The sequence below is a fragment of the Uranotaenia lowii genome, chromosome 2 (genome assembly GCF_029784155.1).
Source record: "Uranotaenia lowii strain MFRU-FL chromosome 2, ASM2978415v1, whole genome shotgun sequence".
NCBI lineage: Eukaryota > Metazoa > Arthropoda > Insecta > Diptera > Culicidae > Uranotaenia > Uranotaenia lowii.
Genome location: NC_073692.1, coordinates 1936511 through 2073470, shown reverse-complemented (window position 1 = coordinate 2073470; position 136960 = coordinate 1936511). Strand labels below are relative to the sequence as shown.

Here is a 136960-nt window from a genome sequence, read left to right as displayed (position 1 = left end):
TGGGAAGATTAAATGTGAATTCCCATTTTTGTCATAATTAACGTAAGATTGTGGTGTACGTGGTATGTGATTTAAAGATTTTCTGGCAGTGTACAGTGTATATCTGTATCATCAATAATACATTGTTGAACGTACAAAATCTGTGTTTTCTCGATAAGTTCTTCATTTTTTTATTGCGTTTAGTCTGACCAAATATCTAAATGTCAAACGAAAAAACTCTTTTCAGGGTTTTTTTTGCAAATTAAGAGGCATATTTTGTTAGGTAGAAGAACTATTGTCATCGTTTGCGGTTTTGCTGTCACTTTTTAAAATAATATTACCTGGGAGAGGTATATCTCATGGTTTTCATCCTAGGCTACCTAGCTGGAATATAAAATCCGTCCAAAGTTGAACCCGAAATTAGTATCCTTCTACCAAGATGGAACAAACATTCAAAACGAAAAAAACTTTGATAACTGTAAATTTTTTTCCGGTAGAGGTGCTGGAACGCATATTCGATCATCTTGATCCCGGTAGTCTGGTGGCAGCCCGTCGAGTTTGCCGATTGTGGTCTATCATATTGTGGCACGGTCGATTCATGAAAACGACCAGACTGAAAGTTAATCCTCTTACGTTGACCAAAACTGGTGATTTGGAGCTGATGCAGGATAGGCCTTATCGAAGGGCATCGATCTCGAATTGGTTTCCATTCGAAAATGATGGACAACGCGAGAGATATAACGTATTGGTTCGAGATTTGATGTTTCATCCTTCGTTTGTCAACAACTTGGAGGTTTTGGAGATGAAAACAACCGAATCGGTTCTGGTTGAAATGTGCTATGAGTCTGGTTTGGTGGAGTTTGCTCGACTGAAAGAGCTGGTGCTGTTAGTGGAAATAGAAATGGGAGTTTTCATTGAAAAAAAGCTCAATGTAAGGTTGCCGAAACTGGAAATATTAAAGTGCAGTTGCAGAGTGAGAGCGTGTATGGATATTATAGGAGCAGTGAAGGATCGCATCAAACTGTTGGCCGTTGACATAACTTCGATTAACCAGTTGCTGAATGTCCTTTGGTGCAGTTATGAGAAGCTGGACTATTTGGCTATTAGTGCAAGCTGGATTCCTCGGCTTGAAGTGCTTGATATGCTGCCGGAAGACGTTGATGAAAGAATTGATGCAACTCTAGGGCAGATTTCTACTTTGGAGCTGAATGATGAGACTGGTGTGTTTGAAAAAGTTCTGCATCTCATGTTGCGAGTTAGTTGTAATCTTAAACATCTATTTGTGAAAACTCCCATTGTTAAACCGGAGGTTGTCGAAGTGGTTCAAGAGTTGGTCAGCTTAGAATTCCTTCAGCTACTGGGTAAATCAGAATATCCTTTTCGACTGATCGACAAACAATTTGATCTACCAAACCTGCACACCTTATATCTAAGTCCGGAATTGATGGTCCAAGCAGGATATTTGCCGAATTTGAGAACTCTCGGCATATTGAACCAAAGCAGGAAACCTTGTACGTGGTACTGGAACGGAGGTCTAGCGGCGTTGGACAGTTATACTGCGTTGGAGCAATTGGAATCGGTTCGTCTGCGAGGGGCAGGAATGAGATTTAACGATGCGTTCGTTATCGGATCTTTCCCCAAGTCCTGTGCTGTGTTTGTTGAAGACAACTATGGTCGCGAAATATGGTCGAAGAATGTAAAATGTCGCCCAGATCCGGTTCCTTCTGAGCTGGAAGTTTTACAAACGCTACTTCCAAGTGAACAGCGCTTCTATTGTGTCTCTTTGAGGCGACCATATCATAGCATAACGTATCACACAAGAGACTCGTCCACTGCTTGGCGCCGATTTAAACTGAATTGTGAGCTGGCCACTTCACGCCTAAAATACAACTGTCGGAGGCTACAGTACGCAGCCAGAAGAGGACTCTTCAAATTGGTGGCTGGGCGAAGTTGATAACTTTAGCACATTCCAACCATTATATACTAGACTGGCCCATAACAAAAAAAAAATCTTTATATTCCACGCGGCACCCCCTAGGTTGGTGCATTAAGGTGAAAAAATGACTTTCTGAAAGTTTCAGATCATTTGGAAGAAGCACGAGCTGGCGCAAAGGACTTGAAATTTGTATGGAGATTTTCGGCAAAATGTATGAAAAATCGACATACTTTCACTCTTTGTGTTCTAAAATATGTTTCCAGTATGCGAGAAAGCTCAGAATTTCAGGAATTGTAGTTCAAACAATGACAAACAAGTTTGTAGAAGATTGTGACGCAATACGAGTTGACTGTGATGAGTTATACGCAATTGAATGTGCGATTTTTTTTGCTCATTTTATCGATATATCGTGAACGGTGCATAGGTGGATTAATAGTTCTAACTTGATCGCATTGTCACACAATGAGAATTACAGATAGAAAGTTTGTGTCTTCGGCAAAGTTGTAGCTTATTTTATAACAAATATCTTTGCAAAAAATGAAAGAAAGGTTTGAAAAACTATAAACTGCTGCATTGTGCGACGACGCGATCAAGTTAGTGCGATTATTAGTCCATACACCGTTCACGATATATCAATGAAACGCGAAAAAAATCACACATTCAATTGCGGATAACTCATCACAGTCAACTCGTATCGCCTCACAATCATCTACAAATTTGTTTGTCATTGTTTGAACTACAATTCCTGAAATTCTGAGCTTTCTAGCATACTGGAAAAATACTTTAGAACACAAAGAGTGAAAGTATGTCGATTTTTCATACATTTTGCCGAAAATCTTCATACAAATTTCAAGTCCTTTGCGCCAGCTCGTGCTTCTTCCAAATGACCTGAAACTTTCAGAAAGTCATTTTTTCACCCAAATGCACCAACCTAGGGGGTGCCGCGTTGAAAAAAAAAATGTTGAAAAAATCATCCCATACAAATTTGGGCCAGTCTATTATATACCTATCACTACTATTACAACTATTATAAATCTAAAATTGCACAGTGGCTTTAATTTTGAGTATATTTAATCGTGTATTTCGCTTTAACATAAACCGAATAAAAGAAAAATAAATTTAAAAAAAAAACATTCTTGTTTTCTATCATCCGGGTTCGCTAATGGAGCAATTGCCAGCCACAAACACTAAAATGTTAATGTTGATTGGATGACAACATCACTACAGATTAGGATGTGTCGAATTGCAACTTTTTGTGAATTTCAAAACGCCTGACCAGAATGACAAAAATGACAAAAATGACAAAAATGACAAAAATGACAAAAATGACAAGAATGACAAAAATGACAAAAATGACAAAAATGACAAAAATGACAAAAATGACAAAAATCACAAAAATGACAAAAATGACAAAAATGACAAAAATGACAAAAATGACAAAAATGACAAAAATGACAAAAATGACAAAAATGACAAAAATGACAAAAATGACAAAAATGACAAAAATGACAAAAATGACAAAAATCACAAAAATGACAAAAATGACAAAAATGACAAAAATGACAAAAATGACAAAAATGACAAAAATGACAAAAATGACAAAAATGACAAAAATGACAAAAATGACAAAAATGACAAAAATGACAAAAATGACAAAAATGACAAAAATGACAAAAATGACAAAAATCACAAAAATGACAAAAATGACAAAAATGACAAAAAATGACAAAAATGACAAAAATGACAAAAATGACAAAAATGACAAAAATGACAAAAATGACAAAAATGACAAAAATGACAAAAATGACAAAAATGACAAAAATGACAAAAATGACAAAAATGACAAAAATGACAAAAATGACAAAAATGACAAAAATGACAAAAATGACAAAAATGACAAAAATGACAAAAATGACAAAAATGACAAAAATGACAAAAATGACAAAAATGACAAAAATGACAAAAATGACAAAAATGACAAAAATGACAAAAATGACAAAAATGACAAAAATGACAAAAATGACAAAAATGACAAAAATGACAAAAATGACAAAAATGACAAAAATGACAAAAATGACAAAAATGACAAAAATGACAAAAATGACAAAAATCACAAAAATGACAAAAATGACAAAAAATCACAAAAATGACAAAAATGACAAAAATGACAAAAATGACAAAAATGACAAAAATGACAAAAATGACAAAAATGACAAAAATGACAAAAATGACAAAAATGACAAAAATGACAAAAATGACAAAAATGACAAAAATGACAAAAATGACAAAAATGACAAAAATGACAAAAATGACAAAAATGACAAAAATGACAAAAATGACAAAAATGACAAAAATGACAAAAATGACAAAAATGACAAAAATGACAAAAATGACAAAAATGACAAAAATGACAAAAATGACAAAAATGACAAAAATGACAAAAATGACAAAAATGACAAAAATGACAAAAATGACAAAAATGACAAAAATGACAAAAATGACAAAAATGACAAAAATGACAAAAATGACAAAAATGACAAAAATGACAAAAATGACAAAAATGACAAAAATGACAAAAATGACAAAAATGACAAAAATGACAAAAATGACAAAAATGACAAAAATGACAAAAATGACAAAAATGACAAAAATGACAAAAATGACAAAAATGACAAAAATGACAAAAATGACAAAAATGACAAAAATGACAAAAATGACAAAAATCGACAAAAATCACAAAAATGACAAAAATGACAAAAATGACAAAAATGACAAAAATGACAAAAATGACAAAAATGACAAAAATGACAAAAATGACAAAAATGACAAAAATGACAAAAATGACAAAAAATGACAAAAATGACAAAAATGACAAAAATGACAAAAATGACAAAAATGACAAAAATGACAAAAATGACAAAAATGACAAAAATGACAAAAATGACAAAAATGACAAAAATGACAAAAATGACAAAAATGACAAAAATGACAAAAATGACAAAAATGACAAAAATGACAAAAATGACAAAAATGACAAAAATGACAAAAATGACAAAAATGACAAAAATGACAAAAATGACAAAAATGACAAAAATGACAAAAATGACAAAAATGACAAAAATGACAAAAATGACAAAAATGACAAAAATGACAAAAATGACAAAAATGACAAAAATGACAAAAATGACAAAAATGACAAAAATGACAAAAATGACAAAAATGACAAAAATGACAAAAATGACAAAAATGACAAAAATGACAAAAATGACAAAAATGACAAAAATGACAAAAATGACAAAAATGACAAAAATGACAAAAATGACAAAAATGACAAAAATGACAAAAATGACAAAAATGACAAAAATGACAAAAATGACAAAAATGACAAAAATGACAAAAATGACAAAAATGACAAAAATGACAAAAATGACAAAAATGACAAAAATGACAAAAATGACAAAAATGACAAAAATGACAAAAATGACAAAAATGACAAAAATGACAAAAATGACAAAAATGACAAAAATGACAAAAATGACAAAAATGACAAAAATGACAAAAATGACAAAAATGACAAAAATGACAAAAAATGACAAAAATGACAAAAATGACAAAAATGACAAAAATGACAAAAATGACAAAAATGACAAAAATGACAAAAATGACAAAAATGACAAAAATGACAAAAATGACAAAAATGACAAAAATGACAAAAATGACAAAAAATGACAAAAATGACAAAAATGACAAAAATGACAGAAATGACAAAAATGACAAAAATGACAAAAATGACAAAAATGACAAAAATGACAAAAATGACAAAAATGACAAAAATGACAAAAATGACAAAATGACAAAAATGACAAAAATGACAAAAATGACAAAAATGACAAAAATGACAAAAATGACAAAAATGACAAAAATGACAAAAATGACAAAAATGACAAAAATGACAAAAATGACAAAAATGACAAAAATGACAAAAATGACAAAAATGACAAAAATGACAAAAATGACAAAAATGACAAAAATGACAAAAATGACAAAAATGACAAAAATGACAAAAATGACAAAAATGACAAAAATGACAAAAATGACAAAAATGACAAAAATGACAAAATGACAAAAATGACAAAAATGACAAAAATGACAAAAATGACAAAAATGACAAAAATGACAAAAATGACAAAAATGACAAAAATGACAAAAATGACAAAAATGACAAAAATGACAAAAATGACAAAAATGACAAAAATGACAAAAATGACAAAAATGACAAAAATGACAAAAATGACAAAAATGACAAAAATGACAAAAATGACAAAAATGACAAAAATGACAAAAATGACAAAAATGACAAAAATGACAAAAATGACAAAAATGACAAAAATGACAAAAATGACAAAAATGACAAAAATGACAAAAATGACAAAAATGACAAAAATGACAAAAATGACAAAAGAAAAATGACAAAAATGACAAAAATGACAAAAATGACAAAAATGACAAAAATGACAAAAATGACAAAAATGACAAAAATGACAAAAATGACAAAAATGACAAAAATGACAAAAATGACAAAAATGACAAAAATGACAAAAATGACAAAAATGACAAAAATGACAAAAATGACAAAAATGACAAAAATGACAAAAATGACAAAAATGACAAAAATGACAAAAATGACAAAAATGACAAAAATGACAAAAATGACAAAAATGACAAAAATGACAAAAATGACAAAAATGACAAAAATGACAAAATGACAAAAATGACAAAAATGACAAAATGACAAAAATGACAAAAATGACAAAAATGACAAAAATGACAAAAATGACAAAAATGACAAAAATGACAAAAATGACAAAAATGACAAAAATGACAAAAATGACAAAAATGACAAAAATGACAAAAATGACAAAAATGACAAAAATGACAAAAATGACAAAAATGACAAAAATGACAAAAATGACAAAAATGACAAAAATGACAAAAATGACAAAAATGACAAAAATGACAAAAATGACAAAAATGACAAAAATGACAAAAATGACAAAAATGACAAAATGACAAAAATGACAAAAATGACAAAAATGACAAAAATGACAAAAATGACAAAAATGACAAAAATGACAAAAATGACAAAAATGACAAAAATGACAAAAATGACAAAAATGACAAAAATGACAAAATGACAAAAATGACAAAAATGACAAAAATGACAAAAATGACAAAAATGACAAAAATGACAAAAATGACAAAAATGACAAAAATGACAAAAATGACAAAAATGACAAAAATGACAAAAATGACAAAAATGACAAAAATGACAAAAATGACAAAAATGACAAAAATGACAAAAATGACAAAAATGACAAAAATGACAAAAATGACAAAAATGACAAAAATGACAAAAATGACAAAAATGACAAAAATGACAAAAATGACAAAAATGACAAAAATGACAAAAATGACAAAAATGACAAAAATGACAAAAATGACAAAAATGACAAAAATGACAAAAATGACAAAAATGACAAAAAATGACAAAAATGACAAAAATGACAAAAATGACAAAAATGACAAAAATGACAAAAATGACAAAAATGACAAAAATGACAAAAATGATAAAAATTAAAAAATTGACAAAAATGACAAAAATTAAAAAATTGACAAAAATGACAAAAATGACAAAAATGACAAAAAATGACAAAAATGACAAAAATGACAAAAATGACAAAAATGACAAAAATGACAAAAATGACAAAAATGACAAAAATGACAAAAATGACAAAAATGACAAAAATGACAAAAATGACAAAAATGACAAAAATGACAAAAATGACAAAAATGACAAAAATGACAAAAATGACAAAAATGACAAAAATGACAAAAATGACAAAAATGACAAAAATGACAAAAATGACAAAAATGACAAAAATGACAAAAATGACAAAAATGACAAAAATGACAAAAATGACAAAAATGACAAAAATGACAAAAATGACAAAAATGACAAAAATGACAAAAATGACAAAAATGACAAAAATGACAAAAATGACAAAAATGACAAAAATGACAAAAATGACAAAAATGACAAAAATGACAAAAATGACAAAAATGACAAAAATGACAAAAATGACAAAAATGACAAAAATGACAAAAATGACAAAAATGACAAAAATGACAAAAATGACAAAAATGACAAAAATGACAAAAATGACAAAAATGACAAAAATGACAAAAATGACAAAAATGACAAAAATGACAAAAATGACAAAAATGACAAAAATGACAAAAATGACAAAAAATGACAAAAATGACAAAAATGACAAAAAATGACAAAAATGACAAAAATGACAAAAATGACAAAAATGACAAAAATGACAAAAATGACAAAAATGACAAAAATGACAAAAATGACAAAAATGACAAAAATGACAAAAATGACAAAAATGACAAAAATGACAAAAATGACAAAAAATGACAAAAATGACAAAAATGACAAAAATGACAAAAATGACAAAAATGACAAAAATGACAAAAATGACAAAAATGACAAAAATGACAAAAATGACAAAAATGACAAAAATGACAAAAATGACAAAAATGACAAAAATGACAAAAACGACAAAAATGACAAAAATGACAAAAATGACAAAAATGACAAAAATGACAAAAATGACAAAAATGACAAAAATGACAAAAATGACAAAAATGACAAAAATGACAAAAATGACAAAAATGACAAAAATGACAAAAATGACAAAAATGACAAAAATGACAAAAATGACAAAAATGACAAAAATGACAAAAATGACAAAAATGACAAAAATGACAAAAATGACAAAAATGACAAAAATGACAAAAATGACAAAAATGACAAAAATGACAAAAATGACAAAAATGACAAAAATGACAAAAATGACAAAAATGACAAAAATGACAAAAAATGAAAATGACAAAAAATGACAGAAATGACAAAAATGACAAAAATGACAAAAATGACAAAAATGACAAAAATGACAAAAATGACAAAAATGACAAAAATGACAAAAATGACAAAAATGACAAAAATGACAAAAATGACAAAAATGACAAAAATGACAAAAATGACAAAAATGACAAAAATGACAAAAATGACAAAAATGACAAAAATGACAAAAATGACAAAAATGACAAAAATGACAAAAATGACAAAAATGACAAAAATGACAAAAATGACAAAAATGACAAAAATGACAAAAATGACAAAAATGACAAAAATGACAAAAATGACAAAAATGACAAAAATGACAAAAATGACAAAAATGACAAAAATGACAAAAATGACAAAAATGACAAAAATGACAAAAATGACAAAAATGACAAAAATGACAAAAATGACAAAAATGACAAAAATGACAAAAATGACAAAAATGACAAAAATGACAAAAATGACAAAAATGACAAAAATGACAAAAATGACAAAAATGACAAAAATGACAAAAATGACAAAAATGACAAAAATGACAAAAATGACAAAAATGACAAAAATGACAAAAATGACAAAAATGACAAAAATGACAAAAATGACAAAAATGACAAAAATGACAAAAATGACAAAAATGACAAAAATGACAAAAATGACAAAAATGACAAAAATGACAAAAATGACAAAAAATGACAAAAAATGACAGAAATGACAAAAATGACAAAAATGACAAAAATGACAAAAATGACAAAAATGACAAAAATGAGAAAAATGACAAAAATGACAAAAATGACAAAAATGACAAAAATGACAAAAATGACAAAAATGACAAAAATGACAAAAATGACAAAAATGACAAAAATGACAAAAATGACAAAAATGACAAAAATGACAAAAATGACAAAAATGACAAAAATTGACAAAAATGACAAAAATGACAAAAATGACAAAAATGACAAAAATGACAAAAATGACAAAAATGACAAAAATGACAAAAATGACAAAAATGACAAAAATGACAAAAATGACAAAAATGACAAAAATGACAAAAATGACAAAAATGACAAAAATGACAAAAATGACAAAAATGACAAAAATGACAAAAATGACAAAAATGACAAAAATGACAAAAATGACAAAAATGACAAAAATGACAAAAATGACAAAAATGACAAAAATGACAAAAATGACAAAAATGACAAAAAGACAAAAATGACAAAAATGACAAAAATGACAAAAATGACAAAAATGACAAAAATGACAAAAATGACAAAAATGACAAAAATGACAAAAATGACAAAAATGACAAAAATGACAAAAATGACAAAAATGACAAAAATGACAAAAATGACAAAAATGACAAAAATGACAAAAATGACAAAAATGACAAAAATGACAAAAATGACAAAAATGACAAAAATGACAAAAATGACAAAAATGACAAAAATGACAAAAATGACAAAAATGACAAAAATGACAAAAATGACAAAAATGACAAAAATGACAAAAATGACAAAAATGACAAAAATGACAAAAATGACAAAAATGACAAAAATGACAAAAATGACAAAAATGACAAAAATGACAAAAATGACAAAAATGACAAAAATGACAAAAATGACAAAAATGACAAAAATGACAAAAATGACAAAAATGACAAAAATGACAAAAATGACAAAAATGACAAAAATGACAAAAATGACAAAAATGACAAAAATGACAAAAATGACAAAAATGACAAAAATGACAAAAATGACAAAAATGACAAATATGACAAATATGACAAAAATGACAAAAATGACAAAAATGACAAAAATGACAAAAATGACAAAAATGACAAAAATGACAAAAATGACAAAAATGACAAAAATGACAAAAATGACAAAAATGACAAAAATGACAAAAATGACAAAAATGACAAAAAATGACAAAAATGACAAAAATGACAAAAATGACAAAAATGACAAAAATGACAAAAATGACAAAAATGACAAAAATGACAAAAATGACAAAAATGACAAAAATGACAAAAATGACAAAAATGACAAAAATGACAAAAATGACAAAAATGACAAAAATGACAAAAATGTCAAAAATGACAAAAATGACAAAAATGACAAAAATGACAAAAATGACAAAAATGACAAAAATGATAAAAATGATAAAAATGATAAAAATGACAAAAATGACAAAAATGACAAAAATGACAAAAATGACAAAAATGACAAAAATGACAAAAATGACAAAAATGACAAAAATGACAAAAATGACAAAAATGACAAAAATGACAAAAATGACAAAAATGACAAAAATGACAAAAATGACAAAAATGACAAAAATGACAAAAATGACAAAAATGACAAAAATGACAAAAATGACAAAAATGACAAAAATGACAAAAATGACAAAAATGACAAAAATGACAAAAATGACAAAAATGACAAAAATGACAAAAATGACAAAAATGACAAAAATGACAAAAATGACAAAAATGACAAAAATGACAAAAATGACAAAAATGACAAAAATGACAAAAATGACAAAAATGACAAAAATGACAAAAATGACAAAAATGACAAAAATGACAAAAATGACAAAAATGACAAAAATGACAAAAATGACAAAAATGACAAAAATGACAAAAATGACAAAAATGACAAAAATGACAAAAATGACAAAAATGACAAAAATGACAAAAATGACAAAAATGACAAAAATGACAAAAATGACAAAAATGACAAAAATGACAAAAATGACAAAAATGACAAAAATGACAAAAATGACAAAAATGACAAATATGACAGAAATGACAAACATGACAAAAATGACAAAAATGACAAAAATGACAAAAATGACAAAAATGACAAAAATGACAAAATAATTAGCTCATTTTCATTCTCTCTGAGCACCGGTTTCTCTCATTATATCTTAAACCTTCTAATTCGCTCTAACAAATTGCAACAAATTACCACAAATTCAATCATTGGCTGCAAAATTTGTTTGATCATTGACGATGATTCTCCGTTTATCTCAGTCCCCTGCACACGCGTTTTTTCTCCATCCGGAAAATTGAAATTTTGTTTGTATAGGGAGTGATATTACTGAAAATGTTTTATGAAAAAAGGTTAAAACTCGGTTTTCTTAAGAGAGAACAAGGAAATACAAAAATGACTTCAAACCCAATCAGTCTATTGCTCACCCCTGCTGTAGTGGATCATACTTAATTTTATACCCATACATATTCCTTCTCGCGTTTTCAATTCATCTGGAAAGGAATAAAGCTTTTTGTGGAAACACTTTTTTTTGAATTATTTTGAGAGTGCATGGATCGTATTAGAATGTACGTCAATTCTAGCATTTCGAGTCGGAAATGACTCTGTGGCATTCCCCGGTGCTCTGCATAAGCTACGGCAAGATACCCTGGATTTCGTTTCTAAACGCATTGTCTCAGTCACACGCACCTGGTCCTGGCACTCACCCTGGCAACTAGTTTGCGATGAGGTTTTTGCACTGAATCCAATACGAAGTGTTGTGTGTGATTGTACCTAAATTTCAATTATTCTCGTCTCAATTCGCGCTCAAGTTGGGTGTTATGTGTGCGGCTCTTCGTATGCATTATGAGCAAATTGAGTGCACAGTGCAGCGACTGACGTTATTGAGTGGAGCGTAGGGTTAAACTGCCACCAGTTGTCCTGCATTTCAAATAGGATGGAAAAAGATTCTCATAAAACTGTATATAAGTTTACTTTCAAGATTTTATAATTGTTTTTGCTCAATTAACTTGTTTAATTATAAACATACATACAACTTAGTCTTAGGACATAATCTGGGTCAATCACCTTATATTATCCACCCTTTTGATAGGATTCCTTTCCTGCATTCCATTTGCCAGCATGTATGTTCCCTATATTCCCGGGATCAGAACTGCCGTGCGATGATGCCGCGTGGAGCTGCGAATGAATTCTAAAACAGCATTTAACAAACAAAATTGTGCTGGTCGTAACGTAACTACATAGGTAGGAAACTAATGCAATATGGAATGAACCGATTGTGAAATCACTGAGCTTCAGGATGCACACGAAACTTGCTAGGAACCTATATTTAATAGGCACAACATAATACACGTGGCTCTTTGAATGTGGCTTATTCAAATTGTCCCTCGCAATTATAAATCCTTAGAATAATGGCTCTTTCAAAACGAGAATGTTCGGCTGGTTGGAGGAAGTTATTAAAAGAAACTGTTAACAGCTCCCTTTTAGTAATGAATTTTTTCTTTAAATATGAGAAAAATAGAAATGAAATGAATTGTTCTGAATTGAGTGTTTTCTTTCAAAAGTTTATGAAAAACAAAAATATCCTACCAGTACTGGACTCCTATGCACGTAAAACATGGTTGCAGAAATTGATTAGACTACTTTAAATTTGATTTAAAAATCAATTCCGACTATGTTTAGAATTTTATGCTTTGGGGTAACATTGGTTAGTCTCCATTTTAACGGTTTCAACGAGTTTTCTTAATCATAAAGGATACAAAACGCCTTGATAATATTTACAAATGCTAGGTTATCAATTGAAGTTCGGAACATTTAGGATATTTTAAATGACTTTTTGTTCATTTCGGTGAACAAACCTTTTTCTAACCAATGTGAAACCAGTCCTCATACTGCTGATACATGTGCCAGATTTTTATGAAAAAGATTGGCACTGCTGATAAAGGATGATACGGTTAAAATTTGGTCAAGGGAAAACGCGTTTAAATCGGTGAAATCGTTTATTTAAAAAATCAAATTAAATTTCTTTTTCAAGTTTAACACGTTTAGTATAAAATTCAGGAAAAATATTCAGTTAGGCTTCCGCTTTTCCAAATCCGAATTGCCGGGCCTTACGCTTAACCCCTGCCATCGGATTTTGTACAGCCACCTTGTCCACCTTCTTCGCCGCAGAAAGCCAGTTTGCCTTGAACTGCTGCTCGTGCTTAGCAGTTTTTTTGGTCTTCTTTAAGTTCCGCTTGACAATAGCCCAGTATTTCTCAACTGGGCGGAGCTCTGGCGTGTTGGGAGGGTTCTTGTCTTTGGGAACCACCTGCACGTTGTTGGCGGAGTACCACTCCATGGCCTTTTTACCGTAACGGCAAGATGCCAAATCCGGCCAAATCAGTACGGAACAACTGTGTTTCTTCAGGATAGGCAGCAGATGTTTATTCAAATACTCTTTCACGTAAATTTCTTGGTGGATAGTCCCGGAAGCTATGAAAATGCTGCTTTTCAAGCCACAGGTACAGATGGCTTGCCAAACCAGATATTTCTTCGCGAACTTTGACAGTTTCATGTGCTTGAAAATATCTGCTAAATTTCCCCTTCCTTTTGCCGTATAAAACTCCTGTCCCGGAAGCTGCTTGTAGTCGGCTTTGACGTAGGTTTCGTCGTCCATTACCACGCAGTCAAACTTCTTAGCATCGTCGTATACAGCCTCCGGGTTCGCGCTTTGGTCGTCGTATTTTGCTTATCATGGCGATTTGGATTCACTACCTTCTTGTAAGTCGATAGTCCTGCTCGTTTTTGGGCTCGATGCACGGTTGTAGACGTTACACCCAGTTTATTTGCGGCATCTCGGAGAGAGAGGTTAGGGTTTCGCTTGAAACTACCGGCAACTCTCTTTGTCGTCTCAGCGGCTTCCGGTTTTCGAATACTCCCCGATCCAGACTTCCTGGCTGTCGACAAACGTTCCCCAAACACTTTAATTACATTTGTAACGGTCGATTTGGCAACTTTTAGCGATTTTGCCAGCTTTGCGTGCGAATAGCTCGGATTTTCGCGATGCGCGAGCAAAATTTTGATACGCTGCTCTTCTTCCTTAGACGGCATTTTAACAACTGAAGAGTGAATTCCAAAATCAAAATAGGAGCAACATTCTACACACACACACACACACACACACACACACACACACACACACACACACACACACACACACACACACACACACACACACACACACACACACACACACACACACACACACACACACACACACACACACACACACACACACACACACACACACACACACACACACACACACACACACACACACACACACACACACACACACACACACACACACACACACACACACACACACACACACACACACACACACACACACACACACACACACACACACACACACACACACACACACACACACACACACACACACACACACACACACACACACACATACACACACACACACACACATACACTCACACACACACACACACACACACACACACACACACACACACACACACACACACACACACACACACACACACACACACACACACACACACACACACACACCTTGAAAATGAGGGGTGTTCAGGTTTTTCAAATGCTAAATTGAAAGAAATACGTCAAGTTGATACTGACCAAATTTTGACCGTATCACCCTTTACATGTGCCAGTTTTTTCTTTAACTTTTTTCCGGGCCTTTTACCAATACGTTTAAAGAGAGCGGAATAGCCTACCTTGTGTTTTTTAAAGAACTATGGACTTTGGAATGGATAAACGCACACAATGACAGCAGTTAGAGCATAACTCGCGGAGAACTACAGTTGCGTTCAAAAAAGAATGAAATCGCGTGAAGCTGCGCACCCACTTCCAACTTTGACAAGCTGCCATTTCTCTCTCGTTTTATATTTTTTCATGAAAATTTCACACAATTTAGTTCAACTATCCAACTAACACTCCACAAAATTTGAAGTCTTTACAACAACGAGAATCAAAGATACAGCTTTTCCCGTAAAAAAGGGAAATTTGGAATTGCTTCACTAAATTTGCTGTATCTTTGACAATTTTCATCGAAAAATCTTGAAATTTGGTCCAAAGATATAAAAATGTTTGATCTAATATCAGGCCAAGTTTCGTTAAAATCGATGAACGAGAGCAAAAATGGTGCCGGATTGAAAATGAGGCTTATTATCGGCCAGCAGACGATTTCATTCTTTTTTGGACGGATGTTCGTATGGAAAACATCGTAATCCATGTATTCTTGGATTTTTCTTTCACAAAACCAAAATTTATCACAAAAAATGTTGTAAATTGATAGAAACTTCATTCCTGCTTTGTTTAGAAATAGAAATTGTTGCAACAGAGCTGATAATGAAACACAAGAGCAAATAGAATATTCGCGTTAATTGTGGATCATATTGGTTTTTCGGTATAATAAGCAGGTCATTTCTGAAACTCTGTTCATCTTTTTTTTAACCCTGTTGAAACATTTTCTCTTTCGAAACAAAGTACAAATAAAGTTTTGAGCTATTCAGAACATTCTTTGTGATAAATTTTTGTTTTGTGAAAGAAAAATCCTAGAATACATGGATACAGATGTTTTCCATACAAACATCCGTCCAAAAAAGAATGAAATCGTCTGCTGGCCGATAAAGAGCCTCATTTTCAATCCGGCACCATTTTTGATCACGTTCATCGATTTTGACGAAACTTGGCCTGATATTAGATCAAACATTTTTACATCTTTGGACCAAATTTCAAGATTTTTCGATGAAAATTGTCAAAGATACAGCAAATTTAGTGAAGCAATTCCAAATTTCCCTTTTTTACGGGAAAAGCTGTATCTTTGATTCTCGTTGTTGTAAAGACTTCAAATTTTGTGGAGTATTAGTTGGATAGTTGAACTAAATTGTGTGAAATTTTCATGAAAAAAATATAAAACGAGAGAGAAATGGCAGCTTGTCAAAGTTGGAAGTGGGTGCGCAGCTTCACGCGATTTCATTCTTTTTTGAACGCAACTGTAGATTGCCACTAGATAATGGAGAATGCTATTTGTTAACAAATTGTGGACCAAGTATGAGAATGATCGTTCTTTCATTTCTGCGAATGAGCTCCTCTTAGAGACATCATAACTCAAATAATATAAGACTAATCATGAAACTCTACAGAATTGAATACAACACTTTCGGTGGCTTAAAGATAAAGTGAGAGGCAAAATAAAGTGTCCAAATTATTTTTTTTCGATTTCTTTTATTTTTATGGTTAAACTTCAACGAGAACGCATCGTAATCATTTTTAAAATATTGTTTATTATGTTCTTTTCAATTTTTGTTAATGTTGCGCTGTTACAAAAAAAAGTTTTTCTGATAGAAAAAAAAACAGTTAATATTCCAAAAAAAAAACAGGGGCAAAATAAAGTGTCCAGATCGGTACAGCTTCAAATTGATTCAAACTGAACGCAAACAAGAACGATTTAATAATGGGTATGGCCTCCTTCGGCCTTCAACACCTCCTAAAAGTGCTTCGGTATACTTTCAACAAGGTTGTGCAAGTGTTGTGGGTCGAGTTCCTCCATGGCATCGAAATAAGTATTTTTAATTTGTCACACCAGTCTTATCAATCAGAGCATCGAGGATGGCCCACAGATTTTCGATGGATTCAGATCAGGACTTTGTGGGGGCCATTCAAGGGCTTTTATGCGGCAGGAACGGGAAAATGACTTCATCAGATTGGCCGTTTGCTTCGGATCGTTATTCTGCGGTAAAACGAAGCGCTCTTCGAGGCCCGTCTTGATGATGGATAACTCGAGGTTTCCCGCAGGATATTGGAATATGACTCAGCTGTCATAATTCCGTCAATTTTTACCAAATTGCCCACCCCACCCCAAAAAAAGCACCCCCACACCATCACGTTACCTCCTCCGTGCTTGACTGTTCCTTGGATATGGCGATCTTGGAGCTCCTCACCCGACATTCGCCACATATGATCCCGCTTCTTCCGGTTGAATAGCTCGAATTTGGATTCGTCGGCTTACAACAATGTTTTCCAGTACTCGAGCCGTTTATCGGCGTGTTCCTTGACGAACTTGAGCCGCTTAGCCTTGTTCACCTGGCTGATGAAAGGCCTTGTCACTGCGATCTTTCTATGGTACTCTTTTGCATGGATGCGGCGACGGACAGTACGACGCAATACCGAAAATTGGAGCTCTTCATGTATCTGCCGGATCGTTATTATTGCTTTTTTCTTCACTTCAATCAAGAATGATTTTCTCGTCCGTTCCGGCATATGTCTTGGGCTTCAGTCCTCTTCCTGGGCGATCCATCTCCGATCCGAACGTTTTCATCTTCTTCATGATTTTTGATACCGCTATCTTGATTTCGTAGTGCTCGGCCACTTCCCGGTGCGTTTGACCGTTATTCACATCACGAACAACCAGTTTTCGGATGGACAACGGAATGGAACCAGAAATTTATGCGTTCTCCATATTTTACAACTTATTCGAATGTAGACACCTGTTCGAATACTCCAGAGCCAAGCCAGTTGTTTATGAAACGTCAAACTACACAAAATAAACAAATTCGAGGGACCTCGCGATGGAAACTTATCGAAATTATATTGATTTTTGAGTTGGACACTTTATTTTGGCCATTTTTTTTTTGGAATATTAATTGTTTTTTTTCTATCAGAAAAACTTTCTTTTTTTACCAGCGCAACATTGAAAAAAAAATTAAAAAGAACATATTAAACAATCGTTTAAAAATGATTACGATGCGTTTTCGGTGAATTTTAACCAGAAAAATAAAATAAATCATAAAAAAATATGTTGGACACTTTATTTTGCCCCTCACTGTACTTAATTTGTAACTTTTTGGATTTAACTTGAAATAAAAAAAACTTTTGGACCAGTGAATTCTGATATATAGAATGCTGAATTTCGGTGTTTCTTGGTTTAGATTTCTTCGCGGTCAAAAAAAAACACAATCGCTATCCTTAATGTGTTGAGGCCGAAATCGAATTTGATGAAATTCTTTCTAAGCAAAATGTATTTGAAAGTTCTTGCGAGACAAATATTAATGAACTTAAATTTTCTAAAAAAATGAATTTATGAAAGCTTCGGGGAAGATGGGATTTTCTATATTCTCATTAAAAAGTTGCCTGAAAGCATTTTATATTTTTTAGTTAAAATCTTCAATAAATGTTTTCACTTGGCTTTTTTTTCTTTAAAAGGAAAAATGCCAAAGTAACTCCAATTTCGAAACCTGGAAAAAGTGCATCAAGTTATCGACCAATTAGTTTGCTTCCTTCTTTAAGTAAACTATTTGAGAGACTTATTTTGAATAGAATGATGATTCACAATTTGATGAACAATTTGGTTTTCGTCATGGACATTCTACCACATATCAACTTTTGAGTGTAACTAATATGACTAACGCTAGCAAATCTGAAGGTTACTCAACTGGTGTTGCTTTTCTAGATATTGAGAAAGCTTTTGACAGTGTTTGGCATAAAGGTTTAGTAGCTAAATTAGCTCGATTTGATTTTCCTGTATACCTCACCAAAATTATCTAGTGATTTCGACTGTTTTTAAATCTAGAATAAGATAGTTTAAATATTTTTCATTGTACTTAGTTTTTAGAGCATCTTCACAGATTGAATAAATAAATAAAATAAATCACGGTTTCATCATTTTCACGTTGGAATTTTTTTGAGCGTGATAAAATCGAAAAACTACTATACCTACTAAAATAATGGAGACAATATTCAGCTATAATGTTTTTCTAGCGATTCGGCAATGGTTTGCTTCGGTACATCCAGAGGTGCCTCATAGAACAGCCGACATAATTCCGGAAATATTGATATTTTGCATGGTTTGGACGTTGTGCATGAGATTGAACCAGCTGTTGCTTGATTTGAACTTTTTCACTATCCACTATTTTACCAATTTTACACTTTTTCGGTATCAAATTTGGCAGGAGCGAAAAATCTGCTACTTCTTATTCAAGCAACGCCTACTTAGCGAATCCACTATTAGGATATATTGACAGTTTTACACGAACACCACCTTAGCAGGAGGCCTCAGCCATAACCTCAAACCATGGGAGAACAGAATCGATTTCTGAGAAGGGCGCACGATAAACGCGTTTTTCCGGTACTCATATCGACAAATTCGCCCTGTGGAAAAACGATACACGGTGTTCGTTTTTTGATTTTATTGGGCGTTCAGGGTTGCCAAGTGCATTGATATTTGGAAAATGATTAAATTTTTTAATTGCATTGTTATTGAAAACCCTTTTCATAAGTACTGAGAATTTGTAATATTCCCGTAGATTTCTAGAAAAAAATGAAATGCAATTAAATGCGTAGAAATTGATTGCAACATTTATCTGATCGGAATAACAACTGCCTGTATCGCACACTTGAACGATGTAGCGAATTATGTTGATTTGTTTATAATAATCAGAGCATGGAGGAGATTATTTTCAAAGTGAACACAGACGGGGCTTTCATTAAATTACTGTTTTTGTAACAGTTAATGATTTGGCATTCGTTTAGAAGATAGAAACAAATTTTGAATCTATCAAGCAGTATATGAAAACATATTTCAGATGTTTTAAATTCACCTTGAAAATTCATTAGAAAAATATGGCTTATCTTCATCCATTTTGGGACGCCTCATAATGAATTGAAACGTTTAGCTGTTGACATTTAAAAAATTTAATCAATTCAGAAATATTATAATTAGTTGAAATCAAACAAATACTGATTTTAGTAACGCACCTAGCATCACTGGTGAGGCCGCCAGCAAATCAAAGTTTGAGGTTATGGCTGAGGCCAATTTTTCGCCAATACTATCGTCCGTATATACCCTTATACTTTATCCACTTATTCAATAAAAATAACAATTTCACAATAACAAACTATTTAAACTTCTAAAATTCAATTCTCACCGCGGCGGAGCGAAAAAAAAACACGTGCGATACCAACAAACCATCGCCTACTTCCCACATAATGATAACTGTTGACATCTATGGACAAAAATTGAGTTGAAGCTTGAATATCTATTTAGTAAATGAGTCGATGATAAATAAGTACCTTATGATGATTCCCAAATTGAAATTCGTTATGTTGCTCAGGTGATAAGATATTGGTGGTGAAAAGTTCTTTCAGATCAGTAAACCCAAAGTAAAAATACTTACCTTTTCATAACAAAACTTTTTTTATTGCAATTATCTTGTGCCATTTTTTTAATTTTGATTTACGCGCTTTCGATTTGAAATTCAAATTTACACATAGGTTCGTAGTACTATATTTACACTTACAAACGTTTTCCGTTTTCCTTTTCCAATAGTAAATTTTACATCTTCTTGTTGGCGATTTTTGTAACTTTAAACTAACTTTCCGCATCGTCATGCATGGGTTAAAAAAAATCTAACCAAAACATGTTGATTTTGTTTTGTTTTACACGGAGGTCATCTCACAGTTTTGTCCTTCGAATGTAGCTTAAAACAAACTGTACTTTTAAATGCTACGATTTCATTTCTCATGAATGTTTAACAGTGATATTTTTTTCTATACACATCTTCAAGCGATTTATAATCCTCAAATAGTGTAACTAGTTTTTTTGTCTACATTTCAACTGCTATTCCATTGGCCCTTTTGTTGCTGAGCTTTATGCAATGTACTTCTTCGAATAGTTTTTTTTTTTAAATATTTTATCATCGAGTTTATTGAAAGTATTCTTTCAGCACCTTTTTCCCTTGTTGGTTGAGCAAAAGTCTAACAGTCAACCCGGAGGTCGACCTGGACTCGGGCTCGTTTTTGAGAGGAGAGAGATTTTTTTCTGGTTATTTTTCATATATAATTTTCTTTAAATGACTTTGTCCATCTACAAGTCAAACGACATTCACTAGCGAACAGGTACAATTTGTGAATGGAACCAAAAACGTGCCTGAAAGCAACATGAGTTCTTAGCGATGATTGGCTCTAGGATTTGATACAGCTGATTTCTTTTTTAATTAATTCTATAACAGTTTGTCTAGAAATTTTAGGGTTAAAGAGTTTTTGTTCTTCTTCATAGTTTTGATGTGAGTCTGTGATGCGTTTGATTATTTCGGTAGAAAGATTAAATCTCACATGACGAAAGATAGACGAGCATCTGATTTTGTTTATTTATATCCGTTTAATTTACATCTGTTTTGGTGGACTTTTCTTGGCTGTCGAAGTTAAGTCGATTTCCATAATTCACCGTTTTCAAAGTTTTCCAACAATTTCTTTTGGGCTCGTAAGAAATTTTTGGAAAGCAATGATAGTTCAGTTTACAATTACTTTCTTTCACATGGCTCTCAACTCAGGCTTTTCTCTTTTCGTTTTGAAGATAAATTAAGAAGAAACCATAATCCCGGCTGCAAACCGGAAAAAGAACTTCGAATGATTGTTTGAGAGGCGCTAGATTGGAATCCAGAAGGTCATCGAAGAAGAGGCAGACCCAGAAATTCGTGGCGGCGAAGCCTAGCCGCTGAAATCCGAACTGTCGACGAGAATCTTGACTGGGACCAGGTGAAGACGCTGGCTCCGGATCGTCAACAGTGGAGGTCTTTTACCACGGCCCTATGCACCGGAGGATCGGCGCGGGATCATTAAGTAAGTAAGTAAGTAATGATTGTTATAAATGCCAATCCCCCAAAGTCTATCTCAGAGGTATGAATATTTGATGTCGTTATTCGAACTCTTTGTGGACGATGAAGAAAATGTTCGTCTAGAGTAGGGTTTATCGTCGGTTCACCATAAATTTTTCTCTTCAATATGATGCTTTTGAATTTCAAAGAGACTATTTCTAGAGAATCATTGCAAATCAATGAACTTTATGGAAATTTCCCAATAATGGTCGTTTACAAATCGGCTAAAAAATAGGGTCTGGTCCAAACTCTCGCGTTAGATAAACACAGAAACTTTAAAATATTTTAAAATTATTGTGAATTTATGAAGTACCTACATGCTAATTGCATTGTTTTTTTTATCAAAAACCAAGAAGATCCCAACAAATTACAATACGCGGAACAGACAAATTACACTTTCTCATTCATCATTGGCAACAGTACCTACAAGCTCAGGGGATCATAAAAAACGGTAAAGTTGACTGGTTGTAACGATGTGATGTGGTTTTCCTTTGTTTTATTGTTGTACCCTAAGCAGCGGATATCGTAGCTTGTTGACTGTCAGGAAGTGCTTCTGATCCGGAAATGAAACGTTGCTTGCTTGCTTGTTCGTCTGGCTACAACGAACTTCGGACCAAGCCAAACTTCTGCTGGTGGTTGTCAGGAGGTCATATTAAAAACACCGAAGGATGAAGAGCAGAGTACATAACATTATGGGGGCTTTGGTAAAACTATTGTACGAACTCTTCTAGCCTGCCTTGTTTGTAAATAGAAAATCCAGCAATTTGTTTTTTTCTCAATGGTGGAAAACAAAACGATGCCTTCTTCAAAGTCTTATTTCCGTAAACAATTAAGCTGTCTCCCATTCCTGGAAAACATCCATTATTGTACTGAACATAATTTTCCCCTCGGCTAGAAAGTAAAGCTGGGCCTCGAAAAAATCTCTTCGGTAGGAAAGTTTTACGGATCTCATTGGCATTCATAGTGTCGACAGAGGACACCTTTTTGCGAAACGGGTCACAGTTGGCCATGACACGCGTCAATGGCAGCTGGCAGCACCACACTGCTAATGTAACCTAAGCTGCTGTTGGCTGACATTAGGCAGGCACATGGCTCTATAGCTGTTTTGTTTTTATTTTTCTTTATCGTCGTTGTTGAGCCACACACTGCCTACTTTGCATGTTTCGGATCCTAGAAAAAAAAAACAGCCAACTGTGATCCGGAAGCGTATTTTACTGCCGAAGGATTTACTATTCCGTTTGCGGAGAGGAGAAGAGATGGACTAGATGGATCTGGATTTTTTTTTGACAAGCATATTTAGCATTTGTTTGAATAAAATTTAAAATCCTGACTTTGTCCATGATATCTATTTTGAACAATTTTGCAATTTGAAGTTTGAAAATTTTAACTCATTATAACAATCTATTCTGCGTTCGTGTGGTTACAATTCAGATTGAAATGGTGAGAAAACACCAACCTAAACCAACCGTTATGACCAACCATTAATAACATCATAATCTTCATTCTGGCCTGTTTGATAATAGACAAAAGAGCTTAACAACCATTTGGGTGGTTCCTCGAAAGTTCCAGGTAAAGGCCGCACTAATGCAGCACATCGGTCATGGTTTGATTTATTGATTGTCTCCCATACCAACTGCCAGCCTGCCTACTGAGATTGCCTTTTTGGGGGATGTTTTGAAATTCGGTGCCTACTGTGTGGCCGTCCTACCTACTGTTTGATTCCGAGTAATCGCTTGAATGCTCGTCTATAGTCCAAATTGAATATAGTGTAAATAATAGGATTGAGAGCCGAGTTAATGTATCCGAGCCATGTGATAAAATTAATCAACTTGTTCGTTGGACAGCAAGTTGGACAGAACGGCAGGATGACGTACATGAGGAAGAAGGGCAGCCAGCAAACCACAAATACTCCCATGATGATGCCGAGAGTGCGAGCCGCCCTTCGTTCCTTCGATAGGGAAATCTTCTGTTTTTCCTCGATAAACTGATTAATGCCACCGGTTTTGCGGAAGGATTGTTTCATGCGACCTTTGGACGCTGAGCTAGCGGATGAGCCGCCTGTTTTTTGTTGCTTCTTATCGTCAGTTCCAGCTCCGTTGGTCGGATGGAGCGCCTTGTCGTTGTCGTCCTCCGCCGAGCCAATGGCAGCTGTCCCGTTGGGACCTACTACGTTGGCCGAATTAATATCACAGTTTGCTTTGGCGCTGTTGAACGAGTTTTCCGGACATTCCGTAACGGAATCTTCATCGCGGAGTGCAAGGCGGAGTTGGTTTTCCGCCGCCTGCTTAGCTCGTTTGGCAGCTTCTTTTGCTTCCTTTTTCTCCTTGGCATTCTTTTTTCGTTTCCGCTGCGAACGGTGCTCGGTGCTACTACTACTGGTACTGTTGGGATGTTCGTTGTGGTTAGTTTCGCTACTAATTGATTCCCGGTCCGGAATCGGTTGGACCGGGGCCGGTTCTTTTTCACCTGTAACTCCGATACTCCTACTAGCTAGTGTGTTAATTTTCGACGCCTGAGCCCTTTCACGGAGCCTTCGACGTGTAGCAATGTAGATTTCGATGTAGACAATTGTCATAATGACTAGTGGGATGAAAAATGACCCAAGCGATGAGTAGATGACATAGCCTTGATTGCTTGTTAATTGACATGGAAACTCGCTCGAGAATTCTTCCGGCCAATCGTTCCAGCCGATCAACGGGGGCGAACTGATCAACAGCGATAGTACCCATACACCAGCAATCAGTGCTAGCACTCGCTCTAGGGTGCGCTTCTGAGCATAATTAATTGGATCGGTAATGGCCCAGTACCTATCTAATGCTATTGCACATAGATTTAGAATCGAAGCTGTACAGCAGAGCACATCTGATGTGAGCCACATTTTGCATACATGGATGCCAAACTCCCAACGGCCCAGTATCGAATAGGCTACATTGAATGGTAGCACTAGGATAGCCACAGTCAGATCAGCCACAGCAAGGGATACGATGAAGAAGTTCTGAACTATCCTCAATGGTTTGTAGGTGAAAACACTCAGTATCACGAGGATGTTGCCAACTATGGTAATGATGATGATAAGCGTTAGGATTAGGGCCGTAGCAATTGCCTCCCACTGTGGGACTGCTAGGTCGATGCCGAGCATGCTGGGATACCAGGTCTCCTCCTGCCGAGGACATCCTCCATCCGTTCCGTCTCCTCCTGTCCCTCCCCCTCCTCCTCCTCCATCGTCCAGCGGCGTACTCGTTCCGTTTGCATTGTCTGTCGAATTTGTAATGTTGCTTACTACCGGTATCACTAGCACTATTGCCATCCTCTCACCATTATTCGTTCACTCGTATGCACGTTTGCGAAAAATGGCCCACTCAATAAATTCGTCTAGTTGGCCGTGTGAATGAAGTTTTGCCAGCTTGGCAGTAGCCTGTGCGTGCGTGAGTGTGTGTATGGTAAACGTGTTGTTTGTTCCCTCCCTGGAAGCTGGATGCCGATTATTTGCGGTGTCGTTTAGGGTTGGTGGCGAATTTGTCTGCTGCTATTGTTCCAATCGGCCGCCGAGATGATGAACCTCTGGAATGACAGAAACATTCGAAAGGAAATTTATTACTCGGGGATGTTCGTTACTGATTTGCCTCCACACGGAGGCAATATCGATTGTCTAATGCCCTACTGAATTTTGTAAATGTCAACATCGTTTGATAAACGTGACATTCCATCGTTCCGTTGGGGATGGCTTTTACTATCCTTTTTAGGAAATTGGTAGTTATTATTTATAAATAGATAAATGAATATTATTGTTCAAACCCTTTTTGGTTTTTTTCATTTGTTATCGTTAACAAGAAAAATAAATTTTGTTAAAAAATCATAAATTTTTATCATGATAATAGGAACAGTTTGTCCGTAAGTTGGCAGATGTGATCCCATGATGAAGTTGTGTCAATAAACTAAACAAAAAGCATTTAGTTTTTTCAACAGAACACATCTAAACTTTTTTGTGTTATTAATGATGCAACAGGATATGCCCGACACCATTCCTATGGTTTTATTGTAGCCCACGCTGTGAAGTTGTTCATTTGTTTTTGGCAAAGCTCTTGGAAAGCTTGCTTTTTTATATGAGCAGTAACATAAAAAATATTGTTAATGAAAATGATACTTCTTTTGTTTTGGATTATGAACTACATTTTTTTGTGATAAATAATATTATGTCGCACTTGTTTTCCTTAGCTTACCGATTTTTTTTCAATTTACAATTTTTCGCGAAATGCAGCCTTCCACTATCCAGCACGCTGAAAACCATCCCTAAAAGGGATGCTACAGCCGCCACAATTTGCTTGGGTAATTTTGAGCGAGAAACAAACTGGTCCCTATCTGAGAGGAGTAGGCAATGACTTTTGCTAATCGTTCGCGTTTTGGTTTCGGTCCGCGAAAATTTTACAAAATTACTAATTTTAGTACGTTAAACAGTCGGGAATAAACTAGAAATGGCTCAAGGTGAAAGCTGGAAGGAAGGGCAGAAGTGCCTAGTGGAAGCTCTGAAAATTTAGAGGGAAATGGGTGTTATTTCATAACAAGAATTGCAAACTGGTAGCTGCAGAAACGGAGTGTTTACACATTGAATTTAAATGTTATTCTCGTGACGATGTCTGGGGTTGTTACGGTAAGAGCTCATTGTGACGATTGTCTGGGAGCGCTGTGTGAAAGTTTAGAAGTAATTTGGTTCCTCGATAACAAATACATAAATTAATTGTTGAAAGCCTCGAACGAATAGGGAGAAATCGGTTCTGAGGTGTTTTATTTGGCCCGGGGATGCCAGGATTTTTGATCGACAATTTTGAATTTGCCAGGTTTGTTGATAAAATAGTCCGGATTTGTCCGGCCCGGATACGTGCTGAAATACTTCTCGCAACTTCAGTCAAACTGTATAAGCCAATGCAAGATGTATGCTATGCTACAGGGCCGTAGGAAGAACCGACTCATGGGGGGGGTTTTCATGACCAATTTTTTACTACGATATTTTTGCTTAATGAATGCACGGATAATAAAAATAAAATAGAATTTCCTATACTATTTGATTATTTAATTCAAGTTCTTTACATATACCGATTATCGTTTAAAGTAGAAACTTTTGAAAATACATTCTTAAATCTTTGAAATGGTAAGGTAAGGTATTCATTTAAGGAACCTTTTATTTTCAAAAAAAACTTTGAATTGGCACAAAAACACTTGTGGACCTAGCTTTTCATTTGATTTTAGCAAAGAGAAAGTTTTTTTTAAAAAACCTTGCAAAATAAATTAAATTTTCAAAAGTAAAAGATTAAAATTTTGTGGTTCTTATCTGTTTCTTGTTAAGTCATTCCAAGTTTTAGATTTGAGTTTGAAATTTGGATTTTGAAAAAAAAAAAACTGCAACTGCAATGTTGAACAATACCCAAAAATATGTCCCTGCTATTTGTTTTTAGAAAGATAACAGACAAATTTTTTCATCGAAAATCAATTCCACAATAATAACTCTGTGGATGGTTTTAAGAAAAATCAAAATCGCATTTTTCTTAACAAATGACAAAACTTACTCAAATTTTAAATTAAATTTGTAGTTTTTAGCTGAAATATGTATTCAAAATGACTTGATGAAGAATTTGATATTTTTAAATTAAACTAACAATCAAAATCTCTTTCTAGAAATTTATACCTAAACTCAGAATTTTAATTTCAGAGTTGTTTTCGAATTTCTATGTGATTTCTGAAAAAAAAAATAAAAAAAACTATTACTGAATTTTGATTCCAAATCAGCATTTCAATTACAAGCCAAGAATTGGTTGGTTTTTGTTTTGGACTCTCATCCATGAACCTATCATTTTATTTCTGATGTTTTGGGTTTCAATCAGAATTTATTATTTTTATTATAATCTCTATATGACTTGCAAATTTAAATTTATGCGAATTTAGAAGAAAAAAATGAATCTGATTCAAGTTTTCAATTCTGATTCGCCAATTTGGAGCTTTATAATGTTTGGATTTTACAAAAGAAATTATTTTCATTATTTTCAAAATGCAATTTTGAAGAATTGAGTTTATAAACTTCGATTGAAAAAAAACTAAGATGGTTTCTAATTTTCTTTGATTTTTTAATTTGGAAAGTTATCATTCAAATATTGAAAACGCATATGAGTTTCAAAAATCACGTATCCTCTTTTGATTGAAATATAACATAAATTTGATCGATTTCAAACAGCTTTTGATTTCAATTTTTAATGGTGATTCGAACCAAAAATCAAAAATTCTGGATACATAATCTGAAATATGTAAATAGTGCAATAAAGATTTTAACAATATGAAACTTTAACCTCTGGAATGAGTATAATCTTATTTAAAATTAAGTTTAGAGAAACAAATTGTTATTAACAAGCAAACAAAATTTGAAAAATTGAGGCAAAATTCAGAACCGAGGATTAGTTTTCGAGGTTTTGGCATTGTTTCTGAGTTAAGATTGTTACTCATGAACAACCTTACTGAATGATCAAAATTTGATTAAGAATTTAAAATTTTGAGTGTAGAGTAGAATACCTCGCTTGCTTTTCTGAACCTTCATGGGGGGGGTTTAACCCCCAAAACCCCCCCCGTTCCTACGGCCATGCTATGCTATTCAAAACAGAATGTGCTGCACTAAGAAGAGGTATTAAAAAGTAATAAAATTTAACAAAGTAGGAGAATTGAAAATGAGAACAGAATTAAAGGGAAGAATATAAGAAATTTAGATCCTAATGAAAACTTGAAAATTTACATAAATCTACATTTCTCGTGGCTTGATCAATATGTTTATACGGAAAAATTTCTGAGAACGCCGAAGTCAAAGTATTACGAAAAATAGTTAAGGGTTTGGGGAATGGGCACCAGACAGCAGAAGCATACTCAAGAACGGAACGGACTATGCTTCAATGTAAGCTTTTCAAGCAGTACACATCTTTAAATTTCTTGGCTCAGCAAAACAAGAAACCAAGATTTCTAGAGGCTTTGTCAACAACATAGTTCGTGTGAGTCTTAAACTCAAGCCGTTTTGATCGAGAATAAAACCCAGATCACTGATTTGGTCAACCCGGTAGATTATTTCATCTCCGAGAATGTACTCAGCATAAAGAAGGTGCCGCTTACAAGAAAAAGATATAATCGAGCATTTACTGCGATTTAGTGGCAGGCAGTTGTTGAATGTTGACCATTGATGGTGTTATACAGTTTCAAATCATCTGCATAAGCGAGTTCTGGGCCATCGAGAGAGAATATCGTTAAAATAGATAACAAAAATTATTGGTCTTAAATGGCTTCCTTGCGGCACTCCAGAAGAGCTATGATAATAGAAGGAATATTGAACATTTTTTATTTTACTGTGATTATCGTGAATTAAAATTTTAAAAACCTTTTACCTTCCAAAAAGACTATAAATTGAAAAAGAGGACGTTTCCGATATTGGGAGTTACTAATCAACTGGGTTTGGAAATAAATTAACTCCATGTGTACTCATCAACTTTTTTGTATTAATACATAACAAAAGAAAAAAAAATTAGATGAAATTTAGAGATAGTAAATCAGAATTAAGTGAATATAAAGTAGGATTAAAAATCAACAGCACTTTAATGTTTACTGAAGAGTATGAAACATGTGTGCGTATGTTCCTGTAAAGTCAACACTTTTTCCTCTGAAAGCAATAGTGCAACTTATTTGAACTGGAGCCATCAGATAATTTGGGGTTACGAGACCTAGCTGAAACATTTGCCCGAACCTCATCTTCTTACTACTCACAATAATAGAGTTGTGAGTGAGCCAAAAGCAAACATAATCAACAGCTTGCGGCCATCTTCCTAGCGTTGGGGAAAATAATCGTATCGAAAAAGTTATTCTCTCATAATTAAAATTTACCAAAGCGTGACTAAAAGGGAACGATAGTAGATTCCCTACCTCTGTATTCGTGTCTCCTTATCTTCCAACTGAAACCACTCCGGAACCACATTCCCCTAAAAGATGATGATGTATCTCTATAAGCCCTGTTCGGGAAAAAAGGATATGAGAGCGATATAAAAAGCAAAATGAAGGTAGAGAGCTAGATAGTAAGAAAAAAAGGAAAAGAATACAGCTCTTTAAGAAGCCGAGCATCTCCTGATTGCTTTTTTATCTCAGTGATTTGTAGGTATTTCACTCGACGCGATTTTATTTCTCCCCCTTAGCACAACAACTTTGCTGTGCCTCTCTCTTGGGGGGTTGTGATGGGAAATCCACTTGAAGACAGTTTTCTTTTTTTTTTGCATTTAATTCAGCTTCAGGGAGTCGCATTTTATCTTTGCAAGGAAACTAGCTCTGCACAAGTGATCAATCTGATTGTAGCACTTTTCGCTCGAGGGAAGCGCAGCTGCAAATTTAAATATTTAATAGCTGTTTATAGAACGGAAGAATTAGGCATAATAAACGATGAGGTATCATACCATCAGGTGAAAAAATGAATATGTTTTGAGAAAATAATACAGAAAATGAAAGATGAAATTGCATTAGTAATGTAAGAATGTAAGAAGCAATATTAAGACAAATTGGAAGTAAAAAAGATTTAGAGATAACAATAGGAGAAACAGAAAGTAGAAAAAAAGTGAAAAGAAGGGACCGTCGCTCGACGTTCCATTGTACTTGATAAGGTTTTTTTTCGCTATTATACCACGCTATTGGTCATTGATGTTAGTTGGACTGGTAATTGCAATACCATGTTCGTTTTATCGAGGAAATCGAAATTCATGATGGGGATACCAGCTTGGAAGAAAGAAATGATGGCCAAATGGTCCGAAGGTAGCCCATAAGAAGCAATCGAAACAATCGATGGCGTCGTCGTTGCCCTTCTATTGCGGAACACACATCCATTTGGGTCTCATTGTGATTCGAGAATCGATTTTCCTGTTTCCGGTCAACAAGAAAAAACTAGGAATAAAACTGACCATTAGATTTACGGTTAGTATCATTAAAATTAGAAATCCCAAGTAACCCTCAAAAATCACATTGGTTTAACAATTTTTTAAGCTCTTTATTAACGAAAATACCCTTTTTTGCAATTAACAGTATTAAACAACACCCTTTTAACAACCTATCTGCAGGACATCTACGCGCGTATTATAAATTTACCTAATAACAACAATACACTTCTCTGGTTTGCCTTTAAAAACCTTTAAAAACGATTCAATTATAATGCAATTGAGTTATCTTTTACTGATTACAAAATTATGATGAAATATCATCTTAAGCTAGTTTTTAAAAGTTATTGATTCTCATAGAAAATTTAAAAAGTCGAGAATAAGATACCCGAATTTTGACATTTTATGATGCCGTAAAAAATCATTCAGTATGACGAATTGGCTTAATGATATCATCTACAAATTTTATGATGTTTTTGTTATCCTATACCAACACTGTTGATGTAAAAACTTTTTTCGGACAATCAAGACTTTTTTTTAGAACAAAAGAGATGCAACAACATGTTTAAAATCTCGATTCCTAACGCTGAAATATGATTGTTTTGCATCACGCATTTGTTAACACCAAAATTTCACGCATCCAAACATTTATTTTTATGATTTCAGCTACTAGAATTTTGAAGTACTATTTAAAACCCCTGAATGTATGCAGCAACCTTATGCTTATTCTTACAAAAGCATTTTTGACAGAATGTAAATAATGTAAACTTTAATTCGAACCAAACCAAAAATTACTGAAATTGGTGTTTTATGCGCAAATGCGCAAATATTTCAAAAACTATGAATTTTCGAACGTTTTCATTAGATTTTACATTTAAAACAAAGTTAGTTGCAAGTAACCTTTTTTCTAAGTAAGGTGAAAATCGCATGTTTTAAGAAATTTAAAATTAACTGGTGGAATCAATAATTTTTCGACTATTTACGTGAATTTGATGTTTCATCAACCTGGAAACTATTGATGCATACACAGTATGAATTTCGATATAATTGCGTTTATATTATTGATAACATTGATAATACTTAATTTTATCGGCCTTATTGGTGAAAAGTGATGTCCTTTTTAGAAAAAACATCTTAAGATAATGAAATTTAATAGACGGATAGGGAATTAGAAGAAATGAAAGATGGTGGAAATGAACGGGTAGAATTTATTAGAAGCATTGTCATCACATACCAAATTTTTGCTCGGCACGGGCTATTTTTGTTCGCTTGCACTGCAAGTTTCCGCTTGTGGGGCCTACTAATGTATGATGGTAGATGCAACTTTATCTGTATCTACCACTTCATAGTAGTTGGCCCGTGTCGAAAAAAAATTTGGTATTTGATGATAATGCTTCTAATAAATGCTACCCGCTCATTTTCATTATCTTTCATTCCTTCTGACTTTCTATCCGTCTATAAAATTTCATTATCTAAAGATGTTTTTTCGAAAAGAACATCACTTTTCACCGATAAAACCGATAAAATAAAGTAACAAACATCAATTACGGTGATTAATCCCTCCATAAAATTATTGATAAACTTATAGATATGAGGTTTCTATCAAAAGATTTAAAAAATTTTTTTTTTGAATGCTTATTCATGCTTTCACGAAAACATTTTAAACCCACAATTATTGAGCAAGCTTGAACAGATTTAGCCTTATTTTTTATTCTTTAAAAAATAACAGTGTCCTTTTTTTGACCCAGTAGGCTGTGACCATCGATGACGGACGCGTTTGTTTTCGAAAAAAAAATATCCAAACCTTTTATGTTTCTAAGTTCAAACAGTGAATTTCTGACTGGAGTGTGATTATAGGTATAACGAAGATTCATTGACGAAAATCAAATGGATATTTTGAAGATGTACGAGAGTGTAATTCAAGATAAATCTGCTACAAATGGACACTGTTTCAGTACCGATACCAAATGCTGGGTGAGATCCGTCCATTTTCTAAAATTCTTATGCAATAGAGTAAAAATTATGTCTATGTTGAATCGTTCAATCTTTTCAAACATTAACCGACAAAAATGATACATTTAAAAAAAGTTAACATGGTTTTTCAGCATAGTTCCTAAGTTAAAATATAAAATAAATGGTCCAGATGGAAACGAGCCACCAAATGAAAACAAATACGCTAATAGATGGAATTTTCAATGTTGCATTTTCCGAGAAATTTTAAATCGTTTTATATTATTGAAAAAACAAAAAGAAAGACAAACTTTTTTTAGATTGAATTTTCAGTGTTGCATTTTCCGAGAAATTTTTAATCGTTCATCGTTGCGTAAACAAAAAAGAAAGATGAACCGTAATAAAAATGATACAGTTCACAGTTTTTTTTTAAAATAATTACGACGATAGTCACCCATTGGTGGATCGTTCTGTGATACGATGAAAAACGTTCGGGGAAATTCTTTATTGCTGGTGCTTTCTACGCGTTTGACTAGACAGCCACTGGCCGGACAATCACCCATATCGCGCCACTGGTCAATCACAAAGCGGGAAGCTGTGCTGGTGCTGCGAGGGCGTGAACAAACATCTATCAAGAATTTCATTTTGATTCGGCCTTCATTTGTTGTATTTTTTTTTTTCATATCTAGGCCAAAGTGCTTCTGGAAAATTTTTCTCACCCATCATCAGGGGATCTCCTAAAGGTTTTTCCGCTATTTTATTTTATTTAATGAATTTTTTTTATGTTTCCAAACAGTCGGAGGAGCGCGAATTTACCATAGATAATGCCTCTGATGAACTCTGACCTCTGATGACTGAGAACACTGCCATGGGGAACGCTCGACTGGCAGGTGCTCTGATTTGAAATTTTAAAGCGAGTTAAAAATACATCTACAAAATTTTCTGCCACTAATTTAATTGATAATTCAAATGATAGACACTTTCCCAGTGAACGGTGTTCTGTAGTACGCAGAATGAGTGCAACTCACTTGATTCGTGAATGACGTGACTCATTAAAAATTTGCTGCCCGTTGCTCGTGGTAGAGACAAGAATTATTAAATCATTATTTCGGCACGCTCTTAATTGCATTTCTAAACAACTTTATGAAACATGGGCAAAAAACAGCAGCATTTATGCCACTATGGACGAAGATAACGAAGGGCAACCATCAGTGGAAAGTTGAACACGTTTATTTTACACCACTCACAGCCAGGGTCGAAGTTTCTCGTAGGGTTATAAATGAGGTGAAAATTGCTTCCGCGCTAGCCAGCTTCCTATAAGTTCCCTTTTCCCGAGCGATTATTTTGTGTCTTACGAAATGGGGACCATCTTCTGGATCGGAAATTCCCGGCCACGCCGGAAGGGCACAATAAACATCTTCGGGCGAAATGGGCCAGATGAATCTTCCTGGAACGACCACGTCGTCGTCCTAAGCGATGCCGTTCGTTGTCGGCGGAAGTCATGCCTCAGTACCTAGTGTAGCGTGCCAGTTGTTCGTTCATGAATAGCAAATTTATTCCGAAGAAATGCTGCAGCCAACCGTAGGTCTTCGGTTTTTAAAGCGTGAACATTTCGAAACTTTCGATGGTACAACTTTCCGAGCATGGCGACGACACACATATGTAGGTACATCGGTAAACATTGGTTTTTGTGCCCGGCCGTGTAATTGTTTGTCAATTATGGTCTTGTTTGAGCCTGACAAACCTCAACATCATGACGCCCACCATACGAGAAGTTTTTGTAGCCGGCCACCAAATTATAATCCAGTGGACGTGGTGGAACTGTCTAGAGAAGGTTTCATGCATATTCAAACAATTGGGGAAGTATTTTGGCTGGTAAACTTCCGCTGGTCCTTCCTAGTGTCGGCAGAAATATTATGATGGCGGATCGATTATTATGAGATTGGTTCTCGGGAAAAAATGCTTTAGGCCTTTGATAAAGATCGCTTAATCGTAGATTTTTGTATTTCAGTCAGATCAAAATACAAAAAAAGCCACGTTTTCTTATTGAGCTTATTATAAACCCACTCTTTTTCTTCGCTTAGCAACTTTGAAGTAGTATGCCATGACCAATGAGGTTTTTTAGATGTTGATTCTTATTTCATTATTTCATTCTTGTAACGTAAGATTACAATCTTTTTTATTGTTACAATGTGGTAGGTTGATTACTTGTATTTCCTTAATAACTGATAACTAATCGTTCCTAATTCGTTATGTTTTAAATGCCGTTCTACTCCTCGAATTCCTCTAGCAAACACCTTTTGAACTCTGATTTGTTTTGGGTTGTTTTTAAATTGAGAGGGAGGTTATTCCAACCAACAATACCTCTAACGAAAAAGGATCTACCGTATTTAGTCGAACTATGCGGAGGGATAACAATATTACCAGTTCGAGAATTCCTTAATTGGATTAGTGAAGTTTTCAAATAAAGCGGTTTTCCTGTTTTTAAAATCCTATGCATTATCACACATGAGCAATATTTCTGAAAGTTATCGAAAGAACAACCGATGAGTAATTTTTACAAGTGTGACACTCGAGAGAAACGCGACAAATTAAAATTTTCGTATCTTACGCAGTAATTAAGAGCAATGCGCGTTCTGTTTACGGATCTTTCTAAAGCATTAGAATAAAGAAAATCTCCATAAATGAACAAGGGGAAAACATAAGTCTTGAATAGTTTAAGTTTGGTTGAAACGTCCAGGTGATTTGTCGTTAGGTTTAATCTTTTGAGTGCACCATAGATTTTACAGTATTGAGAATTGATCTGACGGTTCCAAGAAAGATCCCGATCGAGAATGACTCCGAGGTTTTCAGCGTGGTCAACAAATTGAATAATAGTGTCGTTGAGAACTAATGGAGGAAAAACTGGCGAGGATATGTACCTACTACCGAAACAAAAAGCTTTGGTTTTGGAGGAGTTTATAGGTAAAAGATGAACATCGGACAATACTTTTATTTTATCAAGATCTTGATTAATTTGGGAACAAAACTCGTTCAAATTTGGAACATTTTTTTCACACAGGTAGATCTGCACATCATCTGCGAATAGATGAATTGAGCAGTGCTGTAGGACAGATGGAAGATCGTTTATAAAAAGCGAGAAAAATAGTGGTCCTAAAATCGATCCTTGAGGTACACCTGAGTCAATGGAAGTAAACTCAGAAAAACAACCGTTGAAGAATACGGCTTGTGAACGACCTTCAAGATACGACTGGACGAGTTCAACCGCTGGTCTTGAAAAATTGTATTTAGTTTCCAGATTAAGGATGAGTTTAGAATGCGATACGCTATCGAAAGCTTTTGCAAAATCAATCAAAAGCAAAGCTGCAATACCATTTTTATCCAAGGTGAGCGCTATATCGTTATGCATTTTCATAAGAGCAGTTTCAGTACTGTGGAAACAACGAAAGTCTGAAATTGGAATAGTATGTTATTTTGATTCAGGTAATCTGTTATCTGATTTTTTATCAATTTTTCGAAAAATTTTGAAGTTGCGCTTAATATGCTGATAGGTCTTAAGTTTGACAGGTCGTGTGATTTAGCCTTTTTTTGAATGGGGATAACTTTAGATTTTTTCCATTGATATGAAAATTTGGAAGTTTTTAAAATTATGTCAAAAATGTGACTAATAGCAGGTAAAATGTAGGGCAGTAATATTTTGATTAATTTGATAGGAACAGCATCCATTCCTATCGCATTTGATTTAATTAAATTAATCGCATTTATAATTTCATAATCTTCGAAAGCTTTAAACTTGAAACCGTTATAATTATTAGGATAATGTAATTGTTAGTGGTATTTCTTGAAAAATTCGAAGTAAAATAGTCATTAATCTCAGTAACAGAAAAATTAGTTGCATCAGTGTTCCTTGTGACTTACTAAGTCCATTTTTTTTTAAATTATTCCAAAAAGTTTCTGCTGGAACATCCATATTAAATCGTTTTTTATCACGCGTCTTTTTTGCTCTTATAATTAGATTATTAACTTTATTTCGCAGTCTTTTATATTTATTTTTATCTTCAACTGGCTTTGAATGTTTCCAAGTGTTGTAAGCCAAGTCCCTGTTTATCATTGCATGATTTATCTCATTAGAGAACCAAGCATACGATGTTTTCTGAATTTGAGAGGAAATATAGTTTCATGAATATTCATCAGAAAGCTGTTAAACAACTCACTTTCATCAAAGTTTTTATAATCGCGAAACTAGTAACCGTCTGGTTCATTAGCTTTTGGAAAATTTAATGAAGAAAAGATTAAATCGTGATGAGAAATGCCTGGTAGAGAAATTTGGCTAAAACGATGTATGCTATCAGGTGAATCTGATATAAGTAAATCAAGTAGAGAACAGCCGGTAGAATAGAAGAAGGTGGGTTCGCTATAAATGCAGCTGAAGTTGGTAGAATTCATGAAGTCTTTGAATCGGTGTTTTCTCAAAGAATGTTTTGAAAGGTCCACATTAAAATAACCAATGAAAAAAGAGGCGTTATTAGGATATATTGACAGTTTTACACGAACACCACCTTAGCAGGAGGCCTCAGCCATAACCTCAAACCATGGGAGAACAGAATCAATTCTTGAGCAGGGCGCATGATAAACGCGATTTTTCGATACTAATATCGACAAATTCGCCTTTTGGAAAAACGACACACAGATGCTCGTGTTTTGATTTTTTTGGGTGTTCAGGGCTGCCAAGTGCATTGATATTTGGAAAATGATTGTATTTGTTCAATTGCATTTTTATTGAAAAACGTTTTCATGAGAACTGAGAATTTGCAACTTTCCCGTAGATTTCTATTAGAATATAAAATTAAACGCAACATTCATCTGAATTGAATAACAACTGTCTGTATCGCACACTTAAACGATGTAGCGAATTATGTGGATATATTTAAAATAATCAGAGCATGCAAGCTATTATTTTCATAGTCAACATAGACGTGGCTTTCATTATTTTACTTTTTTTTTGTAGCAGTGAATGATTTGCATTCGTTTAGAAGTTAAAAACAACTCTGTTTAATTTACCGAGCAGAACATGAAAATATATTTCAGATGTTTTTAATTCACCTTGAAAATTCATTAGCGAAAGATAGCTTATCTTCATCTATTTATAGACGCCCCGTAATGAATTCAAACGTTTAGTTGTTGATTGTCAAAAAATTTAATCAATTCAGAAATATTATAATTAGTTTAAAACAAACAAATACTGATTTTACGAACGCACCTAGCATCACTGGTGAGGCCGTCAGCTCATCAAAGTTTGAGGTTATGCCTGAGGCCAATTTTTCGCCAATACTATCGCCCGTATATACCCTTATAGGTTAAAGCAAACTGTTGTACATGATTAAGAAGAAGCTCAGAGCAATCGCGTTCGGGAGGGTTATAATAAACACCAAACAAGAGTTTAGTATCATTCAAGAATAGTTCCATTGTATTAAACTCAGTACAGTTACCTTCATTATTTTCTGATTTCCGTAGAATTCTTTTAACGAAAGAGACTATAGTAAACGAAGAGGCATCTGATCCCTTTCAAAATAATACAATCAGCAACCATCCTTTTGGGCTTGTGATATAGCTCAGTTGGCAAGTCTGTTGTCTCCTGAGCCGATGTCCGCGAGTTCGAGCCCAAGAGTAAACATCGAACACAGTTGTACCGGATAGTTTATCAATAACGATCCGCCAACTGTAACGTTGATAAAGTCGCGAATGCCATAAAGATGGTAAAACGACTATAATCGAAACAAAAAAAAAAAAAAAAAAAGCAACCATCCTGCAGTGTTGCCCCAGGATTGCCATTAATAAAACTTCTTGTGACTGTTGTTTCGGATGAATGGACAAAGTTGATCTAAATTCTATTACTTAATTGCTGCTCTTCATAAACTTTGTTTGAAATTAATAAGAAATAATTGAGCAATGGCTTTGTTGACATTACCCATAAAATAATAAAAAAAAACATGACTGGCGCAAAAATTTTCATTCAAATGATAACTATACATTTGCTTTCGTAATTCCAAAATTTTCAGTTTGACAAGTCTTTCGCTCGATTGGAACGACAGTGACAGAAAATAGAAAATTCCAATCGTGACATTTCGTCTCTTTGTTTACTATAGGCTATAGACACTATAATTTCATATAGTCTGGCAAAGAGAATGACGGGAGCCAATCGAACTGTCATTCGCGCGGAGCCAATCAAGCATTCTACGATAATGTTCAAGCTCTTCATAACTCTCTCCAGATGAAATATAAAAAATAGTTTCTCAGATTCATAAATTACATGCTATTTTTATCACTTCAACTGGAAATCGCTGTTGAAAACTATATTAGTATCTACATGTGAAAAAATTGTGAAAATTATGCTAAATAACTTTAGTTGATGTTATCAAAAAGCCAGAAAAACTTTGGGAATCACAATACTTCAACCATGATTTTTCAATATTTAGAAAGTCTACTCGATTGGCTCCCGTCATTCTCTTTGCCAGACTATATGAAATTATAGTGTCTATACTATAGGCTCGTTATAAAGAGCCTGTATTAAAAACAAAAGAGACGCAATCTGATCCTATTTAAAATAAATCATATAGCAACCCCGCTGTCATTTGAGCGCAACACTACTTTGCTTCCAACTTCACATGACTTCAATTTTGGTTACGTTTATCTGAGTAGATAATTGTTCTCGACTGGTGAAATTTCCCGTTACGTTTTTTTGCTCTAATCTGTTGTTTTAACTGAGCTATTTTTTGTCACTGTCATCTAGCAAAAAGTGCTATCATGAAGTGTTTGGCTAAAAATTGTTCTAACAAAACCTGCCCCGGATTCAAGAATATATCTTTTTTCCGGTTTCCGGCAGAATCAAAACAACGAGAGGAATGGCTCGCATTCTGTGGGATTCCGGCTAGTTTTAATATCACTGATAGTAGTCGACTCTGCAGTGTAAGTATTTTAAAATTTTTATTTTAATAGACGACTGCTCTGGCGTCGAGGATTCACCAACCGATTCATCAAACTCGGATCAACCATTTTTTCGTCTTAGATTTGGCCAACAAATTAGACAGATATATCTACCTACAACCAAAAACAAAACGTCAATTCGAAACATTAGGTACGTGTATTTGAATTCTCACTTATCAAACAGCATCTATCTATCTATCTTCAGTATTCCTACCACACTAAGCACTCCGGGGGATTCGAGTTTGGACTCCGGGAATTTCGTTGGTAAACCTCCCCTTTTCGACTCTGCTGATCCGGCAACATCTTTTACTGGCAATAAAAAACACAAAATTATTAAAATATCTATCATAAATAAATCATAACTTACCAATTAAGCACCAAGAAATAAGTCCTAGAAAATCTTGCCATCAAAATCGAACATTTAAAATCTGTGTTATGGTGATTTACCTTTTGTTTACAAATATGAATGATAATACTGATCGCTTTCGCCGCTTTCGCAATTCCAAATTTTACAGTTTGACAAGTCTTTTGCTCGATTGGAATGACACTGACAGAAAATCGAAAATTCCAATCGTGACATTTCGTCTCTTTTGTTTATTATAGGCTCGTTAGCTCGTTACTTTAAACGTTCTCGGGGATGATCGAAGCAACCCTTTGTTGTGACAAGACGTAAAAAAAAATTGCCCTTCGGAAAATGGTTTGAAGTTGGTCGAAGACTTGAAGAATCTATCAAATCCCTGGCGAAATAAGTTGATGCAACAAAGATCATGAAATTGGTAAAGCGGTCGAAGCAATTTACCCTACTTAAAATTTCGGTGTTAATGAAGAACGCAAAGTTCCTGTTTAACCTTGGAAGAATGCACTCAATTGCCGGTAATGCAACAATCCGTTAGCAGAAAAAGTTGTCCCAGCAGCTTTCAAATGCTCAATTATACCAAGCTCGCAGCAGAATATATTTCCCGGACTCTAGACCCTAGACTGGACACTTGAGATTAGGGAGAAAGCATCAGATTTGTGAAATTTGCCATTCGAGAAGGTTTACAGCTAAGTACCCACTCATTTTTTTTAAAGCATATTCTCAAGAATGATTCAGTTGCTCACGAGAAAGATGCAAATGCATGAGAAGTTTTGTTTAACTTCTGTAATTTTTGTAGTTTTTATGATAAACTTCCGTAATCTTATAGACCTGAAATTTTACAAAAAATGGGAGCCTATAAAAACTGAGCATGAATAACGAAGAATACAACGTATTCAAAATACTAACAACGAGGCTCAATTGTGGTAATGTTTAAAAATAAAAACAAAAATTTTTCGGGCAGTAGATTTGTGGCAAAATAGAGGTTATTTAGAATACATGCTATAGCTTTTCAAAAATTGTGCAAGTACCTTATTCTCTTTTGATAAAATTACTGGATCATAGATTTCAAAATATTGCTTTTGATACTCAAATTAAATTATTCAGTTTGCAGTCAATCAAATCAACATCGAACGAGAATCGAGTCGCGGCATTCTAGGAAACAATCAGCATAAGTGAAACACGAATTCAAGCAAAATGATTTACCAACGAAAACTAACTTGAGCAAAACAATTTCTAGAATCAATTCACTTCCGCTAATTTCCGGTGAAATTTTGGTCCCGTATTTAGATGAAAGCAATAGTTGTACTGAGCTCAAGAGTCAAGAATCATACTAGCTTCACTTAGCTTGTGAGAATTTCACAGAACAGAAATGGTTTGGTCTAATGCTTTCTCAAAATCAAGATCCACAAGCGCTTGGAAGATGGTAAGAACTGATAGAATTATTTAGAAAATTTATTGGTTAACAAACTTCCAAGAAGGATAGACATATTTATTGATGCCAAAACTGTTGATCTAGGTCCTTAGCTGTTTCTGATTGTTTGTCTAGGTCTTCAGTACGTGATATGAATTAACAGCGCAAAATAACCCTGAAGCAGTTACAATTTAATACAATCTTTCTTCATACCAAATTAGGATTTTAAGTAATTTTCCATAATTGTTAACAAGTTCTAAGAAATCGAAAATTTTCACTCGAAAACTCCAACCAATCTGTACCGAGATTGATTTTGTCCGACAACTTTCGGACAATTCACCTTAGGGTAGGCAACCTGCAGTCAAAAAAACCCATCAGTCAAGGTGAATCGCTGTTTGTTCGATAGCTACTCGAAAAGAAAGTTCTCAAGATGTTTTCAATTTTTGGAATTCCTCAACGCTGCTGTCGGCCTAAGGATACTCACTCACTCTGCGTTAGCTGACAGAAAAGAAACATTACCTCGTCGCAGGCGAAAGGTAAGGAGAGATCAAGAGAGAGAAAGAAAAAAGTTCAAACCCGTGGAAGGAGATTCCGAAATTAAAATTCTACAAATACTTTTCGGTTTTGCTTTCATCCGAATAGCTTCCGGGGTTTCTGCTGGATGGCGCAAACTTTACGCATAGTAGAATGTATGTATCTCTTGCCTGTCTGACGTGATTGAATGAAATCGCAGAGGAAAAAAAACTGCTAAAGAATTTGTCTCTGTCAATTTTCCGAGATTGAACTTTTCCTATCGCGAGAAAAAGGCGGTGAGTTTCGTTTGAAACCGTCATAGGAAGAGCTGTAGAGCGAATTTTTCGGCAGATAGTGAACAGAATTCGATGATTGAGCTGTACGGTCAAATTTCTCAGACCATACTCGAAATCTTTTGATTGAAACGTCCACATTTGTTTCGCGTGTCCGACTACAAGGGTTTGAAATAAAAATGTGAAGCAACGGTAGTATCTCACTCAGTGATTTTGTGATTGATAAGTTCAAAAGTTTTGTGTATTAGTTTTGATAAAATCATTGCAAAACAAAATTCATACCTTTTCAATCTTTCAATTTTGTCAGTTTTAGGTTTCATGAAAACATTATGAAATCTGCGCTTTTTTACACAAAATAACAAAATATTTCAACCAGCAGTGAACTTCTTCGACGAACAGAGAATTTTCCTGGCAAGGTGGAAGTGATTTGAAAGTAGTGATTGGTCGATATTCTTATTCAAACTTTCCTCTAGTGCCTGTATTCTACCAGGATTTACGAGGAGTGAGAATTTTTAACCGACCAAATCAGTTAAAAAACTTTTAAAAAAATCAAGCAAATGACCAAAAATGGCAAAAATGCAAAAAATGACAAAAATGACAAAAATGACAAAAATGACAAAAATGACAAAAATGACAAAAATGACAAAAATGACAAAAATGACAAAAATGACAAAAATGACAAAAATGACAAAAATGACAAAAATGACAAAAATGACAAAAATGACAAAAATGACAAAAATGACAAAAATGACAAAAATGACAAAAATGACAAAAATGACAAAAATGACAAAAATGACAAAAATGACAAAAATGACAAAAATGACAAAAATGACAAAAATGACAAAAATGACAAAAATGACAAAAATGACAAAAATGACAAAAATGACAAAAATGACAAAAATGACAAAAATGACAAAAATGACAAAAATGACAAAAATGACAAAAATGACAAAAATGACAAAAATGACAAAAATGACAAAAATGACAAAAATGACAAAAATGACAAAAATGACAAAAATGACAAAAATGACAAAAATGACAAAAATGACAAAAATGACAAAAATGACAAAAATGACAAAAATGACAAAAATGACAAAAATGACAAAAATGACAAAAATGACAAAAATGACAAAAATGACAAAAATGACAAAAATGACAAAAATGACAAAAATGACAAAAATGACAAAAATGACAAAAATGACAAAAATGACAAAAATGACAAAAATGACAAAAATGACAAAAATGACAAAAATGACAAAAATGACAAAAATGACAAAAATGACAAAAATGACAAAAATGACAAAAATGACAAAAATGACAAAAATGACAAAAATGACAAAAATGACAAAAATGACAAAAATGACAAAAATGACAAAAATGACAAAAATGACAAAAATGACAAAAATGACAAAAATGACAAAAATGACAAAAATGACAAAAATGACAAAAATGACAAAAATGACAAAAATGACAAAAATGACAAAAATGACAAAAATGACAAAAATGACAAAAATGACAAAAATGACAAAAATGACAAAAATGACAAAAATGACAAAAATGACAAAAATGACAAAAATGACAAAAATGACAAAAATGACAAAAATGACAAAAATGACAAAAATGACAAAAATGACAAAAATGACAAAAATGACAAAAATGACAAAAATGACAAAAATGACAAAAATGACAAAAATGACAAAAATGACAAAAATGACAAAAATGACAAAAATGACAAAAATGACAAAAATGACAAAAATGACAAAAATGACAAAAATGACAAAAATGACAAAAATGACAAAAATGACAAAAATGACAAAAATGACAAAAATGACAAAAATGACAAAAATGACAAAAATGACAAAAATGACAAAAATGACAAAAATGACAAAAATGACAAAAATGACAAAAATGACAAAAATGACAAAAATGACAAAAATGACAAAAAATGACAAAAATGACAAAAATGACAAAAATGACAAAAATGACAAAAATGACAAAAATGACAAAAATGACAAAAATGACAAAAATGACAAAAATGACAAAAATGACAAAAATGACAAAAATGACAAAAATGACAAAAATGACAAAAATGACAAAAATGACAAAAATGACAAAAATGACAAAAATGACAAAAATGACAAAAATGACAAAAATGACAAAAATGACAAAAATGACAAAAATGACAAAAATGACAAAAATGACAAAAATGACAAAAATGACAAAAATGACAAAAATGACAAAAATGACAAAAATGACAAAAATGACAAAAATGACAAAAATGACAAAAATGACAAAAATGACAAAAATGACAAAAATGACAAAAATGACAAAAATGACAAAAATGACAAAAATGACAAAAATGACAAAAATGACAAAAATGACAAAAATGACAAAAATGACAAAAATGACAAAAATGACAAAAATGACAAAAATGACAAAAATGACAAAAATGACTAAAATGACTAAAATGACTAAAATGACTAAAATGACTAAAATGACAAAAATGACAAAAATGACAAAAATGACAAAAATGACAAAAATGACAAAAATGACAAAAATGACAAAAATGACAAAAATGACAAAAATGACAAAAATGACAAAAATGACAAAAATGACAAAAATGACAAAAATGACAAAAATGACAAAAATGACAAAAATGACAAAAATGACAAAAATGACAAAAATGACAAAAATGACAAAAATGACAAAAATGACAAAAATGACAAAAATGACAAAAATGACAAAAATGACAAAAATGACAAAAATGACAAAAATGACAAAAATGACAAAAATGACAAAAATGACAAAAATGACAAAAATGACAAAAATGACAAAAATGACAAAAATGACAAAAATGACAAAAATGACAAAAATGACAAAAATGACAAAAATGACAAAAATGACAAAAATGACAAAAATGACAAAAATGACAAAAATGACAAAAATGACAAAAATGACAAAAATGACAAAAATGACAAAAATGACAAAAATGACAAAAATGACAAAAATGACAAAAATGACAAAAATGACAAATGCTTGCTTATGATACGTACACAGCCAGATCTTGTCAGCATCCCGGTGAATAGTAAAAATACATTTACTATTCATCTTATCAAGGCCGGGCCCACTGTGCAGTATTGGACGCAGAGACGACTGGAACCAGGGAAGGAAGAAACGTGGACAACAGTACCATACGTTCCCATGTTTATTTAATATTTATTCGTTGGGAGCATAGATGCTAAGATATTTCTATGCTCCTTGGTGTTGGGCCTTGCGATTCTTCCTTCAGGGGATGGAAATGAGGTTTTTCTACATGGAGTCCAAAATTTAACAATACAATAATTAAAGAAATTTCTTTAATCATTATACACTGTTTAGTTCTGGATCCCTGTACCTTCATCTCAGGTCATCGACCATGGTTATAGCGCCATTGCCCGCTTTTGAAAAGATTTGAAAGAGCAGAGAAATTATTAATACAGCACCGAAATCCTTAGAATTTTTCCATTCTAAAAGATTTCAGCGCCAAAGGAATACATACACATTATGACATACTAAAAATATCAAAAGCAAAATTCTTGACATTGACCAAAACAAATAAAATAAAAACAAATTGAGTTTTTAAAATTTTTATTTATGCGTCCATAAAGAAATTTTCTTCAGCAAACTTCATGGAAATAATCATGAAAAGTTTGTTTAATGCCTAAATAAAATATGGTTGAAAACTGCTGATAAATTATGACGGAAATATTTTTTCTTGATTTTTTGTACTGAAACTCATGGGTTTTGACAAAATTTGCCTGGATATTATCCGGGTTTTGGTCGTGGTGATTCAGATTTTCATTTGTTTTTAATAGAATTTTTGAAAATTTGCCCAGGGGGGCGTTGAGCTTAAAAATTTTGAAAAGGGGGCGGTGAGTGAAAAAAGTTTGAAAACCACTGGTAGAGATGAAGATAAATGATATGAATGTAAAAAAAGATATATTCAAAAAATTGAATAATGGTCAAAAGAATTGGAAACTGGAATATAGTTATCATATTTTTTTAAAAAGAAGGTTAATAACACATTTGATTTCCTTAAAGCTATTGATCTTCGTCTATAATTCTTTTTATTTTCATATTTCCCTATCTATCTTCTTTTTTCTTTAAAAGTGAACTAGATATAAGCACACAATTGTAATCAAACAAAACGAGTTTGGTTCCTTAAAGCCTAAAGGTACAAGCCGTTTCAAATAAAGAATTTACAAAAAAAAACACATTTGATGCATAAATTGTTCGAAATATCTCCTTTTGTACTTGTTGTTCATCTTTTGGCAATCCAGCTGAAAATCTTAAGAATTTACAAAAGTATCTTTATATTCTAATGGTAATATAGTTACTGTTTCACTTTTACGAATCTGAAACCATTAAAAAAAATTAGCCAAAACATACAATTTTATAAGATATATACCATTGTGATTAATTGGGGTTTTTTCTATAAGGCTGTGGAACTTTAATAATAATTAGTAATATTATATTGAACAAAATGTGATTTAAGTTTGTTTTTTAGGAACTTTAACAAACTGTGTTCTTTATCCCGTAAACTGTTTGAAAACACTAATTTCTGTCCTACGCATGAACCCGTATAAACTAGTAGGCCATGCTAAATTTTAAACCTCTCCAACCGGCAGGCAGCAATGGCACTAGATTTAACACCTGTTGGCCTTCTCCTAGACTGGGCCAGAAAATAAATGAACTAAAGAATCTTAAAAACAAGTGGGTGTGAGTGAGACAGATGTTAAAATCCCAAATCGCTTCATTTCTTTCAAACGATGTCATTTGGCACCCAGCCCCTTAATCGGGCAAGTCAGCGTAAAAGTAAAATGAAATACTTATCTTGGAGGTCTGTGCGTAGTATTCTATTCGTCAAAGCTAGGTGAAATTTAGTGGTGCAAGCGAGACGGCACACCTAATACGACGAAACCAAATGAATTTTCTCCAGGTACCTTCTATACATATTCACATGAAATAGAAATATAACACAACACTCGCGCAGATCTTTGGGGAAAATTTCGAAATTGAGCCGATTTTTGTTTATTAAATGTAAAGTCCCCAGCACACTTTTTCACATTAATTTGACCCTTCTTAGGCAAGGGAAAGGCAAACTATAAGAAATTGTTCGATTTTTCGAGGAAATGTACAAAAATTTTTAGCAAAAAGGCGAAATAACTGGGACAAGTAAAAAGAACGCGTCTGGCGCAAGCAAGGTTGCCAGCCAATCTCGAGTCAATTATTTAAACATCACAGGATATGGACATAATCTACATAAGCGCAAAAAGTGTAGAAAAAGAATAGCATCAAACGCCACACGATAAAAGTTAAAAGGCCCGAAATAAATAAATAAAAAAAAATTGGAAAGCTCTCACCGGGATTTCCTGTCCTTGACGTCTCTGTCGACTGCCAACCTCCGCTTTATGACATCTATGTTTGCTCGGACGTCTAACTTTTCCTGCCACAAATCACTCAAATATTTTCTAATTTCTTTCCGCACATTAGTTCTTATTGGCACGACAAAAGAAATTAGTTATCTTGCTAATTCCACTACAATTTATTTCAAAAACCATCGTGAAGAGTTATCTTTTAAGCAGCTTTTAATCCGTCCGGAGGGCGTAGCACTGGTCCCAATTTTCCCAAACACTCGGAACTTCAACAAATGGTTCGCTAATTTCTGTTCCGTAAATCAAAAAAGAACTATTGACACTTATATCTGTTAAAAAGCATTGTCAGCTGCTTTTGTGGACACATATTTTAAAAAAGTTAAAAAACGCACGGTAATTTTAATCGCGAAAAAAACAAACGGGAAAACGCGACTTCCGAAAAACACGTTCGGTCACGTGCACAGCTTGCTGCGATCCGTAAATCCTGCTAAGGACGAGCAGCAGTTCAAGGAAAACTCCAAAAATGACAAAAATGACAAAAATGACAAATATGACAAAAATGACAAAAATGACAAAAATGACAAAAATGACAAAAATGACAAAAATGAAAAAAATGAAAAAAATGACAAAAATGACAAAAATGACAAAAATGACAAAAATGACAAAAATGACAAAAATGACAAAAATGACAAAAATGACAAAAATGACAAAAATGACAAAAATGACAAAAATGACAAAAATGACAAAAATGACAAAAATGACAAAAATGACAAAAATGACAAAAATGACAAAAATGACAAAAATGACAAAAATGACAAAAATGACAAAAATGACAAAAATGACAAAAATGACAAAAATGACAAAAATGACAAAAATGACAAAAATGACAAAAATGACAAAAATGACAAAAATGACAAAAATGACAAAAATGACAAAAATGACAAAAATGACAAAAATGACAAAAATGACAAAAATGACAAAAATGACAAAAATGACAAAAATGACAAAAATGACAAAAATGACAAAAATGACAAAAATGACAAAAATGACAAAAATGACAAAAATGACAAAAATGACAAAAATGACAAAAATGACAAAAATGACAAAAATGACAAAAATGACAAAAATGACAAAAATGACAAAAATGACAAAAATGACAAAAATGACAAAAATGACAAAAATGACAAAAATGACAAAAATGACAAAAATGACAAAAATGACAAAAATGACAAAAATGACAAAAATGACAAAAATGACAAAAATGACAAAAATGACAAAAATGACAAAAATGACAAAAATGACAAAAATGACAAAAATGACAAAAATGACAAAAATGACAAAAATGACAAAAATGACAAAAATGACAAAAATGACAAAAATGACAAAAATGACAAAAATGACAAAAATGACAAAAATGACAAAAATGACAAAAATGACAAAAATGACAAAAATGACAAAAATGACAAAAATGACAAAAATGACAAAAATGACAAAAATGACAAAAATGACAAAAATGACAAAAATGACAAAAATGACAAAAATGACAAAAATGACAAAAATGACAAAAATGACAAAAATGACAAAAATGACAAAAATGACAAAAATGACAAAAATGACAAAAATGACAAAAATGACAAAAATGACAAAAATGACAAAAATGACAAAAATGACAAAAATGACAAAAATGACAAAAATGACAAAAATGACAAAAATGACAAAAATGACAAAAATGACAAAAATGACAAAAATGACAAAAATGACAAAAATGACAAAAATGACAAAAATGACAAAAATGACAAAAATGACAAAAATGACAAAAATGACAAAAATGACAAAAATGACAAAAATGACAAAAATGACAAAAATGACAAAAATGACAAAAATGACAAAAATGACAAAAATGACAAAAATGACAAAAATGACAAAAATGACAAAAATGACAAAAATGACAAAAATGACAAAAATGACAAAAATGACAAAAATGACAAAAATGACAAAAATGACAAAAATGACAAAAATGACAAAAATGACAAAAATGACAAAAATGACAAAAATGACAAAAATGACAAAAATGACAAAAATGACAAAAATGACAAAAATGACAAAAATGACAAAAATGACAAAAATGACAAAAATGACAAAAATGACAAAAATGACAAAAATGACAAAAATGACAAAAATGACAAAAATGACAAAAATGACAAAAATGACAAAAATGACAAAAATGACAAAAATGACAAAAATGACAAAAATGACAAAAATGACAAAAATGACAAAAATGACAAAAATGACAAAAATGACAAAAATGACAAAAATGACAAAAATGACAAAAATGACAAAAATGACAAAAATGACAAAAATGACAAAAATGACAAAAATGACAAAAATGACAAAAATGACAAAAATGACAAAAATGACAAAAATGACAAAAATGACAAAAATGACAAAAATGACAAAAATGACAAAAATGACAAAAATGACAAAAATGACAAAAATGACAAAAATGACAAAAATGACAAAAATGACAAAAATGACAAAAATGACAAAAATGACAAAAATGACAAAAATGACAAAAATGACAAAAATGACAAAAATGACAAAAATGACAAAAATGACAAAAATGACAAAAATGACAAAAATGACAAAAATGACAAAAATGACAAAAATGACAAAAATGACAAAAATGACAAAAATGACAAAAATGACAAAAATGACAAAAATGACAAAAATGACAAAAATGACAAAAATGACAAAAATGACAAAAATGACAAAAATGACAAAAATGACAAAAATGACAAAAATGACAAAAATGACAAAAATGACAAAAATGACAAAAATGACAAAAATGACAAAAATGACAAAAATGACAAAAATGACAAAAATGACAAAAATGACAAAAATGACAAAAATGACAAAAATGACAAAAATGACAAAAATGACAAAAATGACAAAAATGACAAAAATGACAAAAATGACAAAAATGACAAAAATGACAAAAATGACAAAAATGACAAAAATGACAAAAATGACAAAAATGACAAAAATGACAAAAATGACAAAAATGACAAAAATGACAAAAATGACAAAAATGACAAAAATGACAAAAATGACAAAAATGACAAAAATGACAAAAATGACAAAAATGACAAAAATGACAAAAATGACAAAAATGACAAAAATGACAAAAATGACAAAAATGACAAAAATGACAAAAATGACAAAAATGACAAAAATGACAAAAATGACAAAAATGACAAAAATGACAAAAATGACAAAAATGACAAAAATGACAAAAATGACAAAAATGACAAAAAATGACAAAAATGACAAAAATGACAAAAATGACAAAAATGACAAAAATGACAAAAATGACAAAAATGACAAAAATGACAAAAATGACAAAAATGACAAAAATGACAAAAATGACAAAAATGACAAAAATGACAAAAATGACAAAAATGACAAAAATGACAAAAATGACAAAAATGACAAAAATGACAAAAATGACAAAAATGACAAAAATGACAAAAATGACAAAAATGACAAAAATGACAAAAATGACAAAAATGACAAAAATGACAAAAATGACAAAAATGACAAAAATGACAAAAATGACAAAAATGACAAAAATGACAAAAATGACAAAAATGACAAAAATGACAAAAATGACAAAAATGACAAAAATGACAAAAATGACAAAAATGACAAAAATGACAAAAATGACAAAAATGACAAAAATGACAAAAATGACAAAAATGACAAAAATGACAAAAATGACAAAAATGACAAAAAATGACAAAAATGACAAAAATGACAAAAATGATAAAAATGACAAAAATGACAAAAATGACAAAAAATGACAAAAATGACAAAAATGACAAAAATGACAAAAATGACAAAAATGACAAAAATGACAAAAATGACAAAAATGACAAAAATGACAAAAATGACAAAAATGACAAAAATGACAAAAATGACAAAAATGACAAAAATGACAAAAATGACAAAAATGACAAAAATGACAAAAATGACAAAAATGACAAAAATGACAAAAATGACAAAAATGACAAAAATGACAAAAATGACAAAAATGACAAAAATGACAAAAATGACAAAAATGACAAAAATGACAAAAATGACAAAAATGACAAAAATGACAAAAATGACAAAAATGACAAAAATGACAAAAATGACAAAAATGACAAAAATGACAAAAATGACAAAAATGACAAAAATGACAAAAATGACAAAAATGACAAAAATGACAAAAATGACAAAAATGACAAAAATGACAAAATTGACAAAAATGACAAAAATGACAAAAATGACAAAAATGACAAAAATGACAAAAATGACAAAAATGACAAAAATGACAAAAATGACAAAAATGATAAAAATGACAAAAATGACAAAAATGACAAAAATGACAAAAATGACAAAAATGACAAAAATGACAAAAATGACAAAAATGACAAAAATGACAAAAATGACAAAAATGACAAAAATGACAAAAATGACAAAAATGACAAAAATGACAAAAATGACAAAAATGACAAAAATGACAAAAATGACAAAAATGACAAAAATGACAAAAATGACAAAAATGACAAAAATGACAAAAATGACAAAAATGACAAAAATGACAAAAATGACAAAAATGACAAAAATGACAAAAATGACAAAAATGACAAAAATGACAAAAATGACAAAAATGACAAAAATGACAAAAATGACAAAAATGACAAAAATGACAAAAATGACAAAAATGACAAAAATGACAAAAATGACAAAAATGACAAAAATGACAAAAATGACAAAAAATGACAAAAATGACAAAAATGACAAAAATGACAAAAATGACAAAAATGACAAAAATGACAAAAATGACAAAAATGACAAAAATGACAAAAATGACAAAAATGACAAAAATGACAAAAATGACAAAAATGACAAAAATGACAAAAATGACAAAAATGACAAAAATGACAAAAATGACAAAAATGACAAAAATGACAAAAATGACAAAAATGACAAAAATGACAAAAATGACAAAAATGACAAAAATGACAAAAATGACAAAAATGACAAAAATGACAAAAATGACAAAAATGACAAAAATGACAAAAATGACAAAAATGACAAAAATGACAAAAATGACAAAAATGACTAAAATGACTAAAATGACTAAAATGACTAAAATGACTAAAATGACTAAAATGACAAAAATGACAAAAATGACAAAATGACAAAAATGACAAAAATGACAAAATGACAAAAATGACAAAATGACAAAAATGACAAAAATGACAAAAATGACAAAAATGACAAAAATGACAAAAATGACAAAAATGACAAAAATGACAAAAATGACAAAAATGACAAAAATGACAAAAATGACAAAAATGACAAAAATGACAAAAATGACAAAAATGACAAAAATGACAAAAATGACAAAAATGACAAAAATGACAAAAATGACAAAAATGACAAAAATGACAAAAATGACAAAAATGACAAAAATGACAAAAATGACAAAAATGACAAAAATGACAAAAATGACAAAAATGACAAAAATGACAAAAATGACAAAAATGACAAAAATGACAAAAATGACAAAAATGACAAAAATGACAAAAAATGACAAAAATGACAAAAATGACAAAAATGACAAAAATGACAAAAATGACAAAAATGACAAAAATGACAAAAATGACAAAAATGACAAAAATGACAAAAATGACTAAAATGACTAAAATGACTAAAATGACTAAAATGACTAAAATGACTAAAATGACTAAAATGACAAAAATGACAAAAATGACAAAATGACAAAAATGACAAAAATGACAAAATGACAAAAATGACAAAATGACAAAAATGACTCATCACTCAACGTTATGTTGACGAAGTTGTTCATAAGCATGTTGGAACGTCTCATAAACCGATATGAAGTCGGTACACATTCGATATTCACCGATGTTTTGTTCAAAATTTGATAAAAAATCAATACAAAAATTGGTGCCCAAGTCAGCGCTAGGTGTACACCTTGATAAAAAAATGAAATACTTAATGATTCTTCAATTAATGGTAGTCATATTTGATGGCAACGTATCATAAATACTTGAATTCACCGAACGCAACGCTTACCTTATTTGATTGCCTCAAATGATGTTTCGATTGTTTGTCCATTGTTGAAAAGTGTTTTTCCTGCAAAGTAAGAAAAAATAAGCTTAGTCGAATATCGTTTATCATGTCGTTTCCTAATTAACCAAAAAAACGAAAAAAATAATATTTGAATGCTCTGAAAATTAGATTCTCAAAATTTCATCTCGTTCTCGAATGCGAATGATCCAATTTGGACAGTTCCAATACCTTGGCTACATTTTTCCTCCCACTCGTATTCCAAAAACTTTGTACATAAAATGGTTTTTCGTTACCAGGCCCCAATGTTCCAAAATACCTTTAAAAATTCCTCGTACAACCATCACATGATGAGTTTTGCACTCGCAATTGCTTTCGAAAATATGCAAACTCATATTGCATTTTGCAAACCACGCAACACGCACATGAATCGAGGAAAAGGATTCATCCGAAAGGAAGTTTTGGGTTTGTTCTTGTTCGTCGTTCTGGGTATCTAGGTACATAAAATTTCCCAACCAGCTCCCAGCAGGGGAAACCGAATAACCAACCGCACTGTGGTAGAAACCAAATCTCGTACCGGAAAAGTAGAAGTTTTATCCCGCCCGAGAGTAAGCAGCAGGCACAAATAGATAGGTTCCCGGAACTATTAACGGACGTTTCATCTGATCCTGAGTCGGGTTTCTCTGTCTGTCTCTATCCGTTTTCGGCCATCAGCCGTTCCGGATCTGGCGGTTGAATGAAAGTCTTGCCCACTCGTTTTAGCTCCAAAATTGCGTCTGCTGCAAATTGAAGCGGGGAAATTTCTGTCTCTATAACTTGGAATCGCGTTCTTTTGAAGTGTGAGTGAGTATTTTTTTCAGAACATGAGAGAAAGATAATTTCTGTTTATTGCTTTAATTTTCAAATTTAAGTATTACAAATGACGCTGCCGATGTTCAATTTCTTTTGCCCCATCATAACCATTTTCAGCTCAAAAGGCTCATTTCTCGTTAGGGAATAAAGGGGATCAAATTCAGACCAAACTTGTTTGCCTTTAAGAGGGTGGAGACAGAAAAATGAAAAAAAAAATCAAAATCGATCGCAAACATTCTGCGAGAAAGTGCTCAGGAAAAATGTTATTCTGTTGAGCTTTGGGAAATTGGCAGGAGGTTTTGTTCCGCTCGTTCGCTCAATTCCGGTTGGAAGTGCCAAAAAGCATCAACTTTATGGAAATTCAAAATGGTCACTCAAGTGAGCTCGTTTTGCTGAAGCCACCCTGCTTTGTGTTAGGAAACAAAAAAAGTGATGGTTCAAGTGAGCTTCCTACCACACAGCATCGTTTAAAGGTGGAACTTCTATGCTAAAGTATGATGACCGAGCGAAAGTTCCGTTTTCATCATCGCTTCATTGTTCTTGAATTTGACGATTGGGAAAGTTATCAATTGAGTAGATTCAATTTGAAGAGTAATTAGCAATAACTTTTTCAATTTTTCTCTGATAGTTTGAAATTTTACACAAAAGGAACTTTTTCATTCATGAAATATCATTTGGCACCGGAATTATTTCCATCAATTTTATCGCAGTCTCGTGCATACTTAACTTCAATAAAGATGACATCACTGTTACAGGTGGGTGTGATACAACTCAACAGGTTACGTTGAATCGAAGCATGCCGAAAAAAATTCACTTCCAACGAATTCAAAGTAGGCAGTTCACATCACACGTGTTTGTTGTTCATTACTTAATCGAATATTTTAAACGTTTTTGCGATGTTTATTTAATGAAATATTATTGAAAGGTTTAACTTTGAATGGCCAATTGGAATTGAGTATTGCACTAGTATGTTTTGGGTTGGAAGTAGTGAATTCCAAATGGTAACAGAAGTGGATTTAAGAGGCCATTCAAGAGGCAGCTTTAGCAAGTAGTTTTAATGATTCATGTACTGATTCATCCAAATGAAGGTAAAGTATTGATATATAATTGGATATTAGTCACTTTGGTGTATAAACAGCAGATTTGTCGTTGTGTTTATATCGAACATTTGAAAATTGTTTGGAAATTCACGTTTTTTTAAGTATCAGAGAGCTTGTGTTAAAACGCATAAAATAGAACCAGAAAGTAAAAGTCGTAAAAAATGAAGTCACTTCGCCATATCACAAAAATGTAGTAAGACTTCATGAAATCAAAAATCAAGAAGGTATAATAACAATACGATTTCAAATCCTTGTGCTAAATTCAATTTCCAAAGAAGAGTTTTCATCTGACTAGTCTGTTCCTGAAGCGAAGATTTTCGTGACCCTTAACGTGTTGGTATGTGGGTGCTTAAATAAGTGTTCTTTTTGATGTGCACGAACGTTGGGCGGGAAAAAAACCGTTCAAATAACCGTCCTGTGTGGGCCAACATCAATTGGCAATTGTTGGCAAATCGAGGCGGACACGTGAGCGCCATGGGTACAATGGCGTGCCTAAAGTCAATAGATAAATATCGCTTTCGCTTCACTAAATTGAGCGAACGCCCTGGGATTAACCATACATACACACACAAAGGCGGAGCCTAATTTTGACTTTTATATTTCCGCCTGAATGCGCTGATTGGAATCATCGTTATGGAGGTGGTCTACAATTTTCAATGTGATTTCTCATCCTTGTCTATAATTATGTAGGCTAGATTTGCGTGATAACTTTTTTCACCTCAATTATAGGTTTTGTGCACAGAGTTTTATTGCAGCTTTCCAAAATTTAACTTAATTAATGCCTAACTTAATGATTTATCCTTACTGAATAATTTTTTTCATCTATATAGATTTAAATGTCAGCTATTCTTGTAGGCTAATTAAATTATAAAAATTCCAAACAACTTATCAGTAGAATCCAATTCCTTTTATCATTTCTCCGGAAAGCAATCAAAAATCCCATAGGACGTTATCAAAAAAGAGCTGCCAATTGTCAAACTTTTGTGACGTTAAAGTTCCCAATTATACGGACTGATCAAACGGACTGTGGGGCTGTGCAAACTCCCCGAGATACATTTGTTGGATTATATTTGCCCTAAAACAGCACACCTCCCCCTAGAGAGATTAACTCTCTGAAATAGTTAGTTAGGGTTTTTTGCTTCACATATTTGTTCCTTTCATCTCGGTGTGAGTGTAATTATACTGAAAAGTGATACACTTCCGGGTCATGCTTCAGAGAAGGATGCTCCAGAGTTGGCAGCAAGCAAGCGAGCGTGTCCGTATGCAAATCATGTGTTGTTGGCCGGAAAAAAACCTCTCATCGTTAGCTCGGAAATTTTTCATTTATCCTCCTTTGGCGAGTATCAATGTCAATGTAATGAAGGCATTTGAAGTTCGAGTTTGTAGAAAATAATTGTTGGGTTATTAGGAAACCACAAACTTAATCATATCCGTGAAACTTAAAATCATCTTTAAACTTTTGATTGTTTATTACATGAATGGTGGCTCCATAGAGTAAATTGAAATTTTATCTCGGAATTTTTACTGTCACCTGTGCTATCACTGTTATCATCCTGATTATGGAAAAACATTTTAAAATCGATAAATGATAAATTTCTAAAACTGGATAATAAATGGTGGCTCCATAGAGTAAGCCGGACCAAATCTCATCATTTCTTCTGCTGCAGGAACACATTTCCACCTACTATCAAAGTGAATTCATCAACCCCACTGAGAAGACTCTGACCAAGAACGAAATTCATTCGATATCCAGGAAAAGAAAATGCCTTGCTGCTAGACTACATTGACAGCAATTAATTAGTGATTGCATTTCGATTGCTGGGTACCTGTTTTGGTCTGGTAGATATCATCTCAATTAGAGACCAAATTATTCAAGATTAATTGCCTCTCGATCCACACTCATCTCATCAATTATTCAATTATGCCAATGAAAGCAGGCAGGCAACATGAAGTTGTAACGAGCATAGTCGTTAGATGGATTAGGGGCACTTGATGGTGGTCAAAATATGAAACGACTCTGGACACTGAAATTGATGTACGAATTAATATGCTCGCACTCAAAATCGATAACAGAAATTGTCAAACATCTGCACATGTGTCCCATCTATGAAAAATTCTTTTGAATTTGAATATTTTTACTTTTTCGCCTAACGACTAAATGATGTTGCAAAATATGCTGAAATCAGACATGGAACAATGCACATTCTAGCTACTTTATTGAATCATTCTGAAATAAAAAAACTCATGACAAGTGGCTGCAAGCGCAACTTGTCATAAAACGGAACTGGAACGATCAACGACAAGGGAAAATGCATTCAAAAAAATTTTCGTTTCCAAAATCAAGTAAAACTATTTCCAAAAGGGACGGAAAGCAGTTGAATAAAAGTTTCGCCTGGCTGTTTCAACTTCGATACGATTCTATTGGATTTGCTCAAGCACCCTCGTAATAATTTGCGATATAGGAACGAAACGGCAAAGCTTCGGGCAACAGTAATTGAAATAGTATGCAAATATGTACGTACACTCACATAGCTTTTCCGCACTTAGCCAGCCAAAAAAAAACTTCCTTCTATCGAAACAGATGCAGGTGAACCCGATCAGGAGAGCATATCAGAATAATAACTCAAACGTACCTCACCAAGATATTTATATCTGATTCAGTTATAATTAAGTACTCCAAATTTTCGATTTTAAGTTTCTCTAATCTGAATTATATCTTATTCTGATTGACAGACTTGAATGGGGTTGAGTTCATTTTCAATAATAAAGATTTATTTTGGGATTGTCCTAAAATAAAATGATTATATCTTATTTTGATTTACGTGCAACTTTTTCTAAAACACGGACATCGAAGTCAACAGGCCAAACCGTACATTAATGAGTTTCGCTCAACCGATTCGTAAAATTGAATCCAATTTTTGGGAAACCAAAAATGGGGCATGGTTTTAGCAAATAATGAGGTTTATTGACATGCCACTAGAAAATTTTCTCGAGGCACTCATATCTTGATAAGTTATAATTTTGATAGGTTTTGTTCTGCCCAATATCAAACTATGCTATCTGAATGAGATATAATCTTGAAAGGAACATATCTGAAATTGATACAATTTAGCTATGATCGCATGGATTTTTTGATATAATTTGAGATATTTTAACATCCTACGAGTACTGAATAATAACTCATTTAGATAGGAAAAAAATTAGTATCAAAATATCTCATCTTGATACAATTTAGTTTTTCCCTCCTGATCGGGAAGGCACCTATTGGATTTACTTTGCTGCTGCTCTGAATCGGTGTTGGGGCCAATGTTTTGAACCAATAGATTTTCGATCAAATAATGAAGGAGCTCTCTTCGTTTTTTTCCACATCAAACAGAAGGGGATCAAACCAAATATGCACTCTGTTAATTTCCTAAGTACAAATTCCTTTGAAGCTGTCTCCAATATAAAACGGAACAGGGTTAATTAACAAAATACCTTGAATTGCATTCAAATTACAAACGATAGGAAAATGTATAACGCCGCAAACTAGTTGATGTGGTGATAATATGGCCTTCTTCTGCTCTGCATATCCCGGTATGATGAAACGTTCTTTTTTTTTAAAGTTCGCATTCGTAACCGTGAAGCTGAAAATACATCAGCAAAAAATATAAGATAAAATAACTGGAAGCTATAATACAATCAGTTGAAAAGTCATAAACTGCCATAAAAATAAAACTTCCCCCCAACGGGTAACAAAAAAACGATAGACAAAGGAAGAATAATCGAAAAGCAAAAAAGTTCCAATCAAAGGCAAGCTTCGGATAAAAGTGGCATTCATTTCGGATGAGAACAAAAAATGAAACAGATAACCAGAGCTGCGCTCTACAAATGTTGTGCTATTGAAATACAAACGCGGTTTAATTTCTGAGTTCAAAAGTAAAATTTTGTGAACAAGAACATTTTCAGTGTAAGATAATCTTAGATTCGAATTAAATAAATTATAATAAACCTTTCCAAATATTAATTTCAACCGGACGAACAGCTGTTGGTTTTAATTGCAAAAAAGAACAAGCCCAATATTGGTCGTGCTGATAGGATCTCGCTTTGCGAATTTCAATATCAGCTACAACGAAGAGACGTTGCCGCAGGAACGGAAAGAAAACGAGAAACCGTGATAGCATAAAAATGCAAACAGGTCAATGGAATCGATTTGAACGACCGCTGAGACAGAAATTCGTACATCCACCCACACCATATCGGAATGTGTATTGCAATCAGGTGAAATTTAATGGAAATGAAAGTTGATCAGTTCCTAGGAGGAATATCAAAGGAAATGTAAACTCATTGCTACCTTTTCAAATAATCCTGTACTTGTGTCTAAGATTTGTTTTATTCAGTTTTAAATAGTTAAATCCGGTGTCCCTTATTCGTGAAAATTTTCCTTTATCAGTATTCTATTACAAATTATAATCTTACAGAAAAATTAGCTTCTTTTTCTTCCGATTGGCGTATTCATTTAATTTGTTAAATGTATCATTTTCTTCACAATATGATCGTATAAAAATTGCAAAAATGGCATACGCAATTTTTACTACCACATCATGTGAGTTTTTGATTGCCCTTCAGCATATCGAGAGAACAACAAGGCACAATAGATGAATGTTAACGAAATTGTCTCGAGATTCTGCAAACAGGGTGGCCTTTTTATCAAATCGGAGTGATACTGATTTCAAGCAACCATTTTTACAATCTTTTAACTGTCATTTCAAATGTGAGTTCACAAATGTTTATTGGGAGAAATCGTTTGTGTAGTTTTCGCTTAGTATTTTTTCCTTTTGAAATGTGAGAGAAAGGGAATTTGTTCCGTCTGCGGATATTATGTTCTTTTTTTCTACAAATTTGTTAATTGATTTGTGCAATTTTCTAGAATAGAAGAAGTTTCTCACATCTGGTAAAGACATTTTATTTGTAGAACATCCAGTGATTGCGAAATTGTGGCTCCAGAGAGTAGTAGTAATAGTTTATCTACATCTATATATGGTCGGGTTTCGACGAGACCGAAATGAACGCCAAATTGGAAAAAAATTAGTCATCTATAGCAGCGGATGCGAAACATTATAAACTACCTTCCTTAAAAAAATAAGAACATTTTTCGTATTTTTTAAGATTTTATAAAAAATTATATGTTGCAAGCAGTGGAAATAGCAAAAATGCGTTTCGTCAAAGTGAGCCACCTTAAAAGAAAAGATAAAAAGTACGTTTTGGTCAAGAACATTAGTTTTGAACGAAATAATCTTCAGTTTATTTGGTTTTCCGATTCGAAACTGTTCCCAGGCACGTTAATAACTGAAATCTGATTACTTTAATGATGAATTACGCTTTCATGGCCAAAAACTTCATGTCGCGGATCGTCAGCATTTGTATACATTTTCGTTCAGCCAGACTGAACTGAGTCCCTTGAATTTTATTTTCCATTTCTCTTAATGAATGTATTGAGTTTTTCACTTTTTGTGATAAAATAAGCTTAATTTTATCGCTCACTATCGTTTAGAACACAATGGGTAAGTCGAAACTTGAGATATTTATCATTCAGAAAGAGGAAAATTTGTATGGCTCGGTTCACTCTGGTTCAACAAAAAATGCAATGTTCCGAGCATCAGTCTTCGAGCATTCTTAGACTCCTTAATTCAGAACAAATTTTCCTGTCAATGATAAGCATGGCGGTTTTTTCAACATTTTGGTTCAACCAGAGGGAACTGAGAGCAAACATATCGTTTTTAAAATCCGATTTTTTTATAAACGTGATATCATAAATCAACCAGTATAGCCTCAATACCTTGATCAGTGTAAAAATTTGTTGGTAAAATGACGAAAGAAGAAATTCTGGTTCTGGTTCTGGTCGAATCCCGACCAGATTATATATTTCTAGAAAAGAATAAGGTCCTCACATTTGGTAAACATATTTTATTTGTAGACTTTTTTTTTGTAGCAGCCCACCACACTTTCCTACGCCAAAAAGCTCGATTGAGTCCCCTGGTAATGTATGCTATTGTTTGGCAGCAAAAGGAATTAAAAAAACTATACGCGAGCAAAATTATACGTATGCAGTTCCTTTGAAGAGATCCATGTTAGGACGACTTTTTACTAGTCTCAACAGGAACAGCAAAACAAATTTACAAAAATTAATTACTATTATTTTTATGATTTTCTTAGGTTATACATAAGTTATTGCCTTGATTTTAATGTTTAATTTAGATTATACATAAGACAAGCTTTTTTCGACTTTTTTCAACGACTTATCTAGTTTTGAATAATTGCAATCATTGTATAATTGTGGCTCCAGAGAGTAGTTGTTTTTACCAGGGATATTGCCCATATCGAAACCTTAAGTACGAATAATTTCTTTTATTTAATGAAATATAAAAAAATATCTTCAGAATAAGGAAATTTCGATGAAATTTTTATTTCAATAGGAAAAAAAATTGAAAATTTTCCGTGAAATATATTTTTGAATAAACATAATTGTAACCCATGACAAAATGACATCACAAACATGATGGAATTGGTGAAATTAGGCCAGAAAAAAATATTTGCAAATGCTTGACATTGTGAATCCATCAACATGGCGTCATTTTGTGCACCTCGAATTTGCAACCCACATAGCGTTAGTCAATTTAATGCTTTATAGCTTTACCACAGGCTTTATTATAATCAGACAAATGGCCTATAAGTTCAATAACGGTTTCATGAGAGCCATATGAAAAGCTAAAATTTGTAGTTTCTCTCGCAAGCCAACCAATTACACGCGTAACATGAGTCCCACATTTCTGAGTTGTTAATTATTAGTACAGTAAATGAATATATGAAATAATAAAGGGATTGGTTGTAAATTTCCGGTAGAATGATACCATAAATTGAAGTCGAATTTCGTTATCTGGCGCCATCTTGATGACGGCTTCCGCTGAAGTTTTAAACGCTGTTTATCACTGAAAATCACATTAAACTCCCACATGGGTATTGAGTGAAAGTGATAAACTAGAAGAAGTCTAATTACGTTTTCTGACACTATCATGAAATCCAAGCTGGTGGCTCCTGATTAACTCTAAAATGCTGTAAGCGACTAAAAATCACATGCAACTCCCAAATCATAATCACTCAAGATGGTGCCTTCCGCTGATCTTTAAAATGCTCATTAAAATTTCATGCGATTTTCAGTGATTAACAGCATTTTGCAGTGCAGCGGAAGCCATCATATTTAATCTCAAGATGGCGTCAGATAGCGAAATTTGACTTCTTTTAATCAAACCCTTTCAACTTATATCCATATTATGAGGAATTCAAGCGATTATCAGTTATTATTTATTATTTATCAACTTTACCAACTTTACTAACTTTAGGCATTCGTGTCCAAAAAAGAATTATGCAAACTAGTTCTCAAATCTATTAAATTTTGTTCCACAAATCATCACTTTCAATGGATCGTAAGAGGGCTTTTACTTTATCTGGTTCGTTTCTAAGAATATCGCAAATGTCTCCGGTGAGACAGTGGTTTATCCTAGCTTGATCAAATCCTCTACAATCAACAAATATATGCTGGACTGTAACTTGCTCTCCATAATACTGGCAGACAGGTGGCGGATTCATTTCGAATAAGAATGAGTGGGTCAAACGAATATGTCCTATTCTCATTCTACTTAGAATTCTCTGTTCGGTTGCGCATCTGCGATCCGTTGGTTTGATAGTGCATGTTTTAATTCTCCTCAGGAAATTCGTCGAACATCTCCAAGTCTATTACCATTTTTCTCATATTTTCTCTTTAGCTAACTCTTTTTAGATCTTGAGCGCGAACAGCAACATTCGTGGGAGATTCATTACATCCGGATTTGGCTAATCTATCAGCTCTATCATTGCCCGGGATGCCTGCATGGCCGGGTAAACAGGCTACAGTTATGTTATCATTGGCCATCATTGTACGGGTCTATTGAATCCATGGGGGTGTGGAGGTTCCTAATTGCAATGCATCAATGCAACTAGTAGAGTCAGTCAGAATAATTGTGTTTTCATTTGGGTTTACAGCATGTTTCAAAGCAAAGGCCTCAGCTGAAAAAATGTTGCACATAGCTGGAAGGCCAAAGCATTCCTCGACGTCATTTCTTAAGATTTCTGCTCCTACTTTGTGATCTTCCTTCAATCCATCAGTATTCATTTTAATATGGGCATTATATTTTAAAATAAAGTTGGAAAAAACTGGACGAACAATCGAGCTAGCATTACCAGCTTTAACGTTTTGCGTACCTATATGTTGGTCGATATTTATGTTGGGGGAATACCATTTTTGCATAAAGCGATACTCTACTTTGAAAACTTTCGGTAGAATCAAATTCGTGGTCAGTTGTAATAGTTATTTAACCCGATATTGCAGGGGAATATTTTCTGAAATAAATTCTTTTCAGATAGGTAGACGTATAAATAAGGTTGACAGACATTCAATGGTAAGAAAATTAAAAGGCAAACAACCCGATTCGGCTAGGACCGATTAGACAGGACTAGAACGAAAGGTTCTTGTAGCCAGTCTTACGTGTTCATTAGGGGCCGTTCACTAATTACGTAAGCACGATTTTGGAAATTTTCAACCCCCCCTCCCCCCCTGGTAAGACAAAGTAAGATTTTTCAAAACCCCCCCTCCCCCCCTTGTAAGATCTTACGTTTTTTTTTCTTTGAGACATTGACACGTTTTTTGTTAAAAAAAACTTGAAAATATTAAAAATGTGACATAAATGCTTCACAGCAAAGCACTTTTTAAGTAAAATTTAAAAAAAAACTGTATTTGAAAAGCACAATAATTAACAATAATACAATAATTAACAATAATTTACAATACATTTCCAAAATCGAATAAACAATATAAAATCTCAATTCCGATTTAAAAAAGAGAGATCAATCAGGTTAGCACAAGGCTGTTATGTTTTTTACTTGAAAATCATAAAAATCTTTAAAAAAAATATCATTCTAAACTACTAGAATTGGGACAAAAATGTTTAACGACAATCACGTTGTCAACTAACCTAAAAGCTCAGACTCATTCAGCGGTAAGCGATAAAGTTTTAGGAATTTTTTTTTGGTTAATCGTTTGTATAATTTAAAAGTTGGTAGTGTCTATCACTGAAAAAACTGTCTAGAAATTCATTATTTAAACCACCTTATATTGATTTTTCAAGATTTTTTCTGGATGAAGTCATTTTCGAAATATGATGGATTCAAATTGTGGATTCACATCGCGAAATTTTCCTTTTTGTTTCTATAAATTTCTCATTTAAAAAGATTGTTATGATGGAAAGCGAAAAGCGACGATCTTGTTTAATAATGTGATTTAGTGTTTTTGTTGGTTTGAATTGGTTCTCTATAAATTTTATAAAACCTGCAATTTATATTTATTAATTCAAAGCTTTTAAAAGATAAATAACATAACATCAAAATTAACCAACAAATTGGTAGTGAGTAAAAAAACCTGAGTAATATCGTTTCGTATGGCTGTGATAAAATTTTTAAAGTAACATTTCTTACGTAAGATTTTTGGAAACCCCCCCTGCCCCCCTAGTAAGAGATCGTAAGCAAATGTGAAACCCCCCCACCCCCCCTATGTGCTTACGTAATTAGTGAACAGCCCCTTATATGTTGATGATAAAGCGCCATTCATTCCGTCGATGTTGAGGCTAATGAGTCCAATGCCATACAAGAGTTTAGAGACAATCAGTGACATACCAGCTTTAAGAAGAATGTCTCGATTACTTCTGACTAGAGTGTCCTACCCGGGATTTCCCGGTCGGGAATTCCCGGGAATTAGAAAAATTCGGGAATTCCCGAATCCCGGGAAACGCGTAAAAAATCCCGGGAATTCCCGAAGCCAGTCAAATGTGCTAAATTACTACAAATTTACACGATCTCAATTGGAAAAAAATAATCAGATTGATCTAGAAAAATGATAGTTCTGCTAGTGGTTCTACCTTGATGGCTTAGTCTAAAATATTTTTTTGTCTTAAATATGGTTAATACATTGAATTCGATAAAAAAATGTTTTTCCAATCGAAAACTTAGTGTAAAAGTGAAAAACGACAAAAAGAATCTAAAACATAAAAATTCCAATAATTAACGCTACGGAAAGAATCTAAATGTTCTATTTTGCAACACTCATCAATTAGAACTTCCGTTTCGGATACTGTTGGCAATAGCAAATTCATCAGCAAAAAATTACATATTGTTAAACAAATGGATAGTTATCTGAAAATTTACAATATTTGATGAATAACCTGAAGTCTAGCTAACGCATCTATCGATAGTGCGAAATTTTTCTCAATAATTTCAAATTTTTGCAGCTAGAATCAGACCAGTTTTTTGGTTAAAGTAGGTACCTACTTTGTTTTTGGGTCTTTGGTTTGCTTATTGAATTTTTTAGGCATAAGAAAAAGTTTTGCAATACTAGGTACTATCTTAAATTAAAAAATACCATATTGGTAAGAATTCGAGGGTTAAGATCTTCATGTTGAAATATTCATTTTCAATTTTTCCCGGGATCCCGGGAATTCCCGGGAAAAGGATAGTCAGATTTCCCGATTCCCGGGATCGCTGAAATGGCCGGGAAATGGACACTCTACTTCTGACTAGGGTTTTGCCAAGTATTGTAATTATATTAAGCCTTTGTTGAAAATTTCTTTTAACTTGTTGAAAGTTTTGTAAAAAATTAAGTTTCTGATCGACAAGAAGACCTAGGATGTTCATTTTTCTGACTCGTGAAATCGATATGTTGTTTATTTTAATAGCACGTCTTTTCCTGGAATGTTTCATTGAACGGATGTGCATAAGTTTTAATTTTTTAGGTGCAATCGAGAAACCAACGTTGTAAGACCATTTGGCAATAGCAGCGACCGCGGTTCTTAATCGCTTTCTGACTGTCATTTTACAAGCACTTTTGGAGGTCAGAAGAATGTCATCTGCGTAAAGAAAGAATTGATCCTTGAGGCAAACCTATTTGGGCAACTCTGTTAGAAGAAAGCGTGCCATTTGCCATTACACGGAAAGATCTATTGCAAAGAAAGCTACCAATAGTTGTGAGTAATCGTGCCGATTTTTTTCCAATTTTCAAGTGTTTCGATTACGGCAAGACGGTCCGTTGTGTCATAGGCTTTTGATACATCTAAAGAGATTGATTCAACATGTTCATCCTAAGAGCACCTGCAACGGTTCAGGCGTAAATATTGGTTTTAAGTATACCAGTTTAAGCAAAATTTGAAATTTTAGAATCGGCTAAAACACCCACTCCCCACCGGTGTAGGAGCAAATCTAAAACGGGAACACTTTCATTGCAGACACTCAACAATTGAGAAAAAAAAACCCATTTTATTGGAAAAATTGCATAAGTTTTGAGTTTCACGGTTGATTGTCTTAAAATTAATTCTACGAATATTCTTTTTGACAGAACAATGTTTTAACTATTCTACCAGGGTTTCATTAATTTAAAAGCAAAAATGACTAGACAATGAGGAAAAAAAGGTCAATTGAAACAATTCTTCAATTAATTCAATCAAATTGCTTTGAATCAATTGAATGAGGTTTTGTTAAAATGAAATGAATAAGCAATTTTTTTTTCAAGCTATTGCTGACATTGATAAAAGAAACGAGAAATGTTTATCCCAAAGTCAAAGGAAATTTTCCTTTGATTTGTCGACATTTTTGTTTGACAAAAACTTGTTCACCATTTGTAAATTTATGTATGGATACAGAAAAATATGCTGATATTGACGAAAACTCCGAGCAATCCATACGAAACTAAAAATCTCTCAATATCTCAAATAAAACAAAAATTATAGAACGAACAATAAACATTTATTTTACCTCATCGAAAAATTATTAAAATTTTCTTTTCGTTTATTTTTTTCAAATTTTAGAACGCTAACTTGATTCACTAATTCGTCGAGCCTAAATGAAAAGCTTTATATTTAATGATATTAAATCGAGAATAATGTGACATCTATTAGGTATTTATTCTTGATATGGTTTTTATTAACATCTATTCTCAATTTATGTTACGTATAGGGTGGTTGAAGCGAAAAAAAACATTCAAATAATATCTCAAAAAGAAATTATTATCACACCCAATGTTACCCAAACATGTGTGAAAGAAATCATTGTTGGCTAAAATTTTCTCACCGTGAACTAAATCGGTCTGTCGTATATTTTGAAATCCTGTTCCAAATTTGCATGAATTTGGAACAAAGGCGTATAACTGTTGGGAATTTTGAAATTGATAACTGTGCTAAAACAGCAATTAACGCCACCGGTGTCAGCCAAAATGTTTTAGCGTGGTCGAAAACCGTGTTTTGCATCTACCGTTGGGACAGCCCTAAGCTGGTTTAATCAGTGGTTCCAGTTGTGCAAAATAATTGCCGACTCCACGACCTGATCGGAAAGCATGTTGGCGTTTATCAATATTCCGGTTATCTTCCAGTTTTGTGATTAGTCGACGGTTAATCAGCCTTTCAAAAGCGATTAGGTATCAATAATATATAAGTTTGAAAATACTTCTTCTAGTTTAGCCCTTTTGCCCACTACCCATATTGTATTAGGCTGTGGCCGTTGCGGTGACGGTTGTGTTTTTTTTGCTGGAATATTTTTCAGACCCTCGAGAGCTTTATGTGTATTTCCCCAAAAAAAATTGCAATTCAGTGATGTTCTTATTTTTACAAACTGTGGAAATGAAGGGAAATGAAATTTGGTTTTAAAATTTAAGAAATTATAATGAATTTCAAGTGACTGACTCGAAAAGACTAGCACTATGCCCTCCGGACAGACTCGGAGCTCAACACGGAGAAGAGGAGCACTCAAAGGATCATCAGGATATGCATTCTGTTGCTTCATTTATTACTTAAATGCTCAATGATTTAAGAATATTTCTTTGTTGATATATACAGTGGTACCTCGAAATACGAGCTTAATCCGTTCTTCAACCTTGTGTCGAGGTACCACTGTATTCAATACAAAATTTTAAATAAATATAGAACACCATAAAATGTTTCATCGATCTACGAGCTTGTGTATAAGTTCATTAACAAAAAAGCTTCAGAAGCTACGAAAATTTATTTGCATACATTTAGGCGTTTTTTGCTTGAAGATTTGTGTTGTGCACCTATTTTTCGTGTTATGATTGATGTACATTATTACGTATTGCGTTTTTATTATATCATAAAAGAAAATGTTAGAATAATTCGGCCTGAATGAGTTGTGTGTGCTGATGCAAAATTATAAATATTCAGTGATAGCTTAATTAAAAAAAATAAATCTAATTTTTTTACTTAGTGAGCGATATTCTACAGCAATCGAATAGTTTAAAATATTTTCCAGTGTCAAATATTAAATATTAAAAAAAAAAATATTCCAAAACATGTATTCATGTAAATTACAGTAAAAATGATCCACTAAGGAATAAAATAAGTATAGGAGTATAGAATCCTTTAACCCACATTCACAACCAGAATTTCTCTCTTTCCATCTATCCATTGACTACAAGGACGTGGCCGGCGCCGTTATTGATGTACAACGAGAGAGCATAAGTTGTGGCATTGTGAGTGTGTTGTTAATCTCAGCCAGACACCATTCTTTTGACCTCTGATCAAAGCTGATGGCCTCGGTCAATCACGGAGTAGCAATCATTGGCGATGTGGAACGTGTTCAACTGAGCCACGCCTGCGGTCATGGAGCTCGAAATGCTTTAAGTACAATAATATCTTGATCCAAATAATGAATTCTTTCATGGATAAATTAAAAATAAGAAATACCTTAAACGTAAAAACAAGTTCATAAAATAAGTGAATTTCATTTGAGTGAAATTCAATTCAGATTCACTGATTTTAGGAAGATGTGAGTAGTCAATCAAGCTAAGCTTAGCTAAGCTTTCCCCATTACCCATATTGTCTGAAATCATTATTGTATTTATGTTAAAAATTGAGTTCAAATAAATAAAAGGAAATCATTTATTTTTCGAAAACGATGGCTTTTCAAATTGTCAACTCTATGTGATAATTTTGGACTCCCTTTCCATGGGCTCTTCCCATTCACTTTTTTTCAATATCATTCTGGCAGCTTCCAATGGAGGCAAAAAAACGGCTCACGTTCCTTCCTAAACGAAGACATTATCTTTAAATGATGTTTTTTCCTTCATTTTATGTCACCTAATTGGAGAAAAATCAATTCCCAAGTTTCTTTTACGCCAGAACTTTCCCAACCAGACCAGTATCACTATTTTGCTAAACGAAGACGACGATGCGACGCCGACGATGACTTCAAACAGCACCGACTACCGACGACGTCTTGCTTGCTTGCTTGAATCTTGGCTCAAGTCGAATGGCCCGTGGGTGTTTTGTGTGTGTTTGTTTGGATGCCTGGAATGTTATGGAAAAATTATATGCTCATACGGCAGCAGAAGAACGCACCTTCCTAAGACAACATGTGCCATTACCATTAACGACTTTTGAAGTGGCGTATTTTTATATTATCTTTGCTTAGTCTCTCTGCCTGAATCACACCGTCGGCAACCTTTGCTAGCCAGTTCTCAGCTGAACTCTTCTTTTTTCTGCTAGCTTCTGGCTGAGGAAACGCAAAAAAGTTACTTGTTGGATAAAGTTGAAGAAAGTCAAACATCCTCCAGCTCAGGCAAAAAACGCTCCGTAAATATCACAGTCTATGGTATCACAATCAGCATATCCTATGATTCTGGAGTATTATTCGCCCCTCGGCTCGGCTCTTTACAGAAAGAGACAACCAACAACATTGTCGCTGGTTTGGTTTGCAAAGTGAAAAAAGAGATTTTTCGCTTTGTTTCTTTTCCAAAGTGACACAACAAACATTAGTGCGGGTATTTTGATTTAGTATCCTCCTGCAAAAGAGTTGTTTGTATGGAGAAGTTCGAAGATTGGAGAGCCTTTGTATCATTATAATATTGATGCATTTGGAGGCCTTTGTCGAAATTCCAAAAACTTTGTCGAAACCTTCTTTGGTATCCTATTTCAAAAGTGATTGGGTTGTTTTTTTTTTGGCTCATCGTAACTTTTAACATCTTTTTCCTGAATATTAGCTCCGTTCCGGTCAAGACAAACGTTATTCCTAGTCATTGAAAGCCAATCCACTACTGGTGGGTTAAAAGCTATCACTTTCCTTGAGCACCCTTGTTAATTTTTATCACTTTTATGAGGGTCGACCAACGGAAGCACGCACGTCATCAAATTTTCAGCTGTGAATTTCAACACGTTAAACCCACTTAAGGGCAAGGCTTTTGATAGCTGGAATATTTGTTCAAAACTCAATCGAAACAAATTTATTTCCAACAATTTTGATCTTAATTTATTTAGAAAATTGGCTTTTATGAGGGTAATTAATATAATCAATTGTGTTCTTCGTACTAAAATTTTTAATAAAACATGCAAGATTTATTTTCAGACTGAATGTTTTTTTTCCAGTATGACAACAGCACAAAGAAAGAAGTTGCTCCACATTCAAAAGAAGAAAAAAAATACACCATGAGCAGAAATACTTGCGATGACTGGAATGTTTCTGATTTAATAACCCAGAAAGAAGTAAGCTTTTCAATCTCAGCTGAGCTCCGAGTCGTGTTTGACTTGTTGTAAGTAAGAAAAATGTACCGAGAAGCTACTCACACCAGGCAGTCTTGTGTGCAATGCAGTGCAGTGTCTAAGTTTAATCTGCTTAGTATCTGGGTATAAGCGTATGGGAACGCTGTGATGCGAACAAAACAGAGACTGTTAGGTTGCATCCGTATAGGCTTAAAGAGTGTTCAACAACTGAAGGGCTGTCTGGATTGCGCTCATTCGTTCTTCTAATTTGAAGGGGGATGATGCTTGTTGAACAAGAAACATCTGCTCGTGTCTTTAAAAACCCGTGCTAGTAAATACCAACATTATTCGCTTTGTGCATCTCTGCCAAGCGTATATTTCAAAAAGCTGGTTGTGTGTGAGAAGCTGTTGAAAGTTTAAGAATGCAATCCTGCTTTTCCGTTATTTGAGACAAAGCAAGGGTTTCTAATATGGTTTGAAAAAGTAAGCGAATACTCTCTGGAGCCACTGCAAGCTAAAATGACTCGAGAGTTTGCGTGCGTTCTCCTGACCACAAATATAGACCGGTTTTAAATTCATTGTTTAGATAAGTTATTCCAGTTTCTCAATATTGAAAAAATAATGTCAAAATGTTTTACCAAATTTCCTAAAAATGATCAATTGGCCGATTTTTGGTCTGACCATTAATGGGAGTTTTTGCAGGGCATCAGCCGATAATTCAGCCGACTTCCTCCATAAAAATAAGTTTTGATGATTTTTTACCACCCTGCCCTTTTCTATGACAGGGATGAGCAACCCGTGGCGATTTTTTACGATTTTTTCAACGATAGATTGTTAATTATCATAAAATAGCAGTCCATACTAAACCAAAATAATGATACATCAATAACTTGATATGCACGGCACATGTTTGCAGATACATTTGTCCCATAATCATCCAGATTGTTGACTTGTTTGTAGGATTGAAGCTTTTTATTGAGTTCTCTTAAAGGCATAGATGCAATATTTTTATTTATTGGAAAAGCGTAATATAGGAATTAGTTAAGTTATTATTTTCGTTTCAAGCAAAGTTGAGTGTTTAATGAAGTGAAATATTTGTGTTTTTTATTGATGACAGAAATTAGAAAAGTTTTATAATAAAGACTGGGTGATGGATTAAAGATTTCCTATCGACATGACTCAGCGAAGTTCTGATGGCTCGACAAAAACAATATCTGCAATTCTCTGATTCAAAATCAATCTTTCATAACTGATAAATCAATAAATACATAAAAACCAAAAGCTGATTTCCAATCAATTTACTACCCTTCATTCAATCAATGAGTAAGATATTGCCAAGATATTCTTGTATCAGAAATACAACGCTTTCAAGAAATTTAATTCTAAAATTTATAGAAATTTCAAAAAATAAGATTACAACTTCTTCTGACATCATTTAAGAAAGTTTTTGACAATTGTATATTAAAGATTTTTACTCGTTCAACAACTTTGTTGAAGACTGCGAAATGATTTGACTTACGGTTTTAGTAATATCAAAGATTTAATTTAGTTTAATTTTTCTTTAAAATTTTGTCAATATTCCCGGTTTTTGCATGTTTGATAAAAAGGATTCCTTTTTTCTCAAATTTCAAAATTTCTCGCGGTCTTAAAGAAAGTTGATCATTGAAACAATAAGTATTTGTATTTCACAGTTCAATCAAAAGGTACGTAAATTAAATAATTAATATTTTACCTATTTTTGAAAGTTATCACTAAAACTAGAGCTGGCAAAACTACTAATTTTATTTGAATTCAGCGCCCCTAAATAAATCAAAATCAGTTCTGAGTTTCCTTTCACCTAGAAAAATATATGAATTTTTTTGTCTTGTGTTATGTGTTGTTCTATTTTCTGGAAATTCTTAGGCAACTCATGCCAAACATTGATTAAACTGAGTCATTTTACTTCAAAATTAGCAGTTCCCATTAGCAAGGTTATGCGTTTTTATGATTTAGCTCTAGAAAGCCTATTCCAGAGGTATCAAAATTCAATTAATAGAATTTTTACAATCTGCAAAAGATTTATAGAATCAAAAAAAATGGGCACATAAAAATCGCTATGGTTAAGCTATGAAACTTTCAAATGGAATTGATGCCGAAAAATACACTGACAAAATTTAAAATATTTGCAAAAATAACAAATTGATCAAATTAACACAAATTTTACAAAATGGAAGAGATGGACTTAATTGACTACATTTACAAGATAGACAAATTTTCTAGTGTCAATTTTGGCAATTTTGTAAATTTTCTCACTTTTTTTAATTTTTTTTTTAAATCAATAAATTTCCGAAATGTGTCAATTCTGTTAGTTTTGTCCATTTAGCCAATTTTGAAAAAAAAAATAATGTAGTCAGTTTTGCCATTTTGATCAATTTAATCAAATTTTTCAATTCTGTCAATTTGGGCAATTATGGCAGTTTTGTCAATTTTGTCACTGCAGTCCATTTGGTCCATTTGTTTATCAAATTTGCCAATTTTGTACTTTTTTCACCAATTTGTAAATTCAGTCTTTTTTTCAAATTTTTCAATTTTGTCAATATTTTCAATTTCATGGTTTATGTTATATATTGAAAATTTGGCTATTTTTGGTCAATTTGACCAACTTTGTCATCAATGGCAATTTGGTAAATTTTGTGATTTTCATCAATTTGTCATTTTTGTTTTTTCGACTATTTTACTGAATTTAGTTAATTTTGCCAGTATTGATATTTGTAATAACAAACAAAAAGTTGAAAATTATGTTATTTATATGGAAATAATGATTATTTTAAAATACTTCTTTTTTATAAACAATTTCAATTCTTAATTTTTTCAAATTCATTTTGGATGGTTTTAACCATTTTTTAAACCATAATTTAATGATTTTGATATTAGAAATGTATAATTCGTTTATTTACCTGTGACATATGTATCCAAAAAGTCTATAAAAAAGGCTACAATCCACTGCCAAGTGCATTAAATCTTTTTTTTTTAATTGCGCTGATTTTATAAATTATTGAAATTTTCCAGAATAAATCTATCTGTCGATGTTCAAATATTTGTAGGTCTAAAGGAAGTTTTGATCCTTATAACGGAATTTTCGGTAGAAAAAAAATCTTACTTAAAAAAAAGTCCAATGTTAGTTTTGCTTCGCTTAATTTTTTTTTTTAAAAAGCCGACTTTCTAGCCTTCAAATTTTGTTTTTTTTTCGTTAGTTGTTTAGTTGTTTTCTTAGAACACATTTTGAATCTCAAAAATATAAGTGCTTCAGTATATTGAAATAATGATAATGTTGATTTGAAAATGCGCTTCAGGTCATATTGAGTTCAATAAAAGACCTTAATTTTTCATAATCAAGCAAAACTAAATTATAATTTTTATTTAAACCCGCAGTAAAAATCATAAATAAAGTTTTCAATTTAAAATTTAAACCATCAAACACCATTTGCCCTTTTGGTACTAGATTTCTCTCCTACCACGGAAAAATCTATCAGCATCCAACGATCAATATTCAATCAGAAGCTACCCTTATCATTTCCGATTGATAGGATAACTAAAACACGCCGACAGCACTAGGGCGAAAATAATTCATGCATGAAACCTTCAATTTGTTGGCGGCGGAGCTTTTTTTCTCGCAAAATCTCAAAATAACGCAATATTGCAAGCACGGATACCAGAAGGTAGGGTTCGTTCCTATCTAGTAGTGGTTTTGTGGCAATCTTCAAGAGAGAGAGAACGAAGAAAAAAAAATCCATGGGTTCAAAACGATACTCGGAAGTTTCACCGTGAAGGCTGGCAAATGGCTTCTGGCAAAATCTGGCTCCACCCAAACAGCCGCCAGGCAGCAAAGAAACGGTTGACTTTCACCTCAACACTCACTGGGGCCCTCCTTTCTCATGATTGTTCAGTCGATGTTAGCGAAACTTTTTTCTATCCATATTTTACCCGACAGAATGCGGTAATAAACAGAAGATATTTCAGGTACCGGATGACGCGAACCACGTTGAATGCATGGAATTTCTTCTTGGGAAAATATTTGCAAAAGTTATTGAAACTGAATTTGTTCCTCTGGAAGCCTTCCAGTACATTTTTTTTCTTTTATAAAATGGCATCTCATTCTTTGGAGTTATTTGAATATTAATGAAATAACTTTTCTCTGGCTTTTGCATGTAGGAGTTCAGAATTAATGGAAAAATTGATATTAAAATTCAAGCGAAGTAAAAGAGTGATTTTTTTGTCAACTCTGGACAATTTCACTGAAAAAAGTATCAAATGTTTTTGCCATCATCTTCCTGGTATCGTTGCGAGGACTAAATTTCCATCAAATTAAATAAATGCGGCACAAAGCCCCAAAAACGAACGACAACTCAAACCCGAAAAGCGTCGTTCCGGTCTCAAAGTGCTTAACTATTGGGATATACATAAATCAGGAATGAACTTTTCACGAGTGGTTGGTTTAATTATTTGCAAAACATTTAGCACCCGGCCGCCGCTGTTCGGTGTTAATTGCGATGATTGACCCGCAGAAGTGAAAAGGTGAGGAATCGGGTCACCCAGCCTCCCGTCTGGGATCGAGAAATGTGTCGGATTGTGGGATTGTTTTTCCCCATCCATGCATCTCAATTATTGCTGGAATGTACACCTCGAGATCGGGAGGGTGGGATTCCCGATTGAGCAAAGAGGAATTTCGAAAACTAATCCATAAAATTCCGATTGGTGCTGCACAGTGAAAAAATAACAGGAATAAAATATAAAGCATACAAATTTAAGATCTAGTTTTTACCCTGAACTCTCATCAAATATGAAGAAAGGTCCGTGAGAAATTTTGTTCAAAGCAAAACGCTGGCTATTCACCACAGAGAACAGACGGATCGAATTAAAAAATTTGCTATCGATTTTCGAGAACAATTTTTAACTGTGCGCAATCGAATCGAGGGCTGTCGTGTGATTTTCATCTAATGGAATACTGCTGTTTAATCAATCATGATGGTTGAATGGGATCGAAATAAATCCGCAATGATTGGCATGTGCGCTATTTCTAGAGGATTTAGTCAGACTCTGTTAAGTATAAACTTTGCACTGATTTCATTGTTGACCGAAAACAAATATAAAAGATTTAATGATTGCACCCAGTCATCAATCGCACAGGAAATTTAAATGTTTTGTTTAATAAAAAGGTGAGCTTTTAATCACATGAATTAAATTAAAATAGATTTTGTTGTTTTAAACCAAAAATTTTGTTTAAAAAGGTTTCAGACAAGACACAACATTAACAAGATATAAACAATATTAAACGATAAGAATTTGAAAAGAATAAAAATCCTAGAAATGCCTTTTTGGACCCTTTACAAATTTTCTAGGTTTGTCTTTTATTTTGGAAAAAATAGGTAGTATGGTTCATATTCTTCACAGTTAATGTATTTTTCTCTTTAAAGTTAAATTTTGACTTGGACAGTAAGCAACAAGATTTTTTTCCCTTTTATTAAACTGCCTGATTTATCACTGATAAGGATGTACACTTTTAAAAATGTTGAAAATTTTATCAGAAAGACTTTTTATAGAAAATAAACTGCATGATAGGATTCAGGAAGAATAAGAGTTCACTGTGTGCATAGGAGTATGTTTATCTTATGCTAGCAAAATGAATAATTAACAATTTTCGGCAACTTATGGCCAAAATAGGCTCTAGGTACAAAGTAGGAGCACTCACCTAGTTTACTGTTTGCGTCGGTAACGATTTGAAATTTTAAGTAAACGAAGCGAAAATCAAGCCTGGCGTAAATGATCTTGAGTGGATCTGGTTTTTCCCGAGATCTAGGCAATGATTACTTGAGAATCTCGTCGAAATACAATTCCCTTCGATTTCCTGTTCCATTTCTTATTTATTCACTTTCGCAATCCACCCGCACCTAATAATTCTACCCACTTCATCGACAAAGCCATCGAAGCAAGCGCCCTCCAAAACCCCGAAAAATCTTTGACCATGCCGCAGGTTACCAAGGGAACCAATTTGCACACGCCTCACCCATAGCTAGCTTGCGTTTAAGAAGCAGGCCTGTTCAAAACATGCTTGAACGTATTTGAACATTTTTTCACTACTGCCTTAGCACAATCAACGAAATATCCTCAAACCTTGCACTTCTAGAAAACTAAGCCAATTATCAATCTTCAACTCCAAATCAAGCCACTTGTTTCGGTCTCACAAAACACCTCGTCTTCACCGTGCGGTAAAAATAAACTCTTCAATAAAGACTCTTATCATTTCTTCCTCGCACCGAATCATCTCACCATTTTTCGAATTAATTCTACATTTCCTTACGGAGTGTGGAGGCGAAGGATGAACCACGAGCTCGCGCGACTCTACGGCGAACCCAGTATCCAGAAGGTGGTGAAAGCTGGCAGGATACGCTGGGCGGGACATGTTGCGAGAATGCCGGACGACTGTCCTGCAAAACCGGTGTTCGCTACGAATCCGGTAGGAACAAGACGAGCGGGGGCGCAACGAGCGAGGTGGTTAGACCAAGTGGAGCGTGATCTGGCGAACGTGGGGTGCCCGAGGAATTGGAGAACGGTTGCTATGAACCGAGTGAATTTTAGGAATTATGTTCGTCAAGTTATGTCGTGAGACGGAATACTATGTGAATAAAATAATTCCTTACATTCTACATAAAAACATTTAATATCTTCTCCTTTTCAAATAAATTCATTAAATTCTTTTCGCTACGCGATCCCCACTTTAAAAATCAAGTGCACACTCGAGCCAAAAAAATTAACAAACGCGCCCGAAGAGGTTACAACTGAACTGGAACTGGGAGGCCGCCGATTCATCAAAGCAAAAAGAAGACAAGCAACTAATGTCATCTTAATCCAAGACTCCAAAACCTTGAGTGGACCGAAGAAAGAATAAATTTTTGTTTAATGCAAATTTAATATGACACATAAGTTACACATTTTTTGTCCAACTTGAATCCCGATTGAAGCAATTCTACCATCGGGCTACCAGCTGATCGTGAATTGAGGACGGGTCTGGTTCGATCCAGACGCTCCATAAGTTAAATTTGTATGAAGAGCATTCAATCCTATACGTATTTAGAAATGTATTATTGTATCAATCGTTGTGTACCACTTACCGATTTGCATCTTCCACAAATCAAATAAAGCACTAAATAGGTGTAATTTTTTTTCTTATCGTTCTAATACGGAACAACTAGGCTAGGCTTGTCGTCAACAAAAAATTCTGGTGCCCGCTAGTAAATCCGTTTCGAGTTTTTGCGATTCCATCATTTTGCGCAAGATTTGGCCACCGTTTTTGCGTTTTTGGTATATTTTGTTTGTGGACAGTTTTTTTACCTTTAGACACGAAGTTTTTTGTCAGCTGGGCAAATCAGACAGAAAAAATGTAACCAACGGGCTAGCCTGCTGCTCAGTCGAGTAAGAACCCCCCTCTAAGCCTCAGGGACGGCACACTCGTAAATGAAATTTCGCGATACAAGGAAACACTTTAGATTGCTCGTTTGAATTCCCACTTTATTTTTCCCTAGCACTTTAGGTCGCGACACTGGGCACTGGACGAATGGGTAGCGTAAATTGGTTCTCAAGAACGGCGCGGTAAGTTCCACCCTTAAATGGTTGTTTGGTCCTACCTTGTAACCGGGGACGGTGACCTAACGCTGGTGGCTCTCGTCTACGGTAACCTTCGGCTACGGTCTGCACAGTCTGACGGTTGTGTGGTGGTTCGACTGGGACGTGGTGGGCTGATCCGGGTGTCGGCTGTTCAGCTCCAACAGCAGACCACAGATAGACAGGACACGCGGTACTACCGGCACCGTATTGAAAACCAAACTTCGAACTGGGCGGAGGGCGGATCTCGGACGGCGTAAAGCACGGCGGCTGGAGCTGGTCGGGATGCCAGACAAGCTCCTGATCGCTGGATCGTCTGACGGACCGGGTCGTCAGCACAGCTAGGCTTTCAGACAATCGCCAGGTGAAGCTGTCGGTCAGTTTCCAGCATAAAACATCGGGGCCCTAGGAACATGATGGGGGATAGGTTTATTGGTACATTGCCTGGTACGGGGCTGGAGATAGCGTTTACCTGGATGTGTTTTAGTTCCGTTTTCTGAACACTTCCGTTACACTTTCATCCACTTGTTCTGATGCTTTGTTAAGCAAGGCTCCTTGTAATGTGGATGCCTCGCGTTATGAATTCCAAGTGACGCTATCGGGGTCGGAGTACGCTGACCCCGTACGCAGGACAAAGGTTTCGAAGTCCATCCAGTAATTCCTCCCATCATGTCCCGTTTGCTCTGGGCGTATTGGTGGCTAACGCCTTCCTTAGCTCCATCTGGTGTCGACTAGTGTTGAGTTCACCCAACTGTACTGGCTGGTACGGTGTTCGGGTAAATACGGTGGTCATTCTATTTCACGCACTAAAGCACCTCCTTGCATATGATGAATTCACGTAATTTACACAAAAGATTCTCACTAAACTGAACAGTAAGTTAACGCACTGGTCACAAAAATTACCTTCTTCACGTCTTCTCCATTTAAAAAGGTTCTTAAGTAAATACATACATTGGATGAGCATAACAGATTGAATTTTTGAAAAAATTAAGATATGTTAGTACTTTTTACAGGCAACCCAACGCTATCAACATTTCCAATGTCCGATCACTAGGAACTTAGCTTTCACCAAGTGACCCATTTCTAAATGAACTGAGCTTTACCATTTACAATTGTTTTTAATTAATTTAGAAAAAATATATTTTAGGAAGAAAAACAAAAATCATAAAATGAACGGTTATACAATTTCACATCGGACCACAACCAAAGTTAACGGAATCTTAAAAAAATGTTATTTGACAATGTTTTGAGTAGATTTTTATCACAAAATATGAAGAATTTTGTGCAAAAAACACAGCTGTCACAGATTATTGGAAAATCTTCATGTTTTCCTGTCCTCAAATCAAACGTCAGATAGATAGAATAAACATTCCACACGAATGGAAATAACCTTTTTCAATATCATAACTAGAATAACCAGCTCGGGAAGGTGAAGAAGTAACATGCTTGAGTCTATTCATTCAAACAAAACATGCTCAGTAATACTTCCACAAACAGTTTATAAAAACAAAGATTTATTTTCGGCAATCTTCAAAACAATCGGTGTCATTTTTTTTTTCTCAAAAGTTTCCACTATTTTCTAAAAATTAACAAATAAGCAAAATTTTCACGAACGATGACCAACCACATGCACTGCCACCGAGTCAACGCCTACTTCTTTCCCGTGATTCATTCGTTTCATAAAGTTTTGGTAAGAAGGTTGCCAGAATATTTTCCAGACGTATGTGGACCGGATATTTATCTAAAAACCCGGTCAAATCCGGGCATTTGATTTAAAAATATTAAATCAAAAATCCGGGCACTATCGAGAGTTATGCAATATAAATAAAAATGCAAACACTTGATATTTCATTTCAATATACTACATCAGCAGATTTTAAATCGTATTTTAGGCTTCCAAAACGATTATTTGGATCAAAACTTGCCATATAAAATTCTTTTTGGACGTTAAATTTTAAAATTATATTTTTTGAAATGGAGAGTTAATCACCGTAAATTTATTTTATGAAACTATTTTATCAGCAATATTAGTGATATGTTATATTCTTCTTCTTCTTCTTCTTCTTCTTCTTCTTCTTACATCAACATGGCCAAAACATGTAGGCATCCTGGAAAATGAGAGACTTGCGTCTATCATTTTTCTTTTCAGCGTATTACCTGTTACATATTCCTATGCATTGCAGATATTACTACGGCCAGGCCAACCATGTGATGAAAACCGCGAAAGATACAGGATACAGGGGCGGAATGAAGCGTGGAGATCCCTACCAAACGCTTCATATAATATTTTGAATATGGAAAGACCTAAATATGAATTTATGTTATTTGGGAAAGTGTATATGGAATATTGATTCATTCAATGCTGTTAAGGAATTAGGAACTTACAATACTTACCAAACATTATACTCACCGCAAAATATTTAGAATATAGAATATTACATTTGAGTTTGAACTGTTCACACATATCTTATCAAAATTATTTAAATTTCAATGCATAGTTTATGAAGCAACTTAAATGCTTATTTTATACTGCTAGATGACTGTCGTTCAGTAACGCATTGATTTACTAACAATAACAGCAATCAATACAGTGAGCACACTCAAGCGCACGCAACCCTCACAAAAGTAATTAAAATGAAAATTGTTATCATTAAAAAAAAAGTGGTGTGAAATTATGAAAAGTTTAAACTCTTAAATGCTTAACTATGTATTTCGGATATCGCATTGAGCATTTTTAAGATCAAAGCAATCGATGGCTGTTACGACCACCTACCTGCTGGAAAAAAAACAAAATTCCTCGGTCGTGGAAACCGAACTTCTGACACATCTTGAATAAATTCATTCACCAAATAAAAACAGGTACTTATCTTATTGTTCCGAATCAGTCAAGAGTTTCTGGATGCCTTCTAAGAATGGTCCTGGAGCGGTCCGGAAAGCGTAGTACCAGCCACTTTGATTCGGCCACTTCCAACAACTTCACAAACCATTTTTTTCACTCCACTTAAGGTTGCAAATTTATAACCCACTTAATATTTATGAATTGAACGATATACATAAAAGACTTTACCGCTGTTTTACTTATTGAAAAATGGTAAGGGAAATATAAATTTAAAGAAATCACGAAGTAAAACGCGACCGCGGAAAAAAATGCGACCGCACTCGAGCAAGGCCAACTTCGCTCTCTAGTGATATGTTATATTCTTAGAGAAAAAAATATTTAAGATTTAAAAGATTATACACAGATAGAAGATTAGAATATGATGAATGATGTTGAAAATGAGCGGAAGGGTAATTTCAATTTAAAAAACTTTTCAACACATTTCATCCCTTTGTTACTCACGGGCCTACTACCTTGCAGTGGTATATAATACAGATAGAGTTGTAGCTACCACCACACAATAGTAGGCCGAGCGTGGTTCGCCCCACAAGAGGAAGACTTGCAGTGCGAACGAACAAAAAGATGACATGTGATCGCTCAGAAAAGCGATAAATGTGTCTTGGTTGTATTTGGAGATATTTTGATTGTTTTTGAATATAATTCAGAAAAGGAGAATTATCATGTTTTCTTTGTTATCAATTCATATGAATTTTTAAAGGCAAACTTTATAAAATGAATAATCGATAAATGAAACTAGCAAAACAACCCATTTTCAACAATTGATTCACCAACCCGTAACTTTTTCAACCATTATTCTCCTTTTTGGGTAGCAGTTTGGGCTGAAATAAAGAGCATTCTCAAAAAATGTCCTGTATCGTGTTCAGCTGACAGTATCGCATTATTCTTTTTCATCGACCTGTCTTCGCAACAAAACCGAACCCAAGTGGAGGAGCCACAAAAAAAAGAACGATTATGATATCGATCTTTTATTCGAGCAACACCGAGCTGTATCCTTTGCAAGATTTAATGACAAATGGGGGTTTCTATATTGATAGTCGTCGGTTCTTTTTTTTTGTTCTTCGGAACGGAACAAGTCGATTTCTTCACTGGCTTTTCTGGTGCTTCTAGCAGGAAATTTATATGCGAAGAAACTTTGGCTTTTCCGAAGCGATGGAACAAGACACGTTCTTTCGGAAACTTCTGAATGGTACGGTATGGTCATTCGACATTTTGTTCGGCTCCAAGGAAAGAAAATGTGTGTATGTATAATGAAAAAAAAAAGAAAAGAAGAAAGATGAAGGACGGATGTTTTCCACCCCCGACAATTTCGACTCATGTCCATGGTCAAAATGTAATTCAAAGATTCTTCTGGGAATATGATTCACCAACAAGAAGCTTAAGAGAGCAGAAGCAAATACAGACTATTTGGGCAGAATGTTGCAATGTTTTTCGGGCAAAATGGGCAGAACAGAATAGGCTGATGATAAGATTCTGGGAAACTGATACCGTGAAGATGGTGTTGCATTCTCGGAAAAAGGCGAAAGATACTGGTGACATTGCTGTCAATGTTTGCAGTTACTCACTGATAAGCTCAACAATGGCGCAAGATATCACTCAGTGAAGAGAAAAGAACAAGACTTCTGGAAATTCTAAGAGAATTTCCAAGTATCGACAACGAACGATATCCGAAACACAACAGGTTCTTTGCTGGAACGATTCAAAGTTAAAATTGCCATCCGATAACAGTTCCCATTGTTTTACTCTGTAGAATAGTTGTTCATGGGAAAAACTATCTGGAAACTCAGAAGAAAGTAGGTAGGTAGCTGAAGAGAACTCGAGCATTTATCCACTCAGTGCTACACGAGTTCGCTTATTCGTTTCGTTGGTGTGAAATTTCATCCCAACCGAGCCAACAAATGGAACTAAAGAATAAATTCGTTAAGTGCTAGCTAGATAGCTAGGGTGCGTGTGTGGGTTTGAGGATCGAGGTAGGAGTGTGAGTGGGTGTTCAGCTCAAATGAAATAAACTTTTTAAACTGGAAAGAAAATGCACGCTTTTGACCCACATTGTGTCACACTACTGAATGAAAAAAGGATTCCGAAACGACTTAACAAACTGCAACGGAGCACAACTCCAATGTAGCCAGTTGCAAAAAAAATTGCACTGGAAAAGATGGAAGCTGGAGAGTACAAAGAACTGTTCCACTTCTCGGCTCGGAGCATTCGTTCTCGGAATATAATTAGTCTTGTTGAGTTGGTCTGAGACATGTTTCGCTTCGGGTGTGAAAGTTTTAAATCTGATTAATTTGGTTTATAAAAATCAATCTCACTCGTTAGTTGACTGGATCCTTTTTCTTGGTTTGAGTTTAGAAAGCTGTATCACAAACAGAAATAATTGATTACCATTTGCATAACGAGAATAAATTTATTCCATTTGACAAACTTTAGAAACTAGCATTTGTTTTGTACGGTTAATAAAATTCGAGTTGGAGCTTCACCCGAGCAGAGATGCGAGAAGAATATGAAACGAAACAAACGATTGACATTGACAAAAGAATTCAAACAAATGAAAATGGCTGCATTTATTCAGATGACTCTACTTTTTTGTGTTATTTGGAGCAATTTGTTTGAGACACCTAGTAAAAATTCGATGATATTTAAACAAGCATATTTGTTCGATTTGTTTACTTACAGAGCACTACTCGATAGCTTAAGCATAAATAAGCAGGAATAAGCTTATTCCTGATGACAGATTGTTCGTTCGAACTCTTTTAAACCGAAATCCTTAGAAATTTTAAAACTAATATTTGTGGCGTTTGGGTTGCCAAACATATAATCAATTCTTTCTACTGATTGTGAAATCAAATAATTTCCTGAAATCTTAAAAGAGAGATCAATCATCAAATATTTGAAGATTCTTGATACTTGAACCTCTAATTCTGGGCTAGTTTTCAATTGTTTGCTCAAATTTCTTGCCCTTGTTTCCAGTTTGATCGATGACAAAGTCTTAAAAGTCTCAAATTACTAACGTACAAAAATACTAAGAATTCTTCCTTACTGGCAAGGTACGTTTTCAGGTTGAGTATCATCTCAAAAAGATGGCCACCTTCGTCATCTAGACAAAAGTTTGAACTCGCCCACAAAAGAAATGTCAAAAACTTTGAAGTGCCTACTGAGACGAATGATTAAAACTTCTAAGATGCGTCGTCATGTTTCTGTCTGCAAAATTCTACGGTACAATCGTTTCCCTTATACTACGAAACGCTTCAGCTGATTCGGGCTACTATGGTTTATTTTGGAACTAATCTTCCTGGAAAATTTGCTCTTTTTTTTTCGGGACACATGGTTGCTTCGATTAGATGGTTGTTGGGATCAAATGGACACAATGGGTGGTAGAAAAAAAAAAATCAAAACTTATTAATTTCAGCCTTAAAAAAACTATTTAAAAATTAAAAAATACTAGGGTTAATGTTGACAAAAAAATTAAAAAAATCTGCTGGTCAAAATCACGGTTTTTTGATACACGTTGTTCTCCAACTTTCACAGTAAGTAGGCGAGGAGTGAGCGGGGCTCTCAATGAGTTTGTTTACAAACATAAGATTATTTGCTCAGCATTTCTGTGGTTTGTTGGTAAACAAACTTCATGAGTTCCGCATTGTTGCATAGCCGAAATAGCCGAAATGGCTGAATCGGAAATTCGATATTCGGTAACACCGCCTGTGTATACACACCTTGGTCGAAATATTCTCCTAACTACCAAGGCTTTTAGAAACAAAAGATTCTCCGACTTTTACAGTAAGTAGGCGACGAGAGCGCGGGGTTTGAGTTTGTTTACAACCATATGAATATTTGCTCAGCTGTTCAGTGGTATGTTGTTTAACGATGAGTTGACATGAATTTCGCAGTTGCAGAGCCAAACTGGCCTAAATGGCAGAATCGCCAATTTGAGATACGTTAACACCTCCTTTATGTATATACCCACTTTGCTGACTACTACATTCTTTTCTGAAGGTACCTAGTTAGAGCAAGTTCACTCGTGTTGGGAAAAAGTTGTAGAAATATTGACACTTGTAGCACATTTTGAAAATTTTGCCATGCAAAAATATTTTCAAGATATTTTGGCGTTGTATTTTTTACAGCACTATTTCAGCAGTATATGATAGAATACGAGCTATTTTTGCATCATAGCATGCGAAAATAGAACACGTATTGTAAAAAAACTGAAGGCCGAACTGAATTGAAGATCTCGAAAATGTTTTTGCATGGTGAAGTTTTCAATATGTGCTACAAGTGTCAAAATTTTAACCACCTTTTCCCAACACCAGTGAACTTGCTCTTACATGTGACAAACGGTTCATTATCTTGTTTATTTTGGTTTTTTTTTCTATATTACATTATCAAAGAAGGTGCACCGACAGAGTTCAGCTACCACTGTCATATTGATATTCTTCCTTCTGAATGTTCATCTGTGCCTTTCTCAGTTCATTCGAGAGATCACTGAAAATTTAAAAGGTCATTATCAGCTGTAAATTTTATTTTTGAAATTTTCATCAAAACAATGTTGGTGTTGCAGGTGCTCGGAATGTTGTTGGAAGATTCTCGAAGCATATAGAGTACATTATGAGGTTTGTTGTATACCAATATTTTTGAAGGTAAAGTTCTAATTTTCATATTTTTTAAGGAATGCATGAATGAGGCTGCAGTTGCAGTTGCAGTCTGGTTGGTGCTGTAGGGCTGCAGAACATCAAAAGTGAACTGATTCTGGCAACGGATCCGGACGTGCAGTGATGCCTTCATCGAGCAGAAAAATTATTCCACTGGATTCAGATCTTCCAGCACACCTTTGTCGGTGCAATTCACAGGAAGCGGCAGCCCTAGCAAGCTAGCAGCATCAATGGCAGCATAAAATAGGCCCTATAATAATAGAAATATAGGTAATTTTTTTATTAGTTTGTGAGTTGAATTTTTACAACTGAATATCAGTTTAAACAAATTAATTTCCAGGATTGCCATTGTTGTTGATCTCCACCGGCAGAAAAATTCAGAGATGGGAGAAAGAAAAAAGAAGCCCTCAGAGTTCGATATATTACCACATAAATCCGATTCGGTTCCTGATTTTTCTGTAGAAGCGAAATCATCGGAGTCCTGTGTTGCAGACAGTAAAACGTGCCCGGCATTTGTCGTCACAAATCAATCAAATTAGTTCGTAAAACCTTGTGACCTTTACGAATAAATTGTTTAGAATTTACTTTTTTCTTGGGATATCTTAAATTTCATAGCAAAGTAAAACGAGAAACTTAAAACTAAACTGAACATCAACTGATTAGAAAATCGAGCTTATTACAATTCTAAATCTATGCCGGCATCATTTGAACTTTTTTTGGTTGAAATCTTACAATTCTAGAATTTATTCAGAAGTTATTAAAATGTTGATCAGATAGATGGCTTTCAAAGAAGTTTTTGACGAGTTTATTCTTTTGATTAGGTATTATTAAAAGACAATTGGTAAAGATAGATGTCGCTGCTTGCAGGAAGCAAGCAGTAAAAAAACAATTGTATCCATATTTGCATTTGTAGAAGGATTCTTGCTCATCAAGATCGGTAAAAAAAAGTTGGATTTTCAATTAATTTTTCTATAAAAAAGACCATCGGAGTTCGAAAAAATGGTGGATTTTCCCAACTCAAATTTGTAAAACTTTAAAATTAGTTGAAAGACTTTCATGAAAATGTTCAAGTCAGTGCGGTTAACAATCATTAACTTATGTTAATTGTTTTCATAGCAATTGTATATGGTAAACCTGTTGGATAAAAATCATGCCAATCAGTTGAACACTCAATAATTACCAGCTAGACCTTTTTAAAGCTGAAGTTTTCTTCATTTTTGCACGTTTTAACTTCGAGATGACATTGCATTCATTAATAAAATACGAAAAAAACACAATGTAAACTATAAAATCTTTATGACATAATGAAATAGAGGCCTTTCAACACAATCAAATGAAATTGGAATTCATTTTCGTTCAAAAACGTGTTTTTCTTTAAAATTTCTGCTATTCTTTTGTAAGTTTTCGATACAATCGTTTTTGTGACGTCACATAAAAATCCTATATGACTCTCGGCACTATGTATGTATGTATGTATGATTGTAGTTGAACCCAGTGCAGTGGCTGATAGGTCTTTCGACCCGAGGCGGTACGGGAAGTCTCGATAGCACATTCAAATATTGTTCTTGCTCAACTCATCAACAATAATTGCAGCACCACCAAGGGGTCCGTTACCACAGGTTTGGGATAGGTTTGACTCACCAATCTCTCTTCCAACTGTTCGAAACAAATTTAGAGTTATGAAAAGGCACTGTAGTATCATTCGCATAATTCCAAATTTGCCGAGATTCTCCGGCTGGCTTGAACCCACAATCCATTGTATTTCAGTCTTTCGTTCGTTTGATGTCCTATCCAACCCCCCACTAATCCCCTGGAAAAGGGTTAAACTATTATACATTTAATAATTTATAACATTGATCATCATAATAACTTACCACACCATCAATAAAATAGAAATTATCAATGATACTTATCTTCCATGGGAACGCCAACATACTAAAGGTCAAATTTTCCCAATTTTGGAGGGTTCAGTTAGCCGTTCACATACACCTCGTAAGGATTCAGATTTTTTTTCTGTATTCTTTCCATTGAATTTTTTTCTAATCAGGCAATGATTTTTAATTTTTCTCTCCTGTGATTTTTCATTTCACCCATATAAATATTATAACACAACATTCATTTTTGTTCCTTTTGTTTCAATCAAAGTAGTCGAGCCCCACGTTAACACAAACAAACATCAGCAACATCGTTCTCAAACAAAAATTTTCGCTAGATTATATTTAACAGCTTAGTTCAATATAAATGATACATTTGTTCTACCGTTGTTTAAAAAAAATCACACTTCAGTATCGCCAGAAGAAACATTTCACACAACATTCCCGGAACGAACACGAAAATTAAACTTCTCACATGGTTCAAGGCAACCTGTTCGCCCCGCACCTAACTGAGGTCCACTCGCTTCCACACTACATTTTTGTCGCATTTGAATTGCGGGAAATGAATGAACAAACATATAACAAAACCACATCTTTCAATCAAAACTTTGACAAAATTAAAGAGTGCTCCAAAAACTGATTGTTCCTATTCTTCTATTTAAAAGAGTAATAAAAACTTTGGTTTATGAATACGAATGTGCCATGAAGTGATCCTGCAAAATTATAATAGAAAACTTTTTCTGGACGGCGAGCCCGTTATTTGGAATCCCATTTTCTTCGTGATTTCCATCATTTAAATATCCGCCGTAAATAAGGTCCGATTGTGCCTGTGACACATGTAATTCGTAGAATGGTACACTAAATCGCATCAAAATAGTTCGATTTTCACTTAAATATATGTATTTTTCTCATCCGAAAATTTCGCAGCTACGATTAAACGCGTGTTGCACTTTCGATCGACGCCTACTATTCTCTTATACACTGCCGGCCAAAAGTTTGGGATCACCCGCTAAAAAACATGCAAATTTTGATCGTTCATATCTCAGCCGTCTTAGGACATATTGCAAATCTTCTGATCTTATTTGAAAGATAATGAGCAATAGCTATTTCGGAGGTATTTTTCCCATAAATAATGTTTTAGTTTTGCACCTAAAACTTAACCTAAAGTTAGAACATTTTCAAAAAATCGCACTCAATATTCAAAGCCAATCATCTCGCGATAGGGTGAACTAAATTTCAAAATTTGAAATGCATTAGAATCCTTATTCTATACTTCTCAAAACACAATCAAAAATTTTTGAGCAAAAATTTAAAAATGTACTTTTAATTAATAAAATAAACACTTAAGTTATCGTCCAAAAGTTTGGGCTCACCCCTCAGCAGAGCTGGTAATGGTGATTGTTAACGACTGACATTTAACGAAAATGCCAGCTAGATAGAAATCATCATCATTTCTTGAACCCAAAGCATGCCATCATAACATGTGGTTTATCAGTCTAGAGCGTTTTCGTTGATAGCTTCGACCCATACGCAATCACTTTCTTAACTGTAGTGACGGAGTCAGTTGCTGAGATTTAGCGAGCAAACGTATGTCAACGTGCTACTCAGTTTGTGATTGACATTTAAAGTCATTAATTATCACAGAAAATGGATATAGTGATATTTAGTTAAACTCGGGTTTACATTCGTGCACACGTGACTGTGCGTTAAAATAGAATAGGAAATAAGAAGGCGGGAAAATCCTTGCTCTCTGAAATATGTTGCAGTCATTTTAAGGGCTATCTTAAGGTTGCCAGAATTTTTTACACTCCCATCCGGGCCTAGCAATTCCGGGCATTTTTTCAAAAAGACCTGGCAAAATCCGGGCATGAATTTCAATTTTTCAAATCCAAAAACCGGGCAAAAACCGGGCAAATTTTAGGTGTTACTATGCATAAAAGCAAAGAAAAAATGCAAAAACAAAATGAAATAAATATTTTATTAATGTAATTGCAGACTTCTAAAAACTTTTTGGAACACTTAAATATTTAAAGGTTTATAAAAGTAAATCAGCGAAATTATTTGAAACAACCGTTGAAAATTTCCATACCGTTAATCGATTTTGCTCAAACTTACTCGAAAAATTTGATTTTTTTTTGGTTTCTTTGTGAAAATTGTAAAAAAATCCGGGCAATATCCGGACTTTTTTCACGATATCCGGGCAACCGGGCCGGACCGGACTTTCTCAAAATTTTACATCAAATATCCGGGCAAACCCGGATAAAACCGGGCAATCTGGTAAGCTTAGGCTATCTAGTTAGCAGCTCGACTATATAACAATAATATGGAGATTTCGCTGTTGCCAGGTTAGATGAGAAATAACAACCTATAAATATCAACAACCGGCATGGAAGCAAAATTTTAGCAGGCTATCATCTCAATGGAAATCAATGATATTGAATATTTACTATGCTAGCTTTCATTGAGAATCAAACAAAGAAGATTATCAGCCTGCTGATGATCGCTGACTGTGGCTCGGTGCATAGTTGGAGTTTTGGAAAGTGATAATGATTGGAAAAAAAACAGTAGCCATCTTTAACTCTGTCAATTTTTCCCAGCTCTGCCCCTCAGTATGGTGTATCGGCCAAAAACATGTAAATTTATCTCATTCATATCTTTCTCATCTAACATCGTATTGCAGATCTGAAGGGTGCATTTGAAGACTAAGGAATTGTTGTTCTTTCGCAAATTCATAAAAAATATATTTTAAAGTGATAACCATAGAAAAATTACCTGAAATTAATTGTTTTTTGAAAATTAACACTTATGATTGTGAATTTTTTATGGTTATGGATTAAAAATATAATTTATTAATGAATTTATGAAAAAACAACAATTCCTAAGCTCTCCTATGACTCTCAGCACTACCTTATTTTTGTTCCTTCGCTTTCACTCAGATCAACATGAAAACGATTTCCTCAAGAATTCATTTTCAGTGAGAGCGGTTTGCGAGTGCGGATGTAATGGGGAAGGAATGGAAAAAAATATTCGAACGTGATGGAGTGTGAATTTTATAACGCACCTCTAGTTTATTTATCATGGATCGTTTCAAATAAATGGCTGACTGAGATTTTTCTCAATTTGCGGTGCTGTCAGGCAAATGAATATGAAATTTTTCAAGACTGATCGCATCACTGTCAAAGAAGGCTATAGAGAACATAAAAGTAAAATAAGAATTGGATTTGCTCCTTGTGTTTGTACGATTCATTTTAAATCGTGCAACATATATCATAATCTTCATGGAACATCTGATTTGTCGACATAGTTTTTCGGCATAATTTTTTTTGTACGCTAAAGGAAGTTTTCCTAGATTTGCAATAACTCACCAGCACAAATCAATACCACTAGCCACAAGTTAAACTAGTTAAAACAATTCAAAACAAATAAAAATAAACTAGTTTTAGTTTTGCTCAGTGTAGAAGCTAGATGATGCGGGCCACACATATTGCCTCGCTTGCTACGATAGAAAATTCTTTTTTGAACAATTGGAGGAATGTCTATCGTTTATCAAATTAGTGGTTTTATCATCATAGCTATGGAATAAGGGCTAATGAATGAACTATTTTTTAATGTAAACTTGCAGAAAGCAATGTTGAATGTCGAAGGTTGAAAAAAGCTCTTCATTCAAATGGAGACATGATTTTATTTGGCTATGTGCCTCTCAACTCGTGCTCAGCATTCAACCATCCAACTATGTTTTGGTTCTATTGATATGATAGCCTCATTCCTCGAAGGGCTATCCTTGTTCCTGTCAATATCAGTAGGTTGAACGGTGATATACCTACGATCAAGAACGACCGTTCAGTTCGGGGTCTAAACTAGAAGGGATTTATTTCACTTACTTAAATGCTAACGAGCCCCGTTTGAGTGGTCAATACGTGACTCTTTATGCAGAGCTCAGCATAATCGTTGTCGTTCGGGTGGCGTGATTTGGATTATGCTGAGTTCGCTGTTTACTTAAACTTATCGCTATGCGCTCTTCTGTGGAAGGGGCGTATCCACCACACTATGTATGTAGTTTTGTTCCACTAACAATAACGAAAGGATAGTGCAGATCTCAACACTGTTTTCAAGTGTGCTGCAAAATAAGTGAATATCAACAAAACAACCCTTACCGACATACCGTTTTGGGTTGGGTAGTGAGTGCGCCATAGAAAATGCTTGTCTGTCTCGTGTAAATATGAACATATCAGACATATTGGATACCGAAGAACGAGCAACCAAAATACCTGATAAAAAAAAGCATTCGGGTAGCGGTCATCGTAGTTGGCGGAGCAAACATAAATAAACATTTACATGTCATGTCAAATTCAGATACCTATCACCTTTTCCGACATTTTGACTAGCTTCTTAAGCGAAGTGTGAAAATGCATGATGCTTGTTTTTCAGTTTTTTCCGATTAAGGTTTTTTGATTGTTGAATTTTTTTTCCAGAATATATGTTACTTCTAACTATTGTTGGCTTTTGATTTAGGCATTAATTGTATCCTGAAATTAAAAGTCCATGCGTGGAACCGGAAAACACAGCTGTATTGCAATTTATTAGAGCAGTTTATCTATTTTTTATCCTTCACTCAAGGGAACTCAATGGAAAAGTAAATTTGTTGTACCCTTGAGTCTGGTATTTACTGCTGCTGTAATATCAGTGAACGCATTAATTACAATTTTGCTTCTGTCATTCTACCTGTCTTCTTCACGGGAGTATACAGCTGTAGAAGAATCCGGTAAAGCCTGTACTGAATAAACATCAAGAGCCCCAGCGGAAATAACAATTCGCAAAAGCCACAAGAAAACGACACTTGGATACAAGACAAGTTGAAATAGACACCACAAAAGACGTTGGATTGCTCTCTCGATGAATATGAATGACAAACCTAATGTATGGGTGGTGGAAATCCAATTGTGAGTTGTTGGCTGTCTGAGCTTGGGGGAGGAAAGAATGAAAGAATACTTTCGGTTTGGAGCTTAGCTTTTGTGTCTGCCTGCGCCGTAACTAACGAACCTCTGCCCGGCGGCGGCGGAATGAATGAAGGCGTAGGTGTATGTAGGAGGGCTGCCCTGCCGTCTAGTTTATTTAAGGACACCACGAGCTTCGCTTAGGACCATGAAGTGCCTCTTATGAAACCATACAGTGCGAACACAGAATACAAAACCATCATCACAGTCATCAGCGTTGTGATCATCATCGGCATCATCAGCATCAGTGGAACGTGTGCGTGTTTTTCCCTCAGGCAGAAAAACTGCCATTCGATGGTCAACCAACAACGTTGTTCTCCTGTCTAACTTAGCGAACTTCCCACCTCCGACGACAACGCGACTGAAGGCCAACTGGAACACAAGGACAAACACCGACAACCTGTGACAGGATTGATATCAATCAAATAAAGTTGTCCATCCATCATACGGGGAAAGGGCGACTTCACTAGGTAATATACGGTGGCCAAATTGTCCTCCTCCATTATTCGGTCGTTGGTTGTTGGCTTACCGTTTTTTTTTTCATTCCGGCTTTAGGAAACCAACACATATCGATAGAGGGACAAGTGCAACTGTTAATGATCGGCCGATGATGTCCTGTTCGATTCGAAGCCTGGCGACCATTTTCACGATAGGACATTAGTGGTCTCTATTGGGGACTTACAAACAATGAAGATAGGCTGTAAAGTCGGATTGGTGTAAGGCTTGAATGAAAATTAGGTCGAATAGACGTAAGGATGGTGTATAGTAGGTGGGCTGACTTTCAAATTTACGGATCAGCCATGTTGGTTTTCAAACTGTTTACCATGGTGGTTACCATGGGGGCCGTTCACTAATTACGTAAGCACGATTTTGGAAATTTTCAACCCCCCCTCCCCCCCTGGTAAGACAAAGTAAGATTTTTCAAAAGCCCCTCCCCCCCTAGTAAGATCTTACGTTTTTTATTCTTTGAGAAATTGACATGTTTTTTTTTAATTAGCTTGAAAATATTAAAAATGTGATATACATGCTTCAAAGCAAAGCACTTTTTAAGTAAAATAAAAAACTGTGTTTGAACAGCACGATCTATACAAAACAACAGATGAAATGGCATAAACCATTAAAGAAAACATTATTTAAGAGGTAGCATGTTTGGGGTAACATTAATTTTCAATACATTTCCCAAATTGAATAAGCAATATAAAATCTAAATTCTGATTTAAAAAAGAGAGATTTGGTTAGCACAAGGCTTCATAAAAAATTGTTATGTTTTTTACCTAAAAATCATAAAAATCTTAAAAAACTATCATTCTAAACTACTAGAATGGGGGCAAAAATGTTTGAAGACAATCACGTTATTAGCTAACCTAAAAGCTGATACTCAATCAGCGGTAAACGATAAAGTTTTTTTGGTAAATCGTTTGTAAAATTTAAAGTTGGTAGTGTCTATCACTGAAATTCATTATTTAAAGCGCCTTATATTGATTTTTAAAGATTTTTTCTGGATGAAGACGTTTTGGAAATATGATGGATTCAAATCGTGGTTTCACAACGCACCATTTTAATTTTTGTTTATATAAATTTCTCATTTAAAAAGATTGTTATGATGGAAAGCAAAAAGCGGCGATCTTGTTTAACGCTAAACGTACCGGAGGCGGTCAAATGACGGTTTTCAAACTTTGAAGGATGATTACGCCTTATATAATTTTTTTTTCGCCAATCTAACGACAGGACTATTTTTATTTTCAAAATGCAAGTATTTTTGCGTTTTTAAATTTTTTCTAAGTGTTGTGGTTTTCGAAAAACGCATGTGGTATACCTATTCATACCGCGAGCGGTCAAATGACGGTTTTCACTGTTTTCGCTAAAACTTTCTTGTTTCTCAACCGATTTCTTTAAAAATTATAGTTTTGAAAAGCCTATAATTTGACTCAAATATGTTTCCCAGACAGTTTTCAGCTACATTCAATTATTTCAAAGTTATTTTAAGTCCAAGAAAATGTTTATGAAAAAACATGCTTCAGGAAAATTGCTATAAATCAGTTATTTAGTGCTCGAAAAAAATTTCACTTAATGCCTGAGAAAGCTGAAGTTAGAAGCTATATGCTGTACATACGGAAATTTTTATCAAATTTTTTCTAAGGTCATGCCCACAAAAAATGTAAAAAAGTTGTGTAAAACCCGTACTTTTCAATCAATCAACCGCCAAAGCTGTTCTTGTTACAGTAGAAAAATTTCAAAAAATGAATTAGAAAGTTGACTTGATTTGTCACATTTTGGCATCTTTAGATTTTGTAAAATACGAAATACATAATTTATGACGAATTTTAAAAGGTAGCTGTTTTTCGAACTTTTTATCAATTTGGATTTTTTGAGACAATTCCTTCACCTAAGCTCAGCTTTGCACTGGATTTTGAGTATGTTAACGTAAGGTTTAGGCGATAAAACTATATGCAAAAGAAAGCTTATTTCATACCGGTTCTAGTGGTGTAACTGCATTGGCGGTGCAATGCTTAGCAAAAATATGATAAATAAAACAGTGAAGTAGTTTCTGAATTTTGAGAAGTCAGCACAAATTCTTGCTTGGTAGACGGGCGCAGTGGGTGGTAATATTCTCAAAGCTATTTTGCACACGAAGACGGGTGAAAGGAAACGAAAAAAAAACGAGCATTCGCTCAAATTTTCTGGCTTTACTTTCAGAAATATATTTATTATATTTTTGTCAAGCATCGCATAGCCAATGTAGTTACGTCACTAGAACCGGTATGAAATTTTCTTTCTTTTGCATATAATTTTTTTGCCTAAAGCTTACGATAACATACTCAAAATCCAGTGCAAAGCTGAATTTAGGTGTAGGAATTGTATCAAAAATCCGAATTGATGAAATGTTCGATAAACAGCTACCTTTTAAAATTCGTCATAAATTATGTATTTCGTATTTTACAAAATCTAAAGATGCCAAAATGTGACAAATTACGTCAAATTTTCAATACATTTTTTGAAATTTTTCTACTGTAACAGGAACAGCTTTGGCGGTTGATTGATTGAAAAGTACGGGTTTTACACAACTTTTTTACATTTTTTGTGGGCATGACCTTAAAAAAAATTTGATAAAAATTTCCGTATGTACAACATACAGCTCCTAACTTCAGCTTTCTCAAGCACTAAGTGAATTTTTTTCGAGCACTAAATAACTGATTTATAGCAATTTTCCTGAAGCATGTTTTTTCATAAAAATTTTCTTGGACTTAAAATAACTTTGAAATAATTGAATGTAGCTGAAAACTGTCTGGGAAACATATTTGAGTCAAATTATAGGCTTTTCAAAACTATAATTTTTAAAGAAATCGGTTGAGAAACAAGAAAGTTTTAGCGAAAACAGTGAAAACCGTCATTTGACCGCTCGCGGTATGAATAGGTATATACAAAGTGTCGGTATGTTTAGTGTTAATAATGTGGTTTAGTGTTTTTGATGACATGTTGGTTTGAATTGGTTCTCTATAAATTTTATAGAACCCAAAGACATTTAAAGATAAATAACATAACATAAAAATTTACCAACAAATAGGTAGAGAGTAAAAAAACCTGAGTAATATGGTTTTGTATGGCTGTGGCTGTGATGAATTTTTAATGTAACATTTCTTACGTAAGATTTTTGTAAACCCCCCCTACCCACCTAGTAAGAGATCGTAAGCAAATGTGAAACCCCCCCACCACCCCTATGTGCTTACGTAATTAGTGAACAGCCCCATGACAAAAATGACAAAAATGACAAAAATGACAAAAATGACAAAAATGACAAAAATGACAAAAATGACAAAAATGACAAAAATGACAAAAATGACAAAAATGACAAAAATGACAAAAATGACAAAAATGACAAAAATGACAAAAATGACAAAAATGACAAAAATGACAAAAATGACAAAAATGACAAAAATGACAAAAATGACAAAAATGACAAAAATGACAAAAATGACAAAAATGACAAAAATGACAAAAATGACAAAAATGACAAAAATGACAAAAATGACAAAAATGACAAAAATGACAAAAATGACAAAAATGACAAAAATGACAAAAATGACAAAAATGACAAAAATGACAAAAATGACAAAAATGACAAAAATGACAAAAATGACAAAAATGACAAAAATGACAAAAATGACAAAAATGACAAAAATGACAAAAATGACAAAAATGACAAAAATGACAAAAATGACAAAAATGACAAAAATGACAAAAATGACAAAAATGACAAAAATGACAAAAATGACAAAAATGACAAAAATGACAAAAATGACAAAAATGACAAAAATGACAAAAATGACAAAAATGACAAAAATGACAAAAATGACAAAAATGACAAAAATGACAAAAATGACAAAAATGACAAAAATGACAAAAATGACAAAAATGACAAAAATGACAAAAATGACAAAAATGACAAAAATGACAAAAATGACAAAAATGACAAAAATGACAAAAATGACAAAAATGACAAAAATGACAAAAATGACAAAAATGACAAAAATGACAAAAATGACAAAAATGACAAAAATGACAAAAATGACAAAAATGACAAAAATGACAAAAATGACAAAAATGACAAAAATGACAAAAATGACAAAAATGACAAAAATGACAAAAATGACAAAAATGACAAAAATGACAAAAATGACAAAAATGACAAAAATGACAAAAATGACAAAAATGACAAAAATGACAAAAATGACAAAAATGACAAAAATGACAAAAATGACAAAAATGACAAAAATGACAAAAATGACAAAAATGACAAAAATGACAAAAATGACAAAAATGACAAAAATGACAAAAATGACAAAAATGACAAAAATGACAAAAATGACAAAAATGACAAAAATGACAAAAATGACAAAAATGACAAAAATGACAAAAATGACAAAAATGACAAAAATGACAAAAATGACAAAAATGACAAAAATGACAAAAATGACAAAAATGACAAAAATGACAAAAATGACAAAAATGACAAAAATGACAAAAATGACAAAAATGACAAAAACTGACAAAAATGACAAAAATGACAAAAATGACAAAAATGACAAAAATGACAAAAATGACAAAAATGACAAAAATGACAAAAATGACAAAAATGACAAAAATGACAAAAATGACAAAAATGACAAAAATGACAAAAATGACAAAAATGACAAAAATGACAAAAATGACAAAAATGACAAAAATGACAAAAATGACAAAAATGACAAAAATGACAAAAATGACAAAAATGACAAAAATGACAAAAATGACAAAAATGACAAAAATGACAAAAATGACAAAAATGACAAAAATGACAAAAATGACAAAAATGACAAAAATGACAAAAATGACAAAAATGACAAAAATGACAAAAATGACAAAAATGACAAAAATGACAAAAATGACAAAAATGACAAAAATGACAAAAATGACAAAAATGACAAAAATGACAAAAATGACTAAAAATGATAAAAATGATAAAAATGACAAAAATGACAAAAATGACAAAAATGACAAAAATGACAAAAATGACAAAAATGACAAAAATGACAAAAATGACAAAAATGACAAAAATGACAAAAATGACAAAAATGACAAAAATGACAAAAATGACAAAAATGACAAAAATGACAAAAATGACAAAAATGACAAAAATGACAAAAATGACAAAAATGACAAAAATGACAAAAATGACAAAAATGACAAAAATGACAAAAATGACAAAAATGACAAAAATGACAAAAATGACAAAAATGACAAAAATGACAAAAATGACAAAAATGACAAAAATGACAAAAATGACAAAAATGACAAAAATGACAAAAATGACAAAAATGACAAAAATGACAAAAATGACAAAAATGACAAAAATGACAAAAATGACAAAAATGACAAAAATGACAAAAATGACAAAAATGACAAAAATGACAAAAATGACAAAAATGACAAAAATGACAAAAATGACAAAAATGACAAAAATGACAAAAATGACAAAAATGACAAAAATGACAAAAATGACAAAAATGACAAAAATGACAAAAATGACAAAAATGACAAAAATGACAAAAATGACAAAAATGACAAAAATGACAAAAATGACAAAAATGACAAAAATGACAAAAATGACAAAAATGACAAAAATGACAAAAATGACAAAAATGACAAAAATGACAAAAATGACAAAAATGACAAAAATGACAAAAATGACAAAAATGACAAAAATGACAAAAATGACAAAAATGACAAAAATGACAAAAATGACAAAAATGACAAAAATGACAAAAATGACAAAAATGACAAAAATGACAAAAATGACAAAAATGACAAAAATGACAAAAATGACAAAAATGACAAAAATGACAAAAATGACAAAAATGACAAAAATGACAAAAATGACAAAAATGACAAAAATGACAAATGACAAAAATGACAAAAATGACAAAAATGACAAAAATGACAAAAATGACAAAAATGACAAAAATGACAAAAATGACAAAAATGACAAAAATGACAAAAATGACAAAAATGACAAAAATGACAAAAATGACAAAAATGACAAAAATGACAAAAATGACAAAAATGACAAAAATGACAAAAATGACAAAAATGACAAAAATGACAAAAATGACAAAAATGACAAAAATGACAAAAATGACAAAAATGACAAAAATGACAAAAATGACAAAAATGACAAAAATGACAAAAATGACAAAAATGACAAAAATGACAAAAATGACAAAAATGACAAAAATGACAAAAATGACAAAAATGACACAAAAATGACAAAAATGACAAAAATGACAAAAATGACAAAAATGACAAAAATGACAAAAATGACAAAAATGACAAAAATGACAAAAATGACAAAAATGGCAAAAATGACAAAAATGACAAAAATGACAAAAATGACAAAAATGACAAAAATGACAAAAATGACAAAAATGACAAAAATGACAAAAATGACAAAAATGACAAAAATGACAAAAATGACAAAAATGACAAAAATGACAAAAATGACAAAAATGACAAAAATGACAAAAATGACAAAAATGACAAAAATGACAAAAATGACAAAAATGACAAAAATGACAAAAATGACAAAAATGACAAAAATGACAAAAATGACAAAAATGACAAAAATGACAAAAATGACAAAAATGACAAAAATGACAAAAATGACAAAAATGACAAAAATGACAAAAATGACAAAAATGACAAAAATGACAAAAATGACAAAAATGACAAAAATGACAAAAATGACAAAAATGACAAAAATTACAAAAATGACAAAAATGACAAAAATGACAAAAATGACAAAAATGACAAAAATGACAAAAATGACAAAAATGAGAAAAATGACAAAAATGACAAAAATGACAAAAATGACAAAAATGACAAAAATGACAAAAATGACAAAAATGACAAAAATGACAAAAATGACAAAAATGACAAAAATGACAAAAATGACAAAAATGACAAAAATGACAAAAATGACAAAAATGACATATGTAAATGATAAAAATGACAAAAATTACAAAAGTTACAGTATTATTTCTCATGAAAGAATGTTCATCAACAAGGAGATGCTTAGTTGGAAACAAAAGCAAATACTTCGACACCCATTTTTGCACTTGTTGTAGCTAACATAGGGTTACCATATCCTGCTACGCCAAAAAGACTACATTGAGAAATATTTTCAAAGTTGTAAAGACAAACGCCATTTATTCAAAGCCGTGATGTTTTAGGTCATTCAAATAGCGCCAATTTGTTGCAATATATGTAACTTAATTGAAAAACGCTTAATATTTTGAGTTGGATTATTCAAATTTTCGTTTTTATACTGAGAAAGCACACCAAAGTTGTTAAAAAAACTGATTTTTCAAATAGTTTTTCAGAGGCGTAGTTTTTCACTCTTAAAAAACATTATTGCTGATTCGTTGGATTTGATTTGTGCACTATGCTTCTTAGCAAGTTGTTGTTAAGCATATTGCCTACTGTTCAGGACTTCATTGCATACTAAAAGGCGCTAATTTTGAACGAAAAAATCCAGATTGAAATCGTGAATGTACTCGTTATTCCTTCCTTAGGAATCCAACCTTTGAGACATTTAACAAAAGAAGCAAAACTGAAGTGTTGTGCAACGAATGCATAAAAAGTTGGATTTATTAGAATACAATATTCATGTATCGGAAAAAATAATTTAATTTATATGAGAAAATTTAATTTTTTTTCCTTCCACCAAAAAAAAAGAGTACATTTGGTAAAATTTTACAAAAAGAAGAGTACGCTCATTTTTCGATCGAAAAAGAGTACATGTACTCTTAAAAGAGTACGTATGGTATCCCTAAGCTAATGTTCTTTAAATCTTAAAAAAAAAATCTAACTAGTCATTCCTATAACCCCACAGCTTGGTTTTCCGTGATGGGTGATCTGGAAAACGGAAATTAAACATGAACATTGGTCACAACAAAGGTATTTTATTCTTACATGCGTAACAACCTCTGGTTCATGTCCGATTTTAGTGTTATAATTCTGGAAGGTAGAGCTTGTGAATTATTTATACGGAAAAATTCTAAAAACTTTCACTTTGATCGTGTTTTTATAGCTTCAACAATCACTGTTGAAAGACTAAGCCCAGAACGCAGCCAAATTTTTTTATGTTTGTATACAAAGATAACGAGCGCCTCCGCGCCCTCCTCCCCTCCTTACTGCAGAAGTCAGTAAACCTTCTATTTTAGTAGCCTTGGTTCGACAAAATTGTGTTATACCGAATGTATACTAAACCGATCGAATGCAAGGTGTTAGTTCGAATGGTCTTAAAGCCGATTAGAGTTAAAAGTGCAATTACAACTTGCATACACGTTTACTAAGGTGGTGCAAATGAACTCACTCTGTTGTAGGTCTGATAAAAGAAAATAAACATAAACAAAGCCGGCGTCGCACAAAACCCTTTTTTTTTAATTTCAAAAGAATGTTAAAAATATATGCTTTTTAAGTAGATTTTTATTGTCGTGTGCAAATGAAAAGTGATAAAAAATCCCGATTTTTCACTACGTTCAGACATCTGGGCAAGAGTTACCCCACTGTACCCAACTCATATTCTTATTTCTTACTCTTATTTCACATCGAAAACTAGTTGCCAAAAGCTGCCTATTCAAAAGTTATTAAAATATTGGTATGAGTGACACATGTTTTTTTTTTTAATTTTATCGTACTTTTAGCATGCGTTTGATAATGATTTTGCACAAAAATCTTCCACTATCGTCGGAATTTAAAAAAAGAAGTTTCCCACGGAACCCTACTTTCATTCTTGTTTGAAATTTCCACTGTGGTCTTAGTCATATAAGATTAAATATTCTAAAACTTCGAATTTAAGTTGTTATATTCTAAGCGATTTTAAGCAACTTATGATGCATCATTAATTCACGTTTGATATTTTTCTGCAATCGTCCGTTTCGTATCAAACCGGAAGTCGGACAGCTGAGAGCAGAATCACCAAAAACCCTTAAATGTTCGCTATTTCCATCCTATATTAATTCTTTGTATAGAGAGTCCGATTCTGAAAATGGCTGCTCTATCGACAGAATAGAATACAATTTCAAAAAGGCATCGTCGGAAAGTGTGATATTGACAACCACCAGACCTTCCTCGCATAGAGCTTTCAGTTTTCCGGACGTCGTTATGGCTTGGTTAATCTGTCGTCGATTCGATCGACTTACCATTAACGGGGAAAATGCCGGCGCTTCTTTAGCGTGATAAAATAAAATCGGGAACATATTTAGCAAACATGTAAGATTCCGGAAAGCTGTGGAAGACGCCAAGCGGAAGAAGAACGACAACGAAGACGACACCGATGATTGCGACTCGGTAATAACTGCTTGCTTGTACGTCCATACAAGTACAGTGAGCTCCCAGTCTCTGGATGGACTGAATTTAATGTGCCCTGTCGGTTATAAACTTATTTATACGCTTTGACTGTGAAATGAAGCAGAAACCTGCTGGCAGCTGGCAAAAAGACGGCGCACAATTTCTCTCTAGGTAGGGCGTGAGAAAACCCACTTGAAGGAAACCCCGGACGGCGGATGTTTACTGCTGCTACAAGCGAGTATTTATTCAATCGCTTTTTATTCAAGGTGACAGAAATTCTTCCTTTTTTGATGATTCTTGACACCTCGATCCAACTTCTGAAGAAAGAGCTTTGGCATGAACTCGATGTTTACCTTTTCATTTATTTTTTTTTAATATTCCTCTTTTTTCCTATACTTACTTCACACCACTTAAAAATGCTCTCCAATCCCTCTTCCGGGGCAAAGCAAATTAATTTCAAGAAAACAAAAACAAATCTATGATGACTGCAACCGCTCGAGACAGCGATGTAACTCTCCCTTCAGAAAGCAAAACTAAATTGCAATCATGGGCAATCCATTCTTGGCAACCGGACAATCAGCTCAACCCAGCTTGCTCCCAATTATTTTGATGAATATGTTCCCCTAACGGGGGTCGTCCGGAAAGTTTTGATGGCTTTATAATTAACGTCACTCAAGAACAGAGAGTCCAGCAACAGCAGTATAGTTAGCGGAACATCAACAACTGTCGAATCTAAGCTGTCATGGATGACTAAAATGGATCAGGCTTTTTCAGGTGATGAGCATCATAATTGAAAATTTGGGAGCAAGAAAAGGGGGGATGATTTCAGGTCGTTAGAATGTTTGGGTGATAATCATTTCTCATTATAGGAAATATTTTACTTTCATCAAAACACCGATAACATACACCGTTGACGGTAAGTTTTTTTTTGATAAAATTTAATTTAGCTTCCAAGCAGTAAAATTTTACTGCTTGGAAGCTAAATTAAATTTTATCATTTTTGTCATTTTTGTCATTTTTGTCATTTTTGTCATTTTTGTCATTTTTGTCATTTTTGTCATTTTTGTCATTTTTGTCATTTTTGTCATTTTTGTCATTTTTGTCATTTTTGTCATTTTTGTCATTTTTGTCATTTTTGTCATTTTTGTCATTTTTGTCATTTTTGTCATTTTTGTCATTTTTGTCATTTTTGTCATTTTTGTCATTTTTGTCATTTTTGTCATTTTTGTCATTTTTGTCATTTTTGTCATTTTTGTCATTTTTGTCATTTTTGTCATTTTTGTCATTTTTGTCATTTTTGTCATTTTTGTCATTTTTGTCATTTTTGTCATTTTTGTCATTTTTGTCATTTTTGTCATTTTTGTCATTTTTGTCATTTTTGTCATTTTTGTCATTTTTGTCATTTTTGTCATATTTGTCATTTTTGTCATTTTTGTCATTTTTGTCATTTTTGTCATTTTTGTCATTTTTGTCATTTTTGTCATTTTTGTCAGTTTTGTGATTTTTGTCATTTTTGTCATTTTTGTCATTTTTGTCATTTTTGTCATTTTTGTCATTTTTGTCATTTTTGTCATTTTTGTCATTTTTGTCATTTTTGTCATTTTTGTCATTTTTGTCATTTTTGTCATTTTTGTCATTTTTGTCATTTTTGTCATTTTTGTCATTTTTGTCATTTTTGTCATTTTTGTCATTTTTGTCATTTTTGTCATTTTTGTCATTTTTGTCATTTTTGTCATTTTTGTCATTTTTGTCATTTTTGTCATTTTTGTCATTTTTGTCATATTTGTCATTTTTGTCATTTTTGTCATTTTTGTCATTTTTGTCATTTTTGTCATTTTTGTCATTTTTGCCATTTTTGTCATTTTTGTCATTTTTGTCGATTTTGTCATTTTTGTCATTTTTGTCATTTTTGTCATTTTTGTCATTTTTGTCATTTTTGTCATTTTTGTCATTTTTGTCATTTTTGTCATTTTTGTCATTTTTGTCATTTTTGTCATTTTTGTCATTTTTGTCATTTTTGTCATTTTTGTCATTTTTGTCATTTTTGTCATTTTTGTCATTTTTGTCATTTTTGTCATTTTTGTCATTTTTGTCATTTTTGTCATTTTTGTCATTTTTGTCATTTTTGTCATTTTTGTCATTTTTGTCATTTTTGTCATTTTTGTCATTTTTGTCATTTTTGTCATTTTTGTCATTTTTGTCATTTTTGTCATTTTTGTCATTTTTGTCATTTTTGTCATTTTTGTCATGAGAATTTCAATTTAGACGATATCCTTTATTGATTTTTTAGGTTCAATAAATACTTACTTTGAGCTGATAATTGAAATAGGCGGTGACCTAATTGTATCGCACGTGTGTTTTTTCGGTCCTTGAATATTTTCAATAATTTCATCGTTTTAAGTATTAGTAGTTTATGAGACAAATGTTTCAAAATCTTATTTTCGAGTGGTCGGAGCTAAAAGAAATTTATTACAATCGAAAACAGCTCAAACGGCTTTGCAATTTTGAAGAAATTGCTGCAAAATAGATGTGAGATAGCTTTGGCATAGGAAAATTTATGCGGTCTGAAATGAAAACCTCATAACAAGGAAATGTTGGAACAGAAAGTTTTGCTCATTCAGTGTTCGGCGAACGTTGATGATGGCGTTTGATAATGACTCCAATTTGAAAAATAGTCATTAAAATATCAGCATAAAGTACAAAACTGGTTTTGCCTTTGAGGTGTCGGAATAGTGTGAAAAAGTAAATAAACAAAACATAACAACGATAACTGTAAGTTCAAGGAATTCTACTATGGCTAACCAGACAGACTTTTATTGGCTCTTGAGATGACAGGAAAACTGCTGAAGCCTTTTTATGGGCTAAAGATTAGTATTGTATTATTTGATTTCTCCTGAACAAAAAATGTAGGTTGAATTGATATAGCTTAACTCTATTGCAGGTGATTAGTGGGGGTTGGACAGTAGTAATGCTGCAATTATTGTCAATGAGTTAGCATGAACAGTATTTAAATGTGTGATCGAGACTTACGGACATGGGTCAGAAGACCTATCAGCCACGGGTGGGTTCTCATACATACATAAGTACATATAATGTATGTGTGTACATTAACAAATATTTACAAACTTTGGACATTTTGATGCACTCCTAAATCATGCCCGATTGAACTGAAATTCTGCACAGATCAATTTGTTGGGCCAATCTCACTGCCACCCTAATATACAACTCATCTCATCTCTACAATTATTGTTGATTTTTTAATTTATTATTCGCTAGCTACTCTATTAATAACAGCATTTCGGTTCAATAATTTCTTCAAATGTTATCTTTTGTGTTGATTCATTGGTCTGAAAAATTGCCTTGGAGTTGGATTTAAAGTCTCCCAACGAAGATGTTTCCAAAAGGCTTACCGAACCCAAAAGAAACACACCCACTTCCAGGCAGGGGAGGCACATTTAATGAACTGCCGAAACACGAGTGAATTAAAGTAACAACTTTGTGGTGCGTAAAGCAGATCCGCTCTGGAAATGTAATCAAGAATGTAATTTAATCCGTGCTATTCAATCAACCCACGTTCGCTGTTGCTGTGTGCCGGCAGGTCTGAGAATAACGGTTAAAACATCAATCATTTTTGGGGTGAACCCAGTCGCGAAAAACTTTCCAAGTTGTTTAAAATTGTTGTTCATTATTCGGCCATTCCGTGGGACCCGGGCTTTTTTCTGAGGGAAAATGGAAAAATGAATAATGGCTCATCTGATAGCGTGAAGCGGCTTTGAGAAACACGACATGTGTTAATCTGGGCCATGGTTTTATCTTTGCTAGGAACTTTTTTTCATGGCCGAATGTCATAAATTAAATGCATGTACTCCAGCTGCAGTTCAGGCGAATTCGGAAATACTGGAATCAATCATGCCTAAAATCGCTTCCAAAGTCAGGAATTGGTACCCTCCCACTCATTCATCTAGACTAGTGGATTCACATAAAGCATGTCCGTCCAATGTTCGGAACAGCAGCTGGTGCTTTGGTCTCGTTAATGCCAGCGATAATGTTCCGTGTAATGGACAGCGCCATAGATTCCAAGAAGGCCAGAAGAACGACCCGGTCAGAGGATCAGCTTGTTTCGCAACTCATTGGATGCACTTTTCCACGACATTTACCAAACAAAATGCTGGCGACCAACAAGAAACACAAGAAGAAGATGTTTAATGGCTCCGGTTCCTGGATCGGCCTCATTGGAACAGCAAAGACGGTGACGGCCGGCGGTTCCTTTCAGAAGCCTTGCTCTCCGAAACGACACGACCAGAGAAACACAGCGCGCACATCATCGTTGTTCTGTTTATATTTATACGACGCGCGCTCTACGGAGCTTATCTTCGAAAGAGTTCAGCAACAACAACACCATCGAAACCCCAACAACAGTAACACAACGGAAGTAGGCAAGTCAGTCATTGTGGTTTTTCACCGGCCAACAACAGTATTTTACTATAGTGAGAGCGAGGGCTTAGGCAGGACTGAATTTGTCACTTGGGGAAATTTATCACCACACATACACACTCGCTTAGATAAAATCGCTAGAGATTTTTGTACTACTTCCGTTATACGGCTAGTTTAGAAAGAATTTTCCACACCATGCGTTGTGATGTCGTATACTTTCGTACCAACACGACCCCCTGTAGCTTTTTCAGAGATTTTCTACCATAGTTAATATACCACGACCACCAGTCACACGGTTTGAAAGTAATGCTCTCAATCTTGGGGTATAGCCACATAATCTAGTTTAATCATAGCGAGTTTGGTACAGAAACTTGTGACAGCAGCATTCTACAAAATATACCACCCGTTGTCAAAAATAGAAAGGAACACTTTATTTACTTTGTCGCAAGATGACAAAAACCCTGATTTGGTAAGGAACAAAATAAATTTAAGTGAGTTCGGACCGTTGGATTTTAATCTGTCAAATTAATTCTTTTTGTGAAGTCGAACACTTTGAATTACTACAAAAATATTTTAAATTGAGTTTCAGGCATCTTTACAAGCTTGACATTATTAGTTTTTGTTGTTTTTCTCTACATTCTGTAGGGTTGTTATCCTATGAACATGTTTACTTTTGAATATGACCCGTTTTATTACAAATCCAAAAAATTAAAAAGCAAATGCATAGAAAATCTAGAATAAAAATATTTCTCTGAATACTAAAAAAGTTCAAATTTATACGAAATTTCAGCATAAAAAAACTTCTTTACAACTTCCTCCTAAATCTCATTTTAAATTTCGAAATTCTTTGCAGAAAAAAACTTAATTCCGTTGATGGCTCTCTTATGAAGCAAATAAATATGAAAAAATTTAGTGCATTACGTTAAGTGCCCGTGCTTAAACTATATTTGTTAAAAAAATTCATGATTAGTAGCTTTATGAGAGAGCTAGACAAGGTGGTCCAAAATAAGTCCGTTACTCTAATACAACGTTCCTGATGACTGTTTTTCGGTATTGTAGGAAAAATTGCATGCAACTCGTAGTGAAACTATATTTGTTTTTCCTCACCATTCGTTATTATGGAACAAGTAGGCGTTGTCTAGATGGCACCGCAAGTGTCAATTTTTGAGGCGGTGAAAAATTTTATATAATCCGCGCTTGGCGGCCTGGCAACTGAATCTCGAATGAGGAACAACATCGCCGTAGTCATCAAAGGGTGCTAGAAATCGAGATTCGGGAACGTAAGTGGAGATGGATTGGGCACACGCTGCGGGAAGATGAAAACGAGATTTGCAGAGAGGAGCTAGATTGGAATCCAGAAGGTCATCGAAGAAGAGGCAGACCCAGAAACTCGTGGCGGCGATGTCTAGCCGCTGAAATCCGAACTGTCGACGAGAATCTTGACTGGGATCAGGTGAAGACGCTGTCTCCGGATCGTCAACAGTGGAGGTCTTTTAACACGGCCCTATGCACCGGAGGATCGGCGCAGGAACATTAAGTAAGTAAGTAAAATTTTAATTAAATTGAATATGTTTCTAGTGTTCAACGAGTAACCGGATGTGTGCTGACACTGATCACTGGAAGTTATTTAAACGGGCTTGTGGGAGGATTGTTTCATAATGCACATTTTTCTTTGGGCGAGTGGTTTGAAGAATTATTTATGCGCAACAGAAATGATATTTCACAAGCTTTGATGGAATGGTTGAGGTTGTGTGTTCCAAAAATAGTTCGTGAAATAGAAATCTGTATTTTTTGGTGTGAAAATGTGTTGGGATTACATTCAGTGCAAAAATATTGAATTTTGCATTTTGAATGATATTTTCAGTGATGTTATGCAGGTGTGTATAAGTATGAAGCATGGTGGTTTTCCTTCGGCCTATCTTAAAGTAATCCCAATAAGGACTGTATTCGAAAAAAAAAAATGGAACACTTTCATTTGTGAATAACTTTTGAACGGATGGATGAATATTTATTAAATTTTCAGTGATACTACCTAGTAACGTAATTTTCAAAATTTTGTGGCGATCAGTCACGTTTTTTTTTTTTTGGGAAAGCGCCTAATGAATAAGTTTATTGAACAACATATTTGGGCAACATTTGCGCCAAGTTATTGCACACCTTGAATTACCGTTTTTCTAAATCAAGGCTTTATTTGTTGACGTTCTTTCCTGGAGTTTGATTTTCAAAATAACTCACTTTTTTCTTTTTTATCGAAGCTATGACAAGTTTACCAGATTGTGCACCTTCTGCAAGAAATCAACATTATTAACTTTTTATCCTGATGATTTATGTTGCCTTTTTTTGAGTCGCGATGTAAAATTCACATTACGTAGCAAAAAATTATATCAAAAACATGTAAATTCGTATAGAGGCACAGTTCCATTAGTAAACGAGAAATCGGTTTTGATTGAGAGAATTCTGCTTGGGGGTAGTAAAAGTTGGAGAAAATGTTAAGATTAGTGATGCAAATAATCTGAACATAGTAAAGTGCTGATCACGCAGTGAAATTGTCGGTTTGGAAGTGATTTTATTAAAAATAAATCATTATGCCGATGCTGTTCTAAAATTGGCGAGAAACACATAACATGTCCTCCTGCCACATGATCTTTTCTGATTAATGTTATAACCCAATAAAGAGAATATAGAAACAGGTTAGTTGATTTTATTCTAGTTGAGTATCAAACAAACCATTGCCCAGTGCTTTTTTCATTTTTCAGCATCGCTAGCGACGACCAAATTCTCGGAAATGATTCCTCTGGAAGGTAACGGTGCCGTCGTTTCAACATTTATATATTGGAGTTAATTTTTATTGGTATAACTAGCTGACCCGGTGTGCTTTGCTACACCTTTCAGAATCAAATGATATTTTCAGAAATCATTCAAATTTTTATTGTTTTTGGTATTATTTTAAACCAAATTATGACGAAATTAATAAGCAACCACTATAAAATGAGAGCTTCAGCTGGAGTTTCAAATGGCAAGACGAACCATAAATTATATTCTGAATATTGATTTATAAATTTGTTTTAAATATCTGATAATTTTCATCTGTTTCCTTAAGTTTCGCCCTAAAAAAGAAGGGTTCCAAATTAATCGTTCGTAAATAATCTAACTTATAAAGTATGGTTGTTTTTGCTTGATATGTTCTGGATTTATGCTAAAAAACTGATTAGAGAGCCCCCCCCCCTGTCCTTCCCTTCACGCCCTGCTGAATGGAGATTGTAAACTTTAATAAATATTTTTTTCGTTCCCAAACATCCTCTTATATCAAATATAGTTCCATTGGTTGATAAGTATTTAAGCTTTACAACAAAAATTGTATGGAGCCCCTTTCTTTCTTTCCCTCTCTACACTGTAAAGCATAAGAGTCTATAACAATCGTAGAAACATATCTCGTAACCAAGTACCTTTCCATGCCATATTTGTTTCCATTTGTTGGCTTCGTAAGCATAAATTGAGAACATATGCTAACAAAATGTAAGTTAACAAAGTTAAATGTAAGCTTCCCTCTTCTCTTCCTATATTCCATGCCATGCCAAATTTGGTTTTATTTACGTAGTAAATTTTTGAGTTTTGTATAAACTTGAAAGGGAGTACCATCCCCCTTTCCGTTCTCTTCTTTCAATAGAGGAGTGATAACTTAATATTCATAAAAGTATTTTTCGTACTCAAATACTTTTTGAAGCGAAATTTGGTTTCATTTGCTCGATTAATTCTCGAGTTATGGAAAAAAATGGAAACCCCCCCTTCTTCCTTTATATCTTACCGCTTAAAAGGTACGGCTTCAATTTATAATAGAAACATTTCTCGTATCCTAATACACTCACATGTCAAATATGGTTCAATTTGCTTGATCAGCTCTCCAGTTATACTGAAAATTGTAAGGGAGACCTCGCCTCCCCCTTTTCATCCACCTCTTCGAAAGAGTGAGGGATACCAAATATTCATAGAAGCATTTCTCGTACCCAAATATCGTTCCATGCCAAATTTGGTTCCATTTGCTGTTTTAGTTCTTGAGTTATGCAGTAAAAATTGTTTGAAACTCCCCTCCCTCTTTCATCCTTCCTGTAAGAAGGAAGGGGTCTCAAACAATCATTAGAACATGTCACGTTCCCAAATACCCGCCCTTGCCATGTTTGGTTCCATTTGCTTGATTACTTTCTTAGTTATGTTGAAAACTATAAAAGAGACCCCTCCCCCTTTATATCTCCCTACTGGAAAGAGGGAGGGGTCTCAAATTATCATAGAAATATTTTTCGTATCCAAATACCCTCCCATGCCAAATTTGGTTCAAATTGCTTTATTAGTTTTTGAACTATATCAAAAATATGAAAGAGGCCCCTCCCATTGGAAAGAGGGAGGGGTCTCAAATAATCATTGAAATATTTTTCGTATCCAAATAACTTCACATACCAAATTTGGATCCAATATCTTGATAAGTTCTCGAGTTATATGAAAAATTGTAAGGTAGCCCCCTCCCCCCTTCCTATCACGCCACTGAAAGGAGGGAGGGGTACCAAATATTCATAGAAATATTCCTCGATCCCAAATACCACCCCATGCCAAATATGATACCATTTGCTTGATGGGTTCTCGAGTTATGCAAAAAATTGTCTTTTGTTTGGGAGGCCCCTCCCCCCCTTCATGAGAGAGGGAGGGGTCTCAAACGACAATAGGAACCTTCCCCTGCCTCCAATACCCCCACCTGCCAAGTTTCACGCAAATCGGTTAAGTAGTTTCCGTGTCTATAGGGAACAGACAGACAGACAGACAGACAGACAGACAGACAGAAATTCATTTTTATATATATAGATTTTGAAAGTGAAATTCAGTGAAAATTTCAGTGAAGTTCAACCATATAAAGGGTTCGTGAATGACAAAATCTTAAATAAAAAATCAGCTTCGTCATATCAATACTTTTTTTCTAACTAAATTCACTGAAGCCTCCTGGAGGGTTGTTTATGGATCTAACCTGCATCGATTTGAATGTAAAATTTAATTATGCACATTACATCGTGTGACAGCAGTTCACATTTTGCAAACATTTCTCAGGTTTGTGATTTTACAAGCCATGATGTAGTTTCAAATCAAAACGTTAAATTGTGTTTTAAGCGATGGTCCAATAATTTGCATCACATTCAATGTAAAATTGAATGATTTAGTTTTTGCTGTGTAGGCACATTTAGCCCGCACGGTTTGAGATTTGGCAATTTTGACAATAGTTATAATAAAATCGATTTCTCAAAAACTGAAGGAGATTTCAACATAAAAATTACTCTAATGTATAAAAAACAGATGCCTGCACAAGTGTATATAGTTTTTGTTCACATATTCGATGTTATACTCGATTAAATCAGTATTCTGCTTAATAGGCGCATATAGCCCGCTTTTCCCCTATACCTTGACCAGCTGACAACTGATTGGAATTTTTATTATATATTCAGTTATTGGAGGAAGTACATCTTACCTGTCGGCAACTTATGGGATTTGAGCCCACAACCAGACTCGCGTCATCCAATTCGCTGGACCACCTCAGCGTTTGAATGTTTCTAAAAACCTTCTTTACGAATGTCAGTATTTAGAGTAAAATTCTTCTAATCATATTTAATTGCAACAAACGCGTTGTTATACCAAAAATTTTATTTTTGGATTTTGTAAAGGGTTGATCCATATATTTTTAGGCTCAATATGCCTCAATTATTTAATGTTTTAGTTCCAATATGCTTCATATTGATTTTTGAGTCTTTCTTACAATGGAAAAGTAATTTCTTTAATTTTTGCAATCTTCATTTTGAAACATAGGGCTTGTGATATAGCTCAGTTGGCAAAACCGTTGTCTTCTGAGCCGATGTCCGCGAGTTCGAGCCCAAGAGTAAATATCGAACACAGTTGTACCGGATGAGTTTTTCAATAACTATCCGCCAACTGCAACGTTGATATAAAGTCGCGAATGCCATAAAGATGGTAAAACGACTATAATCGAAACAAAAAAAAAATTTTGAAACATATTTTATTTTTCTCGGTATATGCAAACAATCAAAGAAATGGCAGACATGCGAATGGCGTTGGTTCCGGGTAGGCCAAAACAAATGGAAATCATAAGCCCCAAATCACTGTTCAAATAATGAACGATGTTATTGATCGATCATTTGGGTATGGGAGCTGTGGGAAAAAAATTGTGCTGGGTCATAAAACGCGCTTATTTATATCTCATTTCGATACATTTTTCCATTACAAATGTATTTGCGAGTACACCATTGCTTGTATATTGTGTATACATACCGGCAGCTCAGAGCACACGAATTGCGTTCCGGGTACGGTTCTGGTTCTTTGTCGGTGGAGACCGGATCGTCCCTGATGCCAGCGATTGTGGAATCATGTTCCAATGACTGCGGATACTGCTCTTTGTGATTATATTTTTGTGTTTTTTTTTCTCTGTTAAAGTCCCAACTTAAGTGAGTCAGTATTCTCACCGGACCCTTTACGTATTTCTTTTCCGGACCCTGAAATTTCTGCTTCACTGACCTAGAGCTAAGTCGGGCCTATTCACTATGCGTATGTTTCTATCACGTGTTTTGATGTTGTTTTTCGGCGCTGTTTCACCATTCCACATTGCTCTGGATAAAATCAACATTATCCTACGTTGGGATTTCCGAGCACCAGTGGCGTAGTTTTTTTTTTCTTCTTCTTTGTATAATAATGTTTTATAACTATTTATTTTTCGCTCCGGACAGACGCACAACACATCACTGTAAGCGAATCAGTGGAAAAAGATTGAACAAACACCCAACGCCCTTCGGAATCCTCCTAAATGTTTTCTACTTTTTATGGCTGTTTAAGTACTCCAAACTACCGGCTGATGTTGTGCAACCTGTGCAAGGAATTTTCTGAATCCTTATCGATTGTTGATGGGTTTATGAATCGGAGGAGGAACAAAATTTTGGTATTCTAATAAAACCCACAATAAAACTTTATCACCACTTAGCTGCCGTTCTTCATTTTTCTTCGTTATGCCACGTGGAATTGAAATAATTATTCTTTATCACATTTCCGGATGCCCACGAAGTAGGCGTAGCAATCAACCAGCCACCAAACGTACATAGCAATCTACGCCACGGCCTACTTTGACGGTATAATACTCTCGCACCTTCTTCCTAGATTGCTCAAATGAAGATCCACTTGACTGTAAACACAGTTTATCTTCATCGCTTTTGACTTAATAAATTGTTTCACTTTAGCCGATTTTCACCGGAATTGGTGCTGCTCATTGCGATAACCTGTTTCCTCTCCCCCGGAAAATCAGTTTGGAAACCAGAAAGCACAAGTAATGGCGCGAAAATTTCCACCCTAATTAAGTGTGGTTTGAAATCGCTAGGCAGTTCTAGCACTTTGTTTTCCACGCCGACAAAAAGCTTAACATTGCTTCCTTCAGCACATGATTAACTTATTCAGCCACCACCATAACACAAACGGCATCGTGCATTTACATGATTACCATTTTTTTTCATTCTTTTCTCAAAAGAACGAAACACAAGACAGCGTCAAATTTAGAGGTTAGTTTTATTCCCACAACCATACATCAACTCCGGACATGCACGATAGCTTACGAAAAAAGAAAAACGAAACGCCGAAACCGGTAAACATTCCCTTTAACACGCTGCAGTTATAAACTGGGGAAAAACTTCCATATAAACTCACTACCAACAGTGGTTAGTTTTCCCACTCAGAGTACTAACGTTTCTTACGGGAAGAAAGTTCAAACGATCCTAACAGTTGGACCACATGCGGCCATATGCGAATGCTGACTGACAACCAACTGGACCAAACGTGGGATCAAAGCCGTGTTGTCAGTTAGGTTCAGGTTCCCAACAACATCCCCCTGAAGAGTACTCCCATCCAGTGGAAAATGAGCGCCCCAAAAAGAGTGCGCAACTGCTGGAAATGAGCACCGGGGAACTCACGAAATGAATTTCAAAAAGTACCCATCGGGTCTCGCTACCGCATCAGCCTCCTTCGATAACGCAGAACGACAGTTCATGGAAGGATGTCTGACGAAATCACGGTTCTTCGGTGTCTGTTAGTCTTGAAAATATCGCTTGAAATAATCGAGGCGAACGAGTGAAACGGCCAACGCCATAACATTTATTGAAACGTGATCTTCCGTGAAAACAATAAGCTTCCGACCTTATCGAAGATTCTGGAACACCCATAATTTTTAACGATTGATAGATCTACTGCTATAAATGAATACTAAATTAAAATCAAGATCCATCAACTGAAGGATTTTGAACTTGTAAAAATCAAAATAATAGTCTTAATTTTAATCTCAGTTTTATCATTTAAACAAATTTATCAAAATATGATAGAAATAGGCCATACTTCCCATTGCAGTTTTTTCTAAAAACTTTTATTCATGGTTTTTGAAAAAAAATATCTACGCGTTTTGCATTGTTTATAACGTTTTTACTCGTTTCAATCTTTTATTTAAATTGTGGTCGTTATGTGCAGTTTTAACATTTATAAATTTTGTATTTTCATGATAATTTTTTTCCGATGATTGTCGTTTTTCTCATCTTAGTGTCACTCGTGTCTTCATGAACGAATCAGTGAATGTACGGCCAGTCCAAGTGAAGTATATTTCCTTTTGTCCGATCAGGGTACGAAAATCACGTGCTTCGATCCATCTATGTATCAATGTATAGATCAATGCAAAATCGGCCTATCGACTTAGTTTCTTCTTGACAATAATACGGTGCGGGACAAATGGTCTTGTACGGCAGGAAGTTTTCTCATAAAAAGCTCTTATCTCATTTTCAACACTTTTCATGCTTCTTATCTAATCTATCATCTGTCTATAATTTTTATCAGGGAACGTCCATATGAAGTAATGATACACAATTATGCCCCCGAATAAAATGACAAGCCTCAATACTTCCTATTGCCTAAGGTTGCCGAATTGCTCGGATTTACTCGGGATTACTCGGATATTTAGTATAAAAATTAGGAAAAGTACCGTCCGGCCCAGTTGCCTGGATTTCATTGGAAAATTCTGGAATTTGCCCTCATTCTCATTCTCAAATCAAACTTAAAAAAAAATGTGTTGCAATGTTTTTCAATTCATGCGTCCAAAACGCAGAGTATTTTAATTATAGGGTACATCATGCGTGAACGTATCCCACGCCGGGCATGATGACGTAGTTGTTATGAGATTCTTCATACATTCCATAGGAAAGAAAAATCTACGTTTTTCGTCATTTGCATAAACAAGTTCAGTAATTAGTGTTAAGGAACTAAAGTTAGTGTTCAAACAATTGAATTCAGCAGAAATATATTGAATAAAGAGCTTGGAATCATTCGAAAACTCGAATAAGAAAATAGTTACGAGAAAAGATGATTTATCAATTAAATATTTTACTGTTTTAGCTTAGCTTAGCTAGCTTAGCTTGTAGCTTAGCTTGTTTGACTACTCATATCCACCTTAAATCATTAAGCCCGAAATGCTTTAATTAGTCTTCAAAAATACCATGGTCTCTTAGTTTTAATAAAAATATAATATTATATAGTATCAAATCATCAATGCATTTCGAATTTTATGATCGCTGGCGTGGCTAAGTAGAACAAGTTACACATCGCCAATATGGTTGCTACTCCGTAATTGACCGAGGCCATCAATTTTGTACAAGGGCCAAAAGAATGCAGCTTGGGATTAGCAACTCATTCTCAATGCACAAAACACATGCTCTCCCTTTAAAAAATGATCAATAACGGCGCCGGCCACGTCCTAGTAGTCAAAGAGGGATGAAGGAAGGATTGTTAGTAAGATACTTTTTAGGATCAACCATAAATCTGTTATTCCAGTTTTCTTCAAAAGCTTGTTTTGAAAAACTCTGAAACAATGAGTTAGTATCACCAGCTATAGAAACCGTCTATACGTCTGCGAATCTATATTCAAATATCTCAGGAAGGGTTGTTTTAGTAAGGGAGAGGTTTGGATCAGGAGCCCTTTTTTGGAAAATGGTGCGATCTTTGGTTGACTACACCTCCTAAGCTCCTAGACATTTCCTAAGAAAACTCCTAAAAATATCTAAAAGGTGTTTCAAATAGAAAATTTAAAAAGAATTTCGAACTCTCAAATAATCTATTGTCGGCTTATCATATATAATACTTGAAAAAAAAATTTTATTTCACAGGAAAACAATGTCTTGTGCCAATGTTAAAAAAAAATGAAAAAGAAATTGTAAACTTTAGGACCGAAACTTAATCTGCATCTCAGCAAAGATGAATGCAAGGATTTGTTCAGCGGATAAGTATCGATAGTATCGATAGTTCAGAATTCAAGTGATTGATGCAGAAGAAATAATTCCATATATTCTTTTATCCTACTAATGCTCAGCTAAACCTCAGGAGGAGATTTATAGGTGAAGCTAATTGACGTGGTGTGCTTTGCTACATCTTATGAAAATAATTGTTTTTTTTTTATTTTTAAATGAAATTTTTTGTAGGCAATCGCTTTAAAATTAAAGCTTAGTTCTTTTAGAAATGGGACAGTTACGAATGCGTGTATCTCAAAAACCTTTCGTTTGATCTTAATACTTTCTATGATAGATATGAAGGCAATCTTATGATAGTTCATGAAAAAAATTGAAAAAAAATATTTTCGTTTTTCGTAAGAAAAAATTTGACTTTATTCTTGATACATCCCATCGACCAGCGCACACTTTTTTCAGTCATGATATTGATCAGTTTTTCAAACTTATACTTCGTCTGATCTGTATTTTGGGTGGCTACATCCTTTTCCTTCAATTTCTGCTACTTTTCGGTCCAATATTTCTCTTTTAGAAGAAACTGAGGGCAGTTAAGTAGATACAGCAGTATGGAAATTAATAAAACTTGATTATTTTTGAGCCACTTGAAAGCGTTTTTAGTGGAATTTTAACTGGCAAAATTTGACAATAACGAAGCAAAACCACCATGAGATTGAACTAAAAGTATAATCGGGTAGTATAGATCGTATATAGCGAAGGGTACATACAAGATTACTCTTTTAAGGCTTTTAAAAACAGCGAAAACCAAAGTTTTCGTTTTGAAAATTGTTGTTTTTTTTTCCACAGCAGCAGAATTTTAGCTAATCATTAAATTTTATACAAAACAACCAGCAAAAACATACTTTAATCTGCTAGGGATCTTGACTCAAGCAGACATGGTAAAGGATTCAAACGCTGGAATTGTTTTGAAATAGGGTTTTTCATAAGTTTTGTCGTTCATCAGAAATCATCTGTCGCAACCTCGGTACCGGCTATACAGCTTACAAAGCTCTGAAACCATCAAAAAATTATTGTTTGAGGTTAGATTTGAATAACTCATATCAAGACTACACTTTCAGCTTATTGGAGAAAAAAAATTGGACATTTCAGCGATCTACTCTTAGTTTTTCGCTTATTCAAAATTGAAAATTCTGGTATGAGACCTGACTTCCCTGATGACCCTCAACAGTAGTTGCCCATCATGTGCTTCACTCCAATGCTTGATTTTATGTTTGTGGACATTTGTGACAGTGTTTGCATACTTTTCCACCACTCACACACAGTAATTCTTTGAATAATCAACAGTTTTGTTAGGTATCAATTTGATAATAACGGATTTTAAAGAAAACTGTGCAAAATATTTTTTTTTCTTTTTTTCTTGAATCTTGAATCTCAAGAACGCGTAAATTTTAAATTTTGACAAAAATAGGTCTGGAAGTACTTTTCACAGGCAGCAAAACGCTGTCAAAATTTTCAATATCCGATCACTAGTAAACGAGTTATTAGCAAAAGAAAGTGTCCCTTTTCTAAAAGAACTAAGCTTTAGATCTGCAACTGGAGTTTCAATTATCATTTCAAGGATAATTTAATCTTACTTGTTGAAACGCTTTAAATTTATTATTCAAGGTCTTGAATTTTTATTATGTTTTTATATTGGTTAGAGCAAAAACTTGATCATCAAACCAAATAAGTTGTTAAGCCGGCGTTTAAGTTTTAAAATAATAAATTTGCGAGAATCGGATTTGCTTTTGCAACAAACATGAAACTCAAAATTTGTCATGTTCTTGTTTGACAATGATTTAAAATCAAACGCATAAACTTACTCAAGAATAGAATGGCACCACCAGGTTCCCCCTTTTTACACTTGTAATTTCTTTAGAGAAATGTTCATTCACCAATTCTTCCTAATTGAGATGTACCGTATAGTGGTATTCGGCGAACGGCCGAATACCGAATATTGACATTTTCAACTATTCGGTCAAACGAATATTCGGTCGAATATTCTGTTGAGTTTTCAATAGAAATACTTCTATTTGCATTGCTTTTTCTAATAGAAATCTTCTATTTCTGCCATTTAAATGTCCCTTAAGTTTTTAAGTCGATTTTTCCAACCAGATGGATCAGATCTTTTTTAAGTAGAGGTCTCTTTGATTTCCAAAATGTCACCATTAGCTTAAAGGACATCAGATGATTTGTTGCTTCTAGGACGTTTATCACAAAAGAGATTGGATTCTGGTGAAATCTGGGACAAAATATGTCAAAAAAGGTTTGAGCTATTTGAAATTGCTTTTTTTTATATTGAATTAGATGAATATCTAGATTTTGCTAGATGTCAACAAAATAGTTGCCAAATAGAACGATGAACTTTAACCTTACGCATACAATATTTCTTAGAACACGGCCAGGTCTGAACGATTTTTTTTTCAAAAACTTGTAAAAAAAAGGGAAAATCTGAACAGAAAATAGGCATTTTTCTCAAACATATAAGAGGAAAAAAATAAAATTACTTGAAATTTAAAGTTTTCATCGAATTACAACAGCAGTGTTCAAATCGTATCTAACGAATAAATAAAAATCGTTCTGTAACAGAAAATTTAAAAATTTTCTAAGAGTTATTCTATTTAGCAAAAACTCTAAATTAACTAAAAAAAATACTAAATACTATTATTTATATGATCAATTGATGCACCAGGTAACTTTTTTCTACCCAACCTGAGATGCAAAGTAGCTAGGCAGCTCTATTTCCCGACAGCTGATTAGCAAGAAAATGAGACTAGGTGAGGAAGGCAACCAGAAACATTATGCGAAAATAAACGAACATGAAATATAAATGAGCGATCAAAGTACTTGAAATTGTTTCCAATGCTTAAATGTCCTTTTTTTTTCGAACGAACGAACGAACGAACGTTTTTTTTAAACTATATGAGCACAAAACCTTTCAATGCATCTCTTTCAAGCTACCCATTCTTCGTAAATATCAAATAGTTTCAAATGGATTTAAGCAGATTTTGAAAAGACTTAGCTCTTAAATTTCCGTAAATCCATGGACTCCATTCGTAAATCCATCTTCTCAATGTAAGAGTTTCCACCGGACGGAAGTTAGGTTACTATTTGGAATGGTCAGAACTGACCGTTAACAGCCTGCTGATGATGTGCACTAAACTTTACACTTTACTATTAGAGCAAGTTCACTGGTGTTGGGAAAAAGTGGTAGAAATTTTGACATTTTGAAAATTTTACCATGCAAAAACTTTTGCAAGATCTTTGGGCGTTGCATTTTTTAACAGCACTGTTTCTATTTCAGTGCTGTGATAGAAATATGTGATAGAAATATTGCTATTTTTGCATCACGGTATGCGAAACTACAACACGTGTTGTTAAAAAACTTGAAGGCCACAGATCTTGAAAATGTTTTTGCATGGCAAAATTTTCAAAATGTGCAAAAAGTGACAACATTTCTACCACTTTTTCCCAACACCAGTGAACTTGCTCTTAGTTCTTCCATAATTTATGAATTACAATAACTTATATAAGAATTGAGGAATTTTGGCAGGAGAAAAAACTTTTCGCTGCTTTTTGCGCCAAGGCCTACTTTGTCTCTTTTTCTATTTTGTACAAAAAAAATTGAAGGTTTTTAACTCAAAACTTATAATAAACATTGTAACAGAAGTCTTATCCAAGTTGTTAAAGCAGTTTGATATGAAAATCCTTCATCACGTCATTTTAAAAAAATTAAAATTCATGTTTGAAACCATACGATTTGAAATTAGTATAATAGCCTTCTCTAAGCTAGTTACAAGGGTTTTTAAACAATAGAACGTGCTCAAATATTCTCATTTTAAAGTTCAGCCTCTCGCCTTGCTCATATATTAAGGAAGTGAAAAAAAAACATGCTTCCCAAAGGCGTACTATCTCGTAGGACTAATGAAGGCTTTGCCTTTGTGGTCATTTTTCTCATTTTTTAATATTATAAAGTTAGCTTCCGCCATTGAGCCTCGTAATGGGAAGAACTTTTTTTCGTCTTCTTTATTTCGGCTCAGGCTGGTTGGTTGAGCCAATTACAGAGAACCGCTTCCTGGCCTACTTATTTTTTTCTTGGTCCAGCTGCCGGACGATCATTATTTTAATGGGCTCGAGTGGTGATTTCGGAGCATTTCTGCTTGCTCGGCCTGCTTCGATTCCTAGAAGATGGCACCGAGTATGGCATACAGTCGACGGGAATTTATTTCCGGCTTTCGTTGGTGTAACATGCTTTTGGAGAAGGCTGACTTAAATGAGTGAATTAAACCAAACTGCCATACGGTTACTTTCTTTCGTGGTGTCGGTTGTTTGAGAACCTCGAAAATCTGTGGCTCAATAGATACAGAAAATCTTAACAACATTTTACATTTCTAATCAACACCTGGAGAGGGAGCTGAGGATCTCCCAACCGATTTGATAAAGTGGATGAACTGATTTCTCAATTTGGCAAGCCTAACTTTTGTTTAATCCATAACATTATAAAAACATGATTTTTTTTTATAAAATAACAGCTTTGACGTGTGAAAGTTAACAGTTTCTAGTATTTTCAATGAAATTATACGAAAATATTTCCAGTGAAACAGATTTTTTTCTTAAGGGGGCATCCATAAATTACGTAACGCTCTTAGGGGGGGGAGGGGGTAAGCTCAAGAGTTACAAATTGTGACATAGGGGAGGGGGGGAGGTATGCTCATCGTTACGTAACGATATTCCTTAAAAATTTCAGTTTTATCGCTACTATTTTTAAGTCATGCAATTTTTGCAGAATGATATGCAAACCAAAATCAGCTTAAAATTTGTAAGCTACAACATTGAAACTAGTTTGAAACCTTTCCTTTTTAAAGACTCTGAGATAGACTCCTTAAAAAGTGTATTGAATATACGTGAAATATCTAGCGGAAAACCGAATATTTTTAAATTTACCCTCAAGAACTCAATTCAACCATAAGACGAAAATTTTGCAATTTTTCTCAATTGGTATAAAAATGCAATTTTGATTATTCCGACGAATATTACTAAGTGGAGTATATTTTGCATAACAAGTTCTGCAGGAGTATGAACAAAATAAAGTAAACAAGGTAGATCATCAGTTAACAAGCACAGAGCAACTCGCAATAAGACAATCAATATATTTTATCAGAGAGTTATCATCAATGAGTACTAAGAAGCGATTTGGATAGATATTTATTCCGTTTTGAAGAACATTAAAAAAATTATGTTAAAATCTTTTTAACCTCAAGAAATCAGTAAACGAAAACCTGGGGGGGGGGGGGGGGGGTTATTATCCGTGTTACGTAATTTTCATAGGGGGGTACGTCGAAATGTTACGATCTGTGACATACGGGGGGGAGGGGGTTAAAAAAGTGCATTTTTTGCGTTACGTAATTTATGGATGCCGCCTAAAACGTAAGAAGGCACATAAAGCCCACACAGTTTGAAGTTCGGCTATTTAGACAACTTTTATAATAAAAACGTTTTCTTTAAAACTGAAGTAGAATTGAACATAAAAATTACTCCAATGTATAGTAAATAGAAGTCTGTGTATAAAGTTTTTTTTACACATTTTCGACGAAATATTTGATTACATCAGTATTCTGCGCAATAGGCGCATATAGCCTACTTCTCCCCTAACAGAGTTCTAGTATTCTAGTATCCTAGGTACGAATGCCGCAAACCTCAATATAAAGTTTGAACCCGACAAAAAAAAATGTGCACTCCGAAAAAGTTTCCCAAGGCCTACTTCTCGACTCGTGTTCCTTAGCGAACGAAAAAGAAAATTCCACACGTCATCAAATGTCATGTCTATAATTGGAACAAAAAGTGTGTACAACGCTTGCGTTTTTTTCCAGCGGACACCTTCTGCCAGAAAAAAAATGAAACTTGATTGCCCATCATTGTTGATCTTTTTAAACTGTGTTTTTTCTTCTGCGAGCGCCCAAAAACTCAAATCAAACAAGTCCAATTGAAAATCCATTGCTGATGACAGGTCTAAAATAAACAACCCATCGGATTGCGATCAAAAAAATATCCCTGGATCCGTTGTATTGTTGTTGGCTTTTCTGGTGCTAGCTAGAACAGAATCAAACAAGACGAAGGAAAACGAAACATTTTTTTCTATGGAAGGAGAGAAGGGAAGAAACTTGTTGAAACTTTTATTTCCTCTTCGGATTTTTTCTCTCATTTTTTTTTAAATCTATACTCACAGCTAGCTGTTTGAATGCCAATCGGAAAAGTTTGTTTCTTGGATGTTTTCATATAATTTTGAATAGTCGCGCTTTGATTGAAAAAAACTTTTCCATCTCGCAGCAATACTCTGTAAACATTGATTCATGTAGCTGAACGAAGTATGTTATTCAGTTGATCGTTGGGGGTTTCGGGGGGGGGGGTTTCGAAACATAAAGACATTATTTATTTTGGTCAGCCTTCAAAAACGAAATGCTTGAGATAAGCGAGATAATTCCTTTTTGAAGTTTTTTTAGCTATCTGTAGCTGGTTTGTTATTCAAGAAAACAGATGGCTAATGGTTACATATCATTATAAAGATTGATTTATTCTGCTTGTTTGCTCATCAAGATTGATTCCAAACTGATACCAAATGCCAGTGGCACGCACAAGCATGTGTTAAAATAAATAGTGGCACATTATCCAAATTAGTTCGGAAAGTCCTTAATCTTCCCACCATACGTTCACCATCTAAAACCCAACTCCAAACCCTTAAGAGCGGAACCTGGAATATGAACAATCCAATAAAACGGCAGAACAGCAGCTCTCGAAAGAAGAAGGTAGAAGCATCATGGATTCGGGATGGTGGCCACATGGTTCAGTTAACCATCATCAGAAATGTTTCATCCTCCATTAACTTTTCAGAAAATTGCTTCTGGCAACAACCGGAAGCTGGGAGAGGTTGGTTTGGTATTGTACGGATACTTAGATTCCGGATATAACTTTTTCAAAAGAATTCCCTCGAGCTCGATGTCGTCGTTCCGATGATGCTGGCTGCCTGGCACTATCGTTCGGCCTTAGATTATAATTCATCAACCGGGCTGAATGGGAGCATCTGTATCAGGAAGTGGTGTGGTAGATATAAGTAAGACTGTCATTCTAGGAATTGGTCTTGATAAAAAAAAGTTCTACAAAGAAACTCTTTTATTTTAATAGAGATATTACTTACCTTTTTCGCAAAAAGGAATTTAGAAACACAACTAAACTAATCCTTTATCAATTTCGTATGAAAACACCATTAAAAAACTTTTAAGTCAATTATTTAAAAACCAAAATCAATAGAAAAATATATAAATGATCAAACTGGAATGTCTCAAATCATTGGGTTTCAGTCTTATGTCTAGATTACACCTAGAGTGCCTTCAAAGCTCTTGTTTATCTTTGCTAAAATGCTTGGTTTATGTATTTATCTCTAGAGAGGTCAACAGTTTTCAAGTGGATTGTTTATCTTTTGAGAGCTAATGGCAAGTACGGATCTCCTCTGAGCATTCATCTCGTTGAAGTTCATAACGATATAGGAAATTTCCGTGAAAAATCAGGAAAGTACACTGAATGAAAAAAAATCGCATTGTTTTACCTTGGCTAAAGTTAGCTTAAATATTTTTTTATTTTTGCAAATGGCTGTAAATTCGGCGAATAACTGAATTGAAGTAGGCGTGTGCCGAGAAAGACGTGTTTATTCCATCTGTCGAATTTAGACTTGCAAAAAAAATGAAAATCTAGTGAAAAATTCATTAATTTAACCGGAAAATGCTTTTTTAAATGCTTCACATCAAGTTTAACCATCTTGAAGTTAGAACCTATCTAGAAGAAACTTACCAAGAAATGGATTCGCCTTGAAAGCAAACAAGCAGATTTTCACCTAGAATTCGCGACTCCGGAAGATCGATAAGGATTTACGGATTTATGCAAAGCAGTTGACAAAAATGACAAAAATGACAAAAATGACAAAAATGACAAAAATGACAAAAATGACAAAAATGACAAAAATGACAAAAATGACAAAAATGACAAAAATGACAAAAATGACAAAAATGACAAAAATGACAAAAATGACAAAAATGACAAAAATGACAAAAATGACAAAAATGACAAAAATGACAAAAATGACAAAAATGACAAAAATGACAAAAATGACAAAAATGACAAAAATGACAAAAATGACAAAAATGACAAAAATGACAAAAATGACAAAAATGACAAAAATGACAAAAATGACAAAAATGACAAAAATGACAAAAATGACAAAAATGACAAAAATGACAAAAATGACAAAAATGACAAAAATGACAAAAATGACAACAATGACAAAAATGACAAAAATGACAAAAATGACAAAAATGACAAAAATGACAAAAATGACAAAAATGACAAAAATGACAAAAATGACAAAAATGACAAAAATGACAAAAATGACAAAAATGACAAAAATGACAAAAATGACAAAAATGACAAAAATGACAAAAATGACAAAAATGACAAAAATGACAAAAATGACAAAAATGACAAAAATGACAAAAATGACAAAAATGACAAAAATGACAAAAATGACAAAAATGACAAAAATGACAAAAATGACAAAAATGACAAAAATGACAAAAATGACAAAAATGACAAAAATGACAAAAATGACAAAAATGACAAAAATGACAAAAATGACAAAAATGACAAAAATGACAAACATGACAAAAATGACAAAAATGACAAAAATGACAAAAATGACAAAAATGACAAAAATGACAAAAATGACAAAAATGACAACAATGACAAAAATGACAAAAATGACAAAAATGACAAAAATGACAAAAATGACAAAAATGACAAAAATGACAAAAATGACAAAAATGACAAAAATGACAAAAATGACAAAAATGACAAAAATGACAAACATGACAAAAATGACAAAAATGACAAACATGACAAAAATGACAAAAATGACAAAAATGACAAAAATGACAAAAATGACAAAAATGACAAAAATGACAAAAATGACAAAAATGACAAAAATGACAAAAACGACAAAAATGACAAAAATGACAAAAATGACAAAAATGACAAAAATGACAAAAATGACAAAAATGACAAAAATGACAAAAATGACAAAAATGACAAAAATGACAAAAATGACAAAAATGACAAAAATGACAAAAATGACAAAAATGACAAAAATGACAAAAATGACAAAAATGACAAAAATGACAAAAATGACAAAAATGACAAAAATGACAAAAATGACAAAAATGACAAAAATGACAAAAATGACAAAAATGACAAAAATGACAAAAATGACAAAAATGACAAAAATGACAAAAATGACAAAAATGACAAAAATGACAAAAATGACAAAAATGACAAAAATGACCATAATGACAAAAATGACAAAAATGACAAAAATGACAAAAATGACAAAAATGACAAAAATGACAAAAATGACAAAAATGACAAAAATGACAAAAATGACAAAAATGACAAAAATGACAAAAATGACAAAAATGACAAAAATGACAAAAATGACAAAAATGACAAAAATGACAAAAATGACAAAAATGACAAAAATGACAAAAATGACAAAAATGACAAAAATGACAAAAATGACAAAAATGACAAAAATGACAAAAATGACAAAAATGACAAAAATGACAAAAATGACAAAAATGACAAAAATGACAAAAATGACAAAAATGACAAAAATGACAAAAATGACAAAAATGACAAAAATGACAAAAATGACAAAAATGACAAAAATGACAAAAATGACAAAAATGACAAAAATGACAAAAATGACAAAAATGACAAAAATGACAAAAATGACAAAAATGACAAAAATGACAAAAATGACAAAAATGACAAAAATGACAAAAATGACAAAAATGACAAAAATGACAAAAATGACAAAAATGACAAAAATGACAAAAATGACAAAAATGACAAAAATGACAAAAATGACAAAAATGACAAAAATGACAAAAATTACAAAAATTACAAAAATGACAAAAATGACAAAAATGACAAAAATGACAAAAATGACAAAAATGACAAAAATGACAAAAATGACAAAAATGACAAAAATGACAAAAATGACAAAAATGACAAAAATGACAAAAATGACAAAAATGACAAAAATGACAAAAATGACAAAAATGACAAAAATGACAAAAATGACAAAAATGACAAAAATGACAAAAATGACAAAAATGACAAAAATGACAAAAATGACAAAAATGACAAAAATGACAAAAATGACAAAAATGACAAAAATGACAAAAATGACAAAAATGACAAAAATGACAAAAATGACAAAAATGACAAAAATGACAAAAATGACAAAAATGACAAAAATGACAAAAATGACAAAAATGACAAAAATGACAAAAATGACAAAAATGACAACAATGACAACAATGACAAAAATGACAAAAATGACAAAAATGACAAAAATGACAAAAATGACAAAAATGACAAAAATGACAAAAATGACAAAAATGACAAAAATGACAAAAATGACAAAAATGACAAAAATGACAAAAATGACAAAAATGACAAAAATGACAAAAATGACAAAAATGACAAAAATGACAAAAATGACAAAAATGACAAAAATGACAAAAATGACAAAAATGACAAAAATGACAAAAATGACAAAAATGACAAAAATGACAAAAATGACAAAAATGACAAAAATGACAAAAATGACAAAAATGACAAAAATGACAAAAATGACAAAAATGACAAAAATGACAAAAATGACAAAAATGACAAAAATGACAAAAATGACAAAAATGACAAAAATGACAAAAATGACAAAAATGACAAAAATGACAAAAATGACAAAAATGACAAAAATGACAAAAATGACAAAAATGACAAAAATGACAAAAATGACAAAAATGACAAAAATGACAAAAATGACAAAAATGACAAAAATGACAAAAATGACAAAAATGACAAAAATGACAAAAATGACAAAAATGACAAAAATGACAAAAATGACAAAAATGACAAAAATGACAAAAATGACAAAAATGACAAAAATGACAAAAATGACAAAAATGACAAAAATGACAAAAATGACAAAAATGACAAAAATGACAAAAATGACAAAAATGACAAAAATGACAAAAATGACAAAAATGACAAAAATGACAAAAATGACAAAAATGACAAAAATGACAAAAATGACAAAAATGACAAAAATGACAAAAATGACAAAAATGACAAAAATGACAAAAATGACAAAAATGACAAAAATGACAAAAATGACAAAAATGACAAAAATGACAAAAATGACAAAAATGACAAAAATGACAAAAATGACAAAAATGACAAAAATGACAAAAATGACAAAAATGACAAAAATGACAAAAATGACAAAAATGACAAAAATGACAAAAATGACAAAAATGACAAAAATGACAAAAATGACAAAAATGACAAAAATGACAAAAATGACAAAAATGACAAAAATGACAAAAATGACAAAAATGACAAAAATGACAAAAATGACAAAAATGACAAAAATGACAAAAATGACAAAAATGACAAAAATGACAAAAATGACAAAAATGACAAAAATGACAAAAATGACAAAAATGACAAAAATGACAAAAATGACAAAAATGACAAAAATGACAAAAATGACAAAAATGACAAAAATGACAAAAATGACAAAAATGACAAAAATGACAAAAATGACAAAAATGACAAAAATGACAAAAATGACAAAAATGACAAAAATGACAAAAATGACAAAAATGACAAAAATGACAAAAATGACAAAAATGACAAAAATGACAAAAATGACAAAAATGACAAAAATGACAAAAATGACAAAAATGACAAAAATGACAAAAATGACAAAAATGACAAAAATGACAAAAATGACAAAAATGACAAAAATGACAAAAATGACAAAAATGACAAAAATGACAAAAATGACAAAAATGACAAAAATGACAAAAATGACAAAAATGACAAAAATGACAAAAATGACAAAAATGACAAAAATGACAAAAATGACAAAAATGACAAAAATGACAAAAATGACAAAAATGACAAAAATGACAAAAATGACAAAAATGACAAAAATGACAAAAATGACAAAAATGACAAAAATGACAAAAATGACAAAAATGACAAAAATGACAAAAATGACAAAAATGACAAAAATGACAAAAATGACAAAAATGACAAAAATGACAAAAATGACAAAAATGACAAAAATGACAAAAATGACAAAAATGACAAAAATGACAAAAATGACAAAAATGACAAAAATGACAAAAATGACAAAAATGACAAAAATGACAAAAATGACAAAAATGACAAAAATGACAAAAATGACAAAAAATGACAAAAATGACAAAAATGACAAAAATGACAAAAATGACAAAAATGACAAAAATGACAAAAATGACAAAAATGACAAAAAATAGCTGACTACTATTATCGGTTGCTCAAGTCTCAAAAATTGTTGTACAAATTTTATTCTAGTGTTATGAATAATTACGTCAATATTAAGAAACTGTGTATAGTTTACATGGATGACCCCTTTCTTTGACCCCTCACCCTAAATTCAATACCTGAAATCAATTGTTTATTTCTCAAAACCCCATGTGAAAATTACCATCACGTCATTATCGCGAAAAAATTATGCATTTGTCTTGTTTGGACGACCCCCTTCAGAAAAAGTCAGAAAGGGTTTTTTTTAAAAACGCCTAAAGTTATCGAATTGCATAGCAGCCTTGGTTTATATTTTATCAAAAAAAATAGTCAACTAACATGGTTAGATACTCAGAGAAGTTGAAAAGTCAAATGAATCAACGACTTTAATTATTTATAAATATTCACAATAATAGATCGCACTAACAAAACTGTTAATTGAAATCTCGAGGCTTACAATTGCAAAGTTCATCCACTATCATCAGGCAAGGTCATAAATTCATTTGTTGCAATTCAATGGCGATACCTCACTGACCGCCATTAGTCAACCCACACAGTTCTTTATTGTCGGAATGGAAAGTTTAAGCGTGGCTCAACCAATGCCCGAGACTCTTATTTAGAAGATAAATAAGGGCATCCCAGTTGGGCGGGGGGTTGCAAAAAAGGATTATTCTGATCCCACGAAACGATGCGATGGTCGCCGATCCATTTGTTATGCTAATGAACAAGAAGAAATCCTAAACTTCTACTGGGCTGGGCTTGGAGAATTCGGTTGCGTATCTTTCCCATCGCATTTGGTGTATAATTTACCCCCGGTGAGCCCCCCGTTAAGCAATGGAAACCCAATTGGATGCTGGATCTTGAATGGCGGGGGACCGAAAAGATTTATGAAGTGGTTGCCCGTGGGCTTTTGTCGTTTAATGGTTCAAGCTTTTATTATGTGTTGTTGTTGAGCTTCAAACTGTTTATTGTTTGGTCCTACGATTTAATGACTCAGTCGCTTATAAATGGTTGACAGTCAACGATTTGCATTCGGAAAATAGTAAGCACCTAGCATCGAGGGAACAAGGTATGATTCGTTTTAAACTGCAATAAAAGTTTATTTTGTTTGTAAGGAACACACCTGTCTTGCAAACTGATTTCATTAACAACATTGTTCGAACTTATCAGGTATCAGAAAAAGTTGGCTCCATAACGGCACGTTATCCAAGCGATCGGGAAAATTGTGCCTGGCCTTTTTATGTATGAAATTCATCATTTACCTGTATGTAATCATAAAAAAAGAAAGAATAAAATTTCATAAAAATATACTTTAAGAATAATTTCATTTTAAAATTAATCAATAACTTTCATCAACGAAAAAGATCAAAATATAATTCGACTAAGTATCTTTTTTTTAAGAATTTAAAATGGATTGACTTATTGTTTTTAAATAAATTTTAATTTGTTAAACGAAAGTTTTTGAACCTTCTAAGTATTTTCTAGTATTATATTTGCTTGTAGATAATAACAATTTGATTTTCGTTAGTAAAATAACATCTTCAGTTATAATCACAAAAATGTTTATTTTAATAATTCAATTAAGCAATTAAGACTTTTTTTACACATTAACTTCGAATCATTTTTCAGAAATTTCATTTATTTCTCAAGTTATAAAACTAAGCTTTTTTAGCATGTACTTTTATCGAAATTTGAGATAAAGAATAATAAACGGAAAATTTTCTGGCCTCAAGTTGCGAAACTGAATCTTCATCCAGACAAAAGATGACACAGTACCTTCCATTAGGCAGCAATCTTATGCTAACAATCTTCCACGAATAAATGTCTAAATTTTTGTTTTGTTTTGCAATAATACGGCGAAAATTTTTCCTTCCATCACGTTCCAACCGAGGGACGCTGGGAACGGAAGTAGTAGCACGTCGAAGTGGAGAAACAGGCATAAATGGCAAAACAACGAGATCAGCGAACCTACCATTGGCATGTAGCGTAGCAACTGTTGATTTAAGCCATTGCAGGCTGTAACTATCCGCTGCGTGGAACCAGGCTTTTCCAGAAAGAAACCCAGAACCAACAAATATTGGTTGCGGGTCCTTTTCCGGAATGGCCAGCTGAACGTTCACTAGCTGAGTTGAAAGGCTATCGAAATAACCTTCGTCGATGAAGCCTTCATTTCTCTTGAGGGTGATTTTATATAAATTGTCCAAATCTTTTCGTTGCTTCTTATCGTCATTTGTGACAGGAGAGTTAGCTGCTTTCTTGGAGCTATCTTTCGAGGGACTGGAAAGAAGTTGTTCTTCCATAGCTACGTCGAGGTTGTATTCTATATTTAAAACAGAACAATGGTTTTGTCAACAGTTGAAATCAATCACATGATACGACTTACCAATTTCTTGGGCCATCATCAGTAAATGCACTCGGGCAGGATAAGACCTAACAGTTGTGTTAACAGCAAAGCACAATAGATAAATGATATCTGAAGCACGGCTAGCACTTATAAAATCATTAAACAATACAACTCGTTTGAGTCGAAACACCACCGCTCAGGCGGGAACACAACCATGAAAAAAAAAATTCATGTGGTGTGGAAAGTTTAGCGCTAAAACAATAGGTAACAACTTATAGATGTATGCATGCAGTACTCATCTGGTTTATGAGATGTGATGAGATGTGAGATCCTCCTTTATGAGATGCACTGTTAGTTGTCACACATATATAGGAGTTCATTGAAATGAAGAACATTAATTTATCAATTTTAAATTAAAAAACACAAAAATTAAACTAATTTTCACATTGTTCGCGTATACTGTTCACGACTCGACACTTTGGAAAAGTTTTTGGTATTTTACAAATTCATTTGCTAACAATATAAACACATTTCTTCCGCGAACTTCTGCAAGCGTCAAATTCTCATGTAAAAGATGTTATACTGTATGTTTGAAATTTTTTAGAAAAGTAGGCTATGACCAATTTCCCAGCAAACATGAAATCGCATTAAAAATGATAACTCAAGTCATAAAAAACGTTACTGCGAATCGTAATTCCAGCTAACGCAAGTAAAAGGTCGTAAAAATTGTTACTCGAAGTCGTACTAAATGGTTTAAATCGGATATGATAAAAAGTCCGCCATTTTTGCAGATTTTGAAGACGATTTCGTTCCTTTGCTTTCTCCCGCGTGGGTCAAGTGAGAGAACAGCTTTGTTGTTCTCTCTGCGACCAGAAGTGCAACCAGATTGTTAAAAATCAGATGGTGTATTTGCAAGAATTGCCCAATTACAGAGGCAGCAAATATTGTCGCTGGCAACGGTTCGCATGCGTTGAGAGAAAAAAAAACTGGTCCTCTCTGGCATTTTTTCAGTATGTATGAATATGGTGTTTTATATCGTCCAAATCGTATAATTTTATCGCTTTAGCCAGAAGTTGAAAATATGTATGTATATTGCCTCCACTTTGGTAGGTAAATGCTGTTTTTTCGAGTTTCATACGATCTTTCTATAATGTATATGAAACGTATAACAAAGTTGTTGAGAAATATACCTACAACCTTTGCTGGGGTCCATCACATGTAATTTATTTCTCATATACCCAACCTGTCTACAAATCCAGGTGGCGAATATAAAGAAAGCTCGCGCACATAAGTTCATACACTTCTGCAATTTTAACACAGCAACTTGTTACCGTTCGTATTTGTGGAGTCCAGAGTTTGTGCTTGTTTTCCCTTAGACTTAGGTCAACTTGTTTTGAAATATTCAAAATTATGCACTTCACACTAAAACCCCTCACAACACCCACTCCGACACATTGTTTAGGCCACTATTCCGACTGGTCTAAGAATTCAAAGTAAAAAGGAAATTATGGGAGGAGAGCGAGAGAATTGTTGGGAAATGAGAGATGGGGGGCTTGGCGCGAAAAATTGGGGGTTCGACATGATATCGTTTCCGTCGAATCGGCCTATTGTCTTCGAGCTTCGGACGAGCAGAAATCAAGACGTTAAGTGGTAACTTATAACGGTGGAATTCAGTTTCGTATAATAGTAGATAGTCGATATCACTAAAAGGATCAGGTGAGAGTTAAACGAAAGCCTGATAAAAATATTGAAGGCTTATTGTTTGTAATCCTTTAGGACCCGAAGTTGTTGGCTCAGCCAAATCTCACTCGCCAATACCGGAAGTGAGGGCCATGTCCTGAAATAAGCCAAAAGTAAACCGCTCTAGTCTGCCCACGCCACGCTCGTCCAAGAACCCGCTACGCATCGATTGGCAATATTACCATCGCATGGTACTTTCCGCCAAGGTATTTCCATCTGCTCCACACGTGCTGCCTTAGAATCCACGGCCTTGTTCCTGAAGCCCAACTCGTGCTTGCTAGCACGAAATAGCCTCCCTCGCCTGTCGTACGAGAGCAACATCGAAGCCGCTGAATCAGGTACCTGAAAATCACACAAATTCACACTAAACACGGACACACACACAGATGAATTTGCGTAGCTATTTTCTTAAAAAGAACACCGATTCGCCAACTAGGCCCAGGAGCCGACCTTGAGATCGCTGTCATCGCACGCTCGAGCTCAGCCAATCAAAACAAGGGCTTGTGTGCCCACCCTCCACTGAGTCTCCAGAGGAACGACCAGGGACTCGAGGGCTTAGGCGGGATCCCTTCTGGATCTGGCAGTAACAAACTTACGTCATCAGCCGGATTTCCTTGTTAAATTTTATCACCACCACAGAAACATTAAAGTTCCTCATCACCTCTCTATGAACCACATTGACAACCTACTTATTTTCAGGAAAAAATTAACGATGATAAATGAAGTTCGAACAATTTCTTCACAAACATGCGTTGCAGGATGTTAACAACAGAAGTTGTTATAAAGCAAAAATTATTTCCTGTAATATTACGCAAATGTCCTGTAACAGAAAGGAGCAGGACATTTACCGTAATTTTACAGGACGAAAAAAAAATTACGTGTCATTTAATTTTTAGTGTATAACATTTTACAACACATTTGCTGTAATAATAAATTAATCTTCGTTAACTTTCAAGGAAAACAATTTAAAATTACAGGTTTTGTTAATTACAGGTTGATTTATTTTAAAGGTTGCGATTTCAGTGACACGTAATAGTCAAAAAAAATTTCTGTGTACTGGAACCTGAAAAAAATCATTTTTCTTCAAAATGTTGAAATTTTGCGCCGAGGACCCAGCTCACCTTGTTCGTATGCTGCTGTTTTTCCTTCATCTGAAAACTAGACATCATCACAGGAGGCGACGTTAAAATTTACTTCGTGATACTTGAAGAAAACTTATTGAAGTTTTTTTTTCTTATATATAAAAATATAAGAAAAAAAAGAACATTAACATTTTTGTCCGAGTTTAGTAGAGTTGGTAACCCTGAACCCTTTCGACAAAACCGGTACCTATTATCAAACATATTTTGTTCGTTTTATTTTGAAAAGTTTCCCAAGGTAATATGAGTAAGTTTGATCTTCAAAGAAAACGACTTCTTTTTCAAAATGAGTTGTGAATTTTAACTTCTATAGTAGTCAAAAATTTATATTTATTAAACCAACTCATATGTAATTCTCTTCAAACCATCCGTTAAAATTAATTACTCCAGAAATGTTGGTGCTGTCCGTTTTAAACATGACCGTGAGAAAAATGCTTTTGAAGTGTTCGAATTTCAAACAGAATAAATGGACCGATCGGAAATCAAAACCGCCAACCAATAAATTTCGACCATTCGGTTAATTGAAATCCCTTCGGTTTTGATTATGTCGAAATGAATTTCGATTTAATATGTCATTTGAAGTCACCTTGCACGAAGTTTTTATTCATATTTCATTTGATTGAATTTCTAGCTATTCATTTCAACCAATAGC

General features: G+C 33.3%; 2 protein-coding genes across 2 annotated transcripts; both read right to left on the bottom strand.

The window, feature by feature from the left end:
• Window positions 1-20974: 20974 nt before the first annotated feature.
• On the bottom strand, window positions 20975-116119 carry LOC129745316 (tyramine receptor 1-like). Its single transcript, XM_055738306.1, has 3 exons — window positions 114602-116119; window positions 54363-54422; window positions 20975-25920 (listed from the first exon to the last, which is right to left on the bottom strand). The coding sequence occupies exon 3, from the start codon at window positions 25664-25666 to the stop codon at window positions 24068-24070; it is 1599 nt and encodes a 532-aa protein (XP_055594281.1). The 5' UTR covers window positions 25667-25920; window positions 54363-54422; window positions 114602-116119; the 3' UTR covers window positions 20975-24067.
• Window positions 116120-132743: 16624 nt separating this feature from the next.
• LOC129748533 (uncharacterized) lies at window positions 132744-133385 on the bottom strand. Its single transcript, XM_055743187.1, has one exon. The coding sequence runs from the start codon at window positions 133383-133385 to the stop codon at window positions 132744-132746; it is 642 nt and encodes a 213-aa protein (XP_055599162.1).
• Between the last annotated feature and the right edge of the window lie 3575 nt (window positions 133386-136960).

Excerpts from the sequence above, each read along its gene's own strand:
- LOC129748533 (XM_055743187.1), bottom strand. The coding sequence starts at position 133,385 with ATGGAAGAACAACTTCTTTCCAGTCCCTCGAAAGATAGCTCCAAGAAA.
- LOC129745316 (XM_055738306.1), bottom strand. The coding sequence starts at position 25,666 with ATGGCAATAGTGCTAGTGATACCGGTAGTAAGCAACATTACAAATTCG.